Raw genomic sequence first — 121,896 nt, 5'->3', positions numbered from 1 at the left:
AAAACAAAATTTAGTTATTACGAAGTTAGTTCCAGGGGTTGAACTCAGGTCTCCATCTCACCAGCCCTGGTTTTTGTTTTTAGATAAAATCAGTAGGCCTTAATTTTTGTTAAAGGTTTATTTTATTTTTGTGTGTGGTGTTTTCCTGGGGAGCTGCCAACCCTTTTTGAGACAAAATCACATAATATTGAGATGAATTGATTCAGATAGATGGGCTGGTTGGCAAGCCCCAGGGGCTCGTCTTGATTTTGCTTTCCTGGTGCTGGGATTACAAACTCCAGCCAGTTTTTTTGTTTTTGTTTTTGTTTTGCTTTGCTTTTTCGAGACAGGGTTTCTCTGTGGTTTTGGAGCCTGTCCTGGAACTAGCTCTTGTAGATCAGGCTGGTCTCGAACTCACAGAGATCTGCCTGCCTCTTCCTCCCAAGTGCTGGGATTAAAGGCGTGCGCCACCACCGCCCGGCTTTCTGGCCAGTTTTTAATGTGGGTTTTGGAGAGCAGACTGGGATTAAAGGTGTGGGCTACCACCACCTAGCCAGACGCAGTTTGTTTATTTCTTTGTTTTGGGTAGAAGTTTCAAGACCGGGAGAGTTTCTCTGTGTGGCCTTGGCTGTCCTCGAACTTGCTCGGTAGATCAGGCCGGCCTTGACCTCAGAGATCCAGCTGCCTCTGCCTCCCAAGTGCTGAGATTAAAGGCGTGTAGCACCACCAACCGGCAAATCTTCCTATTTTTAAAAATTTATTTATTTTAATATTTATTTATTTATTATGGATACAATATTCTGTCTGCATGTATGTCTGCCGGCCAGAAGAGGACACCAGACCTCATCACAGATGGTTGTGAGCCACCATGTGGTTGCTGGGAATCAAACTCGGGTCCTTTGGAAGAGCAGGCAATGCTCTTAACCACTGAGCCATCTCTCCAGCCCCTAAAAATTTATTTTTAAATAGTTATTTTGTATGAGTGTTTTGCTTGCATGTTAAGACTCTGTACTACATGCATGCCTGGTGCCAGAGGCCAAAAGACAGTTGCCATATGGGTGATGAGAGTTGAACCCAGGTCCTCTTGAAGAGCAGCCAGTGTTCTAACCAGTGAATCACTGTGCCACTCGCGGCCCTAGCCATGAGAATTCTGGGTATTGCAGACATGCACCTGTACACTAGGCTTTTGGGATCGCTTCTTCCATTATTCCAAAGTTTTCATGATTGCCTTTTCCTAGGAGCGACTGGTTTTTTGTAAACAGCGAATGTAAAATTGCATCTTTAGTTAGAATGCCGCAGTTCTTTTGGTGCAACATTCAGTCTCTTTTGTTAATAGGCCTATCAAAGATCAAATCTACAGCATTTTCAGAGGCTACATAATTTGTAGTGTACCGTATATTAAGGCGGAACTGCATTTAAATTGAACATTCTCAGCTCCCAGCCCGCACTTCGCTTAGCACTCACGCGCTCAATAAATGCTTGCGCAAAGTATGAATGAACTAAAGAACCGCCAGAGCCTCTGAGGGGGTCGGCCTGGGAGTTCCAAAGTTCGGGAGGGGACACGAGGGCGGGCAGTGAGCATCACGTGACGGGGCGGAGCAAATCCCATGTGCTTCCCCAGCGCCAGCGCAGCTCCGCCCTCTGCGCCGGTCACGTGGGGCGCCGGCTGCGCCTGCGGAGAAGCGGTGGCCGCCGAGCGGGATCCGTGCGGGGAGCCGGAAATGGTTGTGGACTACGTCTGTGCGGCTGCGTGGGGCTCGGCCGCGCGGACTGAAGGAGACTGAAGGTAAAGCCGCCATGTCCGGGCCCGACCCGGCCCCCCACCCCTCCCCCCGCATCCGCCGCCATCCAGGCCGGGGCCCGCCACCCTGCGCCGCCGCCCCGGCGCCCCGGCCCCGCGCCCGCGCCCAGGCCCTACTCGCCAGGCCGATCCCCGGCCCACGTGTGCCGGGCCGGGCCCGGGTGGGGGTGGGGAGCAGGGCCCGGCCGGCCCGGGCGGGGAGGGCGCTGGGGCGGCGACGCGACAGCCACCTCCGCTGGGCCGGGGCCGCGGCCCGGCGCAGGCTCCGCGGCGCAGACCCGCCGCCCCCTCCCCCCTGCGGGGCCCGGGCGGCCGCCGGGAAGTGACACGTTGTTCTTTGGCACTGGCCGCGTTGCGCAGGGCAGGGAGGCGGCGGCGGGCAGGGAGGAGCCCCCAGCCCCGCCCGGCGGCCGACCCTCGCCTGCCCCGAGCCGGCTCCGCTGCCGTCGCCGCCCGCCCTGCTGGTGCGGCCAGACTCGCGCCCTTCCTGGCTTGTGTTCCCGGGCGGTCTCAGGCCTCCGGCCCCGTGCGAGTGCCCCGCGGCAGGCTCCGAACCCGGTGTCCCCGGGTGGGGGGTGGGGACACCACGGCCGAAGCAGCCGGCTTCATTTGTGATCCGGGAGCCTGGTGCCAGCGAGACCTGGAATTTCCGGTCTGGTTGGTCTTGGGCCCCGTGGAGCCAGGTTGATACCCCTCACCTCCCAACCCCAGGCCTTCGGATGCCCAGAACCTGTAGGCCGCACTGTGGACTTATTCTTAACCGAGGGGGTGAGTGAGGGGGCTGTTTGAGCAGGCAAGGGTGGGGTCGGGCGTGTTGGTGGGGTCCGTAGTCTGGATTATTTCTGTTTCTGCATTCCCTTGGCACCTCCCTTGATCTGTGTTGGTTTTAGCTCTTGAAACAACCTCCCCCCCAGCCCATTTCTCGTAAGATTGGGTCCCTTCCCCATTCCGAGCTCTGCTGTTTCCAACAGGTGCTGGGGGGACCCTGATGTGGCACCAAATGAAATGAACAAAGCTCCTCAGCCCACAGGCCCCCCACCCGCCAGGTCCCCTGGACTCCCACAGGTAATCAAGGCGAAATGAGGACTCTGGTGGGGTGGAGGTCATGCAGTGCTCAGTTTTCCCACCCCCATCTGTGTCAGGGCAAAGTGCAGCTGCCTGCTGCCAAATTGAGATAGGGCCCCTGGCTGTCCCTGGGGCTGTCACAGGGAGGGAACATGTGGACTGCTGAGGCTGTTGCTGCAGGTCTGCTCCCCTTGTTTCAGCAGCTTGGGTTTCGGCCCCACCCAGGCTTCCCCTCTTGCTGAACTCTGGTCTCTCCCCTTCAGCCAGCGTTTCCCCCGGGGCAGACTGCACCGGTGGTGTTTAGCACGCCACAAGCGACACAAATGAACACGCCTTCTCAGCCCCGCCAGGTGAGGGGCTGTGGATAGAGTAGGCCGCTGGGTGGGAACTGGGAGAGTCTGCTGCTGGTTTGGGTCTAGGATGGAAACTATGGAGGTTGTGTGCTTGCCTCCAGTTTCCTGACAGTTGCTCTGTGTTCTTTCGGGCCGTGTTAGTTACTTACGCTGAAGTTTGTAGTCTGTGAGAGTGGTAGGCATTACGGGGTCTTTGCGCCTTTGAGAATTGGGGTCAGTGCTGTGGGCCTTGCTACCAGCTCTATTACACTAGGAGGTTGCCATTACCCTGTTCCTCTTTGCTTTCTCTTTGAACTGTGACGAGATAAACATTCCAGCTGTGCTTTCATTTTTTTCTGTTCTCCAAGTTCTTCCTAAGTGAAAGGATTCTTTTCCTACCTCCTCCACTCCCCCTAAGTCCCCTCAAACCTTGGGGGTAATTGTCGTCTTTCCTGTCCCCATGTGCTCTCAGGGAGGATTCAGGTCTCTGCAGGTAATACCTCTTTTCTAATCCTGAGCCACCTCTTGGTGTCACCCCATCCTCCACCTTAGTCCATAGCTAGACACAGATGGGATATTCAGGGTGGGGCCTTGTTTGCTGTTTAGGTCTTCAGTTCAGATCCTGCATGTTCGAGGTTAACTGTTGGAAGAGCAAGTATCCCAGAACTGGAAGATGGTTGCATGTAGCAGTTAGTCTCTGTACTTGAGGTGGACTAGTGCATGTTGGGGAGTATGTTGCCCTCAAGGGCTGTACTCAGGCATGATGCATCTTGATGTTAGGAAGACTCTGGAGGGATAGTATGTATAGAGGTGACGGAGTGTGCATGGTAGTGAGAGCAGAGGATACAAAGTATTCATCTAAGTTTGGAGGCAAGTGTTAGTACAAGAGGCCACTTAGCCATCAGTTGATCCTGTGGGTTTTGGAAGGATTGATTGGTCTCTGTGCTCTGAAGCCTACAGTGCTCTTTAAGGCTGTATAGACATTGTGGAGTGCTGGTTTTGCTGTTCGCTCCCTCCCTTTCTTGATTCCTACTGCTCTCCTTCTTCCCAATAGCACTTCTACCCTAGCCGGGCCCAGCCCCCGAGCAGTGCAGCCTCCCGAGTACAGAGTGCAGCCCCTGCCCGTCCTGGCCCAGCTACCCATGTCTACCCTGCTGGATCCCAAGTAATGATGATCCCTTCCCAGATCTCCTATTCAGCCTCCCAAGGAGCCTACTATATCCCTGGACAGGTGAGGCTGGGGGCTGGAAGCCAGGCTACCTTGAGCTTAATCCTCCTCCTCTCCTCCCTGGCTTTCTAGATCCATTTCTCTTACAGAGGTGGGATTGCTAGTCATTGCCCAAGCTTGGCTTTCCCTACTTCATAATCTGATGTGGTGTTCATAGCTTTCCTCATCTTCTTTTCCCTCCTTTCTCCCCAACCCCCATCAGGGGCGTTCCACATATGTTGTCCCAACACAGCAGTACCCTGTGCAGCCAGGAGCCCCAGGCTTCTATCCGGGTGCAAGCCCTACCGAGTTTGGGACCTACGGTAAGCAGGGGAAGGAGTCAGTGGTGAGAGCGCGCCCTAGGGCGTTTCTAAGGTGGTCTGCTTTCTAAGACTTTTCCTACGCCTGCTGTTGGTTTTTAAATGATAGAATTGATATATGATAAGGATTAGTGCCTAATAATTTAATTCATTGGTAAGGGAGGCTTTGCTCCTTTGCTAAGAGAGTTGGACTCTTCTCCACTTCTAGAAACACGTGATCAAAGCTAGGTGTGGTGACACACGCCTTTAATCCCAGCCAGCAATCAGAAGGTTGAGGCAGGAGGAGCTCTTCATTTGAAGACAGCCTGGTCTACACAGTGAGTTCCAGGACAGCCAGAGCCACATGTTAATAGCCTGACTTTAAAAAACAAAAAAAACAAACACAGGATGAGGATCTTCAAGATGACTCTGGCTAAAAGATTTGCCCCCAAGCCTGATAGCATTGATCACTGAGTTTGGTCACTGGAACCTGGTGGGTCAGAGAGAACTGACTCCCACAAATTGTCTTCTCCCCTCCCCTCGTAACCCATGGTACTCGGGCATGCATATGCTAAAAACGAATATGACTTCAAAAAGAAAGGGCTGGAGACACAGAACTCAGTGGCTAAGAGTAACTGCTCTTGCAGAGGCCTCAAATTCTATAGCAGCTCCCATTTCAGGCAGCTCACACCGTCTATCACTTCCAAAGCCTGAGGATCCAACATCTCTGGCCACTTTGGGTACCTGCAGATGTATAAATACCCCCACACAGACACATAATTAAAAATAAACTGAAAGAAATACAGGCTCCGACTTGAAAGCCAAGTTAGACTTTTTCTGGTTGGTTTCTTTCATAGTTGGGAGACAATAACATGGGTTTGAGTGATTTTTCATAGTTATCTTTCATATATGTTCAATGAAAGGATTGTTCTGATCTGTATGGCAATGGGTTTTGTTTTTGAGACAGGGTCTTAAATGATGTAGTTATGGCTTTTCTTGGAACTTGCTCTGTAGACCAGGCTAGCCTCAAACTTGCAATGATTCCCCCTGCCTCTGGTTGTTGGAATTACAAGTCTGTGCCACCATGCTAACTTAGATCAGTATCTGAAAATTTTTCCCATTGGGAAGATGTTAAGTATGTGCGTTTAATACATTTATAGTTGTAGATATGTGTATGTATGTGTGATTTTAAGCATAACCACCGTTGGTGCTTTCAGAAGTAGTAAGTGGGAATTGGGATGAGTTACAAGTGTACCCCTCGTTGGAGACAATTGGGTTAGAAAATTTTACTTTTCTTGGGCCCAGTGTTACTTTTTGTTACATTACTTCTTGCAAAGGGCTAAATTAGGAATTGGAGTCAGCTTGAGTGGAATGATTTGGAAACCCTTTTTATTCCCTGCCAAACAGCTGATTGTCTCAAGTTGAGAGTGTCTATGTATGTTGCTGGGGTGGGGTACATAAGAGTGCCTTGTGGGGTAAAACAGGTACCTCGTAGCATAGAGAAGAAGGAGTTCTGTCTACAAGGTGTGTGTGTGTCGCTGTGAGGAATTCTTGTAAATGCAGTTCAAACTGGTTCCCCTGCTTTGACAGACACCTAATTCCCTAGGGAGGCGGGCAGGGAAGGGCAAGGGGCCGGCTGTGTATGATGAGACGTTCTGCAGTGGGAGGTGTTCAAGCAGTATTAGTATATGTTTGGGTCCTGATGCTGTCACAAATCTTTTTTTCTGTCCTCCTTCCCTCAAGCTGGTGCCTATTATCCGGCCCAAGGTGTGCAGCAGTTTCCTGCTAGTGTGGCTCCTGCCCCAGTTCTGATGAACCAGCCGCCCCAGATTGCCCCTAAGAGGGAGCGGAAAACTGTGAGTAGCAGTGAGGGGTTCTGGGACATCTGGGGACGGACTCCTGGGATGGTGTACTCATGAGTGCAGAACTTGATAGACTTTCATCTGAGCTTAAGCAGAGGTCAGGGTCTGTGGAGTACAAAGGTTCCTTGTAAGGTGATTGCAGTGTAGAAGGTGCTCATGGGAGGACTAAGTGAGCAGCAGGGAAATTTCCCAGAGACTTGTACTCTAGTAGGCTCATAAGACCTGTGATTGGTTTGGGGTTGCTGGTGGTTAGCTTTGGAAATGGTTTGTTTTGTGCTCTTCACCCCCTAGTCCTGGAAGCTCTGGAGGCCTACGCCTCTGCTCAGTCCTCAAGCCCTGGGCATGGTGCCCAGAATAGGGTGCCAGGGCTGGGGAAGCCGCTGAGTCACCCTGGCTCCACCCACTGCATCTGGGCCCTACCCCTAGAGATCAGGCCGACCAGCCACAAGTGAGCTAGCTGGATGCTAGATGGGGGTCTTGAGCTCCAGGGTGTGCAGCCATTGACTTAGGGATGCCGGTGGGTAGAGGGGAGGGAGGGAGGGAGGGGCATTGTGATGTACAGGGCTGTTCTGTGAGGTCAAGAGTCTTAGGGGTGGGGACTAGGGCAGCGACTACAAGAGCAGCCGGATGGGTTGACAGTAGAACTCATGGGGTTTCTGGCACCCACCCACCTGCTTCCCAGTAGGGGTGGGAGGTTGGCCCAGAGTCTTAGGAGTGGGACAGGGTGGAGAGGTGGGCTCCTTCTGCTTCCCACTCATCCTGTAGCTTTTTTTCCCCAGATTCGAATTCGAGACCCAAACCAAGGGGGGAAGGATATCACAGAAGAGATCATGTCTGGGGCCCGCACTGCCTCCACGCCTACTCCTCCCCAGGTACTGTCAGCTGTTGGAGTGATAGATAACCTTGGCCTGGACAGCTCTTCTGTCCTGGATTCCCAAGTCACTTGATCTTTTCCTTCACCTAAGGGGTTTATTTCCCTGCTTTCTGGATTTCTACGCAGAGCTAAAGTAGAAATGACTCTAGTAAAGAAGGGTGGGGAACTCCTCAGTGCACACTTTTAACACTTGTGTCCTGCAGACGGGAGGCGGTCTGGAGCCTCAGCCTAATGGGGAGTCGCCTCAGGTTGCTGTCATTATCCGGCCAGGTAAGGAAGGCAGTTGCACGGCTTTTATGGGAGGTGAAGTATGCGTATTAAACTTGAGGGAGGTGGAGTGGTGTGAGCTGAGTACCAGAGAAGGATGACTTAGGTTTCATGTAGTGGGTTTGAAGTTAGACTGTTTTGGAAGAAATGGGAAAACAGCCTTAGTGGGAGAAGACTGGGATGTAGGATGAGAATGTTAAATTGAAGTAACCTTAGCTAAGAGGAAGAAAACAGTGAAGAACTTGCTGTCATGAATTCTTGTTCGTTTTGTGTAGATGACCGGTCACAGGGAGCAGCTATTGGGGGGCGACCAGGACTACCTGGCCCAGAGCACAGCCCTGGCACAGAATCTCAGCCTTCATCACCTTCTCCAACCCCATCACCACCCCCAATTTTGGAGCCGGGGTCTGAGTCTAATCTTGGAGTCCTCTCCATTCCTGGGGACACTATGACAACGGGGATGATACAAATGTCTGTAGAAGAATCGACCCCCATCTCTTGTGAAACTGGGGAGCCATATTGCCTCTCTCCAGAACCCACTCTTGCTGAACCCATACTGGAAGTAGAAGTGACGCTCAGCAAACCCATTCCAGAATCCGAGTTCTCTTCCAGTCCTCTCCCGGTTTCCACGTCCCTGGCACCTCACAGGGCAGAAACTCATGAGCCCAATGGCATGGTCCCATCTGAGGATCTGGAACCAGAGGTGGAGTCAAGCACAGAGCCAGCTTCTCCCCCTCTTTTAGTTTGTGCTTCTGAATCACCTGTGCCCATTGCTCCAACTGCCCAGCCTGAGGAACTGCTCAATGGAGCCCCCTCACCACCACCAGCTGTGGACCTAAGCCCAGTCAGTGAGCCAGAGGAACAGGTCAAGGAGGTTTCATCCATGGCACCAGCCACCACTCTCTCTGCCTCTCCACCTGTGGCTCCTTTGGATACATCTCCTGCTCAGGAGGAAGAAGTAGAGGAAGAAGAGGAGGGCGGGGAAGCTGAGAGTGAGAAGGCAGCCGAGGAACTCCCCCTCGACAGCACTCCTGTCCCAGCCCAGTTGTCTCATAATTTAGAGGTGGCAGCAGCCACCCAAGGTAAGATACAGCTAGATGATTGGTGTTGTCCATTTTGGGGGTGTTCTCTTCGTTGGTCTCCCATTTGGCACCTCTTCTGTTTTGTTTTGAGATGGTATTTATGTAGCTTTTGGCTCTCTGGGAACTTGATACACAGAATAGGCTAACCTCAGACTCGAGTTCTGCCTGCCTCTGCCTCCCAAGTGCTGGAATTAAAAGGCATGTACCACCTTTGTGTGCATAGCCTCCCACAAATGGGCTCCCATTTTTGGACTTGTGATAAACCCCAAGAAGTAAGTTTTGAGACAAGGTCTTATGTAGCCCGGGCTGGCCATGAACTCCTGATACTTATGTCTCTGTCTCCAAGTTCTGAATTACAGAACTGGGCCATGATGCGTGGCTTACAGTTAAGATTCAGAGCCTAAAGTGGGAGTGATAGAGAGGGAATGCTGTGTGTGGCTGGTTTTATTTTTTTGTCTTTTTCCTCCGTGTGTTAGGGATACTATTAACTCATTCACAGCTTGGTCCTTCTCTTTCTCCTCCTTTTCTTTTAGTGGCAGTATCTGTGCCAAAGAGGAGGCGGAAAATTAAAGAGCTAAATAAGAAGGAGGCTGTGGGTGACCTTCTAGATGCCTTCAAGGAGGTAAGGAAACAGGTAGTTGAGGGAAAATGGCACAGTTGGGAGTGGTGACCATGTGACTGAACCTGGGCCTTCTTCTATGATTGAAGGTGGACCCAGCAGTACCAGAGGTAGAGAATCAGCCTCCTACAAGCGTCAACCCAAGCCCAGAGTCTGAGGGCAGCACTGTGCCCCCACAGCCTGAGGAAGCAGATGAAACCTGGGACTCTAAGGAAGACAAAATTCATAATGCTGAGAACATCCAGCCTGGGGAGCAGAAGTATGAGTACAAATCAGGTGTGTTTAAGGAAGAGTTGAGTGGTTGAGAAATGGGTAGCCCTGTAACAGAACATAGCAGTGTGATTGCATCCTGTCGTGCAGATCAGTGGAAGCCTCTGAACCTTGAAGAAAAGAAGCGTTATGACAGGGAATTCCTGCTCGGCTTTCAATTCATCTTTGCCAGTATGCAGAAACCAGAAGGATTGCCCCATATCACTGATGTAGTGCTCGACAAGGTTGGTGTTTTGAGGAATGTTGGTTTGACCTGGGAGTGCCTGAAGCCTCCAAAGAGAAGTTGGTAACCCTAACCCGTTCCTAAGACATACATCTTCTCTGCAGGCCAATAAAACACCACTTCGGCAGCTGGACCCCTCCAGGCTACCTGGCATAAACTGTGGCCCAGATTTCACTCCACCTTTTGCCAACCTTGGCCGACCAACCCTCAATAACCGTGGGCCCCCAAGGGGTGGGCCAGGTGGGGAGCTGCCACGAGGGCCGGTGAGTGGGGCTGGCTGAGGGGCGGATGTGTAACAGGGTGGGATCTTGTGTGCCTCAGCCTGCGAGTCTTGAGGCTATGTGGTAATGGGGTCACATACTATACTTGCTATTCTTTATTTTTCTTTATTTTCATTTGTCCTCATCCCTTGTCTAGCAGGCTGGCTTGGGACCCAGGCGCTCTCAGCAGGGTCCACGAAAGGAAACACGCAAGATCATTTCCTCAGTCATAATGACTGAAGACATAAAACTGAACAAAGCAGAGAAGGCTTGGAAACCCAGTAGCAAACGGACAGCAGCTGATAAGGATCGAGGGGAAGAGGATGCTGATGGAAGCAAAACCCAGGTACTGGCACATCTTGCCTTTGGTCTCCATTCCTGCTTCTCAAGATCTGCTTTCTGAGCCACTTTACTGTGTCCACCATGCTGATTATCAGTGTCTGGACTCAGTTCCTACCATTGCGTCTGTCTAAGCAGCCAGTGTTTACTTTGAGTACTAAACTAGATCCTGTCGTCTTCCCTGACAGGACCTGTTCCGCAGGGTGCGCTCCATCCTGAATAAGCTGACACCCCAGATGTTCCAGCAGCTGATGAAGCAGGTGACACAGCTGGCCATTGACACCGAGGAACGCCTCAAAGGAGTTATTGACCTCATCTTTGAGAAAGCCATTTCAGAGCCCAACTTCTCTGTGGCTTATGCCAATATGTGCCGCTGCCTCATGGCGGTTAGTTTCCGCTATTCAACATTTATTTTATGTCCCTTAGTGTATATAGTTACATGTTTGCTCCAGTGCACGTTTGGCAGTAGGGATAACTTTGTGGAGTCAGTTCTCTTCTAACTTTATGTGGATTTCTGGAAATTAAACTCAGATTGCCAAACTTGCATGGCAGGCTTCTTCACACACTGAGCCATCTTGCTCGTCTAGTTTTTTACATCTTATGTAGTTTCCTACATCTTCCTGGGGATCCTGGAGTCCAGCTTTCCTTGGTTCCCCCTTGTCTGTTATACAGCATCCAAGAAAACTTGAAAGGCGTGTACTGATTTTAGTGTGATACTATCTTTGGCCAACAGCTGAAAGTGCCCACTACAGAAAAGCCAACAGTGACTGTGAATTTTCGAAAACTGTTGTTAAATCGATGCCAGAAGGAATTTGAGAAAGACAAAGATGATGATGAAGTTTTTGAAAAAAAGCAAAAAGAGATGGATGAAGCTGCTACGGTGAGAAAGTGTATTGCCAATTCTACTCTGTGGTCACCACCCTCACCCACCAGTCAGCTTGGCTGTAGAGCTCTGGGGATAGTAGTATTAAGATTCTTGAGGACTCTCTTTGACCTTAGGACATGAGTGTTTAATAATAGCCTGGCTATCTAGATAAAAAGAGAAAAGGGGGTTTTAGCCAAGTAACTGTTTTGTTCTTAGCTTTTTTGTTTGTTTTTGTTGCTAGAGACAGGGTTTCTTTGTGTAACAGCCCTAGCTGTTCTGGAACTAGCTCTTGTAGATCAGGCTGGCCTCAAACTCCCAGAGATCTGCCTGCCTCTATCTTCTGAGTGCTGGAATTAAAGGCATGCTCACTACCACCCGGCCTTAGCTTTATTTTTATATGTATGTTTTGTCAGCATGTATGTATTATGTGTACATTGTACATGTCTGGTGCCAGAAAGGGGCACTGGATTCCTTGGAACTGGAGTATAGATGGTTGTAAGCTACCACATGGGTATTGGGAACTGAATCCAGGTCTTCTGCAAGAATGGCAAGTATTCTTAACCACTGACCCATCTCTACAGCCCCATGGTTATCATTTTGACATAATCTTTGTCCTATGACTGACAGGCAGAAGAACGGGGACGCCTGAAAGAAGAACTAGAAGAAGCCCGGGACATAGCTCGGCGGCGCTCTTTAGGGAATATCAAGTTCATTGGAGAGTTATTCAAGCTGAAGATGTTAACAGAAGCAATAATGCATGATTGTGTGGTCAAACTACTTAAGAACCATGATGAAGAGTCCCTGGAATGCCTCTGTCGCCTCCTCACCACTATTGGCAAAGACCTGGACTTTGCAAAAGCCAAGGTAGAGGTCCTGGGATGTGGGGAATGGGTGAAATATACGGGCCTGCTGACAACATACAAGGCTGAGGGGTCTGGGCTGCTTAGCCAATGCCAGAGGTGAGGTATGAGAGATAATTGACTTGATCCTTTGCTTCCTAGCCTCGAATGGATCAGTATTTCAACCAAATGGAAAAAATCATTAAAGAAAAGAAGACTTCATCTCGTATCCGTTTCATGCTGCAGGATGTACTAGATCTGCGGCAGGTGTGTCTCTTCCCCACTTTATCTGCTGTTTGAGTTCCTGACACTGCCTTGTCTGATCCCTGCCAACCCAAAATAACTGCTGGTTTTGTTTGGTTTTCAAAGAGCAATTGGGTTCCACGCCGAGGGGATCAGGGGCCCAAGACTATTGATCAGATCCACAAGGAAGCTGAGATGGAAGAGCACCGAGAACATATCAAAGTGCAGCAGCTCATGGCCAAGGGCGGCGACAAGCGTCGGGGTGGCCCTCCAGGCCCGCCCATCAGTGAGTTTGAGGCTAGGGCTAAGAGGAGACAGTGAACCTCCTGGAGGGTATGAGGGTAACATGCTTTCCACTGATGACTTCTGTTAGTGCCACGTGTCTGGGCCACTGAGTCCACATGATGGGATTGAGGATCTGAGGAAGAAAGGCTGAGGTGGCACAAGAAGGAAGTTGTTAGGACTTGTTATCCCAACATCCCCCCCTCCTTTTTTCTTTTTTTGTCTCAGGCCGTGGCCTTCCACTTGTGGATGATGGTGGCTGGAATACAGTCCCCATTAGCAAAGGCAGCCGCCCCATTGACACCTCCCGGCTCACCAAGATCACAAAGGTAGGGTTGTATTCTGGAGTGGGTGAGGTGGAGGGTGAGGAGAGAGGAACTGCCATTAGTCCCCCCAGTTAGGGTGCTGACAGCTGAACTTTTCCTCCTAGACTCTAGATTGCTAGAGACAAGTTAGACGAAGTGCGCCAGCTATAGTGTTTGTTCACGTCGGTCCTAGCAAACTGACAGGACACCAGATCAAGCCAAGAACAGGCTTTACACTTTAAATTTATTTATTTATTTATTTTGGTTTTTCGGGACAGGGTTTCTCTGTGGTTTTGGAGCCTCTACTGGAACTAGCTCTGTAGACCAGGCTGGTCTCGAACTCACAGAGATCCGCCTGCCTCTGCCTCCCGAGTGCTGGGATTAAAGGCGTGCGCCACCACCGCCCAGCCAGGCTTTACACTTTTAAGTGACTGAAAAGAAATCAAAGGGTGCTGTTTTCTGATCTATGAATTATGTGGAATTATGTGGAGTTCCGCTGTCTATGAAGAACTACTGGGATAGGACAACAGTTACTCCTTTATGTGTTCTCTTGAGTTGGATCACTTGTTACCTTGTGGCTGTGTGAGGTGGTGTTGGCTAAGGGCTTAAGCTAGGTCAGAAGTCTATAAATCTACTGTCTTTCCTTCTGCAGCCTGGTTCCATTGATTCTAACAACCAACTCTTTGCACCAGGAGGGCGACTGAGTTGGGGCAAGGGCAGCAGTGGGGGCTCAGGAGCCAAGCCCTCAGACACAGGTATGGAAAGCCACTGTAGGAAACTGGGTAATTGCTATTCTCAGCTCCCTTAAGGTATAGTCTTCCCTCCACAGGAAACTCAGAATAAGTAAGTAGGGAATGAATACAGGAGGAATATACATAATGCCAGAGAATGAATTACTTCCTGTCAACTTTGCGACCAAGAGTCCTCAATGATAGAGGGGGTGCATAAAGTAGGAGAGTGAATGAGGCATGGAGCACTCTTGGAACTATAGCTCTGGGAAGGAAGAAGTGGGTTAATGCAGCTTTCTGTCTCTATAGCATCAGAAGCCACTCGTCCAGCTACTAGTACCTTGAATCGCTTTTCTGCTCTTCAACAAGCATTACCTACAGAGAACACAGATAACAGGCGTGTTGTACAGAGGTGAGAATTTTAGGGGGTGGGGTTGTTCTCACAGAATATTGTGATTGGGTTTTGGTTGTCAAAGCATAGAGATTTCTCTTACTTGTATTGCTTAGACATGTCCTTGTTGCCAAGAATACCACCTAGCAGCTGCCCTACAAGTGCTTGAGCAAGTATAGGTGAGAAACAATGTATCTCTTCTTCCAGGAGTAGCTTAAGCCGAGAAAGAGGTGAGAAAGCTGGGGACCGGGGAGACCGACTAGAGCGGAGTGAACGGGGAGGTGACCGTGGGGACCGACCTGATCGTGCCAGAACACCAACCACCAAGCGAAGTTTTAGCAAGGAAGTGGAGGAGCGGAGTAGAGAGCGACCTTCCCAGCCTGAGGGACTGCGCAAGGCAGCTAGCCTCACAGAGGATCGTGGTCGGGATCCTGGTAAGGAAAGGAAGGCTGGCAGAGGAACAGAGGAGAGGCTGATGTGGCTCTAGACTGTTAAGATGAGTAATTGAAAGGTTCTCCTCCCCTTGCCCCCATAGTGAAGCGGGAAGCCAATCTCCCACCAATGAGCCCTCCAAAGGCTGCACTCTCAGAGGATGAGGTGGAGAAGAAATCCAAGGCCATCATTGAGGAATATCTCCATCTCAATGACATGAAGGTTGGCACTGAGAAGGGGAGCTGTGCTGACTGGCATGGTTTGTAAAGGTTGGGCCAGGGAGTGATACTTTTCTCGGTGTGCTCTGCCCTCCACAGGAGGCAGTACAGTGTGTCCAGGAGCTGGCGTCACCCTCCTTGCTCTTCATCTTTGTGCGGCATGGCATTGAGTCCACACTGGAGCGTAGCACCATTGCTCGTGAGCACATGGGGCGGCTGCTGCACCAGCTGCTCTGCTCAGGGCACCTCTCTACTGCCCAGTACTATCAAGGGTAAATGATTTATTTCTGTGGACCTTCCGTTTTCACATATCCACCAATTTCTTTATGGAGTTCATGGAACTTTGCATTGAGTATATAGGCCGACCATTCCAATTAGCTTTGTAAGGGGTGATGGTGGCTTTAGCTTGAGATTGTCATGTCTGGAAAATGTTTCTGGAGGGCCTCCACATTTGATACTTGTCATGCTACATTTCCCTGGAAGGCCCATCTCCCCAAATGCCCTGACTTTTCATTCCCTTTTCAGGCTGTATGAAACACTAGAATTGGCCGAGGACATGGAAATTGATATCCCTCATGTATGGCTTTACCTGGCAGAATTGATAACACCCATTCTCCAGGAAGATGGGGTACCCATGGGAGAGCTCTTCAGGTAAGCCCTCCCTCATTTACAATGGAGTGAGACAACTTGAATGCTGTGTTTGGAGAGGGATGAAGTAATGTCGAGGGCTATGGAGACTATCAGGATTGATTTCTCTTGCAGGGAAATTACGAAGCCTCTGAGGCCCATAGGCAAAGCTACTTCTTTGTTGCTGGAGATCCTGGGTCTCTTATGCAAGAGCATGGTGAGTTTGGCCTTTCAAAGGGGAATGTATTCATGACTTAAGTGGCTTTGGCTGCTTTGGAGTTTCTTGGTCCTTTGACCTTGGGTACTTGAAAAGTTTATTTAAGTGCCAGGCAGTGGTGGCGCATGCCTTTAATCCCAGCAGTCAGGTGGCAGAGGCAGAGGAGGAGTTCAAGGCCAGCCTGGTCTGCAAGAGCTAGTTCCCGGCCAGGCTCTAAAACTTGTCTTGGGGGGGGGGAAAGTTTAAGGTAGTTTCTGTCATTCATGAATTCTGCCTGGGCTGAAGGAAGATTGATAAGGAAAGATCCTAGACCTGTGTGGTTAATTCATTTATTTAGTCATTTGATCACTGTTCTTTTGAACATTCACTAAATACTGAGCTCCCGGGGTTATAACAGTTAAAGAGTATGAACCTGGTAGAAAAAAGCAGGAAATGGCAGTTTCAGCAACTTGAGTGAAATGTGAAATAATAGGAAAAAATGGTGTCTCAGTGCCATGGAGTTACAGGATATTTATTTGGCAGCTGTTACAATAAAAGGCCTTCTTTGAAGAACATGGAAGTTAATGGAAGTAGCTGGGTGGTGGTGGCGCACGCCTTTAATCCCAGCACTCAGGAGGCAGAGGCAGGCAGATCTCTGAGTTCAAGGCCGGCCTGGTCTACAAGAGCTAGTTCCAGGACAGGAACCAAAAGCTATGGAGAAACCCTGTCTCGAAAAACAAAGTTAATGGAAGTGATTAGAATGTAAAAGTCTTGAAAGGCAAGTTGGGGGTGATGCTCATGATGGTAAGAAGTTGGGGTATGGCCGGGCGATGGTAGCGCACACCTTTAATCCCAGCACTTGGGAGGCAGAGGCTGGCGGATCTCTGTGAGTTCGAGACCAGCCTGGTCTACAGAGCTAGTTCCAGGACAGGCTCCAAAGCCACAGAGAAACCCTGTCTCGAAAAACCAAAAAGAGAAGAAGAAGTTGGGGTGTGTAGTTTGAAGAGTTTGAAAGGGACTCAAGGGGACTTTTTGGTAGGTGTGAGGGTGTTATTGCTGCTAAGATTTTCTGAACTCAGGAAACCCTTAGGCACATCTGTTAGTTCCTAGTTCTTTTTTTGGTTGGTTTTTTTATTTTTTTTATTTTAACAGGTGTATCTGTGGCTGTCCTGGTGTGGCACTACCTCCTAACGGTTTTTTGTTTTGTTTTGTTTTGTTTTGTTTTTTTCTTCTTTGAAACCACCATGTGGGTGCTGGGACCCAAACAAGTTCTTAACTGCTAAGCCATCTCTCCAGGTCTAACAAACAATAATAAATACTTTAAAACAAAAAAAAAAAATTAAAAGCTGCTTGGGAATATAGGTGATATATAAGGCATATACCAGGGTAAGACATAGATTTGCTTGTTTACCTTTTGAGATCTAGTGATTTTTATTTAAGATTTATTAATTATATATTCCGTGTTCTGCCTGCATGTATCCCTGCAGGCCAGAAGAGGGCACCAAATCTCATTACAGATGGTTGTGAGCACATGTGGTTGTTGGGACTTGAACTCAGGACCTTTGGAAGAACAGGCAAAGCTCTTAACCACTGAGCCATCTCTCCAGCCCCTAGTGATTTCTTTAAGAGTCCTACTAATGAATTTTTTTTACTAGAGACTTTTTCCCTCTCATGTCACACCACTGTGGTGGTGGGTGAGTTCCTATTGCTTGGGATATGTTTTTGATTTAGACATGGAAGGGTAGTCCCCGTGTGGTACATTTAGATGACTGTTGAGGACTGTTGAGTCCTCAGAGGTAGAAACCACGGGTAGAGGTAGATATTGAGATGCTGAATTGCTCTTTTGTTTTTCAGGGTCCCAAAAAGGTGGGGATGCTGTGGCGAGAGGCTGGTCTGAGCTGGAGGGAATTTCTAGCAGAAGGCCAAGACATTAATTCATTTGTGACTGAACAGGTTTGAGACTAGTTTGTTCTGCATTTGGGGCTAGCTTTTCGCATCTTTTCCTCCTCTTTACTCTGTAATCTTGCTTGACCTTGGTTGTTGGTTATTTGCTTTTAGAAGGTGGAATATACCTTGGGAGAAGAGTCTGAAGCTCCTGGCCAGAGGGCACTTGCCTTTGAGGAGCTGCGTAGGCAGCTGGAGAAGCTGCTGAAGGAGGGCAGCAGTAACCAGCGGGTGTTTGACTGGATAGAGGTATATTTCTCCTGGAAAACGGGAAGTAGAGAGGTAGTTTTTAAGATGGGATGTTTTGGGAGGTGACAGGAGTGGGTACTTGGAGGCATAATTTAGAACTTAGGAGCCTTTGTTTTTTTGCACAGGCCAACCTGAATGAGCAGCAGATAGCATCCAATACATTAGTTCGAGCCCTCATGACGGCTGTCTGTCATTCTGCAATTATCTGTAAGGAGCGACGGAGAGGCAAATAGAGGGAGAGGGGTTTTGATCTTGGCCTTCTGGGGCTAAGCCTGGTGAAGTCTGCAGTATTACATTTATCCTTGTCTTTCCCTGTAGTTGAGACTCCTCTCCGAGTGGATGTCACAGTGTTGAAACTGCGAGCGAGACTGCTGCAGAAATACTTGTGTGATGAGCAGAAGGAGCTACAAGCACTCTACGCCCTCCAGGCCCTTGTAGTGACCTTAGAACAGCCTGCCAGTAAGAGCCAGGCTGCAGGGATGGGTGGGGCAAGGGGACTGCCAGATAGAAGAGGGTGGTCACGGAAGGTACTCAACCTAAGAAAGGTGGGTAAAGAACAAAATGACCCTACCCAATGCATGTTTTCTTGCCTGCAAATTGAATGAGTTAATCTAAGCCTTGAGGTTTGATATCCTGTCTTGACCTACAGGTGACAGCAGCACAGAGGTGATTAACAGTATCTTTCAGACATGGTGTGCCACTGTGTCTGGCACAGATCTGAAATGCTTGGCTTACCTTGCCTTCTTACCGCATAGCCTTTGTGGGTTTCTGTCCTTTTTCCACACTGGAAGACTGAGGTTTATAAATTCAGCACGTGGGTATGTTCAGGTGTTTAGGTAACTCGTGAGGAAATAGAGCATAGTTCTGTGCTGGCCTCGAGTCAGTGTGTTAGAAGATTAGTCTGAGAGGTGATGGGTCGGAATTGTTTGACTGACAGTGAGCAGGCAGGCCCTGAGTTGGAATAAAAGAACTGCTGAAGGAAGAGTAGTTGGGACAGAGGGACTGGAGGCAGGGCAGGTATGTCAGGCCATGGAAGTAGTGGCAGGGGCTTTGCTTTGAGTGAAATAAGGCTTTTTGTAGGATTGTAAACAAAGGATTAGCTGAGCATGATGCCACACCCTGTGGTCCTCACACCAGAGGCCCGCCTTTGCTGATTAGGTCATTTCAGAGAATTCCCACCCTAACACTCTGGCTTTCTGGAGACAAAAAGGTAGGTCTGTGAGTGCAAGACAGTCAGGGCTACAAACAAAACACCAAAACAGCACTTGAAGCATAAGTATCTTTAAAATATCGTCAGTTAGTTGTTTAATTCCACTTTACAGTGGGAGAGGATTAAGGTTTTTTTGTTTAGAAAGGAGCTGCTGAGGATAATGGGATTGCCTCAAGAGGAACAAGAACACTCGGGAAATGAAGACACACAGGGCAGAGCCGTGTGAGCAAAGGAAAAAATTTGGTATAGGGAAGTGTTTGAAAATGATGAATGCTACAGAGTTTGGTAGGAGCCTATCTAAAAATTTGGACTATAGGATAGTGGAAAGATCGCTAGATAGCTTTTGTTGTTGTTTGGTTTTTTGAAACGGTTTCTCTGTAGCTTTGGAGTCTGTCCTGGAACTATTGACCAGGCTGGACTCAAAATCAGAGATCTGCCTGCCTCTGCCTCCAAAGTGCGGGGACTGAAAGGCATGCCCCACCACCACCCAGCGAAAGATAACTTTTATGTTTAAATTAGACAAAGTAGATGAGCAATTGCATAGGTCCTCAGATTGTACACGGGCTGTAGAGCACAAATGTGGAAATGAGTGAAGGGTTAGCTGTGCCACGGCAGGTGGGATGGTCAGAGGAATAAGTGAAGGGTTAGCTGTGCACAGCAGGTGGAATGGTCAGAGGAATAAGTGAAGGGTTAGCTGTGCACAGCAGGTGGGATGGTCAGAGGAATAAGTGAAGGGTTAGCTGTGCACAGCAGGTGGGATGGTCAGAGGAATAAGTGAAGGGTTAGCTGTGCACAGCAGGTGGGATGGTCAGAGGAATAAGTGAAGGGTTAGCTGTGCCACGGCAGGTGGGATGGTCAGAGGAATAAGTGAAGGGTTAGCTGTGCCACGGCAGGTGGGATGGTCAGAGGAATAAGTGAAGGGTTAGCTGTGCCACGGCAGGTGGGATGGTCAGAGGAATAAGTGAAGGGTTAGCTGTGCACAGCAGGTGGGATGGTCAGAGGAATAAGTGAAGGGTTAGCTGTGCCACGGCAGGTGGGATGGTCAGAGGAATAAGTGAAGGGTTAGCTGTGCACAGCAGGTGGAATGGTCAGAGGAATAAGTGAAGGGTTAGCTGTGCACAGCAGGTGGGATGGTCAGAGGAATAAGTGAAGGGTTAGCTGTGCACAGCAGGTGGGATGGTCAGAGGAATAAGTGAAGGGTTAGCTGTGCCACGGCAGGTGGGATGGTCAGAGGAATGGCCTAGCTTCTCATAGCTGGTAAGCCATTACTGATGTCATGGTGCTGGACATGGGGTCCTTGTGCTTTGTTCAGTTGCTGTAGTGTGCACAGTGGCAAGGAAGGTGTTCTTGATGGCCAGAGACGAGGCTCAGGCAGTACCTGTGAACTCTGACAGTGAGCACTCCCTAGAGGCCAGAACAAGGTCATGGGTGTTTGTGAGGGTTGGACGCAGATCTTAAGTCATCTGGACTGGCCTCAGACTAGTGACGTAGTTTAGGCTTGCCTTAGCATTTGAACCTCTCTTGCCTCTGTATCCCAAGTAATGAGCAGTTGTGGACCCCATACCTTACATTTTTCCTTTCTTTTCTCTCCTTGGACTCTACATTTGGTGTTAGCCAAAAAGTGGAGAATTGATTATTCTTTCCCTTTCCTTTTTCTCTCTTGAGATATGGTCTTACTGTAGAATTAGCTGGTTTAGAACAATCTATACTAGCCTAAAACGCAAAAATCTGCTTGCCTCTGCCTCCTGAGTTTTGGGACTAAAGACATGCGCCACCACACCTGGCCTCATTTTTTCCCGTTTTCAGGCAGTTTTGCTAAGCTACTAGAACTGGCCCTGAACTTTTGATCCTTGGATCTTTCTGCCTCAGCCTTTTTTGGGGTTACATGCCTTTGTTGTTTTGTTTTCCCCCACTCCCCTTCCTTTCTCCCCTCTTACATGCCTGTTCCTAAGGATTGCTGCTGGCCAAGTAACTCATTCTTATTCTGGTAGCCTCTTTATGTCATGAAATTAGCATTCTGTCAGGCCTAGTCACTCTGGATACCAGGATGGTAGGTCAGGGCTTAGTTTTACAGTGTCTCTTTGGGAGGGATCTCTGGGTACAGACTAGTCACCTAATTGATGTCTTTGTGGCTTGCAGACCTGCTTCGAATGTTCTTTGATGCTCTGTATGATGAGGACGTGGTGAAGGAAGACGCTTTCTACAGCTGGGAGAGCAGCAAGGATCCTGCTGAGCAGCAGGGCAAGGGTGTGGCCCTTAAGTCTGTCACAGCCTTCTTCAATTGGCTTCGTGAGGCTGAGGAGGAGGAGTCTGATCACAACTGATGGCGGGTGGGGCCGGGGACTTGGAGCCATGGACACGTGGATGGCCCAGCCAGCCAGCCGCCTGGACTGCAGGGGGGCGGCGGCAGCAGTGGCGGCAGTGGCAGTGGGTGCCTGTAGTGCGATGTGTCTGAGCTAATAAAGTGACTGATGAGGCAGGATGGCTTGGGGCTGCCTGGGGCCCCCCTCCAGGATGCTGCCAAGTGTCCCTCTCCTCCCCCCGGGGCACAGAGATATATATAAAGTCTTGAAATTTGGTGTGTCTTTCCAGGGGGGGAGGGGCACTACCGCCTGCCTCTAGGGTCCTTTTTTATTTTCTGAAATCACTCTTGGGACTGCCGTCCTCGCTGCTGGGGGCATATGCCCCAGCCCCTGCACCACCCCTGCTGCTGCCTGGGCAGGGGAAAGGGGGGGCACGGTGCCTGTAATTATTAAACATGAATTCAATTAATTTCACTGCCTCTTTACTGATCTGCCCCCTTGGAGGAGTATGGAAAGATGGACATCGTTCTTTTCAGACTTGGCATTTTATCAGTTTTGGTACCTGTCTCTTTCCCGGTCAATGATTGGGGAGAAGGGGTGGACCCAAGGAATTGGTTTTGTTTTGTTTTTTTTGGGTTGTTCTTTGTTTTGTTTTTTGGTTTTTTGTTTTGTTTTCTTGGGTTTTTTTCTTTTCTTTTTTTCTTTTTTTGAGGATTGGGCTCTTATTGGTTTGACATGGGAGATTAGTGCTATAGAATACTTAGTGCTACCAGGGTGATTCTTGCCCTGGGTTTGAGGCCCTTACATCTATAGAAGCTATAAAGGGGATGTCCTATGTAAAATGACCGCATGGCCTACCGGCTTTTCCTCCTGTGTGACTCCGCAGTAGACTGGAGATGCAGGCTGTTTGAAGACCTAGGCTGCTACTGAGTGGCTGTGACGTATGCTTGCCCCGCCTGCTCTGGGTGGGCACGGCCCCGCGCTTACGTCACCGGCCCTGTTCCCCTCTCCCGGGAGCGGCAGCAGACGCGCTGCTCCCACCCCCTCCCCTTCTCACAGGCTGTCCCCTCCCTGGTGGTGACCGCTGCCCGACCCTCTGCAAGGCGATGGCCCGGGTCCCAAGCGCGGGCTAGCGATCCTGGGTGCTCTGCCATGGGCTATATTGGCTCTCGGCGCCCAGCCGGTCAGGGTAAGAGACGGAGGCCGGAGCATGGACAGGGAGTCGGGCAACACAGCCGCCCGGTGGGGCCGTGGGTGGTAGGGGCCGTGAGGAGGGGGCTGGTATAGGAGAGGGAGGAGCCTGCGCCAGGGAGGCGGTTCGGGCCAGATGAGCGAACCGGGAGGGGGCTAACCGACTCTGGCTTGTTTCTGTGGCCTGCCTTTGGGTTTTTCCGTGCTATATTCACCTTCCGTCTGGATTCCTTCTGCTGAGGGTGGCTGCAGGGGCACAGCCTAGGATTCGCTGGGCAACCTGCGGCCACCACCTTCCTGGCTCCTGGCAGCTAGCCTTTTGTATCTACATACTCCTTTCTGCCTACACCAACCTCTCATCACTTAGGAGTGGCTCTTTGCTGTGAACCTGCCTCTCCCAGCTGGGTGCTGTCATCCTCAGGAGTCAGCCTGCAAATACTGGCCAAGTACCCTTCCACGGAGTTTTTAACCTAACACTTGCTCCTGGCTTAAGAACCAGCTGGTTGATTAAAGGGGACTGAAGCCCCATGTGGAGCACCTGTGAGCAAACTGATAAACCCTCGTGCTCACAGATCATTTTATTCCGATCAACCCTCTCCCCCAAATTACCCTTACTCTGCGGGGAAAGGTCCAGACAGTCGGCCCCTGCTCAGGCCGTGGCTTCCCTGTAGACACGTGGGTGCCCTGCTTCAGCTCTCAGCGTCTGAGGTCTGCCAGCTTACCTTACTTCTATGTCAAGGAATGGTCAGTCACAAAGCATTGGTGTGGTTGATATTTGAGGTGTTTTACAACTAAATTCAGGCTGAGATTTGTACTGCCCTTAATGAATTCTGGGATTTGTAGTCCCAGGATTAACCTCGTGGGTTATGAATTTGAGAAGCAGTAGGGTGCAGTGATTTCCCTGGTCTGCTTGGAGTTCAGAAAGTCATCCCCTTCTGTAGTCAGGAAAGTTTGCCTGACCTCAGGCCTAGCTTTGAGAGCCCTGATTAGGTACCAACGGGGGGTCAGGGATAGCCAGTAACCTGTCTTCTTTCTGGTTGGTAGCATTTCTGGGGACCACTACCCGACTGAAGCTCAGGGACAGAGCCGACTGCTCCAGTTAAAAGGTTAGTTGCTAAGTACATGGCCAGTGGGCACCGTGTAAGCTAAGGATGAGATGCAGCTCCACAAGCCCCAGAGAACTTGGCTAGGCCGCTGGCACTCCCACTTCCTTAAAGCTATGAGACAGGCAGGAGTGTTCTCCTTATGTGACTAGGCACAAGTTCCAAGTGGGGAGGGGACTGGCTCAGCATCCGGAGCCAAAACAAGAATAGAACTGGGAGCTGAGCCTGAAGCAGTTCGGGCTTTGGGTTCTCTGCATCAACACAGCCAGCATGCCTATGATTTCTGTGCTGGGCAAAATGTTTTTGTGGCAGCGTGAAGGGCCTGGAGGAAGATGGACTTGTCAGACAAGTCGCAGAGGTGAGACCAGAGGCCATGGATGGATGCGATCTGGGAGGTGATGGGAAGCTGAGGAGGAAGGCACACCAGATTCTATACCGAGAGGAAAATCACTGTGGTGTAGAGATTGGGAACCAGGATGAAGTAGGAAGATTCAGGCTGGGGCTTTTAGGAAATGGCTTACAAGGGTGAAAACTTAAAAAAACAAACAAACAAAAAACCGACAGGTTTGTTGGGAAAGAATAGTGATAGAGCAGTTGAGGTTGGTGAGAGGAAAGAACCAAGGGAGTCGGAGGGGAGAAGGAAAGAGAGATGGGCAGTGTTGGTGGGAGAATTTCATGTACTTTCCAAAGGCTGAGAGATGCGGAAGATTCAGAATTTAACCACGTTTGGGCTTCACCTTACGTTTTGATGGCAAAATATTTGTAGAGGAAGGCGTTCATTGGATTGCCACAAAAGGGCCCCAAATCAGAGCTGTGGGGGGGACATGGTGGCCTCAGATTGTCTGGGAGAGGGGGAGGGTGGTAAAAATGACATGGCAACATGATGAAAATGGGAATCTTGGTAGAAGTGGGGAATCCAGATGGACACCTTTTCCTCCGACTCCTCAGTGGCTTCGGACCCTGCCTGGGCTGTGGAGTGGATCGAACTCCCTCGAGGTCTTTCTCTGTCTTCCTTGGGATCTGCTCGGACTCTCCGAGGCTGGAGCCGGTCCCCTCGTCCTTCTTCCGTAGACAGCCAGGACTTGCCAGAGGTGCTGGGCCTTTTCTGTGCTTGTATGTGTGTGTGTGTGCCGGGGGCGGGGTTCACATTTAGGGTTCCTGTGACCCCTCCCCGTTCCTGCCTCACCATCCTGCTTGGACTCTTTTTCCTGCAAGCGGAGGCGCTATCCGGCAGGCCGCCCCCGCGCCGGTCTGCTCTGCTCGGCTTGGTTCCAGCGGGCTGGCTTGCTAGCGCCTTCGGTGCTGACGTCAGCGCATCCCAGGCCGTATCCCGGGAGACCCTGTTGCATGGTGATGGGTTGCCACGGAGATATACACCTTTTCTCTGGGCCAGGGCCGCAGCTGCGCGGAGCGTCGCCCTGCATGGATGGCAGCGGCTGGGGGAAGCGAGGGAAGGGAGGGAGAGCGAGCCAGGAAACACCCGGCAGGTTCTCCTTCCCACAGGCCTGGCCAGAGGCTATCGGCGCCAATCTGGAGGCCCTGTCAGCCAGGTATTGAAGGAGAGGGTCGGACTGATGGGCCTGAGGCCTCTTGTGCCAGGTGGAACCAACCATGATGGAGAAGAATTAGGTAATGCTGGGAAGGGGGTGTGTGCATAAATTATTTTCAGCAAAGAAAAACATTTGCTGGGGCTTGTCGAGGAGTATTAAATCAGGTACAGGATGGAGTTAGGATCCCGGATGGATTAAACTCTGACGCTGCCATCTCCTGCTCCCTTGGGAGCACCACAAAGGCAGTATGGAATCGAGCAGCGGGCATCTGGGGCTGGGGGTGTCAAAGAAAAAAAAGTAAGTCTATTATGAAGTGACACTTGTGGCCTTAAATGATAGGGCGCGTTTTGCGTGGCAAGGATGGCCCTCTTGGCCTAAAAAGCTAGTTCCTGTCCCGGGAGACAGGCAGGCTGCTTGTTGACAGGGAAGGCAGGGGAGCCGGATAGTATTGGTCAGAAATGAGTGATGGATTCCCTATGGAGTCCTTAAGTGCCTGAGTAACAGAGAGAGAGTCTGGAAAAGACAATATTATTTCTTTAAAAAAAATCTTTAAAAATTTTAAAATATCTTTATGTGTATGCGTCTGCTTATGGATGTGTCCTGGAGCCTAGAGGTGTTGGATCTCCTGGAGCTGGATTAGCAGGTGGTTGTGAGCTGCCTGGTGTAGGAGTTGGGAACCACACCTGGGTCCTCTGTAAGAGCAGCAAATGCTCTTAACCACGGAGTCGTTTCTCCATCTCTCTAAAGAGGTTCCCCCCCCCAAAACACACACAACCAAAAATCAATTTTTAAGATTAAATTTTACTTAGCATACAAACTATTGGCTTTGATTATGGCATGTTCATGCAGCACATGCATCACTATACAGAATCTGAAGTGACATTTTGATTCACTGTATTCTTGGGAAACTGCATTTATACCTTGTCTGTTCATTCAGCCCATACATTTACTTATTCCCAGGTACGTTTAAACACTGAGATGATGCAGTGACCATAACAGACTGAATTCCTCAAAGGCCAACAAAGAAAATCCTATTTACACCTGGCAAGCTGGCTCTGTGAATGGTACATTGATAGAAAACAATGATTAATTGGAGACCACAGTTAGAGGGCAGACCACCATTTAAGTAACTACAAAGGCTTCTCTGAAGGGTAATGTTCCAGTCAACACTGGAAAGTTGAGAAAAACCAGCTATGGGAACAAAAGAGATTTTATACGCAGACTTCTGGGCTGAAGTAGTGTGGAAGGTTAGGGACCCCTGCTAACCTGGGGAAGGTCACTGAGGGGTTAAGAGAAGTGTTGGTAGGAACAGAAAAGACAGAAATGGGGTTGGGGAATGATTCGAGGTATAATCCATAAGGATTCGTTGTTGTTGGCAGTGATAACTTTGTTTTGAGATAGGGTCTTACGTAACTCAGGCTAACCTCAACTTGCTAGGTAGCCAAGGTAACCTTCTGATCCTTCCTCCTGCCTTCATCTCCCAGCACCTGGAAGCGTTATATACCAGATATCAGAGGCTAGCGATCAGACACCATGCTTCCTGATTGGGAGGCAAGCCCCATACCAACTGGGTTCCATCCTGGCCCCTCACTAGGTTTTTTTTTTTTTTTTTTTGATTTTTTATTTATTATGTATACAACAGTCTGCCTCCCTGTATGCCAGAAGAGGGCGCCAGATCTCATTACAGATGGTTTTGAGCCACCATGTGGTTGCTGGGAATTGAACTCAGGACCTCAGGAAGAAAAGTCAATGCTCTTAACAGCTGAGCCATCTCTCCAGCCCCCCCTCACTAGGTTTTAAGAGCAGATGCGTGCAGGCAAAGTTTAGGGGACAATGGATGGTAATCCTGAAATAGGGATCCCAGGGAGATGGAGAATGTGGGGGAAGTTGGAAAGCCAAGCCTCATGTGAGGAAGAGAATGCTTGTTTTGGAGTTGGTTATGCCGAATGTTTGGTTCTGGTAGGCCACCTAGAAAGAGCTGGGATGTAGATCTAACAGAGAGAGGAGCAGGAAGAACCTTAAGAATGTCTTTGCCTTAGCTGTCCCCCTTCCTTCCTTTCCTGTCTTTTTTTTTTCTAGACAGGGTTTCTCTGGGTACCCCTGACTGTCCTGGAACTCACTCTGTAGACCAGCCTGGCCTCGAGCTCAGAGATCCCCCTGCCTCTGCCTCCTGAGTGCTTGGATTAAATGCGTGCGCCAGCAGTCTTCAGAGGCTCTACTCATGGTTCTTCAGCTGTCTTCTTCCCTTCTGGGACCTGGGAAAGTGGAGGCTCGGCTGTAGTTCTCTTCCTTTGGCTTTGAGTTTCCACTGCTCCCTAGGAGGACAGTTGGCGGACTCCGGCTTCTTAGCCTTTTCTGCATGCCACTAGCCACTAGGCTGGGTGTGCAATCCTGCATTCTTCCAGCTCCCAGCTCCTGCTGATATATAGGCAGGAGCATGTTGGAAAGAAGGTTATGTCTGTCAGAGGGGCACTGACCTTCTGATGGTGTTACTCAAGGTGAATGTTGGAGACACAGTCGCGATGCTGCCCAAGTCCCGGAGAGCCCTAACCATCCAGGAGATAGCTGCGCTGGCCAGATCGTCCCTGCATGGTATGCACCCCACGTCTGTTCATCCGCCCACTTTGTCCTTCCTTGTTTCTTTTCCTCATGTCTTGTGGAACTGATTCCTATGTGACTATTTCCTGAGGGCATTTTGGGGGGATTTCTTTTTGCAGATCAATCCTAGCCCAGCTGGGCAGTGATGGCACACACCTTTAATCCCAGCACTCGCAGAGGCAGGCAGATCTGAGTTTGAGGCCAGCCTGGCTTACAGAGCAAGTTCCAGAACAGCTAGGGCTACACAAAGAAACCTTGTCTCAAAGAACCAAAGAGAGAGAGAGACAGAGATTCTTTGGTGTTGGAGAGATGGCTCAATGGTTAAGAGCACTGACTGTTCTTGCAGAGGACTTGGGTTCAGTTCCCAGCTCCCACATGGCAGCTCTGTAACTCCAGGATCCACCACCTGCACACAGATATTCATGTAGGCAAAACACCAGTACACATAAAATAAAAATAATTTTAAAACATCAATCCTAGCCCTTCTTCCTACCCAAAGGCCATGGAAAGACATTCTAAGCCTCCTCACCTACTTCCCTGCAAGCTATTCCCTAGTCTTAACCCAACTTCTCTTTTTCCACCTCCAGGTATTTCCCAGGTGGTGAAGGACCACGTGACCAAGCCCACAGCCATGGCCCAGGGCCGCGTGGCTCACCTCATCGAATGGAAGGGCTGGAGCAAGCCCAGTGACTCACCTGCAGCTCTGGAATCAGCCTTTTCCTCCTATTCAGACCTCAGCGAGGGTGAACAAGAGGCTCGCTTTGCAGCAGGTGGGTAGCAGAAAGGGAACTAGTCCTGCAGATTTGCCTTAGGGGCTGCTGCCTCCGTCACTGGAGCTGGCACAGGGGCTGGAATCACATGCCTCCCTCTGCCCAGAGACCTCAGGGACATCTTCTGTCTGCAAAGCAAGCCCCAGTCTTAGCTCGGCTCCCATGCCAGTGAATGCTGTCTCTCTGGTAGGAGTGGCCGAGCAGTTTGCTATTGCAGAAGCTAAGCTCCGAGCATGGTCTTCTGTGGATGGCGATGACTCCACTGATGACTCCTATGACGAGGACTTCACTGGGGGAACTGACTCAGGTGAGGAACATTCTGTGTGCTGTGCTGCCACGGGGGTGGGCTCATTTGGGAGGTGTGGGGATGCACTCTGAGCCTCCTAGGGCACCGCAAGCCTTCCAGATAGGAAACAGACTACCTAGGTTGACCTTGAAACCCCAAGGACAAAGATCACTGGCGGCCAGTGGGAAACTAGCAGTTGGAAACGGCTCTTTTCTATGGGTGCTGAACCAGCTTTCTTCTCTCCCTGTGTGTAGTGGGTCTTACAGTTCTCAGATTAAAGAAACAAGCCCAGAGAACCTAGGACCTCTTTCCTCCCCCCTAGTACAGCCATGCTTCCAGAAGGATCTGTGGTATCCTTGCCTTTACCTCTTTGAGGGTGGCTTTGGTTGGATGTGGCAGGACGGATGAATACAGTACCCACACCTCCCAGGGCAGTGATCCCAAGCAAACAGGAAGGCATGCTGGGTCTGGAGTCCGCAGGATTCTGGCTTCAGCTCAGCATCTTTGTATTACAGCGTGTGGGTCTTGCTTTGGGCCAGTGCTTGCAACCCTGGGGGCTGTGCAGCTGTGCTCAGCTCTGCTTTCATCTTCCATCCCCTGGATTCTGTGGCTAGCTTTCCCTGCAGCTTCTGCTGTCTGGCTTCACAGGACCCCTGCCCCCAACCCCCAACCCTTTGCCTTTGAAGATCACCTATTGGTTCCTCCTCCTCCAGCTAATTAACAAGGTTTTCAAGGCCAAACCTTCATTTAAAGCAGGCAAGAAGCTGTGCTGTGGTCCAGAGGGGACTCATTTGAATGCTTAAGGCCAAGGTGGAACCCCCAACCACAAGTATTTTCTGATTCCTTTTTTTTTTTTTGTCTGTTTTTGAATCTTGTTTTCTGGGAAAATTTTTGAGAAAGGGCCTCGCTATAGCTCAGGCTACTTAGTATGTAGCCCAGGCTAACCTTGAAAATGTGTGTGGAATCTTTGAGCAGATTTTTTGTTTTCAAGACAGGGTTTCTCTGTAGCTTTGGGGCCTGTCCTGGCTGGTCTCGAACTCACAGAGATCCGCCCGCCTCTGTGCTGGGATTAAAGGCGTGCGCCACCACTGCCTGGCTTGTGCAGAGTTTTTCTGGTGGACAAAATCCCATGCTTGGGATGCCCTATGTGAGCAGAGCACAGGTCAAGTGTTCTTCACTGTTTGAGTAATGAGCACCCGGTGTGATCATACAGTGGGCCTGCATCTAGTGCTCGCCTCTGTGCAAACTCTTGCCTTAGGACTATAAAGTAAATATTATTAGAATTTCTAATCTACCATGAAAGGAACTAAGGCATCAAAAATGAAGACCTTGTTCAGGTTATGCAGCTCCTACTGACGCCTCTGTTGACCCCTTGCCCCCACAGTTACGATAAGGGTGAAAGGGGCTGGGAAGTCTGTGGTGGTCATGTGGCTTCCATATTGACCATCTGAAATAAGGTCAGCAAAGCTGTCTCTTTTTTCTTCCCTTCACAGACATTGCTGGGTCTCTGGGGCCCCACCTCCAAGACCTCTTCACAGGTCGTCGGTTCTCCCGGCCCGTGCGCCAGGGCTCTGTGGAGCCTGAGAGCGACTGTTCCCAGACCGTGTCCCCAGATACCCTGTGCTCTAGTCTGTGCAGCCTGGAGGATGGCTTGCTGGGCTCCCCAGCCAGGATGACCTCTCAAATGTTGGGTGAAGAGCTGCTCCTTGCCAGACTGCCCCCCAGCCGGGAAAGTGCCTTCCGCAGCCTGGGCCCTTTGGAGGCCCAGGACTCACTTTACAGTTCACCGCTCACGGAATCCTGCCTTTCCCCTACCGACGAGGAGGAGCCTGATTCGTGCAAGGACTGCCAGCTGCTCTGCCCGCTGCCTGGCGGCAGCTGGGAAAGGCAGCAGCAAGTCTCTGATGTGGCCTCTTCTGGGGTCGTATCCTTAGATGAGGATGAGGTGGAGCCCGAGGACCAGTGATCCAGACATGCCCGGTGGTGGCATGTTTTCCCTGGCTGCTGCCCGGGGCAGAGCCTCTGCGGCCAAAGTGTGGGCTCTGGAGCTCCGAGGGCTTCTGGGAGCGCTCACTTCTCCATTGTGTGTTTTGCATGAAAGTGTTTGGAGAGGAGGCAGAGGCCAGGCTAGGGGCGCATGTACTGCTTCCACTCTTGGGGGTTTGCCGGGGCTTGCCCGGGACCCCTGGGGCATGGCTACAGCTGTGGCAGACAGTGACGTTCATGTTTCTTGAATCCAAAATGCCACATTTCCTCCTGGGATGTGAACCTGCGCTGGGAGGGTGGGAATGGAGGAAGCCTGGCCATCTCCTCCACCCTTCCTCGTGCCCCTTCTCCTCCGCTTCTCTCTTCACCCAAGTCCACGTGCAGTGCTTGACTGAACCCTGTGGGGCTGGCTCGTGGCCTCCTGGAGTCTACGGATTGAGCCGTCCCCTAAGGGTCCCCTTACCCACCTGGGCCCCGCTGTGCTTCACCTTGCCATTGTCTCTAAACCTTTTTTTTCTTAAAGACAGGGGGTTTCTGGTCTGTTCTTTGAGCCGATCTTCTCTGGGAGGCACTGGAATGATGAAAGGGTGTGTCCTCCCCCTCTCCTCGGCCCCTCCCTCCCCTCAGCCCTGGCCGTCTCCCAGCATGGCAAGGTCCTGTGGGCACAGAGTTCTCAGTAGGGTGGAACTGGACAAAGGAATGGGTCTAGCTGTTAGAGCTGGGAGTGCCACAAGGGGGCCACCTGGGTAGCCAGGAGATCTGTGCCAATGAATGGACAGTCATGAGGGAGTGGCTATCCTTGGGAAAGAGGGCAGTGGTTTTTCTTGGCTGAATGGAAGGTTGTAGCCACAGGGTTAGGGGCCTGATCCAGGCAGGGTGTTGCAGGTGAGGCAGCAGGGGGCCGCTGGCAGATCCTATATTGCTGGGACGCTGGGGTTGATAGGTGGCTGTGGACTGAAGTCTCAGGCTTGGGCAGGTAAGAGGATCCAAGAGGAAAACATGAGCCAACAGCACAAGTGTTCTACACATGAGTGGCTAATTAGGTGTTTACTTTATTCTATTTATTGTTTTATTAAATTAATATAAAAATCTTTGTAAATTTCTATATACATCTTGTCATTGGAGGTTCCAGTATAAACCCATTTTAGTTCTGCCCCTTTCTCAAAGAGTGGGCAAGGGCCACAGGACCCCACCTCATCCTGCCAGGGCATAGCTGATCCTCTAGCAGGTAGGTGTTGAGTTACATTCCAGGTAGGCCCGCCAGGAGATGGAGGAGCTGGCAGCCCACAGCTAGAGTGGACTTGGGTTCCAGCTTCTGGTTGCTGCTGCTTGCAGAAGGAATATAGGCCATCCAAGTGAGGGGTCACTGGCACTTGTCATCACTGTCAGAAGGGCTGCCCTCTCGTGGGAGGCCATGGCGGGATAGCGGTCCCCAGAGCGCATGCACTTCGGTGGTCTCTGTGTCGCTGCTGCTGGTGGCACTGTCCCGGAAACTGGCAAGGGGTGGCCTGACTTTTACACCCTGTGCTGTGACAGAGCCCTCAATAGCCTTCCGGAGCTGGAAAGGTAAGAGTCAGGTGTCTGTTCCCTGCTGAGACCCCTCCCCAGGACTTCCCGGGGGGGGGGCAGACATTTAGAAGTGGAAGTAGCTTTGGTCCTTTCACCTCACCTCCTTTAGGGTCACAATTCCAATGAGTCTGCCGATGCTGGTGACGTAAGCGTGGTCCACGCCCAGCAGTGAGAAGATGGTATGGGTCTGCGGAGCAGGGGGAGGGGACATTGTACTTGATATCCAAAGGGGCAGCTCAGAAACACAGTCAGAGGGAATCAGGGCAAAATGAGGGGGGTGTGGAACAGAAGGGGTGCAGTAGTGGGAGGCACTGCCGGAGGGAAATGCCATGGGAATGTTCCAAGCCGTGAGATGTGGCCACCTTCATATTATCAGCAGTTCCCATTTGCTGTCTCGAAAACAGCTCTCAGCATTTCCTGGAATTTGCTATCTGCTGTTCTGGGTGTACTTGGGAGCCTCTTGGTGTAACAGGTGAATCAAGACGGGCAGCACTAACAGCTCCCGGAACACCCAATGTCTCACATCTTAAATACTGTCTCATATAAAATGATGGGAAGGGGCTTACGGAAATTTCCCAATTTCCCCCACCTGGGGCATGACCCTATTTATAAAGAAGCAAGGGTCTCAGTGTTTGGTTCTGAGATCAAAGCCAGAGTATCATCCATGCTGGGTAAATTGTCTACCCGCTGAGCTGTAGCTCCAGTAGAATTCGGATGTTTCTTTTTGAAGGTCTCACTGCTTAGCCCAGGCTAGCCTTGAACTCATAGTACTGCTCCTGCCTCAGCCTCCTAAGTATTAGGTTTAGGTGTATATTAGTATTAGGTGTGTGCCATCATAGTGTTAGATATTCAGTTTTCTGGTGGTGCACGCCTTTAATCCCAGTACTCAGGAGGCAGAGGCAGGTAGCTCTCTGAGTTCAAGGCCAGCCTGGTCTATAGAGCCAGTTTCAGGAACCATGGCTGCATAGAGAAATGCTGTCTCGAAAAACAAACAAAAAAGAGAGACCCCATTTTTTGAAGTCATGTTTCTTCAATGGTCATGTAGTTAGCAATCTTGTTATATAACTTGAACCCTATATGCTACAGATGAGCCTTAATTTCCCTGTCTTCCCCAGGGGAAACATCTTTACCATAAGGTATGGTCAAATAATCCATCTCACCTTCTCCCGAGGAGCCCATTAAACAGTTCCCGGGACGTTCTTTTCCTGCTTGTTCCCAACCACAGCGACCTAGCAGGCAATGTGCTTTTATGGGCCTGCGAACAACCTGTGCCTAGCGATTGCCAAGCTTACCGCTCTACTTCTGGGACATCTGTGCCATTCTCCCTAGTTCTGCTCCAGATCCGCACCGTCACCAGGGCTGAGACAACAGCAGAATGAGTTTTCCTACTTCCTGCCTCCCCGCTCCAGCTGGACTCTGACATTCTATGGCTTTCTAAAACTTTGAGCGGCACCTGGTACTCCCTAGAATGGCCCATGAGATCCCTTCTTAAGTCAGCCCAGACTGGCCTGCCAGCTTACCATCCTGCTATGCCTAGCTTCCAGGCTTTACTTTTCACTTTTCATTCATTCATTCATGTCTTTCAAGACAGTTTGTAACAGCTCTGGCTGTCCTGGAACTTGTTCTGTAGACCAGGATGGCCTTGAACTCACAGAGATCTGCCTGCCCCTGCCTCCTGAGTGCTGGAAGTCAAGGCATGTACCACCACTGCCCTGTCAACTTTTCTTTTCTGAAGTAAGGTAAACTTGCTGTGTAGTTCACAGAAGACTCTGATCGTCTGCTCCTCCACCTCCTCAGTGCCATTACAGGCAGATGCCACCACACTCAGCTTATGCCACCCCTACTCTATAGATAAGGAAACAGAAAGGCTAAGCAACTTGCTCAACTTCTGCAGCTGAACTTAAGACGCATCAGGGAGGGAGGATTTGGGTTGCCAGTCTTGCCATCACCTTGGCACTCTGGCCTCATCGCTACCCGCTGTAGCTAGCTGCCACTGCGAGCTTCCTCAATAGTCTCATGGGTTCACGTCCTCTCAGAGTATCCCTCCTCAATTTAAGTGGGTTACTGCTTACTGCTTTGTTAATAAGTAGATTCTCATTTAGAATCTAATCTCTAGAATTCTAATCTTTTATGTTATTCCAGTTCTTTGTACTTTTGTTAGTGGTTCCTCGGCGGCTTCTTCCCTTCCTGTGATAGCTGAAGTTTGTAACAAACACCTACTTTGTTCTTTTTCATTTTAATTCAATTGGACACCATGGAGCCCATTGGAGGGCCCAAATTTCTTGGGCCTGGGAACAGTGAACTACACTGACAGGGAAAAGGATAACATGGCCTTCTGAAAGAATTCTGAGAGCAGGGCCGGAACTGGGCCCTGGCTTCCTTTCCCCGTTTTAGACTGGTTAAGACAGGCTCTCGGGCCGGATTATCTCTGGGTCCAGGCCCAACTTTGTTACTTCCTTGATGTGTCCATTTGGGCAATTTCGACGTCTATAAAAACTGGAATGTCATAATACCTATCGGCTAGTATGGTTGCGAGAACTATAAATTAGATGGGTGAAGCTTGGCGTGGTGCCTGGCACACAGCAAGCACTCAAGCATGCCAGTGTTCTTATCACCACCATTATGTATGACAGAAAATCAAGGGGATCACAGCTGGGTATGATGGTGTGTGCCTGAAATCTCCAGGGAGACCAAGGCAGGCAGACTGTCGTGAGTTCGAGGCCTACTTGGGTTATATGAGATCCTGTGTCAAGAAAGGAAAAAGATGGCTGACGACTGGGAAACTGTGGCGATCTTGGGAAGAAAGGCTGTGAAGTACAGCTTGGACTGTCTTCTGGCCTAGCTCCTTTTCCTCTGTGAAAGCTCTGCAGTTCCTCGAAGCTCCTTTATTTTTGCTCTTTTGTCTCCTAGCCTACCCGTCAGGGCCTCAGCTATGTACTATGCTGACGTTTTAGCAACAGTTACAGCTGAAGCCTTGAGACCACTGACCCACCCCTGTCACTTTTGTCCCTTGCTCCAGTGTGTACACCGCCTACCTCTATCGCTCTGTACTTCTTCCTCTTCCTGCTGCCCCCTCTGCTGAGCTGTCTTTCTGAGGCTCTTCTACCAGTTTTTCTTTGACCTGCTTGAAGTTGGCTCTCTGGGGTCTGACATTCCACGCCCCCTACTGGTGTCTCTCATCTTTGTTTATCTCTTCTCCGCAGTCACCTCACCCTTCTTCACTGTTTCTTAGCCTGTTTATTAGATTTTCTTATCTGGCCTGTTTCTCACTCCCCCCGCCCCCCTTTTTTTTCCAGCGTGGGTGTGTATCAGCCTTGTTGGACTCTGGCAGCCTCCTGCCTAGCTCTGACCCTGGTTTGGCCTTCTGGCTTCCACCCAGTTCAAGCTGTGTCTTTGTAGTTGCTTTGGTCCAGAGTTCCCAGGGGTAAGACTGAGCGGAGGAGAAACGATGCCTGGCTCCACCAAGGAGTAAGGCCCGGACAAGGCTGAGGAGTCCTGGCTCCCAGGCTCCCATGGCCTAGAGCAGTATGTTCTAAAAACGGCATCAAATATACTGTCTCTCATGCCTTCCTCGGACACCATCACCTGGGTCTGAGTCCAGACCCACCCTGTCCTACCTTGTGCAAAGAAGTCCGCTCCACTAGCTGGAAGGGCGCAGGATCAATTTTGCAGTCGCTGAAGTTGACAGGCTCATCTAGTTGCTGTTCTTCCCACTCTAAGATCTGACAGCGAGAGACCGATGATCAGGGAGAGGGAGCTCCTCTCAGCTCTCTGAAGGCTGGTTTGCCCCCTTTCCCCCCTGTGATTGACAACACACCCAGGAAGAAGCGGTCTAGAGTCTATAGCGGCATCTCACCTCCTGAGGACTCATCTCGCCTTCCAGGTCGGAGTCACTCTAGGAGAAGGGAGGGAGGGAAGTGGATGTACTCCTGGCTCTGAGAGGTTTGTCCCACCTAGACCCCAGCCCTCCGGGCCAGCTGCTCCTGAGCTGCGGGAAGAGGGGCACACGTACCGCCAGGGAGATTCGGACCCGCTTCGGCTTGCGTTTTTCACAGGATTCCGACTTTTCCAACTTTGTCAGAGCCAAAGCAGAAAGGAGTTGAGGTTATGGGGAGAGGGGTGTGAAGGGCGGGGTGGAACCAAGGAGAAGGGGCAGGGGCAGACAGGAGGGCAGGAGGCAGGCAGAGAGGAGAGTCAGGAAGGGAGTGGGGCAGACAGGAGGTGAGCGTCTGGCCTACTCACTTCTGAAGAGGCCTCCTGAGGTGGACTGCCACAGAAGAGGCTTCTGAGGGCAATGCCTGCTGACTCCGTGTTGCCTGTGTTCCAAACCCGAGATGGGGGGCAAGTTGGATAGGGGTAAGGTAAGGTGCAGAAGGCAAGGGGAGAGAGGCTTTTCCAGCTCCGCCTTGTACGCCTTTTTGCCTCATTCATCTGTGGTGGCTCAGGCTTCGTCCGAGGTGGGGTAGAAAAGGCTCACCTGTGGTACCTTCCTGGAGGCTTGTGGTATGGCTAGACCCTCTCTTTAGGGCAGGTTTCAGGGGCTTGTGAGTCTGCCCGTGGGATCCTGAGAAGGCTGTGCCCTCTGTGTTCACCTGCATGGACAGGGAGGGGCTGGGAGGCTGTGGTTCAGAACCTTCAAGATGACACTTCCGAAGGATGTGTGGTCACGGAGCACTTTTTTCCTTACCTGGAAGCGGATGGACGTCTCAGAACTAGGGGGGCTCTCCTGATCTGATGGTGGAGACATCTGGGCTTGCCTTAGCTTTTGCATGTGCTGCCGCCGGCGTGCTGAGCTCAGCTGGGCCCCCAGTAATGCTACTACCTGTGAGCGTTCGATAGAGCCCAGCAGGATCATAGACTCTGGACAGAACAAGGGAAGAGGCTCAGGCGCGGGTTCTTCCCACACCTAAGCTGGGGCCCTAAAGGAAAACCCTGCTTGCCAAGTGTTGACCTATATAGAATACGGACACTGGTCCTGGGCTCCCTAGCCCTTTCAGCACTGAGCCCCCAGGAGATGCTCATAACACCTGGGACCCCTCTGGGCCTCACCAGGGGACTCTACTAGAGCCAACATGCGGCCCTTGGTCCTGTGCAGTGCCAGCCGCAGGTCCCGGAAGGTGCAGTTGAGGGCTACATGGGGTACATCCCGTACCATGATGTCTTCTACCCGCACCCGGTATTGCCTGGGGATAGAGTCGGGCATTCAGTGTATGCTCTGTATGAAATGCTGGCCCAGAATACCACTATCCCAGGGTCATGGGGAAGGCTGGAGAGCCACAGGGGGCAGTTAGTGTTCTCTACACTCTTTTTGGGTCAGTAGAGGACAGCTATAGATCCCCCAGGGTGAGGGCATCTCTGACGCAGAGCAAAATAGCTAGGATCTCAGCGTTACTAGTTTGGGACCTTGCTGCAGGTGGGGTTGAAGGGTCCTGCGAGGCCTACCCCTCACTCCCACCCTCTTTGCACTGGGCCCTTCATACTGGTGGCGGCCCCAGCCCAGCTCAGGCAGGTAGGGCAGCTTCTTGATGCGGATGATGCTGTCATAGAGGGAGGGCTGCAGGCTCTGGGCAACAGCATTAGCCAAGATGACGGCGATCATGACAGGCAGAATGTGGGCGATCTGGCCCGTGAGCTCGAAGACAATCACAGCCGTGGACACTGTGTGTGTCACTGCTCCTGCAAGTGCAGCTGCCCCTAGGAAGAGCCATGCTCAGTCTCCTCAGGGTGTTCAGTCCCCAGGAGACTTTCCCTTCCCAGGGGTGAGAATCGCTTAGAGTCCCTCAGAGTCCCATACAGAGCTTCGGCCTATGGCCCTGCCAGCAGGGGGCACCAGAGCCCCAGAGTCTGGCTGGGCCAGGAGTCTCCCAATGCAGATGCAGTCTTGGGGTACTGCTGGGGCTGCAGCATGTGCAGTCCCCTGGCTCTGATCCCTAACACCACATAGCAAACAGAACTGGGTGCTCACCAACCACGGCATAGCCTCCAGGTACAATCCGGTAGGTACTGCTATCCGTGTGAATCCCATCTGGGAACCAGGCGGCCATGCTTTCACCCACCAGCCGCCCAAATGCTGCTCCTTCAGGGAGGGTTTTAGGAAGAGAAAGAGGTAGTGGGGGAACACTAGGAAGAGAGAGGGTCAGAAGGTGGGGGAGGGGCCGGCGGGTCATTTAGTACATGGGGCAGTCCCATGGGAGTCGGGGTCTGGGCTAGAGTTGGGCCAAAACCCACTCCCGGGCAAAGGAGGGCTCTACAGGGGACAGCCAGAGGTATGAAGGGCGTAGGCTGGAAGCAGGCAGCTGCAGACTCACCAATGACAAAGACAGGCATGAAGGCCCCACAGGGCACTGGGATGGTGGTGGCCAGGGCAGACATCCAGAACTGTAGGCAGGAGGGGTTCAAAACAGACCTCAGGGAAGCCCACCCTGCCCATCTAGCAGGTGCAGCCTTCTCAGCAGAATCCCCAGAGATGAAGGGGAAAGAAAGGACACCAGAACCAGAAGGCTGGGGTTCACATCCTCTCACCCAACCAACTGCTTTGGCAGTTACTTCTCTGGGTTTTGAGTCACCATCTTTAAGACAGGGATAAGGGTACCTTTCTCACAATATTCCGACTCCATGGTAAGTGCGTGGGAGAGCCCCTCCTCTGGTGGCCTGGGTCAACACTGGTGGTATATAGCCATGGAAGGGGTCTCACCTTCATGAGAATGAAGATGACCAGAGTGAGGAAAACATTGGCACGTGGTGGGCTCCAGGCCTGTGAAGTGCTGGGTAGTTCTAGATCCTCTACCAGGCCCTGGCGGACCCATGTCCGGTTGTCAAATAGAGTGACGAGGGTCTCTTTCTGTGAGAGCTAGAGTGAACAGAACACTTTAGGATGGGGCACAGGATCTCAGGGAAGAGGCCCGTAGGAGTCCTGGGAACAAGGGGTCCCAGTCATGCTAGGGCTGTGGACTTTGGAAAGGAGTGCATCTGGGTATGGGCATGGGGGTCACATTTCTGCTAGGGGCTACCTGTCCAGCCATGAACTGTCCAAAGCCAGGGGGGAAGGTCAGAGTGGAGATGAGCAGAGTCACCAGAGCCGGGAAGAGCAGCCGTCTACAGACAGAGGTTTGACAGCATCAGACAAAAGTCACACACCTCCCATGGACAGATCACAGGCCAGGTGCCCTTACATACCTCAGGCCTAAGATCAGAGCAGGGCTTGTATATCAAGCCACAGCGCCTGAGAGTAAGTCCTTTTATTGTGTTTTATGCTGCAGCTTCAAGGGCGACGGTAGATTAGTATTGTTCTAGGAGCCGGGAGTAGAAGGGGCAGGCAGCAACAGCAAACGCATCTCTAGTCCTTTCTAGGACAAGTCTGAGCTGTGACTGCCTCGAGTCTCAAAAGACCCAGCTAAAGGACAAGAGACTTGAAGGCCTAACCAAGCCTCGTCCACTATCTGCCCTCAATGGTGACCTAAGTGAGGGTGAGGCAGGCGTGGCGCACACACCTGGGTGGCAGAGGAGGTGACTCTGAGTTCAAGGCCAGGGAAGGCTTGTGGGAGAGGTTCTGTAGACGACGACAGCACAAGCCCTTCCCATTCTCAGTTCTCAGGCTCATAACGAAAAAAGGGTTCTGAGACAAAAAATGTCCAGCCACACTGGTCATGGGGTCATGAGGTACAAACACTGCTATCTGGACCAGGCCTGAAAACCTAAGAAAACCTTGGTCTTTTATCCCAAGTGCTCCTGCCACTGACAAAGGTTCAAAAGTAGCAGATCCCAGGGGGTTTCCGCGTGATACACGTCACAGCATCAGCATGAAAACACCAGCTGACTTCCCGCCCTAGAGTCACACTGTAGCCGTGGCTGGCTTAGACCGTGCTACCTTCCTACCTTGGTCTCTGGAGCACTGGAATTACAGGTGTGTGGCGCTGACCTGGCTGAAAGCCTGATTTTGACAGGGCCTCTACTTCAGACCCTCAGTACCCCCCTCTCTCCCCGTGTAGCCCTTCCAGAACAGCCTGGAAAAGAGTCTATGGCTGACATACTTCCTCATGAGGAAGCGGTTGATGGTTTTTTGCTTCCGCATCACCTGGACAATCTTCCGGTTCAGGTAGACAAAGAGGGCTCCCCCGAAGCCACTAGCAATACTGGAGAAGAGAGAAGGACCAGGGTGGAGGGGAGGCCTTCTTATGGAGACCTTCTGTCCCACACCCTCCTGGAAGTTTCTTACCCGATGACAGCAAAGGCCGGGAGCTCCTGGAGGTCAAAGGGGAAGTCGAGTCGGAACCGAGTTTTGAAGAGAGCAGTGATGGTTTCTGAAAGGAAGAAGTAGAGGGGTGGCAGGTAAATTTGTGTCCCACTTGACTTGCCTCAGATGCCCTCACCGCCACCAACATCCCCACCTTCATCACGGTTCCAGACTGCCAAGACCCGAAAGATGAAGGCACTAAAGGTGGCCGCGAAGAAGCCCCGCCAGTAGTTCCTAACAGCGAAGAAGGTGGAGGTGACCTCAATGCTGAATAGGACCCCTGCAAGGGGGCAGAGGACATCGCCCTTGAGGCCAGAGTCTGGTCGGTGGACTTACTCCCAGGAGAAGAGGGGTCGAGGGGGGAGAGGACAAAGGGTAGGGCTAGACTCAGATTGGAGCCGTGCCTACCTCCGATAGGGGCTGCAAAGCAGCAGCCCACTCCTACTGCGCACGCGGCAGCCAGCATCTCTGTGTTCCGGGACTCATTCTGGCAAGGGTGGGGACGCAGCGTCAGTTTGGGCTCAGCAGCCCCATTCCCACCCCGTTCCCCAGATCTTAGGGTTCTCCTCTTACCTCATAGATACCCCCAAAGAGGGAGAGGAACTTGCTGAGCAGGGCAGCACACATGCTGGCAATGTGCACAAAGGGTCCCTGGAGGTAGGGGTTGGTGGTGAGTAGGGGTGGGGCCTTCTGGACCTCGGCCTGGCCTTTTTGTCGGATGGGAGGGGCGCCTTCATTCCCCAACCTGCAATTACCTCTTTGCCAAGGGGCATCCCACTGCCCAGGGCACAGGTGAGCCCAATGACCTTAGCTACAAAGGTCTTGAGGGTGAGGTATTCCTTTAGCACCACTCCCCGAAGGATGGTTTTCATCTCAGGGATGCCAGACCCTGCAGAGGCATAGATCCACAGATCCACAGAAGTTGTCTGAGAGACCCCATTCAGGAAGCTTGAGCTCCACCCCCGCCCCCCTGAGCCCCTCCTATCCTACCGACAGCCTGCGGGGCCAGGATCTGGGTGAATCCAGCAGAGAAAGTGATGAGGACAACAGGGTAGGTAACCCAAGCCAGGTACTGGAGTAAGATGTTGGTGTTTAAGCCCCGGGACATCCACTGCTGAGCTGTGGGCACAGGACATGCTTGCTGGCCTTCCAGTGCACATATCCACACCTTGCCTGCCACTGAGACACACTGATAGGACAAGTACACAGAGCTGGGGCCCAGAGGGATGGGAAGGCCCTAGAAGGCATTTGCTGGGACAAAGCCCATCATAGATAAGACAGTTGGAGGGCAGGCCAGAAGGTGTGGCCTCTGCAAGTGGCAGTAACTATGCCCGGAGATGGGCAGTCAGCCTGGCCAGAGAAAGTGGCCAGGAGCCAAGTTACTTAAACAACTGTGGCATGGAGGAAACAGGGTGGCCCTTCCCAGCCTTTGCCCTCACCCTGTAGACAGACAGCGATGGCATAGTCCATGGCCCAACTGACCAATGCCATGAGGAGCCCCAACAGGACCAGGAAGATCCAGTCTTCACCAACCCGGGACACTAGGAACTTGTGGCAGCGTACAGAACAAACTGGAAGCAGGGGAAGGAAGAGTCACAGAGAAGCTGGTACCAAAGTGCTCCTAATCCTGTCTCCCCATCCCCCATAGGCAGCTCTAATGGTCTCTGCCTCCCCCAACACAGAACAGCCAGGTCCCTGCCCCGATCCAGATCTCACTGCGGCATCTGGCACACCGGCTCTGTCCATATTCCAGAAGCTCTGGGGGAGTCCGGGCAGAAGGGGACCCTTTCCAGGGCTCAGGCCCTCCCAGACGAATCCGAGCAGCTTCCTCTTTGGCAAAGGCCCCAAGTTCCTGAGTGTATCGGCCATACATCTGGAGCAATGGACAAAATGTGGCATTACCATGTGTGGCTGTGGTGGGGAATCCAGGGAGGGTTTTTGGGTTTTGAACTCCCCTTTGCTTAGCTCCCACACTGTGTACCCCATCTTGAAGCCAGTTTTGACTCAGGCTCAGAGTGTGGGAACAATGCATACTGTAGACTGCGGGGGCTGTCCCGGCCAGAGTGATGGGGACAGACAAGGTACAGGGACACAACTCTGGGGGTGGCAGAATAATCAGTCCTCTTCTAGCGAGCCAAGGGTGAGGGCACTGGGGAGGAGAGGGAAGGGTCCAGAGGAAGGCGCGGTCTGAAAGTGGGAGGCGGGAAGGTCAGAGAATAAGGGGTGGTCAAGGGCGCAGGAGCAACTGTAAGAGTTGGTGGAGCTGAGTGCAGCTGAGCTGGGCCTAGGAGGTCCCAGCCCCAATCCTTATCACATTCCTGCTGGGCCTTTGGCCTGTGACCAACTCAGCAGCACCCTTCCCACCCACCCTAATCCCCTTGTCCTCATTCTCCACTCCCGAACCCCCACGATCCCGTCAGCCTGCTGAAAGTGGAAAGCCTCTTTGGGTGGGTAGGGCAGTGCTGGGTGGTTTCAGTCCTGCACCGGAGCTGCACTTGGGGCCAGTGACAGGTCCGGAGGACGGCGGAGCCTGGAGATGGCAAAGCTGTGCCTGTGGACACCAGGCTGATGGGAAGGGGGAGAGTTATGGCTGGACCTGCCAAGCCGGGAGTGTGTTGGGGGGTGGGGAGGAGTAGATTCTGGCTGCCACCCGCGGAGCTTCAGGACACAAAGGGCTCCTGTTGGGGTTGGGGTTTGTGTGTGTGTGTGTGTGGAGGGGGAGGATAGACAGAGAGGGTGAGACATAGTGGAAAGGGAGAGGCAGAGGGGAGAGGAACCACATAGGAAAGAGGGAGAAAGTGTGGAGAGCAGGGAGGAGGAAGACTGGAGTCTAGAAACAGCAGGTGGGAGGAGGTGAGGGCAAGACAAAAGGGTAGGAGGGGAAGTGGGAGAGGCCAGAGCAGGGAGAGCTTGACCCTGAGAACTCCTTTCTCAGACACAGGGAGCTGGAGTGGTGGCTGGTGCAAAAGAGATACCATTTCAGAGGTTAGGTGCCCGGCTTCCATGGCCAAGTGCCCCTCTCCTTGACCTGTGGATGGCAAGGATAAGAGCCATCGAAAACAAAAGGGCTTGCCTCCACTAGTGTCACCTAGGCATAGTGACACCTCTCCCAGTTAGCCAGTTTCCTACAGTCTGGTAATTGGCCACCTCCCTGACTCAGTTACAGTCTAGGCTCTCTCAAGGAGGTTCCTCCCTGCCACCCTTCTGGGCAAATTCCAGCCTAAGCTGATAAAAAGGAGCCATAGGGCCAGCTTCTTTCTGTAGGGCTTGGGCCCCCCACCCTAGTGACACGAGGCTGAATGGCTTCTCAATAGTGGTGGCCATGAGTCATCTCCAAGCTTGGGACCCCTGTTTCTTAAGAGTTCAAGGGACACTTCATGGGCGTGGATGTTGGTGGTGGGGTACCTGCCTAGATCTAGTCTGAACAAAGGTTCCATTCCTGCTTCCAGTCCCCAGGGTGACAAGTCACCTAAGCCACCTTTCCCAAAAGTTCGACTGAAGGGTTCTCGTCAATGCTGGACTTTGAGTTGTTAAAGGCAAGGGGACAGGTTTGGATTTGCTCACCTCCCTACAGTCTTCACGCCCAGCTTAGTGCCATGCCATAGTAGGAGCACTGGGAGGGTGGTCAATGTGGACAGGCATGTGGAGAAAGTTCGGAGGTACGGATGGTACCCAGAAAGGGGGCTGACGTGCTGTAACTTGGGCTCCAGTGGTTAAGTGGAAAAAACAAAAGCGTGTAAGGGAGTAAGGGGAAGGGCACCTGGGCCAAGCACCTGGTGTCATTGTCCTCTGCAGGCCACCAGCCTCAGCCAGAAACAAGCAAGCGGCTTTCCAACACACCCCGAGCGTGAACCTACAGCCTGTCGGATCCCGAACCTCAGTTTCCACAGCCGAGGAAGGCTGAGGCCGGGCTAGGGTAGGCCGCCTGTCCTCATACTTCCTAGGGCAACCTGCAGCCGTGGTGCCATAGCGCACCCCTTAGGTTTCACTTACCAGGGTCTGCTCATACTGCAGCGCCCGAGGCTCCATCCCTTCCCCCGTCGCCGCCGCCGCTCCCGCCGCGGCCCCCGAGGCCGCCATCTCGGCGCACTGTCCTCCTGCCTCGCTTGGCTTCTCGGGCTCTGGCCTTGACTCAGCTCCCGGCCCGCTGAGCCCGCACCCGTCCCGTCCCCTCAGCCCCGGCGGCCGAGTGCAGAGTGCGACGGGTCCCCGGGCGCGCGCCGCAGGCTCAGCCTCCCGCTAGCGTCTCCTCCTAGGCGGGCGGGCCGAGGGCGGTGCCCTGCTTGCTGCTCCTCCCTGGCCCATCTGCAAGGGGCGTCCGGGTTGGGCTGGGGTCTGCATCGGAGCCGCCTCCTGGTCTCCGGAGAAGCGGCAGGGGGCGCTTGCAACGCGATCTCGCGCCCCCCCTCCGTCGGTAGGCCGGGGGTTGACCCGGTCCCGAGAGGGTGCGGGGCCGTAGGGGGCGGGTCCGCTGGCACGTGGAGGGGACGGGCTCTCCGGCGGCTGCGGCGCTGTGTGGGAGGGGCTGGGGATGTAGTGATTCTCGGGCTGGGGCAGGGGGGCTGCAGAAAAGGATAATTCGAGCTCTCCGGGCCAGACCCGACTGGGGCTGCTTCGTGCTTGCAGGCGACTCAGACGGATCTGGGAGGATCCCCGAGAGCCTGCTCCCTTATCGCCCCCCTTTCTCCTTTCTCCTTCTTTCTCTCTGGTTCCCCCGGGAAGGTGCACCTGGAACTGCTAGGCCTGGAGAGAGGGGCGGAGGTGGAGGTGGGAGGGGACGGGAAGGGGTGAGGCCCGAGGGAAGGGAGCTATTGGCGCGGGGGAGGCCGTGCCTGGGAGGCGGGTGTGGGGGAGCAGAGGTCGCTCCTCCCAGGCATCGCTTAAAGGGGGAACTTGAGTAGCTGCGGACGCCTCGAGGAAGCGGCTTACTGGGGCTCCGCGTTGTCTTTGAGGGTTCTTGGAGGGATAAGAACAGTGTGGCGTGGGCACAAAGAGGATGGGCAGTGTTAGGTTGGTGCCACTGGAGAGGACCGTGCCCAGAAGTCTGTGTAGAAAGAGCAGTACCAGGATGAAGACTCATTCAGGAAACAAAGAGGTGCTCCAGGAGAGGGTACGATGCCCACGACGGGGACCGCAATGCAAGGAGGTAGCACCTAGAAAGAGGGCACCGAGAGCTGTCGCCGCCTCCCAGTGAAAGCCCAGTGCCGGGTGAAGGCGCGCTAGATCAGTGTCCAGAAGAGGGTAGTATAGTGGGGTGACAGGCAGTACCAAGTTCAATTGGCAGCGTCCTAGGGGATCAGAGTGTGAGGTTAGTGCCAAGCAGGGCCAACGGAAGACGCGAGTGCTGAGAAGGTGAATCCCCAGGGGAGGGCACAATGCGGGCTTTCCTTTCCCTGAGAGTGACATCATGGCAAATTCCCAAACCGGACAGACCCGACTCGGGTGACGTCTAGCTGGTCCGAGCCAGCTCGGACCAGCGTGGGGGACTTTGGTGGCAGTCCGAGGGGCTGGGTACTACGTCCCGCTGGGCGGGCGCTCTGCGGGCGGGGCTCTGCTCCACCCGCCTGCTGCACGGACTGTGCCCTCGGCCGGCTCGCGGATCGCAGGGCAGGGCTCGGCCAGGGCTGGGCCAAGGATCAAGGTTCCTGGCTGGGTTAGGCCCCCAGGCTTTGCAAGCTTCGGGATCCGGGATCTAAAGAGGGCGCCGTAGAGCCGGTCGCGGCGCGGTACCCGCCGGGGGTGGAACCTAGTTTGTCCCCGCCTTGGGCGGAGTCACCGGGCTTTGAGACTCGCCCATCAGACCAGAGCAGCTCCGAGGTGGCCTTTCCCGGCGGAAGTTCAGGAGCCCCGAGGGGGAGGCAGCGGAAGTGGCCGCGGTCCTGCAGCCTGTGCGCATGCGCCCCTTGCCCGGCTGCCGCTTTTGGGGCGGTACTCTGCCCTGTCTTCTTTTCTCCGCGTGAGGGGGTCCGCGAATTCCCAGTCGTGGCCGCGCGCTCCGCACCTCTGCAGCTCTCGTGCCCCTTACGATGGCGGGCATCCTGTTCGAGGATATTTTTGATGTGAAAGACATTGACCCAGAAGGCAAGAAGTTTGACCGAGGTAAGGTGTGTAGCGGAGGTCTGTGGGAAGAGGCCAACATGCCCACCCAAGTGGTCCGCCCCACTCTCGGTACCTCCTTCAGGAAACAGTTGTTTGTTTGTTTTCATAATGAGGAACTTGAGACAGCTTTTCCTATTGTATTTGCGGTGTCTGGAGCCTGGGTGGCCCTTAGCTTTGGTGCTGGTAAACCCTTGGGCACCTCTCTAATCCCTGTTCAGCGTTGTGCTGTACCGTGCGCCTCTCTCGCACACTTCACTTTATGCTAGTAAGAGGTGGATGGGGCCTTACCTGTTTTGTTACTTAAGGCCATGCAGCGAGTTACCTGCCTGCCCTCCTAATCTATAGTTTTATATTGCTTCAAGAATTGTCAGCTCTTGGCCAAGTCCTCTTTGAATTTCATTCAGCTGTCTGCTTGGAATATTTATTTTCCTAGTGATCTGGAAGTTGTTTCTTCTCCTCTCACTTTGCCAGGAGACAAGTTTTTGTTTTTCGTGACACAGTCTCTCTGTGTAGGACATACTGGAGCTTGCTTTGTTGACCAGGCTGGCCCTGAACTCACAGAGATCCGCCTGCCTCTGCCTCCTAAGTGCTGGGATTAAAGGCGTGCACCACCACGCCCGGCATCATCATCATCATCATCATTACTTTATTATTTATTTTAATTATTTTATTTATAATTTTATTTTTTTTAAAGACAGGAGTCAGTTCTCAATACATTCTGCCGATTCCCTCAGCAGAGTGCCTGTCAGGAAGAAGGAATCTCTGTATAAGTGACTATCTTGTTCAGAGTTAAGTTTAGTCTGAATCATCCAGGCAGGCTTAGAGCCTAGAGACTGGTTGCTGCTAGAGAAATCTTGCTTCTTTCTTGGGATCCTGTCAGCTGCTGAGCTTTTGGCTTTCTTCCTTCTCGTGAATCTGATTCGGATTGCACTTGTGCTTCTGGGATGAAGAGCAAGGCTCGTGGGTGTGGGCCTGTTGGGTGGTTTATTCTCTTGCATTCGACCCGCAAGCCAGTGTCTGTAATCATGTCTGTCCCTCTTCCCCAGTGTCTCGGCTGCACTGTGAGAGTGAGTCTTTCAAGATGGACCTCATCTTAGATGTAAACATTCAGATTTACCCCGTGGACTTGGGTAAGTATCAGACACGGGCACCTGTAAGAGCTTTGCAGTCTTTGGGTTCTGCATCGTCGCTCTGATAGTGATGCTCTTTTCAGGTGACAAGTTCCGGTTGGTCATAGCTAGTACTTTGTATGAAGATGGTACTTTGGATGATGGCGAGTACAACCCCACGGATGACAGGCCTTCCAGGTGAGGGAAGTAAAGGAGGGACTCATTAGATAAGTACTATATTATGTATATTATAAAGAACTTTGTTTAATTCTAGGAAAAGACATTGTTGCACTTAGAATTCAGACAACCAGAACTGGGTGTGGTAGTTTGGGCCTGTAGTTCCGGGGCTCGGGGAGATGAGGCAGGAGAATCAGGAGTTCAAGAGTGTCTTTGGCAGCTGGGCGGTGATGGCGTACACCTTTAATCCCAGCACTCGGGAGGCAGAGGCAGGCGGATCTTTGTGAGTTCGAGGCCAGCCTGGTCTACAAGAGCTAGTTCCAGAGAAACCTTGTCTTGAACCCCCCCCCCCCCAAAAAAAAGAAGAATATCTTTGGCTTCACACCAAGTCTGAGGCTAACCTGGGCTCCCAGAGACCATGTCTCTAAAAAATATGAAAAAAGTTGAAACAACCAGCTTGATTACTTACTGAGAGCAGTGTGTGTAAGCTGGGAGCTGCAGCTGTTTATTTGAGATGGGGTCTCACTCTGTAGTCCTGGTTGGCCTACACTACGTAGACCAAGGTGGCCTCGAACTCACAGATGCTGTCTACCTCCTTTGCCTTCTGTGTTGGAATTAAAGGTGTGTGCTACCCTGCAGGTGTAGGTTTTTGTTTTTTTGTTTTGTTTTTTGAGACGGGTTTTGGAGCCTGTCTGGAACTAGCTCTTGTAGACCAGGCTGGCCTTGAACTCATAGAGATCTGCCTGCTGGGATTAAAGGTATGTAGGACTTCAGGTATAGCTTTTTTAAAGCCAAGAAAATAATTACATAGTATCCTAGATTTTGGGAGGGAGCTTAGTGTGATAGACTGCTGTAGTTGGCCTGGTGATGCACACACTTAATCCAGGAGGGAAAGGCAGGAGTAGCTCTGTGAGTTTGAGGCCAGCCTGGTCTACAGAGTCATTTAGGACAGCAATGGCTATAGACTGAATTTTCATTTCTCAGCTCCACTGCGTTCAGCCTTTCTTTCCTCATCGATAAAATACAGACGGTCCTGTCTCACTCACTGAACTGATGTGAGAGCCAAATACGGTTGTGCTTCTATGGCATTTCTTGATATCAGTTTCCATTTTAATTATTTTTATCTTTTTAGTTTTTTTGAGACAGGGTTTCTCTGTGTAGCCCTGACTGTCCTGGAACTCGCGCTGTAGACCAGGCTGGCCTCGAATTCAAGAGCTCCCCACCTGCCTCTGCCTCCTGAGTGCTCAGATTAAAGGCCTGTGCCACCACTGCCTGGCTCAGTTTCTGTTTTTTAAGGTCTCTCACGCTACTGATTGCTACGAAGAATAACTTGGCCTCTTGTTTGTAGGGCTGACCAGTTTGAGTATGTAATGTATGGGAAAGTGTACAGGATTGAGGGGGACGAGACCTCAACCGAAGCAGCGACACGTCTGTAAGTAACCTTGTCTGGAAAAGTCCTTCCCCATCCCTGTTCTGAAACTGCCATGTTTCTACATCCGCACTGGGCCCATGTTTTTCTAGTTGGGAATGATTTCCATACTGAATGTTGGTTACTTAACCACCGTTATCAAGATTTCAGGGCCCTGTAGTCCACAGGAGAGTTTGGCGGTCTTGGTTTGTGAGGGACAACAGAGGACATCTTCCTAGCTTTTCATGACTGACTGGGCCTTTGTGGTTTTATTTTTGCTTGTGTATGTGTTGCTACTCTGTAACTCAACCCTTGGTTCTTGGTTTCCCTGCCTATTTTTTTTTTCCTTTTCTTTAAAAGTCTGCTAAAACAATACGGTTGTCAGAAACTTGAAGCAGGGAGGTAATGTGAAAAAGAACCAGAGTTGCCCAGGAGAACCTTTTAGTACAGAGTTTGACTGACTGGTGTGGTGGCACCGTTTGATCCCAGCACACGGGAGGAAGAGGCAGGTGGATTTGCGAGATCAAGGTTAGACTGGTCTACAGACCAGAACAGCCAGGGCTACATAAGTGAGACCCTGTTTTGAGAAAACAAAAACAAACAAAAGAGTGTGAGTAGTCTAGCTTTTTTTTTCTTTGTTTATTCTACTCTTTAAGATCTTTTACAGTGTTTTCTTCTTTTGTTTAGCATAGTTCCCCTTGTTGATCAAAAACTCTCCCTCAATTTTTTTAATTTTTATTTATTTGTTTGTTTGTTTGTTTTGAGGCAGGTTCTCTCTATGTAGCCTGGGTTGTCCTGGAACTCAATATGTAGACCCGGACTGGTGTTGAATTCAGGGGACCTACTTGACTGTCTCCTGCTGCTGGGATTAAAGATATGTGCCACCCACCCGATTCCTTAGCATTTTCAAAAGAAGTATGTGTTTATTTGTGTGTGCACGTGTGCACATCTGTATGTGTACCATGTGCAGGCATGAGACCACCAAGATCAGAAGGGGACCTTTGGCACCTTGGGAATGGTGTTAGAGGTGGTTGTAAGATGCCCCGTGGGTGCTGGGGGAGTGAATCCAGGTCTTCTGCGTTCTTCCAGAACAGTAAGTGATTTTAAAGGCTGAGCCATCTCTCCAGTCCCTGCCTCCACAGTCCAGTAGCTGTATGGCACTGCAGTGAGTGGTGACACCTTCATTTGTGTGAATGACTACTCCCGTTCTGGGCACAGCAGTGTTTAGTCCACTGGGGTGAACAGCACACAGCACTGCTTTGTGTCTGCATTCAGTCTGTCCTACCCTGTGGTTCCTAATGACGAGTACTAGGGGAAGGAGAGTGCCTTAAAACAGACGGAGGGAGAGCTGCTGACAGCCGGTCCGGAGCGCAGACTCAGGGTCAAGGCCTTCTGTTTCAGCTCTGCGTATGTGTCCTATGGGGGCCTGCTCATGAGACTTCAGGGTGATGCCAACAACCTACATGGATTTGAGGTGGATTCCAGAGTGTATCTGCTGATGAAGAAGCTGGCGTTCTGAACCTCGTGGGAAACCAGCCTTGCTGCTTCGTCACTCAAGCTGTGGATGTTGTTCAACCCTGAGTAGAAGCTGGCCTCAACTCTGAGTAGAAGCTGGCCGTGTTCGCCTTCTAAAAGGACTGGGCTCTGTCCGCTGTGGGTGCGTCTTCAGTCTGCCTGGATCCGGTGGAAAACTCACTTGTCTGTGAAAGGCCAAGGGGGAGAGCTTAGCTTGAATCTCAAGTTGTGTCCGTGTGTTTGTTTTTTTTTTTTTATTAAAGTTTACTTTTTCAGACTCTTTTCTGAATTGGGGGTGGGGTCATCCAGGGTTTTGCTTTTGCCATGTACCCCAGACTGGGCTTGAACTTGATCCTCCTGCCACTGCCTTCTGAGTTCCTTAGATTTTACCAAACCTGGTTTATGCAATGCTGGGTCTCAAATCCATAGCCCTTCTGTGTGCTACAAAGGAATCTAAATGACTCTCTCTCTTTCTACCATCTGGGGACTGAATTGAGGTTTTGAGTTTTTTTTGTTTTTTCTAACCCCCAGTTGTCTCTTGATGTCCTGGGTTTGTCACAGGAGCTGGTTACCCTGCTGGGATGCCTGGGGTGTTTCCTTCCCCATCTTTTTCTTTAGTCTTTACAAGAGGTGTTAGAAACAGTGTTTAGAGAAATGGGTTGAAAATGAGTGGCCTCAGCAGGGAAGAGCAAAGAAGTTTGGTTTTTTCTTTTTTTTAAACTTTCCACAGTAGGGTGTGTGTGATAGATACATTGGGGGTTGGGATGAACTCTAATAGAATCTTTTAATCATCCCATGGACTCAGGCTTTTGAGGTGTTGGATTAGATTACAGTGGGAGGCCCTCATCAGAAATAGTGGTAGAATGTCAAAGCAGGCTGTCCCAGCAAGGAAAAGGGAGACTTAAGTAGAAATGTGTTTTGCTTAGAAGCTTTTAAAAAGATGTTTCAAACATTTGTTTTACTTGTATGTGTGTGAGGGAGAAGATAGCCTTGATGCGTCCCTTTTTCCAGACATTGCGCTCATGGACAGACTTGATGGCCACCTTCAGCTGCTCAGCCATCTTGCCAGCATCTCTTAGTTGTGTGTGTGTTAGGGAAGAAGTGATGGGCTCAGCTGCACAGAATGATTTGGTTTAGACGCTGCTTTGGTTCTGATGGTCCAAGGCTTACTAGGCAAGTGTCACATCGCTGAGCTGGATCTTCAGGCAGGGGTAAAACAATTTTTTAAAGGTGGAACCTGAAGTCCCAGCTGATCTGAGACCTTGGACTTGTGACTCTCCTGTCTCAACCCCGCAGTGCGTGCAAGCGCTTACAGGCATGCACCGACACACCTTCTTTCAGGGCTCGTCTTAAGACGGCAGATTTCAGATTGGTTTACATTGTAGAAACCAGTTCCAGATGCCTGGAACGTCAGCTCTGTTGGTTCAACATTCTCACTTGTCCTCTGACCGCTGAGAACCCTCAGTTTTGGTCTCTGGTGTATCTTGTTCTGGGTGCTGGCTCTTCTGTGTTTTATTGTGTTGAGAATTGAACCCAGGTCTTTGTGCTGGCAAGAGCCCTATCACTGAGCTATGTCCCTGCCGTGAAAATTAATTTTTTTTTTTTTTTATTTTCAAGACAGGGTTTCTCTGTAGTTTTTGGTGCCTGTCCTGGAACTAGCTCTTGTAGACCAGGCTGGCCTCGAACTCACAAAGATCCTCCTGCCTCTGCCTCCCGAGTGCTGGGATTAAAGGCGTGCGCCACCACCACCCGCCTGAAAATTAATTTTTGAGACAGTCTTTTGTAGTCTGTGTTGTACTCAGAGTCCTTAAACTCCTGGTCCTCCTGTATTGAGTTTACAGACGTGTACCATCACATCCATGTCTTTTTGTCTTTTAACTCTGATTATTTGTGTGTGGTGTATATGTGCAATGTGGACATCAGCATGTGATGGCATGTATGAGGAAGACAACTGTGGGAGTTGGTGTTTTTGTTTTCCATGGCTTCCAGGCATCAGACTCATGTCAGGCTTGCATGTTAAGCCCTTTCACCTATTGAGCCATCTCACCCACCCTAAATTTAGTTATTTATTTTGTTTTTTTTGAGACAGGGTTTCTCTGTAGCTTTGGAGTCTGCCCTCCTAAATTTATTTATTTATTTATTTTTGGTTTTTCGAGACAGGGTTTCTCTGTGGTTTTGGAGCCTGTCCTGGAACTAGCTCTGTAGACCAGGCTGGTCTCGAACTCACAGAGATCCGCCTGCCTCTGCCTCCCGAGTGCTGGGATTAAAGGCGTGCGCCACCATCGCCCGGCCTAAATTTATTTTTAAGTGTTAAGTTTAACCTCCTTTAGTGTTACAACAAATTACAAATTATACTTACCCTAGAATTTGTTGGTAAACTACTCTTGCCTAGAAACTGACACTCTGAGATTTTGATAACATTCTTTAGCTTTGTGCATTTGTTGACTTCTGCCCCAGGTTCTGCCCACAGGGACACCTGGAGATGACTGAATTTTCATCCCCACCACAAGCTCTGGTCTTCCCAGAGCTTTTTAAGAATGTATTTACAGTTAGGTGGTGGTGGCACCCGCCTTTAATCCCAGCACTCTAGAGGCAGAGGCAGATGGATCTCTGAATTTGAGGCCAGCCTGGTCTACAAAGTGAGTTCCAGGATAGCCAGAGCTACACAATGAAATCCTGTTTTGAAAAAAACAAACCACAAGAGCGGACAACATCTCTATTACATAGACTGACTGGAGGGCATCAGACGCCACCATACTGGGTAGGGCTGCGACTCAGGCTGGGTATCCTTTCTCTGCCTGAAGGCTGTGTGACCATCGGGAAGCCCTTCTGGTCTTGGTGTCTTCATGTGTAGAACAGATGGCTAATGTCTACCATACAGAGTTGTTGGGGGGAGATTCTGGGGCACCTATTGCCTCTGTGAAGAACACTGTTCTCTTGCTTTTGCTGTGGCAGTGTTTGGAATTCTGAGATCCTGGCTTCTCTGCCTTCATGGCAGCCTCCTCCTGTACTCTGGGACAGGAGTGAGGAAGACGCCTCCCTCCCACCAGCCTTCTCACAGGCTCTGGGGTAGCAGGTAAACCCCGGCAATACAGTTTTGTTTTTGTGTAACGTAAACTTCTAGCACCAACAAAGCACTTAACTTGCAAAACCCCCAGAAGTTTGCCTTCATTTTGGGGGTTCCCAGTGGAGTTCAAGGTGGTCACACAAGGCTGCTTTTTAGATGCATTTGTGGGAAGTAGAAAGCCTTAGCTGCTCTGCTTATCCTGCTGTGTGAGCTAGGGAGCCTTGCTCTTGCCACTTCCTGCACTTCCGCCTGACCTCCACAGGAGGGAAGCAGGAGCCCAGGCCTGGCTAAGCTCCTGCTGAGCTGCTGCTGCACTTAGCTGTTTGCTCAGCTGCCACGTCCAGGTCTAGTCTTTACTGAACCATTTGCACAGCCTTACCTGGGGAATGGGGTTCCCCAGGCTTCCTGTTAGCTTTCCTGGGAGGCAGGGTCCAGGAGATCTGTTGCCCCGGAGAAGAATATTGCTCCCTTGATTTTTAGTTGGCTCTTGGATGCTCTCATTTATTCTCCTACAGGCTCAGTTTTGTCTCTAAATAGGGGTGTCTGTCTAAGAGGTAACTTGTTATTCCTTTATCAAGAGGACCAGTCTCACTGAGACAGAGAACTGAATGAGCGCATGGGGTGGGAGTAAAGGAAATGACCTTTTTGTTTTCTGATACAATGTTAATATCTACCTCTAAGGCTTGGCCTGTCTGGGCCTTTGTAGAAAACACATAGAAAGAATTAGTGATTTTCAAATTTATACAGAAAATAGACCAAAGATAATTAGCTGCTCTGAATATTGTTGATAGGTTAAAAAAATAGTTCCTGAAATTTTATGATCGCCTGTCCCGGGAAGCCCTTTCCCAGGGCTTTGGGTTTCAGGGAAAGCAGGACGTCCAGTGCAGCTGCAGCTGCCTCTCCTGGGGAAGGCTTGTGTCTGAGAGACACTGCAGATACTGGCTGCGCCTGTGCCCCTTACGCTTCCTGAGGCAAATTCTGGGAGTGGGGGGACGCTGCAACTAGACGCGGGCTGGCAGAGGTAGGCACAGTGGTGGAGGGATCAGGAAGCAGGGGGTGGAACTGGGGTGGAGACCTATGGGTGGGCAAGGTGGGTGAAGGAGAGAAGAGTGTGTGTCCGTCAGGAGCATGGGTAGGAGAAGGGGGATATCCACTTTGGAGGTTGGGTGGCAGGGAGCCTTTGTTCAAAGCTCCTGGCAGAACTGAGGTGTCCAGGGTCTGAAGTGAGGCTGCGCCAAAGAGCCCATGAGTTCCATTCCCAGGTTCGTGTGTCTTGTTCAGGTATCCAGGGATTTGGTCTGGGAACCAGGAGGTTTGATTCAGCTGACCAGGGATAACCTTGGTCGCAAGTCCTTGAACCCTGTTCAGAAGCCCAGGGCCAGGAGTTCCGGTGACAACACTGAAGTTCGACTCTAGCCATCCAGAAGTCCTGTTTGGGAGCTTGTGTAGTGTGAGGAGTTGGGAGGTCCTGCTCGGGACAGCCGTGTTGGGCAGGGCCCGCCTGACGCAGAGGGTGGGACCTTCTACAAGCAGCAGGAAGCGCACCTTTCCTCTCAGCAGTTGGTGCAAGCTCGCGAAGATGGCCTTGGGATCCTTGTGAGCTGTGGTCCTGCCCTGTGGGGGAAGCTGAGGGCAGAGGATGGGCCTGAGGCCAGAGAGCAGGCCCATGTACCAGGCCTCTCTTGACTAAGGAGGAAAAGGTCATTGCCAGCAGCCAGGTGTTATGTTTGGGAGGCAGCACTCCTTATAGGCCAGCCTTTTTACACTTAAGGTACCCAGAATTCCTTGTCTCCCCCAAGTCTTTAGAGGGACTAGTAACGGTGGTTTTTAGAGGTCTCTTGCCCACGGACTTACCTGGGTCCCTAGGAGGCCCTGCAGGGCCCCCAAGAGGAGGCGAACCTGCCTGGAAAGCTGTCCCAGGAGGGAGGAGAGGCAGGAGGGTTCCAGCTGTCCTCGCGCTGCCATCACCCCCTCCAGGAGAAGGGTAGCTGCTCCTAGAATGTCCTGAGCCTTGGTCTGTGCCTGGGAAACAGGAGAAGTGGTCTGTTTCAGAAACGTGCTAATAATGGGTGGGGAGCCCATGGAGTAGCCAGCGGGATGAATCATAGGAGCTGGGAATTGGACAGGATGAGGGTCCCACCCATCACAGGAATTCCTTCGCAGTCTCCTAACAACTGGCCATTGGCCTCTGCTTCAGTAACTCCGGTATCCATCAACCTAGCCCAGTCTTGTGTGGACTTCTGGTCAGAAAGCCACCCTACCTGCGTGCAGCTTTTAGCTCTAGGCTGCAGTGCTGCAAGTCTGTTCTTTCTGCTACAGAATTGCTGTGCCATTTCTAAGCTAAACGTAGCAACAGGACTGTCCCAGTAACCACGAAGAGGACGGGAAGGGACTTAACAAATGGCAGAGCTGGGTCTGATGCCACATGCCTGTAATCCTAGCACTTAAGGGGTGCTGACACAGGAGGCTTCCAAGTTCAGGGCCAGCCTGGAATACATAGTGAGACCCTGTCACGAACACAGAGCTGGAGCTGGGGTCTGTAGTGCCATCATCCTTCTCCAGACCAGGAAGCACATTCTTCGGAGTATAGGCATGTGCCACCTGGCTTGATTTTGCTTTTTTTTTTTCTTGAGACAAAGCCTCACTGTATAGCCTAAGCTATCCTGCCGCTCATCCTTCTACCCCACCTTCCGAGCTGCTGGGATTTCTAGTTTGTATCGCCATGCCCAGCAAAGGGTTTGAATCTTGATTTTGCCTATATTTTAGTGATACTTTCTTCTTTCTGTCACCTGTGGACAGTAGCTCAGACTTCCTTCATGCCAACTAAGAAGATTGTGGCACCATCGAAATGGCTCAGAGAGTAAAGATGCTTGTGGCCAAGGTTGATGACCTGACTTCAGTCTCTGGGACTTACACGGTAGAAGGAGAGAATCAGTCTTGCAGATTGTCCTCTGACCCCCATATGTACACCATGGCATGACCCCACCATATTTATAAATAAATGGGTTTAAAAAAATTAGATCGAAAGCCTGTTGGTGGTGGGGCCTTTAATCCCAGCACTTGGGAGGTGGAGGCAGGCTGATCTCTGTGAGTTCAAGGCCAGCCTGGTCTACAAGAGTTAGTTCCAGGATGGGCTCCAAAGCTACAGAGAAATTTTGTCTCAAAAGCAAAACAAAACAACAAAAAGATTGAAGCCGGACACTAGTGGTACATGTCTTTAATCCCAGCACTTGGGAGGCAGAGATAGGCAGATCTCTGTGAGTTAGAGGCTAGCCTGGTCTACAGAGCGAGTTCCAGGACAGGCTCCAAAGCTACAGAAAAACCCTGTCTTGAAAAACGAAATGATCATCATATTGAACAACAATAAGAATAGGTCAAAGGTTAGAGAAGATCTGTTTGTCACTGTTTCCTGAGTGCTGAGATTAAAGGCATGAGCCACCAGCCAAGCCTCTTTGATATATTGGTCAGAAATTTGTCCTCATTTCCTCAAGATCTCGTCACTGGTGACTGTAAATTGGGTTAAGGTGCCCAAGTTGAAGGTGAGACTTTTCGGGAACTCAAGAATTTTAGGAGGCTAGAGAGAGAGGGATCAGTAGTTCAGAGCACTTGCTGCTTCCAGATGACCCAGGTTCAATTCCTAGCATGCAGGCAAAACACCTATATAGATTAAAAACAAAAACTACTGTGGGGAATAGTAGGGATCTGATGAGATTTCTCTCCCATCCCCCCCCTTTTGTCTTTTTTTTTGAGATGGGAGCCTCAGTCTGTAGCCCAGGCTGGCCTGGACTCATAGTACCTCCGAGGCTGGCCTTAGGCTGAGGGAAGCGGTCAAGGATGCTCTTACCGTCTGGGCTTTCCATTCTCCCAGGCTGAAGTCCACAGCAGGCAGCAGGACAGGTGTAGACAGAGGGTTGATGTCAGGGCACTGACTCTGTGAAGAAAGATGGGTAGGGAGGAAAGAAGCTGAAACAGAGAGCAGGATGGTGGCCCGTGACGGAGGTGCTCTCCCTTGGTACCGTTCCCATCTTAGAGCCTTTAAGGGATCAGGACATTGTGGCCTTGCCAAAGACAGTACTGGAGTGAGAGGATGTGAAAGAGTGAGTACCTTATCAGGTAGGTGGAGAGGAGGCCTAGTGCTTGGGATGCTCACCAGTCGGCTGTGAAGGAGATGGGAGTCACGAAGCAGTTTATTTAGGAGTCGGGGGTCACAGGCAGGAGGAGCTGGGCTGGACAGAGTTATTCTTGCAGTAAGGAGAAGCATGGCCACCAGGAGCAAATCTTAGACAAGGAGAAGTGAAGTTGAAGGGTCCGTAAAGAGACAATCACTCTTAGGTGGTGACTCAGGGATTCCTATTTGAAACCTAGGGGTCTGCTGTCCAGACAAAACCCTTTTCTCAGGAGCCTGGGCTTTCCGGCCCTCTGCTTCTGTAGCATCATCCCCACCTCTTACCGCACCAAGCCATTCTTGAACTTGTTCCTAGCTCCCCGAGTGTTTTCTTACCAGTCAGCTCCATTCTGGCTAGGGCGTCTGGCAGGTGTGGCTCCCTGGATGGGGCCTCTCCCCTGACTCTTTCCTGGGGCCATGGAGGCGGCTTGAGCTCTTATACGTTTGTGCAGAGTGGTGTGGGGCACAGGTGGGCCAAGGAAGCTATCCTGAAAATGACAGAGAGAGTGAATCTACCAAGTTTCAAAAGACTGCTTGGCATGGGGAAACACATGCTTGGAGCTTCTGGCTGGCCAGGACCAAAGTTGTTAGCGCTCCATCTGCTCCCATGTTTTCTTGTGACTGAAGCATATAGTATCTCCTCTTTGTGAGGGCTCTTTGGTGACTCGGATATGGTTTTACTTCCCTGTCTGCCAATTGTTGCCCTGCTGAGTGCAGCAAGACATGACATACACACACATATCTTTTTTGTTTGTTTGTTGTTTGTTCTGTTTGAGACAGGGTTTCTCTGTAGTTTTGGAGAGTCTGTCCTGGAACTCACAGAGATCCGCCTGTCTCTGCTTCCCGAGTGCTGGTATTAAAGGCATGTGCCACCACCTCCTGGCTACACACATATCTCAGTTGGGCTCAAATTCTGTGCAACACTGGTTGTTAGTGGGTGAGAATGTGGGATGGGAATAAAGAACGGAAGTGTTGTGTAAATCTGGGGAAGAGTAAAAAAATGGGTTATCAGCTAAAAAGAGGAAGTGGCAGCTGAGTACATGTGTTGAAGGACAGCCATAGTGTTGGAAGTGGGGCTGAGGCAGGGGAGTGGATAACATATAACGGACCACCAGAAGCAGGAATTAAGAAGAGACACTAGTTTCTCCTTCTTTCTCTGGTCACCCCACAAATAAAACCTGGGATTCTTGTTTGGACTTCCAAGTTCTGAAATGCCCGGCTATTCAAATCAAAGGGCTAACAGTACTAGAACTTCCTGAGGCAAGTGACCCAGGATGAGACACGGAGAGCAAAATGCCACCTACCCCGCATGGCTTATCTCACCTTAGACACTTGCCAATGCATCCATCTCAGCTGCACCTGCCTCCCCGCCCCCTCCAGGTCCCTTCCAGTCCCTTCCTAGGACCCCCCACTATTCACAAGTTGAGCAAAGAGGCCTGCACCTGATTCAATATTGGGATCTCCTGTAGGTCTGTCAACACATGCAAGCCCTCCTCCCATTACCCTCTTCTTGTGCCTTGGCTCACCTGACCCAGCTTTCCCAGTCTCAGGATTCAGAACCTTAAGCTATCTTGAATGACCATATGAGAATGGGGATTAGGATTATGTCCCTTAGTGCCGAGTTCTCTAGCCCGACACACACTTCCTTTCTTATTTTCTCATGGACCCGAGGCAGCCAGGACTATTCTGAATTCGACCAAGTCTGTGAATAGTCCCTCATAAACCAGTACCCAACCCCCTTTCCCTGCTCTGTCCTGCTCCTCCCATTCTGGGAAGGCTCCACTCTTCTTGACAAAGGTCAGTGCCTGTAGGTTCCAGTTTGCCTGCCCCTCCCCCAGCTAAGAGCCCAGTTCTTTTTTGTTCTTCATACCATTCCCTCACTTAACCCCAAACTGTGCTTGTCACTCACCGGGTGGAGAAGGGCTCCAGGACCAAGGTGCACAGCAGGCAGCACTCTGGGGAGCAGGTAGGTAGGAAGACACTCGCTGGGGCACAGCCCCTCCTCTGCAGTAGGGTCACAAGCCTGCCCAGGCCACTTCCACCCAATCAGAAAGCTGTGAGCCACCAAACCCTGGTGAAGGCCCCCGGAAATGACGAGTTCTTTTCCTACCTACTGGACCTGGAGCCCCTGCCTGAACCATGGTCCATGAATTGAGCCCAGCTCCTCCACCCACACACACTCCAGTGAGGATTTACATAGGGGGAGCTGTCTCATGTCCTAGGGAACCTGGGACCTTGGGATCTGGATGAGGGAGAGAGGAGAGGGTTTAGTCCAGGAGCAATCTGTCAGAATACATCTGTCCATGGGAAAGAGAGGTCTTGTTTTAGATTGATGGAGTCTCAGTTCCTAGCTCTCCAAATTTCTTTTCCCTGAATGCTATACCTGCTCCCGAAATCCAACAGCACCTTAGCTTTCTTGGTATTTCTCAACTGGCAATTTATGTGTTGCCTGTGTTAGAGAATGATCATGTTATAGGAAAGAGGCTATGGGCAGTTTGAAGGAGCTGGGCAGGGAAAGGGTACGTGTTTGTTAAGACTGGGCCCAAAGCACACCTTTAATCCCAGTATTTGGGAGGCAGAGGCAGGTGGATCTCTGAGTTTGAGGTTAACCTGTTTTACCTAGTGAGTTCCAAGCCAGCCATGGCTACATACTGAGAATCTGTCTAAAAAAGAAAGAAAAACAGACAGATTGACTGGACTCAGGTGCCTTTCTTTCTACTGGGGGAACAGGAACCTGGCTATCTAAACACAGTGCTGTGTACAGGCCTGCCCTTGATTGCCCAATGGCCCTCTTCCATTCCTACCATTATACATGTGACAAGAGAAATAACCAGCCCCATCTGTCCCTGTCTTGGGGAAGACAGTTGCTGAGCCTCCCCCACAATAACTCTCTGCTGGCTCCTCTCTTTCTTCCTTTGGCCCTGGCCCTAGCTCCCGTGCTTTCTCCTCAGTCCCTGTCTCCCCACAGTCCCTGTCCTCAGGGGTCTCCTGGCCTGACCTTACGCTCTCTCCCTTGTTCTTCCTCGGCCTTTCTCCCGTGCCTTCGCTGAGGATGGGCTGTCCACTCAGGAGTATGGCCCAGATCCCGGAATTCTCTAGTTCAATAAGAAGAGATGCCTCCTAAGATTAGGAAGCCCGGTGCTGGGAATAGTGGGAAGAATGGGGGTGGAGGAGATGGGGAGGCAGGACTAGAGAAGCCGGACAAAGGAGGTTGGGGGATGAACTGGAGAGGGAGAGGGTGGTCCCTTGGATAAAGAGAAAGGGTGAGAAAGCCAGGTGATGGTTAGATGGACTTGTGAACAGGTTATAAGGCGGAGGTTATTACTCCGCTGGGTGTAGGGAGGACTTTTTGATTCTTACTTGGTCCCTGTCCCTGGGAACTCCAGAAAGACCCTAGAAGAGAACTAGGAATATAGCCAGAGCGAAGAAAGGAGAAGGGTGCCGTGGGTCTTAGACAGGGGAAGATCATTGTCCTTTTCCAAGACAAGTCCTCATCCTCCAGCGGCCCATCCTGCCCGTGACTGGCACAGGCCGGAGGCCCAGCGTCTGCCCTTTCACTCGCCCGAGGCTCCGGTCTTGGGATGGACATCATCTCCTGGTCCGGCCACAGGGGTGGCCGCAAGGAGTGTGTGTGGGGGTGTCGAAGCTCGCCTCTCCTCCCCCTCTTTGCGCCCCCTGGTTCCTCCCTTCCCCCTGCCCACTCCGCTCCCCCCTCCTCCAGTCCCTCCCTCCTCCCCTGCCGGGTCCCAGCCTGTCCCCCTCCCCCACTCGCGAGCCGGCCGCTGCTGCTGGGCCGGACCCCCCGGGCTCAGCCGGGCTCCTTGCGGAGCCGCCGCCGCGCCCCGTTTGCTTAGGAGGAGGCCCCGGGCCGGGACTCCTGGCGCGGGCATAAAACGGGCCGGAGTCGGCGCCTAGGGCACTAGAGCGGCGTACGGCCCGGGTCAGCGCCCAGCCGCCCGCGCTCTCCCGCCCCGCCCGACTGGGAGCGGACTCCGCGACTGCGAGACGAGCCCCTCGCCACTGCCCCCCTCCTGGCCCCGGCCCCCTCCCGCTGGCCCGCCTCTGGTCCTGCCCTACTCCCTCTCCTGCTCCCTCCTCCCGCCCGCCTCCCCAGCTGTCCGCTCCGCGTCATGCCGAGCCTCCCGGCCCCGCCGGCCCCGCGGCTGCTCCTCGGGCTGCTGCTCCTCGGCTCGCGGCCGGCCGGTGGCACTGGCCTGGAGCCCCCTGCGCTGCCCATCCGTTCCGAGAAGGAGCCGCTGCCTGTTCGGGGAGCGGCAGGTAGGTGGGCGCCAGGGGGAGGCGCGGGCGGGGAGTCTGGCTCGGGGCAAGTCTGCACCCACCGGGAGAGGGCCCCGGGCGCAGGTGGCTTGGCGTAGCGGGAGGGCGGGAGGGGTAAGCAGAGGCGGCAGGGCGCACGGTGCCAAGAGACCCAGGGCCTGGCGGGCAGAACCCGGAGCAGGCATTACGGCACGAGCAACCGGACAGCGGCCGCCAGCCAAGCCCGTCCCCACAGGCTGCTCCTTCGGCGGGAAGGTCTATGCCTTGGACGAGACGTGGCACCCGGACCTGGGGGAGCCTTTTGGGGTGATGCGCTGCGTACTGTGCGCCTGTGAAGCGGTGAGTGGATACCGCAGCTGCCCGTCCTACCCTAGAGGGTAGCGGAACGCTGGCGTCCTAAGCCGTAGAGATGCTCAGGGGAAGGCTGGTCCTCAAATCCGGGGAAACCCTTTCAAGTCTGCGGTGTTGACAGTTATTGATCGCTCACTATGTGACTGGCTTTTAGCCAACTTCCCCCCTCCCATTACAACTTGCTAGATAAATGCCATTATTAGCCTTACTTTGCAGACAGAGACGTCAAGGCTCAGAGCAGTTAAGAAACTTGTCCAGGGCCATGTAACTTGTAAATAGCAGAGTTGACTGATTCCAGCAGAGGATGTTATCCTGGCGTCTGATGGTTGCACGTTACACTCACTTAATTTCCCTGTGTTCTCTGCCATCAGCCTCAGTGGGCTCGCCGTGGGAGGGGCCCTGGCAGGGTCAGCTGCAAGAACATCAAACCCCAGTGCCCCACCCTGGCCTGCAGGCAGCCGCGCCAGCTGCCAGGACACTGCTGCCAGACCTGCCCGCAGGGTGAGGCCCGCTGTGCCCCGTGTTAGGGAGGGTGGAGGGCTCAACATTAGGTTCTGTAGGGCTTGAGTCGCTGAAGAGGACTGGTCCTCCTGGTACCCTGGTGAAGCGAGTGGTCTTACTCCTTACTCCCGGCACAGAGAGCAGCACTCTAGATCGCCAGCCAGCTGGCCTAGTCTTCGAGTATCCAAGGGACCCAGAGCACCGCAGTTACAGCGATCGAGGGGAACCCGGTGCTGGAGAGCGGACACGTGCTGATGGCCACACGGGTAGGTTGGGGTGGAGGTGGACCTGACGAAGTCTGGGGCCAGCGGCAGGGTTTGACAGTACTCAGGCCATATTCTCTTCTTCTCACAGACTTTGTGGCGCTGCTGACAGGACCGAGGTCGCAGGCGGTAGCTCGCGCTCGGGTCTCTCTGCAGCGCTCAAGTCTTCGCTTCTCTATCTCCTACCAGCGGTGAGACCAGGGAAAGAGCAGCGGCTTGGAGCGGTTAATGGGGGCAGGAAAGGAAACCTGTAGGTTCGGGATCCAGTCTCACTGGACCTTTCTTCACAGGCTGGACCGCCCCAGCAGGGTTCGGTTCACAGATCCCACAGGCAACATCCTTTTTGAACACCCTGCTGCCCCGACCCAGGATGGCCTGGTGAGATGATGCCATTTATGAGTGCTTATCCAAAATGGGCACTTGCCGAGAGCATGCTTTGCATTGCCTCCTTTGGTTCTCACAACAGCCCAGTGGGAGGAAGGCCCTGACATTATGATGCCCATTTTACAGAGGAGGGAACTGAGGCTCAGAATAGCAGAATGTGGTTTGTTCAAGGTCATTTGGCTAGAAAGTGGTAAGCCAGGACTTAAACTCAAAGATCCTGGGTCCTTCTTAGGAGGGTCTGGGGTCTCCCTTCCATAATCCTCCCTCATCAGGAATGGGTCTCCTAGCTGCCTTGTCCTGTAGAGTGACTCTAGACTTTCTTGTCTCTTTGCTCTAGGTTTGTGGGGTGTGGCGGGCAGTGCCTCGACTATCTCTGAGGCTCCTGAGGGCAGAACAGCTGCATGTAGCTCTTGTGACAGCCACTCATCCTTCAGGAGAAGTCTGGGGGCCTCTCATTTGGCAAGGGGCTCTGGCTGCAGGTAGGGAGAATGGGCAGATCTCAGATATAAAGGGCTATGCCTTCTCTACCAGGGCAGGTGGGCTCAAGAGAGGATTTTCTGATGGCTGTTCTGATCCTCCATTCCTCAGAGACCTTCAGTGCCATCCTGATGCTGGAAGACCCACAACCTCGGGGTGTGGGGGGCATAGCCCTGCTCACTCTCAGTGACACGGAAGACTCCTTACATTTTTTGCTGCTCTTCCGGGGTCTGCTAGGACCCAGGGATGGAGGTAAGCAGTGGAGAAGATGTGCATGAAAGTATAGGGAGGGTGTTCGTCTCTCAGAAATGCTCACGTGTGCAGCCCTGGCAGGACCAGCTCAGGTTCCCCTGAAGCTTCAGATTCTCCACCAGGGACAGCCACTCCGAGAGCTCCAGGCCAACACCTCAGCACAGGTAAGGGAAGGCCTGACTCTTGCTGCTGCTTGCCCTGGCCTCTGGCTGGCTGTTGTCCACCACGTTCCGTTCTGTTCTCAGGAGCCAGGTTTTGCTGAGGTGCTGCCCAGCCTTACAGAGCAAGAGATGGACTGGCTAGTGCGGGGGGAGTTGCAGATGGTCCTAGAGAGGGCAGGTGGGCCAGAGCTACGCATCAGTGGATACATTACTACCAGGCGGAGCTGCGATGGTGAGGCGGGGTGGGGCTTGGCATTGTGGGCACACACAACTCAGAGGCACAAACTCGTGCTAAAGGAGAGGCCAAAGTAGATGTGGGGGAGAGTTCCTGGGGGCTCTGGGCGTGGACGAGTTTGCTGCCACCTGTCTTGCCCCCTGCAGTCCTTCAAAGCGTCCTTTGTGGGGCTGACGCCCTGGTCCCAGTCCAGACGGGTGCTGCTGGCTCAGCCAGCTTCATTCTGCTAGGAAATGGCTCCCTGATCTATCAGGTAAGAGTCAGAAGCTGTAGGAGGTAGGGAGGGCAGCGGGGCAGAGCTTTGACCAGCAGTGGGAAAGGCCCTAGGTCTTGGCTGGCAATCCATTTGCCTTCCCCCAACCCTGCCCACCAGGTGCAAGTGGTAGGTACAGGTAGCGAGGTGGTGGCCATGACACTCGAGACCAAGCCTCAGCAGAAGAACCAGCGCACTGTCCTGTGCCACATGGCTGGACTCCAGCTGGGAGGACACATGGTGAGGGCCCCAGGCAGAGTTGTGCCAGGGCTGCCAATACATGGGCTGCGGGAAGCCAGGTTGGTTGAATAGGGGTGTGCAGTGTTGTTCATGCACTCATGGGCTCTCTCAATGGGTCCTTATTCATTTGACACATTCTAGCAAAGCTTAGGCTGGGACCCTGCCCGCATCCTCAGCAAGCTCACAGTTAACTGGAAGACACCAGGCAGGGAGACAGTGCCATAGTTGGGGTGCTACTCTGGAGTCTTTTGTGTCGGGCGTTGCACTGGTTGCTTTGTTTATGTAGTTTTTGACCCACAGTACCCTTCCATAGATGAGGAAGTAAGGACTAAATGCTAAGTAGCTCTTCAAGGGTTGTTGTGTGCCTAGGAAGTGGCAGAGGAGGGCCTTGAAACTTGACCTGCGAGGTTCTTGTCCGGCATTGTTGGCATGAGGAAGGATATATGCGTGCCGTGGAGGCACAAAACACAGAAAGGCCTTGGAATCTGAAAGCTGAGAGGGCTCATCCTTCTTTGACCCCTAGGCTGTGGGTATCTGCTCTGACCTGGGTGCCCGAGGGGCTCACATGCTGCTCCAGAATGAGCTGTTCCTGAATATTGGCACCAAGGACTTCCCAGATGGAGAGCTTCGGGGGCATGTGACGGCCCTGCCCTACAGCGGGCACAGTGCCCACTATGACAGTGAGTGTTTCTGGGTCCACCTGCCCTTCCGTATCCTCTGACCTGTCACCAAGCATCTGAGGGATAGTGCCAGGGAGCCAGAGCCTCATGAGGCCTCCTCTGCCTGCTGCCACTGGCCAACCCTCCCTGTGGTCATCGTACACGGAATCTAAGACTTGCTGTGGTTTATGGACAGTGCCTTCCAGGCCCCAGGGTCTGTGATGGGGTATGCTGAGTGAGAGCTCGCTCTCCTCACCTGTCATCTCTCATCTGTTTGGATTCAGGATTGCCTGTGCCTCTGGCAGGGGCCCTGGTGTCACCCCCGGTGCGAAGTCAGGCAGCAGGGCATGCCTGGCTCTCCCTGGATACGCATTGCCATTTACACTATGAAGTGCTACTAGCTGGGCTTGGTGGCTCAGAGCAAGGCACTGTCAGTGCCCACCTCCTCGGGCCTCCTGGTGTGCCAGGGCCCCAGCGGCTACTGAAGGGATTCTATGGCTCAGAGGTAAGGACATAGAGAGAGGGAGAAGCTTGGATATTTTCTGCTCTTTAGCTTGAAGGGCTGCTTGGGCTTATGGTTGAGGTGGAGAGGGCAGGCGGCCTGGTATAGAGTGGGCAGGCGGCCTGGTATAGAGTGGGCATGGTCTGAGGTGTCAGCTGGGCTGAGGTAGAAATGGGACTCAGTCTTTGTTATGTATACATCTTCTTCTCTGTGTCCTCTGTCCCAAATGGTCCCTAGGATAGAGGTCCTGAGTCTCTAAAGGAGTAGGTGGGATGGACCACGCCCCTGAAGTGGTGTGGGCTGCTGTAGACTTGGAGTCAGAGAGACCTGGCCTCCATCTTAGAGACCTTAATCCTTGCCTCTGTTTCTCCACCTGCAAACTGGGGACAGTAGGCTTTGTCAAATGCCTTGTGGGGTTGGAGAGGTGGCTCAGTGGGGTGGCTGCTCTTCCAGAGGACCCAGTTTCAGTTCCCAGCACCCACAAGGTAGCTCACAACCATCTGTCACTTGGGCTGTAGGGAATCCAACGCCCTCTTCTGGCCTCTGTGGGCACCAGGCCCAAAACCACATAGGCGTGAAATGAAATGATAGAAACCCCTCAAATGCTTTGTTCCTGCTCCTCACTTGGTCTGTCTGCAGGCTCAGGGTGTGGTCAAAGACCTGGAGCCCGTGTTGCTGCGGCACCTGACGCAGGGCACTGCCTCCCTGTTGATCACCACCAAGAATAGCCCCAGAGGGGAACTACGTGGGCAGGTATGTGGGGATGGTGCAGTTGCTTTTGCTCTCTGACCCCTAAGGTGGTAGCATTAGATTCTTGCTAACGAGAAGCACGGAGCCACACAGGTGCCTAAGGAGGTTGTCAGCCCACCACCCTGGCTTCGCAGCTGGGATGCGTACTGAAGTGAATGGTCTCTGCCTGGGCATGCCTGTCCACCACCAGCAGCGATGGTTACAGATGTGTGTGTGTGTGGGGAGCCCAACCTCAGGGTCCCTCTCTCTTCGCAGGTGCACATCGCCAGCCAGTGTGAGGTGGCAGGTCTGCGCCTGGCCTCAGAAGGAGCGCGGTTACCAGTGGCTCCAAATGGAGAGGCACCTGCCTTGCCTGTGTTGCCTGCTGGACCTGGGCCTGAAGCCTCAGTACCAGCCAAACACGGGAGGCCCCGAGACCCTAACACATGCTTCTTCGAGGGGCAGCAGCGTCCCCACGGGGCTCGCTGGTCACCCAACTACGACCCACTCTGTTCACTCTGCACCTGCCAGGTAGGATGTCTGGGTAGGGCACAGATGGCCACAGGATCTGGGGCACCGGGGCCCAGCGCATCTTCAAAGCCTTGGTCCCTCTCCACAGAGACGGACAGTGATCTGCGATCCTGTAGTGTGCCCACCACTAAGCTGCCCCCGCCCGGTGCAGGCACTGGACCAGTGCTGTCCCGTGTGTCCAGGTGAATGTCCTGAAGGGGAGGAAAGGTAGTAGAGAATCGTCCATGGGAGAGGAGTGTTTTCAAGGGATACTCTGCCTCACCCTTTCTTTGTCTCCACAGAGAAGCAACGCAGCAGAGATTTTCCTGGGCTACCAAACTTGGAGCCAGGAGAGGGTGAGCTGGGTCCAGGGCTGAGAAGATCCAAAGAAGCCCTTGGGTTAGGGCAAGGGGGCAACGGAGTGTATGTGTCTGGAGGAAGCTGAGGCCGCAGGTTCTAAGCACACCTGGCCGTCGACAGTAGTATTCACTGGCTCTTGCCTAGGCTGGTGTGGGGCTGGCCTGAGGCTTGGTTGTGGGCCCAGTTGACAAGGTCAGTACTAATGGCAGCTGGGTACTCTTCCCCACCAGGCTGCTATTTTGATGGTGACCGGAGCTGGAGGGCAGCGGGTACCCGGTGGCACCCCGTTGTGCCCCCCTTTGGCTTAATTAAGTGTGCTGTTTGCACCTGCAAGGTATGGATACATAGTCTTCTCTGGTAGCCCAGCTGGGTCTGCAGATACAGGGAGGGGGTGCCTAGAGAGTAAAGCCCATCTTTGATGGGCGGGGGGACTCAGGATGTATTTTGATGAATGGTCCCTTGGATTTTTTTTCCTGGTTTTTCAAGACAGGGTTTCTCTGTGTAACATCTCTAGCTGTCCTGGAGCTAGCTCTTGTAGACCAGGCTGGCCTTGAACTCACAGAGATCCGTTTGCCTCTGCCTCCTGAGTGCTGGGATTAAAGGCGTGCGCCACCACTGTCTGGCTTCCCTTGGGTTTTGAGAGCAGATGTCCTGTAGGAGAGGGTAAAAACTGACAGGTACACGTTTTGACTGTGCCAGCTGGCGGGTTTCAGGTGCCCCTTAGTGCTTCCTGAATTTCCCCAAGCTCGCCTTTCCTCTCCTGCAGACAAATATGGCACATTACTATCTCATGAGATACAGTGAGGATTTGAATTCAGGTATATAAGGCAGGCTCAGGCTTTCAAGTAAAAGGCTGCACATACATTTCACTTGAGGTGGGGAAAGGAGAGAGAAGGGTTATGACTCTCTCTTCCTGACACGCTTTCTCAATGGATGCCTACAGGGGGCCACTGGAGAAGTGCACTGTGAGAAGGTGCAGTGCCCTCGCTTGGCCTGTGCTCAGCCAGTCCGTGCCAACCCCACTGACTGCTGCAAACAGTGTCCAGGTGAGAGGCTTGGGCACTGAGGCCTCATCTGACCTGTGTTTGGGGGTGTGAGATGGGGACAGGAGAGGAGCTTCTCATTTACTGAGCCCTGCTTATGCCTACCCTGGAGCTAAAAACAGTGGAGAGGATGTGCATGCATATAGAGTGAGGTGATGGGGCTCCGGTTCTATTGCCTTAGCCATCCATCTACCTACCCATTCATCCAGCCAGCCAGCCACCACCTATCTGTCTACCCATCCGTCAGCCCATCCATTCACCCACCCATCCATCCATCCATCCATCCATCCATCCATCCATCCATCCATCCAAATTTATCACCTAACAAGTACCAGAAACTATTAGTTGATAGGGATTCAAAGAGAAGTTAAAGTTAGTTGACCCTTCTGGACCGACTTTGTCTTTTCTTTCCCAGCAGTAGGGTCAGGGTCCCAGGCCAAGGTGGGAGACCCCATGCAGGCTGATGGGCCTCGGGGGTGTCGCTTTGCTGGACAGTGGTTCCCAGAGAATCAGAGCTGGCACCCATCAGTACCCCCCTTTGGGGAGATGAGCTGTATTACCTGCAGATGTGGGGTAAGTGGGGGACTTGCAGGAGGTGGGCGGTGTATACTTGGCCTGGAGCAGGGAAACCTTCTCAGGGAGATTCCTGGAGCTGGCTTTTCGGGAAGAGGCTGAAGACTCTATTGTCCTGTGGGGAACCTCAGTATCTCTCCATCCTGCACCAGGCAGGGGTACCCCATTGTGAGCGGGACGATTGTTCCTTGCCACTGTCCTGCGGCTCAGGGAAGGAGAGTCGATGCTGTTCCCACTGCACAGCCCAAAGGAGTAAGTGAAGGAAGCTGGGCAGCTGCTGTGGGCTGGGCCTATGATACCCGGGAGGGAAGGGTGCCCCCGCGGAGAGGGGAACTGCCCAGCCCACCCCTCCAGGCTTGCCACTTATTGCCATTTTCTTACAAGTGAGATTTCTGAAGGTCAGGGCAATTGAGCACTATACACCGCTCAGGCAGGCGATGTGTGCTGCCGCGCTCAGACAATTTGGGCTTCTCTGGGACTGGAGCAGAAATGTTCTCACGGGTCCCCCATGCCTTCCTCCAGACCACCCTGCTCTTCCTCTCCTTCAATATTCACTCCCTTCTGTTTTCAGCAGCCTCTGAGACTAGAACCCTTCCAGAGCTGGACAAAGAAGCTGAAAGCTCCTAGGGAGTGTGTCCAGAAGGCCACATGACCAAGAGGATGGGCCCAAGCTGGGAGAAGGAGCGGTGCTGAGGACCTTGACTCTCCTGTGGGAAGCCCAGTGCCTTTAACGCCTCTGTTCTGCTTCTTCTCCTCCCCTACTACCTCTGGGAACTGCAACTCTACAAGGGGAAAGACGGCTGGGTCAGACCAAGGCCATATCCACGCTAGCTCCTGCCCCATTACTCTTTTGGCCTCTGCCCCAGAAGCCTAACTCTTTTCGTCTGTACATAATGCCACTGGCTTATTGGGATTTTTTAATTTATCCTCACTCAGCGCCAAGGGTTCCCTCACACCATTCCTGCTGCCCCTGAGCTGAGCAGAGTCATTATTAGAGATTTTTGTATTTATTAAAATGTTTTTTCAGTCTTTGGGTTTGAGGTAGGCTCTTTGTGGCCAGGGCCCTAAGTGGGCCCCAGTGGAAAAAGACCTGAAAGTAGGAGGTAAGAGGGGATCCCCGGGGCCCAGACTCTTTCTGACCCTGGGAGCTGGAAGGGGCTTAGGGAGCAAGGATGGCATGTCTAGGTTCCAGAAAGAGGGTTGGGGCTGCCATCGAAGGGTTGCAGTACCAAGACCCAGGGGATCTCAAGTCGAGTTCCTCGTAGCTGGCATTTTTGCTGATGGCATGTCTGAAGCTGCTCTGGAAAGAAGCAAAAGAGCCATCCAGCCTCTGTGCTTTGTCTAAAGCGAGGTACACATTCTCCTTCCTGAAAACAGTTGCTGCTGACCAGTTCAAGGACAAGCCCAGATCAGAGTGGACTGAGATCAGCCCCGATCTAGCTAAAACCAAGCTCATCTCAAGATAAAGTGCTGTGTTGGCGGAACAACTTGAGGCCCCGTCCTTCCCTTCCCTTTTCCCATGTTCTGTCATCTGGGCCACCAGGAACAGGATACTCCATCAGGCCCCTAGAGAAACAAGGGTAAGATGCTAGGGATCAGACACATGTGTGTATAAACAATGCAGGGTCAACCTGGCAGGGTACGGGGAGGGAGAAGTCACAGCTGCTACTGTTAGGCCTGCCGAAAGTGCAGCTAACAGTCACAGTCTTAGTCCTCCAAAGCAACAAGTTCTAATCTTGCAGCTGTTTCCCTGAGGTAATTCTCTTCAATGTACCCTGCTTCCTTTGTGTAAGCCAGGCATCTCCCTCAGAGGAGGCAAACTTAGCACATCCACTGTCCAGCCTGGTGCCTGCCAAGTATTTGTTAGAAAAGGCGCTCTAGTTGCAGTGGGCTTTCTGGAGCTTGGCTGGAATGAGGCAGGAAAGATGCAAGAGAAGGGTAGGCTTCTGTTGCATTGGGCAGGATGTCTGTGGAGGGGCTAGGTTGAGGATGATGGGGTGGCTGGCCTGGGCCAGATCCTTGCTGTTGCGGTAGGAGGATCATGAGGGCTAGACAGAGATGAGACGGCGGAAGGATGCGCCACAAGGTGTGGCATGATGAGAGATACGGCTGTGCCCACCATGCTGTCCTTACCAGTGAGGGAGCTGGGAGTTAGGTGAGGATGACCCGCAGGGCAGCTTGGTGGCCGCAGGAGGCAGGGTCCACGCTACCATCTTTAGTTTTAGAGACCCAGAGGGATTCAGAACAGGCCCCAGGATGCCAGCTGAGCAAATGTGTGAACAGAATGGATGCAGGCAGGGCTGTTCTCTCTATACAGAAGCCTCTAGAATAACATTCCCATCCTAGACTGCATTTCAGCCAAAGCCGGGCAGTTCTAGGTTCTTTCCTAAGCCCTCGGGAAGTGGGATAGGAACCTAAGAAGCTCAGCCCTGTGTGTGGGTCTCTTCAAAGTCTTGGCATCCAGAGACCTCAAGAGGGCACTCCATGGACTCCCTTGTAAGCAGCGTGATGTCAGGGTCCTTTCTTTTTCTAAGGAAACCAAGCTAAAAGCAACAACAACAAAACAACCAAAAAATAAAACAAAGCAAAAGAAAAAAACCCTCACAAAACCCAAAAGAACAAGAAGCATAAAACAACAGAAACCAAGGGGATGTGATTTTCTTGGGCCGTGTTCATTATCTCTAAACACTCACTACTACAACATGTGGCCTCGAAGCGCGGGGCCAGGCCGACCTGAGACACTCTTGGTGTACACAGGCTGCTAGGACAGATGAAGTGGCTTTGAACTACTCGTGTGTGTTCTACTTTGCCATGTTCCATTTGAACTACTAATGACATTCTTTATGTAGTTTTTATATGCAGAATCCAGATTTTGGCATATCAGGCCACAAACATCCACCAATTCTGGGAGTTCGTTATGGTGGGGCTGTGGCCAAGTCACTAGAGCAATGTCCGCGAGTCATTTATGGCAGTGACTTAAGGAGGGTCATTTTCAAACCCATTAGCAATGGGTGTCTGAAAGTCAACATGGGAGGGCTTATAGGGGTCCAGAGTCCCCTGGAATGGGGAGTCCAGGTCCACTTCTCTACTTTGAAGACAGATACGCAGCCACCAGCAAAGTCTGCACTCCAAAGATAGGTTGGTTTGTTTTCAACATGTTTCAGAATAACTGTTCAATGGTGTCTTGCTCCTTAGTCTTTCATAAAAACAATGGGAAAAGTAGAAAAGAGTGAAGGCAAGCCAGTCATGGGGTACAGGTCTGTAATCCCAGCACCGGGGGTTGAGGCAGGAGGATGAGGCACTTGAGGCTGTTCTTGGGTACGTAGAGGGTTCAGGGCAGTCTGGGCTAATGTTGACTTTGTCTGAGTAAAGAAGAACAGTAAGAACACAGAAGCGCCGCTCGTGACACAAGAACAGAGACAGGAAGGGGAAGTCTCATCGTCACTGAGCGGATGTGCTTCTCTGGTGTCTGAAGACACACCTTCAGCCCTATGGCTTTTAGGCCACCAGTAACCATGTGTGCAGGGCCGCACGTGGAATACACAGACCGTGGGCTGCTGGCCACAGTGTCACAGGTGGCGAAAGGGGAGGGTCGATTGGGAACTACGGCATGACCAAAGTGCTCTGTATTGAGTCCCCCACCAAGTGTTTGCCTCTGATGCTTTCATGCACAAAGCAGGCACCAGGGCTGTTTTCACTCCTCATAAGAATAACTCACCGTGTATGCTTCCTTATCTCCATGAACACGAAGGTGGTTCTCCCAGGCCAAAGCTCATCCATTGCCCTCTGGATGTGCTGGCTCCTAGGATTTTCCCCAACGTAAGTGACTTCACTGTACAATTTGTAGAAACTTCATTTACACTCTCCCACCTGAAAAAAAATCGTTGTGAGCTGGGCAGTGGTGGCACATGCCTTTAATCCCAGCACTCAGGAGGCAGAGGCAGACAGATTTCTGAGTTTGAGAATAGCTTGGTCTATAGAGTGAGTTCCAGGACAGCCAAGGCTACACAGAGAAACCCTGTCTCGAAAAACAAAACAAAAATTGTTGTGGATAATTATAATAATGTAGCAATTATAAAATATATAAAATAATTATAAACACAAATATGTAAGGGAGAAAAATTCACCTATTACTCCAAACCACAATAACAGCTACTCAGAAAAGAAAAAAAAAGCCGTGGGTTTGGGGGCTAACGAGATGGCTCAGCAGGTAAAGGCACTTGCTATGCAAGCCTGACTTCTGTCCCCAGGACCCACACAGTGGAAGAGAAGTCACTCCATAAAGTTGTCCTCTGGCTTCTCATGGCACACGTATGCTCCCCGACACACACATATGCACGCGCGCGCACACACACACACACACTCAAGTGCATGCCTGTAGCATACTACTACTGAAGTTTAAACTTTTACAAAATCAGTGCTTAGTTAAAGCGTTTAGTTGTCCGACCTCACTCCTCTCAGTCCTTGTCCTTCTTAGGCCTCACTTGTGAGGCGGCTGTCAATTGCATTTTGAGAAATGGGACCATTTACCTTGTAATACCTGGTGAGTGAGGCACAGAACCCAAAAGCTGGAAAAAAAGCACTCAGCAGTTGGCTTTCAGGTTTGCACCTTGTAGTAAACTGACTGGAGTCCACCAGTGGAGGTTCAGCCCTTCAGCTGACTGAGCAGAGACTGAGCAGAGATGGTTGAAGGAACCGTGGGCCTCTGTTCTTCGAGGGGAGAGGCTGGAGCAGGCTGCTGTGGGACACCCAGTTTCTTCTGGTCTACTCGCCTTGGCCAACCAGGCTCATATGCACTCACTGTGAGACCCTGGGGTTTCTCTTCCTGCTTTGAAGGCCCCATGCCTTGTGGAGGTCCCCGCTTTGCTCAGCGGCAGAGACTCCAGCACTCACGTGTGCAGAGGAATAAGCAGAACACACATGAAGGCAGCAGGTGCCAAGCAAGGGGAACTGTCTGATGATCCTGGCGTGGCGCCCTCAAGGTGGGGGAAGAAGGGCTCCTGTGTGGGGACTGGGAAGAAGCCCTGCCAAGTACATGCTCTCCCTGCCCAACAGCTGGTAGGCCTCAGGATTCTAGCATGGCCGAGGGAAAACACACGAATCTGGAGCAGGTGGCTGTGGCTGTGGTTTTCCACACACGCGGCAAGAACACTCTGGAAATGGCATTTGCAGCTGGCTGCTGCTGCTGGTGCCGACCTCCAAACATAGGAAGTTCCAACCCTGAAAGAAGGGAAGGGAATCCAGGGCACTCTGTCCTATGTGAACATAGGAAGTCAGGAACTTACCCTTTAAAATTCAAACCTCCCGTCAGGCATGGCGGCACACATCTTTAATCCAGCACCCTGTAGGCAGAGGAGAACCTTTGTGAGTTCAAGGCCAGCTTGGTCTACCTAGCAAGTTATATAGTGAGGCCCTGTCTCACAAAAACAAACAAAGAAGTTTTCTTTTGTGTTTTCTACCTTCTACTCTGGCTGTAAAAGAGACATTATACTCCTTATACTGAAGGGGGAGTTGGGCCAGGGGCCAGGAGGCCGCAGAGAAAGGAGGTCGGGAAGAAGAGCTGAAAGGATTTACCATATCTCAAGTTATCATTTATCACTTCTAAAGACCTAGGAATTAACACACAAAATGTGCAAACTGATACTCCGGTCACGGTTTCTTCCCACTGCTCTAAGCCCGCTCTGGGGAGACACAGTAGTTGAGGTCAGAGCAGAGGACACTATTTACCTGAGAATGGGAAGGTGCAAGTCCAGGCTGTTTGCATTATGATGCTTCACAGACTTGATTGTGTGTCTGGAAGGCTGTTGATTCGGAAGGCCTGGGATTCTGCACTGCAGACAAGCTCCTAGGATTTGGGATCTGCTTACCATGAGCAGCAGAGATGCAGACAGACCTGGCTTTACACTGTCAGCAAGAGCTGCCACACCACCAGGTTCTCATGGAGCCCCCCACAACTCATATGAGTCTATTTATCTATTTATTTTAAAATACCAGAAACCAAACCAAAGCCAGACCAAATTAAACAACCAATCAATCAACCAAACAAACAAACAAAAAAACAAAAAAGAGGAGAGAGATTCTTGTCACAGAAGCTGCAGTGTTGAGACACAGTTAACACTTTAGTCCGCTCGTCTTCGCTTGCACGTGTTCATTGCCATGAGCCATTGGTGTGGCTCAGGCCTCTGGTTTCCGCTACATCACTGATGATGGGCTCTTTCTGGGGGTCCTCTTGGATATCCTGTTGTTGTCCCGCTGTTTTGGGTTTGTAGATTTGTGTCCTTCACATGCTACAACTGTCCGTAGATTCGGTGGATGTTGGATGGGCCACCCCACAACCCTGGGTCTGGGCCTGGGTGGTAGCTAGCTTGGTCGGCTGGCCAACTTTCCCTCATTGTCACCACCTAGATGAGCTCTCCAGCACTGCCTCGACTTGCTCATCCAATTCAGCTTATAGCAAGGAACGGGGCCAGTGCTTTCGCTCTCGGAACCTCAGATTGGGGACCCCTCACTCATATCCCCAGGGCCAGCTCTACTGTTTTGCCCAGGCAAGGTGCAGGGGGACCTCTCTCCAGATTGCTGTAGGGGGAATGCGGGGGGGGGGGGGGGGGGGAGGCGGGGTCAACTCTGCTTTCACAAGCTCAGGGCTGGTGCACCTGCGACTCCAGCAACAGGGTCAGCTCAGGCCTATGTTAGCACAGGGGTCATTGGAACCATGCTGTTCTGAGCTGGCCTTTACTGGCCCTGGGTTGACCTGCCCAGCCCCTGGCTGGATACTGCAGTAGACGCGCTGGCCCTGCCCCTCAGGGAAGAGCTCACCCTAACACACAGGAAAGATGACCCTACCCCTCACCATAGGTGTGCACCTCACCTGAGAAGCACACTAGAGCTGCAGTCGGGAGGCAGGTGAGCTGACCCCCCAGGACATGAGAGCAGGAGAGCTGAACCCCACCCCTGCCATGTGATGGCATGGGTGAGAGAAAGATGTCTTCCCTCCCTCACCCATCACCACCTGCGGCAGGTGAGAGGGCTGGCCCTGGGGTCACGGAGTGGGAGAGCTAGCCCTGACCCTCCCCAGCTGCAGGGCATGAGACAGCAGCCTCTGTTTCCCATCTGGGTAGCACATGGGTGATACCATGTCCAGCCCTTATATAGAACTTATAACTTAGTGAGAGACGATGGCCAATAAATATGTTAGCTTTCCATTTTTATTTTTTCAATCTTTAATGTTTTGCTTTTTTTTTTTTGAGACAGGGTTTCTCTGTGTATCATTGACTGTCCTGGACCTCGCTCTGTAGACCTCAAACTCATAGAGGTCCACCTGCCTCTGCCTCCTGAGTGCTGGGATTAAAGGTGTGCACCACCACTGTCCAGCAGTTCCATTTTTATAACAAAATAGCTGAGATAATTGATTTAAAACAACGATCTGTTTATTTTGGCTATGGTTTCAGCCCATGATCACTTGGTCTTGTTGCCTTGTGCCTCATGATGGCAGTGCCTCATAGTGGTAGTGTATGGGAGAGGAGGCTGGCTCACTTGGAGCAGCCAGAAAGCAAAGACAGGGACACACAGAGGGTGGGGTCCCAATATCTCCTATAAGGGCACAACCCTGATGACTTCTTCCTAGGTTCTGCCTCCGAAAGGCTTCAGTAACTTCCAATAGTGGCTTTAAAATATAAGGGAGGCATTTCTGACTTGAACTATAGCAATGACTATCATAAAATGTGGTCAGTGAAGTGCGCTAATAATACAGCAGGCCACGTAGAGAGAACACGGCGCTGTTGGAAGGGAGGATAGATGGGGAGCCGGCAGCTGCAGCGGCAGGGTGGACTGCTGGGCGTGCCAGGAAAAAGGAGAGCCTGGCCAAGTGTGGCGGAACGTGCTTTAATTCCAGCAGCCAGGAAGCTGAGGCAGGAGGATGACGAATTCAAAGCCAGAGAGCATGGTGGTCAGTGCCTTTAATTTCAGTACTACGGAGGCAGAGTCAGAGGCAGGTGGGCACTTGTGAACTTGAGACCAGCCTGGTCTACATAGCAAGTTCCAGGCCAGCCAAGGGTACGTAGTGAGACTCTGCCTCAAAACAACCCTCCCCCACCCCCAAAAAAATTCCAGAAAGAAAGGAAAATCTCCCATGAGATCTCTATGATGAAAAGATTTTATATATAATACAAGCACACACTAGAGGCTAAAATGTCACAGGAAGCCTGAAGAGGATGAAGGGGTCTCCAGGCTGGCAGACAATGCAGGGGTCTCCAGCCCGGCAGACAAGGCAGGCTGCCGTTTGACGTTTTCGGTGAGTGCTACAGATACCGGAGGACCTGGAAAATGAGCCACGAGGTCACCATGGAAGAAAATGAAGAAAGGAATGATGGGGCAGAAGGCACCTGGTCAATGCATCCTGAAAGGACACACCCCAGATGTTGAAGGACAAAAGATGTCTTATTTCTTCCCCGGGGTCTGTAGTAGCTGGAATAGTTTGCCTTCCCAGGGAAGTGGGGAGCCTACCTGAGTGAGGCCCGATATCCCCCCCTTTCTGGTCACCCCCCTTCCCCTTGGAGGTTCCCGGAAATCTCAATGAGATTTACTTTAAGAACCACCCCTCCTCTCTTTGGCGAAAACATAACTGCACCTGCTGGCTGGTTCCTGGAATTTGTTAGTCACTTTTCCTTCTGAACCTGGAAGATGGGAGCTTCAAAACTGCTGCGGACAGACGGGTTGTGGTCTTAGGCCGCTCACTTACAGTAGAATCTGCTAGTCGACTCCGGCCAGCCTGCGTGCCGGTTTGAAGGGGAGCGGGGAGCATGGCAAAAGGGCAGTGAGGTAGGGAATGGGGACCTCGCCACCAGGCTTCTAGGCAGGGCCGTCCCCAAGGATAGACTATTTACCTTCCACAGTTCCGAGGGAGGAATGCGTGTCCCGCACATCTGTGCACTCGCCTGGCTTAGCGGGCACTCTGCCATCTAGACATCTGATTCACATCAACTGTGTTTTTCGTGAGTTTTTGACTTTTTTTTTTTAAAGAAAGAGGCTGACATCATTGCAAAGGAGCCTTTTTTTTTTTTTAAATAAAAAGGATCCAACCAAGGTGCTGCCTGAAGTAAGGAGCTTCAGAAGTTGCAGCTTGATTGCCCTCACCTGCGGGGGTGGGGGGTGGGGGTGGGGGAGGGGGAGGGGGATGGAGGGTGGGGAGAGGGGTGGGTGGGGAAGCAATAGGATACTCTATCTGGGCACACATTTGATGATCCATCATTAGAAAAGAGATTCTGAAATGCCGGGTTGCATAGGATGAAGAAAAATGGAAGTTAGTTATTTAATAAAATTAAGACTGTGATACAGAGTGATTTAATCTTCATTGGCCTTTAATTTTCGTCCTAACAATCTCTTTCTCTCTGAATATTAATGTACTATAGTTTACTTCAAAACTTTCGGTGGCATTTTTGGTGAGCCGTGTTTCCATTTTGTTCTGTAGACAGACAGGGTCTTGTACACAGTCAGCCTGGTCTCAGCTCTGTGATCCTCCTGCATCAGTCTCCTGAGTGTTGGGGTTACAGAGGTGTGCCACCACTCCTGACTGACAGACCATGTTTCTTAATTAAAGTAGAAAATTTGATTAGAAATTCAAATAAACAGTAAACCTGAGCCAAACCAAAAAAGTTCTTTGGGGGCTGGAGAGATGGCTCAGTGGTTAAGAAGACTGACTGTTCTTCTACAGGTTGTGAGTTCAATTCCCAGCAACCACATGGTGGGTCACAACCATCTATAATGAGATCTGGCACCCTCTTCTTGTATGTCAGCATACATGGAGGCAGAATGTAGCATATACAATAAATAAATATTTAAAAAAATTCTTTGTTGAGAATATAAGGTCTGCATTAGGGTTCACTAAAGGAACAGAATTGATGGGCTGAATCTATGCGGATTAAACCACACCCAGGAGCCAGGTACCATCTTTGTGAGAGAGACTTGCTCTTGGCGGACAGGAAATGAGTGACTTCAGCTAGTCTAACAGGGAACAGAGTTTGGACACCCAGAGAGGCTCACTGAGGACAGTGAAGAGCCTTCAGGGAACAGCGAGCACCCAAGGTTCTGGGAGGTGGCTGAGGTCAGAGGGAGTGTGATATTCCACGGCTGGGCGGTAGGAGAAGCCGAGGTCAGATTATAGCCGCTGGAAGCCGCACGTTCTCCTCCTCTATAGCTGTGGTTACCTTCATGGTTTACAAACACATGCATTAGCTTTGGTTGCCGAGGGAACTTGGCTGCAAGTTGACCGATGTTTTGTGAGAAGGGAGGCGTTTGGGGGTGGAGGAGCTCCTTAAAGACAAGACCATTCTACTTCGCTAGCAATTTGTTTCTAGAATTTGTACATCTTCTCATTTAATCACTTGTGAAAATGCCCCAGACATAAGCAAATCTTGAACTGGTAGCAGTTCTCTCTCTCTCTGGACAGTGTTTCTCTGGGCAGCCTTGACTGTCCTGAAACTTACTCTGTAGACCAGGCTGGCCATGAACTTATGGAGATCTGCCTGCCTCTGCCTCCTAAGAGCTGGGATTAAAGACGTGCAGCAGTTTAAGTGGGTGCTTGTTGGGTAGCTAGACTTGAACGATCTTCCTGCTTCTGCCTCCCAAATGCTGAAGATTATGGACATGAGCCACCATATCTGGCTTCATTACCTTTTTAAAGGTCCAATAATATCCTATTATATGTACATCCCTATTTTATTTAAGGGCTTTTCCTCTTGATGGATATTTGGTGGGTTTTTAAAAATTTGGCTCTTAAATGTAAAATCACTATAAACATTGATATCCAAGTATGTTTGAGTTTTCTGCTTTCAATTCTTCGGATATACTTCTGCAAGATAATTGCAGGATAATAGACCACTCCATGCCGAGCATTGAAATTGACAATCAGCTTGATTGTTAAAACACATCTTTTGTATTGTATTTCTTTTTGAAAAAAAGATTTATTTTATTATTTAATTTTAATTGTTGTTGTTGTATATGTGTGGGCCGGAGTGTATGTGCTATATGAGTGCAGTGCTCAGGGAGGCCAGAAGAGGGAGCCAGAGCCCCTGGATATGGAGTTTCAGATGGCTGTGAGCCACCTGATGTGGACACCGGGAACCAAATCTGGGACCTCTGAAAGAGCAGCAGGTACTTTTAACCACGGAGCCATCTCTCCAGCAACTTATTAGTATATTTCTTAGATTTTATTCTTTATAGTCCCTTCCCTCTTTATTTCATGCCATTTGTATTTTTGAGAGCCTGGATGGACTCTGGATATGATCTACAGTCTAAATTTTTGTTGCCAACTCATACTGTCATTTAATATATTTTTCCAACTTCCATATTTTCTGCTGAAAGTTAAATAAAGGCTGTTGTGTAGATTCTGGTTCAGGTTTCTTTGGTTGTTTTATTTTTAACAAATGTGCTAATTTTTATTAATTTATTTTTTATTTTATGTGCACTGATATTTTGCCTTCATGCCTGTCTGTGTAAGTGTGTCAGGACCCCTGGAACAGGAGCTACAGACAGTTGTGAGATGCCATGTGGGTGTTGGGAATTGAACCTGGGTTCTCTGGATGAATAGCCAGTGCTCTTATCCACTGAACCATCTCTCCAGCCCAGTGATTCAAGTTTTTTGAAAGGAATGTCTCATGGAGTGATCTGCCTTTCCCATCGGGTCATATTGGGAGGCACTAAATAGATTTTTTTTTTTGAGACAGGGTTTCAATGTGTAATAGCCCTTGCTGTCCTGGAACCAGGCATGCCTTGATCTACCTGCCCCTACCTCCTAAGCGTTGGGATTCAAGGCATGCACCCCACGCCTGGCTCACTAAGTACACTTCTAAACACAGACACAAACCTTGAGAAAGAGCACAGGCGTGTGGAGGATAAAGTGTCTTTGTTCCCCCGACATCATTTGTTTTGTCTTTTCGCGGTTTCTCGGTGTAGCCCTGTCTGTACTGGAAGTCACTCTGTAGACAATGCTGGCCTCAGACTCAGAGATCTGTCCGTCTGGGATTAAAGGCGCATGCCATCACCGACTGGCATGCTTTCTTAACTTTGTCCATCACATCTTGTGTGGGTCCTATCATCTGTCCACCGCATCTTGGGTGGGTCCTATCATCTGTCCACCTCATCTTGGGTGGGTCCTATCATCTGTCCACTGCATCTTGTACAGGTTCTATCATCTGTCCACTGCATCTTGGGCGGGTCCTATCATCTGTCCACCTCATCTTGGGTGGGTCCTATCATCTGTCCATTGCATTTTGGGTGGGTCCTATCATCTGTCCACTGCATCTTGGGCGGGTCCTATCATCTGTCCACTGCATCTTGGGCGGGTCCTATCATCTGTCCACTGCATCTTGTGCGGGTCCTATCATCTGTCCACTGCATCTTGGGCGGGTTCTATCATCTGTTCACTGCATCTTGGGCGGGTTCTATCATCTGTCCACTGCATCTTGTGCGGGTCCTATCATCTGTCCACTGCATCTTGTGCGGGTCCTATCATCTGTCCACTGCATCTTGGGCGGGTTCTATCATCTGTCCACTGCATCTTGTGCGGGTCCTATCATCTGTCCACTGCATCTTGGGCGGGTTCTATCATCTGTCCACTGCATCTTGGGCGGGTCCTATCATCTGTCCACTGCATCTTGGGCCGGTCCTATGATCTGTCCACTGCATCTTGTGCGGGTTCTATCATCTGTCCACTGCATCTTGGGTGGGTCCTATCATCTGTCCACCGCATCTTGGGCGGGTCCTATCATCTGTCCACTGCATCTTGGGCGGGTCCTATGATCTGTCCACTGCATCTTGTGCGGGTTCTATCATCTGTCCACTGCATCTTGGGTGGGTCCTATCATCTGTCCACTGCATCTTGGGCGGGTCCTATCATCTGTCCGTCGCATCTTGGGCGGGCCCTCTCATTTCCACTCTACAGAAGATCGCAGGGCAGGTGTGCAAATGCAGTTTTGGTAAGTGGCCAACTGAGGCAGCTCTGACCCAGCCACAGATTCCAGACGTCATTTCAGTCTGTCCGAGGGCCCACAGAGTCAATGCCCAGGATCCACACTGCCCTGAGGAAGGATCCACAGGAATTTGGTTCATGGCATTTACTTCATCACAGGTCTGAGAGATTCTGCGCTGTACAGAGAGTGGACAATACAGCGTTTTCATCTGTGGGTCACAATCCCAGTAAGGGTTGCATAACTGAATGCAGGTTTAAAGACATTTGATGGCAGTCAAAAGTTCCGGACTGAGACCCACCTGCCTCTGCCTTCCAAGTGCTGGCTAATTAAGAGAAACAAAGATTTTTAATATTTTGCTACTGTCATTCTTTATAAGGTAACAAATTAGTTTATCTTTGGATTGTATGGTATTAGAATGTTTGATTTTTGTGAATTGTTGTGTGAGATGATGATTTGAGTCTCATAAAAGAATCATTAAATGAGTTTGACTTCAGATTAGAATAGAATTTCTAACAATTTCTAAAAATGGCCCTACACATACTTCTGCTATTTTTATTCCTTATTAATGTGAAGTGGTGTTTTTAGCCCTGATGATCACAAAATCAAAATGATCATCTATTTTGGAAAACAGTGAAGAGTTCCTTCGTTCTGCCTATTTGTTTGACTGCTGGTTATTTTTAGAATATTTTACAACTACTCTTTGGCAATTCTCTCTCTATATATATAATATATGTGTGTGTGTGTGTATGTGTGTGTGTGTATATAATGGTTCTAGATCATATCCACCACAAATTCTCCCTGCCTTTCTCCATGGACACCCCTCTTCAATACTTCCCCTTTCCTTTTTTGGAGGGATTTCAGATAGAGTTTCTCTGTATAGCCCCGGTTGTCACAGAATTCACTTTTGACCAGGCTGGCCTTGAACTCAGAGGACTGCCTGCCTATGCCTCCTGAGTGCTAGCATTAAAGGCGTATGCCACCACTACCTGGGCTCATCTTCTTAATAACTCACGGAGTCCAGTTAGTATTGCCTGCATGTGCACGGGCATGGAACTATCCTCAGAACATGGGCAACGCACCGGTGGCCACACACTCTCTCCTAGCAACCATCAATTTCCGGGAGCTCCTCGGATAGGAATGGAGCCTTGTGGGCCCCTCTCCCATCCATGCTAGAATAGGTGTGATGCAGGTAACATCGCTTCCATGAGTTCATGAATACAATGGCCATGTCATGACCTGAAGACAGCGCTTCTTGCTATCCTCTAGATTTTACATTCTTTCTGCCTCCTCTTCCTCCCTGTGCTCTGAACCTTAGAGGGGGAGTTGACAGTGATGTCCTATTTAGAGCAGAATACTCAGCAGTCTCTGCACTTGGAGCAGTCATGAATCTCTTCATTGACTGTTTCAACTCTGTCCAAGGTTGAGCGTAGCATTATTAAATCTGTTGATATGAACATAGATATCTAGAAGGCAGTTTGAAAACATGTCCCTTTAGCAAAACAATAACAGTAGATTCTTCCCTGTGTAGCCATGGGATTTCGACCATGCTCACATTATTGGGCATGAATTTCCTCCCGTGTAGCAGACCTCAAGTCAGATCATGCCAGTACGCGCAAGTATGCACAACTTGCCCGGAGAGCAATCTTGTAGGACAGAGAGTCTGCCTGTGGGGCAACTCCCCCAACCACCTGCGTAGCACCTTCCAGCACCGTGAAAGTAGCCAGGATGGAAGGCTTCTGTGACAGTTCTGGCTTGGTTGCCGCACGTTCTGCAACCAAAGTGCATTGTGTCTTTAGCAATAGGGTTTTACCATGTAGTTATAGTGGACAACCAAGAGAAACAGCAGTACAATGTGTTCTTTGGGGGGAAGTTGGGGTCTTTTTGACCAGTTTTCATTTAATAACCTGTGTCTTCTATGAGGAACAGGGTCCCCTTGTTGGACTAGAAGTCCAAACATCAGGGAGGAGTTGCTCCAGACACCACTCACATAACCACAAATTGATGCAAAAGCAAGAGGATTTTTATTCTGTCATGACAGGGTCCTTCAGGTTCGGGATATGAAGGACCTCGATAGCTGTTACAGTCCATCTTTTAAAGCAAAAAGCCACAGACACAAGGGGGGTGACCTGTAGGTTGTTTTCCAACTTATTGGACTGGCTTATTCAAAGGGTTACTAGTAGTGATTGGTCTATTCCATAGCAGGAGAATAGCTGCGTGATAAGGGAAACATCTGTAGGGGCGACTGTTCCTTTTGTGAACTGCTGACATTCTAAGTTTGGCACATGTGCCAACTACAGGTATCCTGTTCTCCTCAGCAAACGGGATGTTCTCATGAGAGCAGGCTAGCTGCAGGTCCTGAGGGGGTCCTGAGGGTCTCAAGCAAACAGGATCTTCTCACGGGAGCAGGCTAGCTGCAGGTCCTGAGGGGGGGGGTCCAGAGGGTCTTTCACCCTGATGCGGAGCACCTTGTTTGTTTGTTTAAAGACAGGGTCTCACTATCTAGCGCTGGCTGACCTGGAACTCATTATGTAGACCAGGTTGACCTCAAACTCACAGAGATCCACCTTCCTCTGCCTCCCAAGTGCTGGGATTAAAGGTGTGCGCCACCACTCTCGGCCAGACTCCTTTTTAAAAAATTGAACTTTTAATTAGATTGCAAAGCAGTGAGCTTCCTCAAGGCTTCTCCAGACACCCTTGGTTTTGGTTACTCTTTCTCATTCCGGTCCCAAACCTTCCACTCCAGTGTCCCACACCTCCATTTTTATGTCACGTGCGTTCCACTTTCCCTCCTTCCTTCAGACCCCTTTCTGCCTTCCTCACGCGCCCTTCCTAGCTTCCTGACTGCAGCCAACACTCCAAATTAAACACACAAACCTAAACATTTGAAGCTAGGCTCCACGTACGAGAGAGGACGTGGAATGTTTGTCTTGCTGGGCCGAGATGACCTCAGTAAGCAGAGCTTTTCCAGCTCTAATTCATAAATTTTACTTTCTTTACGCTTAAAGAAAATCCCACTGAGCATATGTACCACCCTCTCACTCTCTAGCCGAGTCTGCTTCCTAGCTGTGGACACTGACACCCAATGTCTCTGGAGGAGGCTATGGAGACCCTTGGGTAAATGCCGAACAGTGCTATAGTGGGCTTATATGGAGGTTCTATCTTTAGCTTGGTAAGGAAGCGCCACACAGATAGCCATAGTGGCTGCATTATGGGTATCTTCCACCAGCAATGCCCGTCTTTTTCCACATCCTTGCCAGTGTTTGTTGTTGTTCTGTTTTTTGTTGATTGCCATTTGACTGAGTGGGCTGAGCTAGCACAGGCAAGCCTTTCTCCCGCACTCTGTTCATAACGCGAGCACGGGGCCTCTCACCAAGGAGATGCTCCGTGAGAGTGAGATGGCACAGGGTCTTCTCAGTCCTCTGAGGCAAAACATTTTTAAAAAAATTTATTTTATGTTCATTGGTGTTTTGCCTGCATGTCTGTCTGTGTGAGGGTGCCAGGTCCCCTGGAACTGGAGTTACAGACAGGTGAGCTGCCATGTGGGTGCTGGGAATTGAACTCGGATTCTGTTCAGTCAGCGTTCTTAACTGCAGAGCCATCTCTCCAGCCCTGAGGCAAAACTTTTTTTTTTTTTTTCGAGACAGGGTTTCTTTGTGTAGCTCTGTAGACCAGACTGGCCTCAAACTCACAGAGATCCACCTGCCTCTGCCTCCTGAGTGCTGGGATGAAAGGCGTGTGCCATCACTGCTTGGTAGAGGTAAAGCATTTTATACAATTATTGAGATGTCTATTAAGATCCAGAGGAGTTGGGCAGTGGCACTTACCTTTAGTTCCAGCACTTGTGAGGCAGAGGCAGTCAGATCTGTAAATTCAAAGCCAGGCTTATCTACAAATCAAGTTCCAAGACAAAGAAACCCTGTTTCAAACAAACAAACAAACAAACGACCCCAAAACAAAACAAAAATCCAAAACAAAAAAATCTAGGGAAGCAATGTATTTAGAGTAATATGTTCCTTCACATCCTGATGATAAGGAACAATTTTCTTTCTCTTTTCCTACTTTAAACAACAAACAGCCAGCGAGCCCAAATCAGTGAAAGCACAAAGGATGAAAAATACCTCCATATGTCAGTACAAAGAAATGAAGCGCTCGAGCCAGTCCCGGTAAATTTCCCAAGGCATCGGGAATTCAATGATATGGATGGCATTCTTCTCTCCTAATTATTGAGGCTATATTATTACTCAGCAACATATTCACCATCATCCCCCCAGCTTCAAACTCCCTAAACAGCGCACCCCCAGTTACTTACAAAAAAAAAACTGGACTTTGTAGGTTAGGTATATCTTTATTTTCCTATTACTACTAAAGATTTAACTCTGCTCTTTAATTTCTTCCTGGAGACTTTTGATTAAACTCTGTAAGAAGCATAACACCCAAGGCAAAGTGAGTTATTAGCTTATTAAATAATGCTTGCTCCTAAAATGTAGCTCATAGAATTAATCCCTTACTTTCTTATCAATTACTTATCCTTCCTTCTCATCACCTACTGGAGTTACATATCAGCGAGGTAAATAGTATTATAGAAACTTATGCATGTCAGAATTTTCTGCAGCAATCTTATTTAGAAGAAATTATAAGCTTTGTAATGACGGCAAGGACACTTCTTAAGCAACTTACTGGTAAAGAGCCTAAAGAAATCATGGTGCATTTAATAAAATGCAGGTCGATCATTTGTTCCACACTGATAATAACTGACATATAGCATTAGCATGTCACATGGGAGCTATAGAGAATCATTATCCAAAAGATCCCTTCTGAGACTTTTTTGGACATACATCATAGGCATTAACTAAAATTACATCTAAAAATCCTATAGAGATCGCTTTTAATGCTTTTACAGATGGCTCCTCAAAAGGACAAGGAGTTTATGTTTTATACACAAATTCCACTTACTCCACAGAGAGAGAGAGAGGAAAGAGGAGAGAGAGAGAGAGAGAGAGAGAGAGAGAGAGAGAGAGAGAGAGAGAGAGAGAGAGATCAACAGTCCAGATTCATGGCAATCAGTATGGATGTTTCTTAGCATTGAATATTTTAATTGACTCTGCATATTGCGTTCAAACTGTTTCTCTTTAAGAAATCACAAGACTTAAAACCCAAACCCACAATTATTTCTCTCCCTCCAGACGTCTTAAAGACAATAGCAACATTTTTTCATAACTTATATCTGTGCTCACTCTGACTTTTCAGGTCGGTTAACATCTGCTAATGCTCAAACCGATGCGCTGGTCTCCTCCTCGCTCCAATACACCCTCACCCGACTGCTCAAAAAAATCTCACAAACTTCTCCGTTAAAATGCAAGATCCTACAGGTACAGATTCTCTTCCCTTCATGAGCATCTGAGCCTACCCCTCTCCTTCTTCTTTCACCCCACTGCCCTCTGCTGGCAGAATAAATCCTCCGGGGTTAAAAGCTAATGCTACTTGGCAGCTATTACTCATATCTCAGAATCTGGACATTTAAAATATTCATGTAATGGCCGATACCTTTTCTGATGTGATTGTTACAGCTGCTCACAGAGCTGGAATACCTAGGATACTATTTATCATGTATTGTACCCCTTCTCCTTTCTAGGACTTTCATTACAACTAAAAACTAACAATGGTCATGCTAATATTAGCAAATGCTTTAAGGAATTTTGCAATTGGTGGAATATTAACCACGTTACTGGAATCCTGTACAACCCACAGGGTCAAGCTATTGTGGAATGACATCATCAAATACTTAAATGGCAATTTTTAAAAGTAAAAGTGGGTATATACACCTACCTAGATCCCCTACAGAGCATGCTATTTTTAGCCACGCTTACCTTAAATTTTTTCACTTCAAAGAATAATGCTTCTGCTGCCTAAAGCATTTTACCCTAAAGGAGACAGAGCCTAAAGTAAATGTAAGATGGAAAGATCTAGAGACTAATCAACAGAAAGGACCAGATGTTCCTCTAACATCACAGCGAGGCTATGCTTGTGTCTTTCCAGGAAATGAAATCCCAGATGGCTCCCACTCTGATGCATCCAACCAGGGCAGCCTCCCAGAGACCACCAGACAAATGGAGCATATGAAGATAGACAACAAACCCATCAAGGGGAGACAACAAGACTTCAACTCATCAAGCTGAGATATTGAGGGGACAACAAAGATACAATACTATGGACTCCAAAAATGCTGCTATGTCTTCTGAGCGTATTACTGTTAATTCTCAGCTTGTCAACTCAGATTCCTTTTTGTCAGGAGGGATAAAAGTCACGCCTGTAACAGGAGACAGGATGATGCTCTTTTGTCAAGCTAAGGATTGTTTTCATCCTAGTCCCAGAAGCGATGACCAGAATACAGAAATGGCCTGTGGGATCAGTAAAACTGCTACTATTACAGCAAAAATAGTAGCAGAAGTTAATCAAGAAAAGGGTGAATTGAGAACTGATTTTGTTTTGTTTCTTTGTGTAGCCTTGGTTGTCCTACAACTCATGCTATAGGCTACGCTGGCCTTGAACTCACAGAAATCCATTTGCCTCTGCTTCCTGAGTGCTGGGATTAAAGGCATGCGCCACCACTACCCAGAGAGAACCACAGTTTTAAAAATTAGAGCTACTATAGATTATTCTTTGCTCAAGCATAATTGTGGTTGTCAACAATTTCCTGGCATATATTTCTATAAAACTGTCCACATTCAAATTGATGATCTGCATAAAGAGATTAAGTCTCTCAAGTGATATTTGAATGATAATCATGGTTAAGATGGCCTCCCTCTTTCCCGAGTCCTCTTCTAGCTATTCTCACAATTCCATCAGGCTTGCCTAACCATTCATTCTTGACCTCTATTACAGCCACAAGCTTCTCTTTAAAAAACATAAGAAGGGGGTATGTTTGCGCTCACAGATAAGCACTAGGGGAACTTGGAGTGTTGAGTACACAGGGTTGTTCCTTCAAGGGAAGACATGCAAGACTTGTTTTCCACCCAGAAGGCTGGGAGCAGATGTGTTTACTAGCCTGGTGACCTTTGCACTATGTGGCTAGGGACCTTTCCAGCACCAGATCCTCCCCCCCAGACCTTTATCATAAATTTGCTTTCCCAGTCAACCTGTAGATTTTCTCCTTATGGACTTTACGAAGAGTTTTGATGTGGTCACGTCTGACCTGTACTTGGTTTACTCTGCTCCTCAAGGAGCTTTAGGTATGCTTTGTTGTGCACCGTGGGGCTGAGTCAGCTGTCACCAGAGTAATTTCCATCAAATTGTGCTGTTGTTAAACATGCCTAAAACAAACCACTTGGGGTCAGACTCCTGAAGTTTGAACCAACACTGGTTACCGAGGCAGGCCAAGCTGAACTGCATTCTTTCCTTCCGTGGCTTGTCTCTTTGTAGTCTGTTAAGGTGGCAGAGACCCCAGCAAGATCCCCTGGAGGTGTGTGGACTCTCTAACAGGCACTGGGAGCTGAACAACTCAGGTCCTCTGGAAAAACAGCAAGCACTCAAATGTTGCTCCATGTCTATCTATCTGTCTGCTGTCTGTCTGTCTGTCTGTCTGTCTGTCTGTCTATCTATCTATGGCAGAGTCTTACCATATCACCCTAGCCAACCAGGAATTCACTATGTAGACCAGCAACTCAAAGAGATCTGCCTGCCTTTGCCTCTCTAGTACTGAAATTAAAGGCTGGCACCACACTTGACATATTTTTTAAGATTTAATTGTCTTTTGATTACGTATATACTGTGTATTAGTATATAGAGAAGCACATGAGCGCTGGTGCTGAGGAGCCCAGAGGAGCTGGATCCTCTGGAGCTGGAGTTGTTAGAGGTTGCATGCCAGCTGAGCTGGGTGCTGAGAATTCACCTTGGGTTCTCTGCCAAAGCAGTAAGCGCTCTTAACTGCTGCTCCACCTCCAAGCCTCAAAGGAGTTTTAGTTTGCGTTGACCTGGGGCCTAATGAAGCTGACGACTTTAACAATGCTATTATCCATTTGTAACGTTTCTTTTGGGAGCTCCGCTTAGTTCCTGTGAAGTTTGAATGGAAATGGCCCCCATAGGTTCATAGGGAGTGGCATATTAGGAGATTGCTGGAGTAGGTGGGGCCTTGTTGGAGGAAGTGTGTCACTTGGGGTGGGCTTTGAAGTTTCAGATGCTCAAGCCAGACCCAGTGATTCAAGTGCCTCACTGACTCTTCCTACTGCCTATCATCCAGATACAGAACTCTCAGCTACTTCTCTAGCGCCACGATTGCCTGTGTGCCCCCATGCTTCCTACCATGATGACAATGGACTAAACCTCTGAACTATAAGCCAGCCCCGATTATTAAATATTTTCCTCATAAGAGTTGCTGTGGTCACGATGCCTCTTCACAGCAATAGAAACTCTAACTAAGGCATTTCCATCTCATTTTTGATTTTTTTCAATGTGTGGTTTTGTTGTTTTGATTTCCGTTCCTGGTGTTTAATGGAGGCAGGTAGGAGCAGGTTTATGAGTAGGTAACTCAGGCTTGGGTGACAACTTTGCAGGAGCTCCTCCTCTGGATGTGAGGAGCTAAGGTGAAGGGCCCGGAATGAGTGTCTGGGATATGGGGCCTTGAGGTGCAGAGGCGGGGACTTGGGGGTAGGAGAAGAGCAGCAGGCTGGAGGAGCCTCAGGGTCTCAAACCAGGAGTCCTAGAAATCTGGCATTCTGGGAGCAGCTTCAGTAGACATCTGACTGTCCAGCCCACACGGAACAGTTTTCATAGACCAGCTTAAGTTTCCCTGTAGGTGACAGGCCCGCAGTGCCTACTCCAAGGCAGCCATCGGACCTCATTGACTCTCAGCCTACCCCGCTACTCCGACTTCACCTTCTCCAGGTTGGCCCAGGCTGCCCCAGCTCTTCGGCCGGTGGATGCACCAGGAGTCCACGCTCAGGCTAACAGCGCACAAAGGACTTAGTGGTGGCGCCACCTTCAGCTACCAGCCTGGCCACAGGACCTGCAGAGCGGGACCCGGGATGCCAGGACATTGGCGCTGTTGAGGAACACCGAGTTGAAGAGGAGAAGGTGAAGTACATCTGTCAGCCCTGTGAAGGTGGGAGGAGCTGCTTAGGTGTGGGCGCATGTGGAGCACCAAGTGGTGCAGGTCCTGTGAGCTGCGTGGGCACAGCAAGGTAGGGATGGCGACAGGACTCCAGTGGAAGAATTAGTGGTCTTCTTTTAATTTTCTTTCTTTTTTTTAGATTTGTTTATTCATTATGTATACAACATTCTGCCTCCGTGTATGCCCGCACGCCAGAGGAGGGTGCCAGATCTCATTACAGATGATTATGAGCCACCACATGGTTGCTGGGAATTGAACTCAAGACCCCTGGAAGAGCAGCCAGTGCTCTTAACCACTGAGCCATCTCTCCAGCCCCTCTTTTAATTTTTTATGCTTACTTTAGTCAAGGTTCTCTAGAGGAGAACTTATAGAATGTATGTATGTATGTATATATACACATCACACCCCTACAAACCCCCACACACATATGAATGAGATTTATTAGAGTGGCCCACAGGCTATGGTCCTGCTGGTCCAACAATGACCATTTACTAACAGGAAGTCCAAGAACCCTGTAGCTGTTTAGCCTGTGACGCTGGATATCTCAGTTGGTCTTCAGGAGACACTGGAATCCTGAAGAAGTAGGCTCCAATGCCAGTGAAGGAATGGGCTTGCCAGCGAGAGTAAGGCAAGCAGGAAAAGAGCAAAAGCTCCCTGCTTCCATGCTCTTTAGATAGGCTGCCACTGAAAGGTGTGGCCCAGATTAAGGGTGGACCTTCCCACCTCAAAAGATCTGGACTAAAAGTGGGTCTTCCTACTGCACATGATTTAATTAAGAAAAAAATCCCTCACCAGTGTTCCCAGCATTTTGGGTTTTAGTTAATTCCAGAACTAGTCAAGTTGACAACCAAGAATAGCCATTACAAGTATTTATTCCATGGGTGTGGGGCCTGCATGCCACGATAAGTGTGTGGGGGACAGAGGACAACCTAGGGGGTGTTCTCAGCTCCCACCATGCAGGTTTAGAGGTCTGGACTCTGGTGGTCAGTTGTAAGCAAGTGTCTTTACCTGCCAAGCCACCTTGACAACCCAAGACCTAACCATTTTCTCAGTTTCACTGGTATCTATTGCAATTCCTTTTCAACTCTAATTTTAATAATGTGGGTCTTCTTTCTTCCTTGTTAAGTATGGCTCAGGGTTTGTTGAGCTTTATCTTTTCACACCAAATCTTTGTTTCTCTATTATTTTTGAGTTTCTTTTCTTTTTTAAAACAATCTTATTTCACATACCAATCCACGTTTCCTCTCCCTCCTGTCCTCCTGCTCCCCCTACCTTTTTCCCATTTTTTTTTTTAAATTTTGGTCTTGATCTTTTTTTTTTTTTAATTTTTTTTCTTTCTTTTTCTTTCCTCTGCATAACAGACTGTAGCGGCGTAAACGAATGCAGACAGTTTGTAAAAATATATATAGTTTTAATGTAGAAATAGACTTACAGAACCACCGTTCCCGCGGAGACCAGGAAAGTAGAAGCGACAGCTCGGAGCAGCTCGCCAAATTTATAGGCAGACATTAGCCCGAGGCGAACACGCCCCCTAAGGGGCGGGACTTATCCCTACAACAGACCTAACTGTTCTGGAACTAGATTTGTAGATCAGCGTGCCCTCAAACTCACAGAGATCTAACTGCTCTACACTGGCTAATCCCTAACCCTTTGGTCTTTCTTTTCTCTTTATTTTATTTTATTTATTTATTTTTTTGGTTTTTTGAGACAGGGTTTCTCTGTAGCTTTGAAGCCTGTCCTGGAACTAGCTCTTGTAGACCAGGCTGGCCTCGAACTCACAGAGATTCGCCTGCCTCTGCCTCCTGAGTGCTGGGATTAAAGGCGTGCGCCACCACAGCCTGGCCTCTCTTGATTTTAATACTTTTTTCCCCCCATCTTCTGATTTGGTCCCTTACTCCCAAGGCTCCGAGGGGTATCATTACATTATTTATTTGAAATCTCTGAATTTTTGTTTGTTTTTGGTTTTGTTGAGACAGGGTCCCACTATGTAGACCCGGCTGACCTGAAACTTGTTATATAGACCAGACTGTTCTCATGAAGACTGCCTACCTCTGTTTCCTGAGTGCTTGGCTTAAAGACATGAGCCACCATGGTTGGCTTGAAATATTTCTGGTTTATAAAAAAGTGTTTACTCTATTTTAAATTCTGAGCATGCGTGTGGGTCTTTGAGCCTGTGTGCCAATGCTCAAGGGGGCCAGCGGGAACTGGAGTTAGAAGCTGTGGACTGCCTAGGCAGCTGTGAGCGCTGGTCACTGAACTTAGGTTCTCTGGAACAGCAGCAAGTGCTCTTAACCACTGAGCTCATCTCTCCAGCCAAGATTCTCTCTGGTTTCTAAATGGAGGGAGTGAGAGCTGTGAACTTACCTCTTCCTACAGCTTTTGCTGTACCCTAGAAGGTTTATTTTCTTATGTTTAAGCTTTGACTTATGTGGTCAGAGAACAAACACTTCAGGCACTTAGTAAAGCCAGTTCTGGACTGAAAAAACCTCTAAACAGGCGAAGAATGCTTAAAAATGTGCTTAGATGCTAAAGAAGGAAAAGAAAATGGGATTGATACAGAAAAATAAGTAGTTTAAAAATAATAAAAGCCGGGCGGTGGTGGCGCACGCCTTTAATCCCAGCACTCGGGAGGCAGAGGCAGGCGGATCTCTGGGAGTTAGAGGCCAGCCTGGTCTACAAGAACTAGTTCCGGGACAGGCACCAAAAGCTACAGAGAAACCCTGTCTTGAAAAACAAAACAAAACAAAAATAATAAAGGCTTTAAAGAAAGATTAAAGTAATATAAAAAAATAAGCCACACAAAGATGGAAAATACACAAGGGGTCTGGATCCTGTATGTTGCTTTGTTGACTTTGAATTTCTTAAATGCTAATGAACAAAATGGAAGCTGCTGAGACATACTGGACCGTAGAAAAACAACAGAACTAAACCATCCTATATATTTTAAGGATGTCTTAACTTTAGAATGGAAGTCAGGAAATGTGTTGTATTGGGGGGAGAGTTTATGCTTTTGTTTCCACAGGAAACAAAAAACTATGGATTCTTTCCAAATTAATGAAGATTAGATTTGACCAGGGAAACCGCCTGAAAATCTTGGCTACATATGTGAAGGAAGAACCCAAGGAAAACTACAATATAAGTGATGTATATGCTGATCCCTTTATGTAAGACGGATGCTCTGAGACTGGATGAGACATGATAAATCTTGTTGGCTATAGAGTCCTCATGACTTATTATTACACGCCATCCTTTCATACGGCATGGATAGAGGTTTGGTTACACAGTCCAAACATACTTATAAAGTTGACAGATGCCTTTTACCTGCTCAAACATAGAACAAAAAAAAATCATCTTTAGCTGACTTGTGCACACCACACATTTCATACTTGTATTAATGTCAATATGTATATTACCTTCAAAAGTTTGTATATTTTCAGAAGAAAAGGATCAGACACCAATGAAGACAAGTAGCCCAGGTGATCCAGCCTCTCAGAATGCCTCTGTTGCAGTTTCCTCAAAATTCTGTGTCTAGAACAACTTCAAAGCTGCTAGTTGAGATGGTTCTAGTCCAGCTAGTCCCAAGACGTGACCATTATCCAAATTTTCTCAGGGTCCCCTAAAGATGCTGTCACCACCAGACAACAGGAAGCAGTTTAGAGAACATGATACCCACAGTCACAAAAGGTGAGGTGGGTGGTTTTATGTTCTTTGATGGGTTATGGATGTTTGTCATTGTTTAGAGGGACTAGTTGCAAGTTGTTATTGGTCATGGTCAGGGAGGAAACTAAACAAAGGAGGTTAGATGCAGTTTTTTTTTTAACTCTTTGGGGTCTACCACCCAGGTTTCAAATAAATACATGGAGACTTTTTTTTTTTAATTTATAAATGCCTAGCCTTAGCTTGGCTTGTTTCTAGTTAGCTTTTCTAATTTAAATTATAGTGTTTCTCTTTAACTATGTTGTTACCTTTCTTTATTCTATATATCTTTCTTTCCTTCTCATTCTGTGGTTGGCTGTGTGGCCATGGGACTGACTCCTGGTATCCTCTTTTTCTTCTCTTTTTTTCACTTCTTCTTCCTCTATTGAGCCAAGATTACTCCTTCTATTTATTCTCTCTGCCTGGAAGCCCTGTTTATATCTCTCCCCTGTCTAGTTATTGGTTCAGCTCTTTATCAGATCAATCAGATCTTTTAGGCAAAGTAACACAAATTTACTGAGATAAATAAATGCAACTTGAAAGAATGCAACACACTTTTGCATCATTAAACAAATGTTCCACAGCATAAATGAATGTAACACATCTTAAACTAATATTCCACAACAGTTAGATTCAGGCATCTTGTTCTTTAAGAGAAAAAAGGGGGGATATAGGATAAAAGGGTAGATTGTTGAATCCACTCTTAAACTAAAAAGGTAATTATTAGTCTTAAATATTTTACATTGGCATGGACTTTTTTTATATAGTATGAATTTAAGGTTATTTTTATTCTATGTGTAAGTTTCAACTCTTGTTTAATGTATTATGCCTATGCAGCTCATTTAACAATGTTCTATAAATTTCTTTTTCTTAAAGAGTTATTTGTTTATTATGTATACAGCATTCTGTCTGAATGTATGCCTGCAGGGCAGAAGAGGGCACCAGATCTCATTAAAGATAGCTGTGAGCCATTATGTGGCTGCTGGGAATTGAACTCAGGACCTCTGGAAGAACAACCAGTGCTCTTAACTTCTGAGCCATCTCTCAGAGGTGACCTTCTTAACCCCTCTACACTAGTTAAAATTTGAAGTCGGTTTTGTCAGCTGTTAGAACCGAGACACCTCTTGTTACCAGGTCCACTCCCTTTTCTTCCATCCTTCCACCCTGAGGTGTGTCTGTCTTTTGTGGTAAGGTGTGTTTCTTGGAGGCAACAAAGAGATGGTTCTTGCATTTTGAGCCTGTATCTTTTCATTGGGAAATTGAGGCCATTAGTATTTATTCATAATTATTTCTGTCTGTACTGACTCCTGTCATTTTGCTGGTTGTTGGAGGCCATGGGAGTTGCCACCTGCTGTATACTTCCATGGTCTCCAACAGTAGATATTTCAGTATTTGGATTTTTCCCATTTTCTCTTTTACTTAACTATTATTCTCACATGGTTTATTTTTTCCTGTGGCCTTGTGGGTGTTTTCCCTTCAGTCCAGTAGATTTTTTTAAAAGCATTTTTCTGTAGAGCTGGCTTGGTGGTCATAGATTTCTCTAGCTTATTTTTTTTTAAAGAATAATGCTATTTTCACTTGCATTTTTCATAATAAAGTTTAAAATAAATTTAAAACATAATCATAAATAAAATACATCTTAAAAATATTTGTTTTATTTATATGGATGGGTGCTCTTTGCCTTTGTATATTGTGTGCACCATTTGTATGCCTGGTGCCCTTGGAGGCCAAGGAGGGAGTCAAATTCTTTGGAATCAGAGATGTCCAGCTCCTACTGAGCATCACGAAGCCATCCTCTGGTCTCTGCATGCACTTTTAGCTTAATTTCTATTGCGGACAACTTTTATTTTTTCTTATACCATGACAGAGAGTTTTGCTGGGTATAGTGCTCTAGGTTGGCAGTTGTTACTTTTCAGAACTTAAAATGTGCCATTGCAAACCCTTCTGGTCTCAAAAGTTTTGATTAGACAATCTGCTACAATACTGACCCATGTATCTTTATATGTGATGTTGTGTCTGCTACAATTTTGACGGGTGTATCTTTATATGTGACATTGTGTCCTCTCTTTCTCTTCTTTCCTTTCAGTGTGCAGATGCTGGAACGTGACCTCAGGCAGGCTTGGCAGGAAGTGCCGTTACCTGCTGAGCCACCTCACTGGCTCCTCTCTTGCTGCTTTCATTATGCTTCCTTTGCCCTGTCTGTGTAGTGTTTTAACTATGATGAAGGAGTGTCTTAGTTATTGCTATGATGAAGCACCATGGCCAGAGCAACTTGGGGACAGTTGGGCAGTGATTCCACATGCCTTCAATTCTAGCACTCAGGACGTAGTCAGGACAGGGCAGGGACCTGGAGGCAGGAGCTGATGCGGAAGCCACGGAGGAGTGCTACTTACTGGCTTGCTCCTCATGGCTTGCTCAGCCTGCTTTCTTATAGAACCAGGACCTCCAGCCCAGAGATGGCACCACCCACAATGGTCTGAGCTCTTCCCCGTCAATCATTAATTAGGAAAGTACCCCATAGGCTTGCCTAGAATCTGATTTCATGCTGAAATTTCCTTCCTTCCTTCCCCCCCCCCCCCCCCCCCCCGCGACAGGGTCTCACTATGTAGCTCTGCATTTTCTTAATGGAGGTTTCCTTCTTTCAGATGACTAGCTTGTGTCAAGCTGGCACAAAGTTATCCAGCACAAGGAGGTTCTCTTCTCGTCTGTCTGTTTGGTCCTAAATGCCTCTGGCATCTTGACTGTCATCTCCTCTCCTAACTCTGGGAAACGGTCTGTCGTGATTGTTTTTAGATTTTTTAATACCTTTATAACAAGATTCTTCTTCTATGCCTATAGCTTGCAGATGGTCTTTTCAGAATGTTGCTGTTCCCACTGGTACCCTGCTAATATTCCATCTCTGTCCTTGCTTGACTGTTCCTTTACCTTGTCTCCAAGCTCAGATGTTCTCTCCTCTCCTGGATCCTTCTGCTGCGGGACTTGCCACAGAGTGTTTGTTTAATTTACTTATGTTTTCATTCCCAGTATTCTTTCAGATGCCTTTTTCATTATTTTTTTACCTCTTTGTTAGATTCCTAGTTCATGTCTTACAGCACCCTCCTTGTTCTGTGCAGCCGTCTGTGTTCCCATTTGTTGCAGGGACCTTCCTGCACCAGGAAGGGTGGAGAGAGACGTCACCCCTCGAGGCCAGGTCCAGTTTGTATTCTCTTTCTGCGCTCTGAAACCACAAAGTGGGGTGAGCAAGCAAGCAAGCAAGATTTCGCAGGGGCCCACGTGTTAGTCATTAGGCTATTAAGGGCAGCAGCCCATTGTTTCGGTTATTCCTCCAGGTCACTCTGTCCTACGTAACAAATGAAGTCATCCTTGGCAAACAGGCAGTGCAGGCAGTGCTTTAGATAAACCACTAAACAAATCAATATCTAATAATCGGCCTTTTCTACCTTATTCTATTTTATTTCCTCCTCCTCCTCACCTTCATAATGCCTTACAAATTTATTTTGAAGAAATACTCCAGGCGTCTGATCTGTGCTATACGTACTCCAGTGGCTTCTGCTTGTGCCGCTGGCCTTAATCCACTTAAATAACTTTGGCAGTTTTCTCATATTTCTAACTGACTAGCATAAGAATAGCATTTCTCTTATGTATATATCTCCCCTTTCAGCGATAACCAAGACTAAATCCCTAGGATTTTGGAAGATCATTGTTGTCAATGAATCCGTTTCATTCTGACGTGTGACTGCTTTCCCGAACAATAGCTCAGTCTTTCTTGTTCTGAATAGAGATCTGGCTATGTTGAACTGGCTGGGTTCCTATTGTAGTGGCATCAGCAGCCATGGGCGCTGTCAGGGCCGTTCAGAGCAGGACTACTGAAAGTATGGGAGGTTTTTAAAAAAATATTATTTCTTGACTCTAAGGGACATAAATATGGCTGGATCTTGATTCCTGGGAGTACTTCTAAATTGGAAGCCAAGAATACCAGTCCACAACTGGCTCCTGGGGAGCAGGTGTAGGTACCCTGGTGCAGATGAAGTGTGTACCATTAGGAGTTACTGTTCTTTTAACAGTAACTCTCCTTCCTTCCTTCCTTCCTTCCTCCCTCCCTCCGTCCCTCCCTCCCTCCTTCCCTCCCTCCTTCCCTCCGTCCCTCCTTCCCTCCTCCCCTCCCTTCCCCCCCTCTCTCCAGTAACTGTTCTTACTCTGGTATAACCCTTTTAATTTTTTACACACTGGACTTTTCCTATGACCTGATCAGGTGGCCTAGTTAAACATCTCCCTTTCTGTTGGTGGGGCTTTGGTTAGTGGTTCCCACTCCAGTCTAAGTAACCTGGCCTTGTAAGCTTACCTAGCAGTTCTGACCTAGGTCAGAGAGCTTCATACTGCCATTTATTGACGCTGGCATTGTGAGACATGGCTGTCTCTGATGAAGGGCTTTTTACGGTCAGTTTCCATATTAGTTCTTCCTGGTTCCCCTTATCTTAGGGTTACCCTTGTTGTAATGAAATGCCATGACCAAAAGAATGTGGGAAGGAAAGGGTTTATTTGGCTTACACTTCCACATTGTAGTCATAGAAGGAAGTCAGGACAGGAACTCAAGCAGGGCAGGGACCTGGAGGCAGGAGCTGGTGCAGAGGTCATGGAGGGGTGCTGCTTACTGGCTTGCCCAGCCTCTTTCCTCCCCCCCTCCTTCCCTCCCTCCCTCCCTCCCTCCCTCCCTCCCTCCCTCTCTTCCTCCCTCCCTCCATCCCTTCTTTCCTAGTTTTTTTTTGTTTTTGAGACAGGGCTTTTCTGTGTAGCTTTGGTTGTCCTGGAACCCACTCTGTAGATCCATCTGCCTCTGCCTCCTGAGTGCTGAGATTAAAGGGTGTGCCACCATCATCCAGCTCAGCCTGCTTTCTTATAAAACTCAGGACCACCAGCCCCAAAACGGCCCCACCCACAACAGGCTAGGTTCTCCCTGGTCAATCACTAATTAAGAATATATCTTACAGGCTTGCCTACAGCCTGATCTTATGAGGGCATTTCTTAACTGAGGTTCCCTCCCCTCAGATGACTTTAGCTTGTGTTAAGTGGACATTATAAAACACCCCTCAAAGGCCCATATGGCCTATATGTCCTTCCGTGGGAGCCCCCCTGCTGATCTCCTTTTGAGGCAAAGTTCATGCATGACCAGTATTTAAGACAAGATTAATAGGTGTCCCCCCCCCAAGTGCATAATCATCCTTCTGTCTTCTGGCCACTCGTCCACGGGCTGTCACTGGCTGGGGCCATCTCTGAAACATATCACAGTCTGCTTTTCTGATATGAGCAGCTCCCTCACAGCTGATGGTCTGAGGGATGATCCACGGCTGACCCATTTCTCAGGAGAAGTGCCACCTAAATGAAAAAAGGCGGTGACCCTCTGGGAACAGCTGGTTATACTGATGGGTGGCCAGGAATTAGAGCTGCCCTTGAACAAGATTGTTCTCCAGACTAATTTAAGTGACAGGGTTAGAGAGGCTGAATGGGGATTGCATAGATACAGACATGTCCTCGGGATCAGGAAGAACATCAGGAAGCCAAGCAGGAGCTGGGCTGTGTCTCCACTCCAAGCTAGTTTTGAGCTGGTCAATTCTAGAGGCGGCTCTGGGTCAGCTCTCACAGTTCAGTCCTGGCTTGGGTCTACATCTCCCTCGGTGTGGGTGTGACTGCAACTTCCAGGTCTGAGGGGTGGACAGTTTTTGTGAGGTGTTAGCTAAATCTTCCAGGAGCCCCTAGAGGTGGGTGTGTCTACATTTTCAGAGGTCCTTTGAGTCCTTTGGGAGCATTGGAGGTGGGTGACCAAACGTGACCTCAAAAGGAGAGTGACCACATTTACAGCATGGGCAATGTACCCTACACAGTACATGTGGTAGGATTGGTAGGATTTCTGGCCAAGGGAGGTCTGTTTCTTGGCAATGTTTGGCCAGTGCCACTTTAAAAGTCCTAGCCATTCTCCGAACTTGATGTGAAGGTTGAAGGTAGAACCATGTGCACAGTTTCAAGTCAGTTCTCTGTGCAAGTAGGAGCTTCAGCCTAGTCTGAGAAACTGCACGTCATATCCAGGAAGTACAGGAGCCCTTGGTTGGGTTGAATACCAGTAAAGTCCGCTTCTAGATGTTTAAATGGTAGGCCCCTGTTTTTGTGCCAGCGTAGGGCATTGCGTTCCTGCTTGAGATTGGTCCAAGCACCCTGCAGACAGGCCTTGCTAGCTTGTTGGGTCACTGTTGGCAACTTCGGGATCACCAAATATCTTTGCAACAAATCTTGTAGAGCACCTCCCCCACCACCACCGAGGTGCGTAGCTTCTACTGCGTCTCAGGAATCATAATTTCCCTATAGTCGTCAGTCTTCCTGATTTTTAGTAGCCCCTTCATCGGTTATTAAAACATACTTCCTGGGGGTGATGGGAGGGAACTGCTGGGCTCTGTCTTCACCAAGAGCAGCCTGTTTTGTTGCCTGGTCTGCCAGCTGGTTTCCCCATCTCAGGCATCCTTGACATTTTGTGAGAGCCTGGCAGTGCCTCAGTGCCACAGCGGGAGCGAGCCCAGACAGCTTCTAGGAGCCGGAGGAGTTGGTCTCTGTTTTTAACTGTTGTACTCCTGTGGTAAGTGAGTCCCTTTCTCCATGTATTTTACTTTGAGTCTCTAGATGTAAGGGGTTATGACTTCAGCTCCCCTTGGACAAGGTTCCATGCTTGAATTAGGGAGCGGCTCATCCAATATGTCAAGCTGTGAGAAGAAAAAATATCTCTTTAATGATTTCTCTGCAGTCATGGAGGGCATCTCGTTCCTCCTCAAGCAATTATCAAGCAGATAACATAGCTGTCATCTTTTTGGATGAGGCCTGGCATTTCCTTAAGTGGGCACATTGCAACAGACTTGTCCCTGAAACGCGGCCATCCAGAGTCAGGCAGAGCTGTTTAGCTGGCGGAGGTTGGTGAGCATTGCATCAGGCAGATGTCTTTGGAGGGATGGGGGCAGGGCGGTCCTGCCTGGTGCTGCAGTGGAGCCAGTGGGAGGCAGCATCACTGGCAAATATCAACCTCAGGGGATACTAATGAGGCTGTTTTTCGTGTCTTCAGACTTAATAGTTTTTTCAGAACTGTGCGGGTCTCACATTGGGTCAGTGCAGACCCCATTACGAGAAGAGTTCTCCAACCAAGAGCTGGGAGAGCTTATACGTGCCCAGCCCTTTTGTGGTGCACAGATGGAGAAGACCAGCTCTGCCCTCAAGCAGGTGCCTACCTGGCTGGCCATCTTGCAGCAACTTAAGAGGTCTTACCTTAGGACCACAGGTGTATCACCTTGCTCGGTCACCTCCTATTACAGAAGGTGAGTGTCGACTCAGGTGAAAAGACCGCCCTGGAACCGCAGGTTGGTGCCCAGTCAGATCCCGAAGCCACAGAGACATGGGGCCATTACAAGCATTCATATACACATTTACTATCCATGCAGAGTTTATAAGTTCCCATATTATATTTCTGGTCTGCCTATTTTTCCGGGTACCAATGCCAACCAGTGCCTTGATATCCCTTTGGAGAATGTGCCACTTTGCTGTCCCACTAAAGCTTTGGAGTCAATCTCCTGCAGGGTGATAAAGACCACACCAATATCTGCAGCTTCTCTTCCTGGGGGACCTTACCTGGCCCGGATATCCAGCCTAGTTTCATTTACTTCCACTCAGAGACTCTGGTCCTGGGTCCCACAGTGCCCCTGGCCACTGGAAGAGGACCTGGGAATCCCATTGGGGCATATGCTTCCCCGTTCCAGAGGTCTTCAGTGGGCAGTGTGGACCAACTGGGGTCTTAGTGAAGGAGATCGACCTGGAACCCCCAGAAACGTCGGGGGACTCTTTCTGGGGTAAACACTGACACCAGAAGATGGAGGAGAGGAGACAGGACAGAAGCTAGGCAGCTCCTGAAAGGCTTCCATGGCAGGTCCAGTTTGTATTTTATGCTGTAAAACCACAGGTGGGGTGGGCGAGCAAGTAAGACTTTACGGAAGCCTTCATGCTAGTCTGCAGGTTGCCAGGGGCAACAGCCCGTTGTTGCAGCTCCTTCCCCAGGTCATTGTGCTCCAGTCTACAGGTGAGGTCATGCTTGGCAAACAGGCAGCAGACGCTGTGCCTTAAGTGAATCATTGCACAAGTCAGTATCTAAGAACTGCTCCTTTCTACCTTGTTCTGCTTTACGTTTGGGAGTTGATTTTTTTTCTTTCATTTCTTTGAACACACTTTTCAGTGTTTTGAGTTCCATGTCTGGCATTTTGTCTAATTTATTCCCACTGGATGACATTACTGTAGGGTTAGTAATTTTTGGAGGAGTGATGTTGCCTTGATTTTTTTTTTTTTTTTTGCTTCTGTGTTATCTTGTTACTTGGGCTTTTTTTTTTTTTTTTTTTTTTTTTTGAGACAGGGTTTCTCTGTGGCTTTGGAGCCTGTCCTGGAACTAGCTCTGTAGACCAGGCTGGTCTCGAACTCACAGAGATCCGCCTGCCTCTGCCTCCCGAGTGCGCCACCATCGCCCGGCACTTGGGTTTTTTTTAATTTTAAAAATCGCAGATGATATGATAGTGTACATAAGCGACCCCCAAAACTCCACCAAAGAACTTTTACAGCTGATAAACAGCTTTAGTAATGTGGCAGGATACAAGATCAACTCCAAAAAATCAGTCGCCCTCTTATACACAAAGGATATGGAAGCAGAGAGGGAAATCAGAGAAGCTTCTCCATTCACGATAGCCACAAACAGCATAAAATATCTTGGGGTAAATCTAACCAAGGAAGTGAAAGATCTATTTGACAAGAACTTTAAGGCATTGAAGAAAGAAATTGAAGAGGATACCAAAAATTGGATGGACATCCCTTGCTCTTGGATTGGGAGGATCAACATAGTAAAAATGGCAATTCTACCAAAGGCAATTTATAGATTCAATGCAATCCCCATCAATCTACTGGGAGCTCACCAAGGCCAGCTGGACTGTTACCAAAAAAGCATGGGATAAAACTGGACTCTCGGAACATGGCGAACAATGAGGGTTGATGAGACGCCAAGGACAATGGCACGCGGTTTTGATCCTACGCAATGTGCTGGCTTGGTGGGAGCCTAGCCAGTCTGGATGTTCACCTTCCTAGATATGGATGGAGGGGGGAGGACCTAGGACTTACCACAGGGCAGGGAACCCTGACTGCTCTTTGGACTGGAGAGGGAGGGGGAGAGGAGTGGGGGGAAGGGGAGAGGGGTGGGAGGAGGGGGAGAAGAGTGGGAGGAGGGGGAGAAGAGTGGGAGGAGGGGGAGGGAAATGGGAGGCTGGGAGGAGGTGGAAATTTGTTTTTATTCTTTTCTTTATTCTCCTTTTATCAATAAAAAAAATTAAAAAAATCACTATTAACTTATTCTAGGTATGCAGGTGTTTTGTCTGCATGCCTGTCTTTGCACATGTGTGCCTGATGCCTGAGGAGGCTAGAAGAAGGCATCAGATTTCCTGGAGCTGGAGTTACAGATGTTTGCGGCTCCCATGTGTATGCTGGGAATGGAACTCAGGTCCTCTGGAGGAGCATCCAGTGCATTTAACCACTGAGGCATCTCTCCAGCCTTGGAAGCTTGTTACTTTAGCAGCTATATTCCTTCAGCCAACTATTTGTAGTGCTGGGCCTTTAATAGAGCAGAATGTGTAATTCAGAAAATAATTCCCCAGTCCGAGAGCTCAAGGAGTCTGGTGTGGACTTTGTATTATTCTCAGGATAGAATAGTAAGTGCAAGAATAGCCGCAGCTGTTGGGTATTCCCAGTATACAAATATGTACTGGCCAACCAACCACCTGGGCTCAGTGTCAGTAACCAAGGATGCATGGGGTGTGCGCAGATTGTAGTTGCTAAGACCAGGGGTCAGGGAAGCAGGTTGCATGAGGATAGGGATAGACACAGACTGACTTTTTGTTGTGGTGGTGACAACAGAGTCTTACTGTGTAGTCCTGGCTGAACTGGAGCTCACTGTGCAGACCAGGCTGGCCTTGAACTCACAGAGACCCATCTTATTATACCTCTGGAATGCTGTGGTTAAAGGCAGCTGTCACTACTCCCAGCTTAGACTGGCTTTGAAAAGAGCAAAACAAACCAGTTGGGTAAAGTTCCTGGGAGGGAGAAGTTGGGAGGCTGTCAGCATTCACAGATTTTAGAGAGTGTTGAAGCTATGGAAGGTTATAACTAAGAGGTAAAAAGAGAAGGAGATAAGGTTGAGAGAAAGAAGGAGAGATGCAAGGACAAGAGGGGGTGTCCACACCTGGAAGGTGGTGTAAGCCTTCCTCCCAGCACCCAGGAGACAGAGGCTGGTGGATCGCTGGGTTTGAGGACAGCTCCAGCTTGGTCTACATACTGAGTTCCAGGACAGCCAAGGCTACAGAGAAACCCTATCTCGGAATTCTTCCAAACCCCACCCCCCACTTCCAGAAAAAAAAAAAGAAAAAGAAGAGAAAAAAAAGGAAAGTCCATGAGATGCTGGTGAAAGGCTGAGTAAAGAATGCCATGCTTAAACTGAGTGGAGAAGCAAACACATTGATCCGGGACCCTCACTGAGCAACACAAAGACAAAATCATAACCATCATGAGAATCATGGGCCAGAATGGTCCTTAAACCACAGAAGGCAAGAAACAGAATGCTTATGGAGTGAATTGTGGATACTGCACTGAGCTGAGAGGTGGCATGCTCAGATTCCCTGGGGTTCCAGGGGGCTCCCCAAGGTGCTGCATGTGTGGTGGGGATGAGTGAGAGCCTTTGTTCTTCAAAGTCTCAGGTTCTTGGGGTTCTGGCCTGTCAGGGAGTAGAGGTGGCAGGTCCTTTCCTGGTAGTTCCTTTGGAACCCTGCACCCTACGGTGGCCATTCCTTGGGCTGCAGATCAGGGCGGCCCTCTCCTGCAGTTTCTGCTGCTCCCTCCTGGGTAGTGTTAGTATCAACCATTAAGCTGAGATTTATGTATTTTGTTGGTTTTTTTTTAGACAGGATCTAACTGTGTAGCCTCAGCTATCCTGGAAGTCACTATGTAGACCAGGCTGACCTTAAACTCGGGAATTCACCTGTCTCTGCCTTCCAAGTTCTAGGATTAAGGGTAAGTGCCATCACGCCTGGCTAAGATTTAATTCTTTATGTGACAATAGACATCTTGTTAATATACAAATTTGGCTTTATCTATAATAAAATATAAAAATTTATGTATAGCAAAAAACTGTTTTAAAACAAATGTCTTTATGATTTATTAGCAGGAAATGTTGGATTTGCACAGCATCGTATATACACCTGTATCGGGTAGTTTTGTGGGTCAACTTGACACAAGCTGGAGTCATCAGAGCAAGGAACCTCAGTTGAGGAAATGCCTCTGTGAGATCCAGCTGTAAGGCATTTTCTCATTTGGTGATCAATGGGGTCAGTCCTTAGAGGGTGGTGCCATCCCTGGGCTGGTGGCCATGGGTTCTATAAGATTGGCTGAGCAACTCATGGGAAGCCAGACAGTAAGCAGTTCCCTCTGTGGCCTCTTCATCAGCTCCTGCCTCCAGGATCTGCCCCTATTGGAGTTTCTGTCCTGGCTTCTTTACGTGATAAACAGCAACGCTGGAGTGTAAGCCCAATAAACCCTCTCCTCCCCAACTTGCTTTTTGTTCATGGTGTTTCATCACAGCGGTAGACACCGTGACGAAGACAACACCTGTACTCACAGGGTTGTGCAAAGATTTCTTTGGCAGAAAGTACCACTGTCCAAGAGCAGCTCAAGTCTGGCATCTACAGAACACTCCCATATTAGAACCAACTCCCTGGAGCCCTTTCACCCAGAGGTTTTTCTTTACTCTTTATTTTATGTGTTTGAGTGTTTGACTCCATGAACATATGTGCATCATGCATGTGCTTGATAACCCACGGGCTCCAGAAGAGGACAGCAGACTCCCCAGAACTGGAATTAGACCCTCGAGAGCTGCCGTGTGGGTGCCGAGAACTGAACCGGGGCCCTGGCAAGAGCAGCAGATGCTCTTGACTGCCTGACTCTCTCCAGCTCCTCGCCCCACATCTCAAACAGTTCCCCTGGGGATTCTGATGCGGCGGTGAAAATGGCAGGGGCAGGGGTGCAGGCAGGAGAGGTGACTGGCTCTCGGAGCAGTGTTCTCCCCTGAGCAGCTCTCCAGGGACAGAGGAAGTGACCTTGGTGAGCCATAGTTGCAGCCTGGTTTGGTGGTTCCTGCCAGGAGAATTGCTAAGGGCTTGAGGGCAGCCTGGACTATATAGTTAGTTCAAGGCTAGAACAGACTACATTTCGAGATTCTCTTTAAAAACAAAAGCTGGGAGCATGGTCATGACCTCGATCTGTTGCCTGTGCTCCAAGAATCTACACGAAGACTCCTGGCCTGGTGGGGTTTGGCTAATGTTCCTCATTTGTCCCTTTAGTGTGCCTGATTATTGCCTACGACTTCATTCATGTAAGGCAAACACCCTACCAAGTGAGCAACATTCTTAGCCTGAAATCACCTAAATTCCTTTAAAAAATCATTTGTGTGTGCATGCATGTGTGTGTGTGTGTGTGTGTGTGTGTGTGTGTGTAGTATAAGGAGTATGAGTGCATGAATGTAGAGACCAGAAGAGGGTGTCAGATTCATGGAGCTGGAATTAAGGCATTTGTGAGCCATCCAACATAGGTACTGGGATCTGAACTTGGGTCCTCATGGTTGAGCAATGCTGAGAATAGTGGAGCTCAGTTCATGAAGTAGAACGTGTCTGGAACACTAATTGTCAGCAGTGTGGGCGGTGACCCAGAGGGCATTCCAGACGTTCTAAGAAACCAGAGTGCCTCTTGCCCTAAGCTTTTATTAGGAATTACAGCGTGCGAAGATACTACTATACAATCATTAAACTGGGCTTACGGGTAATAGAAGGTTCTAATTAATGTATCACCGGGGAGAACAAAGACGAGGAAGTATGGGTAGGAAAATATATGGGAACATAACACGCCTTTACATCTGATAAACAGCACCCTCGGCTTCTGTGCTGGAGAACTTACTGTACAGGCTGTTTCCTTCTGTCCTGTGTGCCAAGGGTCAGGCTGTTCTCAGATGCAGACCGCTTTTCTCAAACAAGGCTGTTGGCAACATCTCCTGCTCCCTGTTTCTCATCAAGGTTAACGTGACTGATTTAACGCAATATCGAAAGACATTAAAATGGTGTTTCAGATGCTGTGATCTTTGCAAGTCTTGGGCTTGTTAACCTAGCTAACCTAGAGACGCCTTTAACAGCTAAATTTCGCCGAGAATCTTTGGTCCAATATGGATTTATGCTTGTCAAGCTTCAGTAGAGTTATTTGAAATTCTTGTACAAAAGAAGTTGCTCCCCCCTCCTGGTACAAAGCCACGGCTGCAGCGACTGCTCCTAGCAACAGTGGTAGCTGAAACTGCAGTTGCAACAACTGACTGCCATTTAGACTTTGGTGAGTCTCGCTGTTTCACACATAGAGGCTATAATTGGATTTTCTCGCCAGGGCCATGTAAGATAGACTGGGCCCTGGGCAGTACTGGTCTTTTAAGAATCATGGATGTGGTGTCTTTTCCCTAAGGAGTACAGTTAATACATTGTTGCAAATAATGGTCAAGACCATAAAGCAATAGAAACATTCAGACTCATGATACATGCTGGTACTTGAACTTGCTTATTTGGAGTTGTGTTGAAATGGGCAGTATTTTGAGTTGCATTCCAGTGATAATTTCCTTTCTACACCATTGTAGGCCCACCCCCAACTTGCAGAGATAGTACTGCCAAGGCCCAAGAGCTAGCATTAGAGCCTGGGAGGGTGATAACCCATCAATAGCCCGCTTCATCGTGTTACTGGAACAAATCACCATGTGACCAGAGGGATTAAATTGTGTTTTATTGAAACCCCATCCCAACACCCCATTTTATTCATCCACCAATTTTCTGTGTGGTCCCTAATATACCAACTCTCTTTTGGTTTTTAAAGACAGGGTTTCTCTGTGTAACAGCCCCGACAGCTTTATAGACCAGAATGGCCTCGAATTCACAGAGAGCTTCCTGCCTCTGCCTCCTGAGTGCTGGGATTAAAGACATGTGCCACCACTGCCTGGTCTGTGTTTTGGACTTTCTTGTCAGACTTTCTTTGGACCATCAGCTCCCAAATAATGACCCAGAGACTTATTATGAAAGCTTGGCCTTGACTTGTTCCCAACTAGCTCTTATAACTTAAATTAACCTGTTTCTATTAATCCGTGTTCTGCCCTGTGGTTCTTTACTTTTCCTCCCTTCTGTACATATGACTTCCTCCGTGTCTCACTGTGTGCCTAGATCCTAACCCTGAGTTCCCCTCTCTCCTCGGAAGTCCTGCCTCTTCTCTCCCCACCTCCCCCCCAGCTACTGGCCATTCAACTCTTTACTAAACCAATCAGAATAAAACAGCAACACATTTTCACACAGTGTGATCAAATATCCAGCAACAATGGAGACCACCACAAACAAAAGGTTTTGTAGAGGGGATGGGGTCCGGCTCAACTCTCTTAACTCTTGTTCATTGCCAGGTGTCTTTTTCACCCAACTCCAGGCCAGGGCGCAGACCTGAGCTGAAGGCATGCATGGCCTACGCTTTACTGCACCAGAGCTGACATTTTTTCTTTTCCTGGAATCAAAACATGGTTCTTCTCATGAATAGGAGAGGCAAAGTCAGTGAGAGCTGTAAGAGCAGCAAATAATTCCGTTTGATGCTCGGAGGAATTAGTTTGATGTTGTTAATGTCTGCCTTGGGACCAGTAAGCCGCTTTACGTAGGGGGACCATCAGTAAAAAGTTTGAGGGCATCAAGCAGAGGGTAAGATGACACAGTGGTAGGAAGAGCAAAAGAGGTGCATTATGGGACCTGTAGAACCTTATCAATGGGGTAATGTTGTACAATTTGCCCTGAAGGGGGGGGGGGCTTATGTTTGCTATTGGAGGCCAAAAGTATATAAAGAAGTAACGTGGGTGGCTTCAAAAGGACAATAAAACTTGGCGTCCTCCTAATTACTGAGCCGATTACTCATGGGCTAACTGACCTTTGGAGCTGAGACGGTAAATGCATCCGTTCTGTGTTTGCCAAGGACGGGAATAAGTTGAGCTAGGGTGACTGTGGGAAGAAAAGCTATATCCAAAACAAAGGAAGATGAAGGCAGAGCACAGTCAACTTCCATGATTGGGATGTTGCTGCTTTGATCAGATTTGAGGCTTCGTGGGCCTCCTTTTGGGAGCTCAGAGAGGAAGATCAGCATCACCTTTGTCACCTTCGAGGATGCTGTGGATATGCGGAACAACGGTCTAATCCAATTAACATTGCCTAATAGTTTTTGAAAGTCATTAAGTGTCTGAAGGGAGTGTTTCTGTAATTGTTCCTTTTGGGAATGGGTAGTACGAGAATCAACAATAAAGTCTAAACACCAAGAGGATTGAGATTGTCGAAAAAATTTTTTTTGCAAGTTTTTAAGACAACTAAGTCAAGGACACCAATAGCAGATTTAAACCTTTTTTTTAAAGTAGCGATTTTGCCTTGTAGGTGAAAAGTATGTCGTCTGTATTATGAATAACATAAGACTGGATAATTTTGCTGGTGAACACACCAGCAACAAACTGCTGCCACATGGGACTGGCCGCGACACCTTGCAGGAGGGAGGAAATCCCAGTGGTAAAGCTGGGTAGGTTCCTTACAGTGAAGGATGGAGACAAAAAAACAAACTTTGGTTTATCCTGCTAGGTTTAAGGAATAGCAAAAGCAAAAAACAAAACAAACCAAACTAGACAATCTTTAAACCTCTGGCAATAAGAGTGTGATCTGTAGGAACGGCAGTGAGTGAGGCAAAGGCCCCATGGAGGCCTCACTTTATTCCCGTCTAGTAAGCTTGCAGCAGGTGCCATCTCCCTGGTTTCGCATGGTGTGGTGAGCACAGGCGCGTTGTAAGGACTACTGGAGGACACTGTGCTCAGCTTCCGGTTGAGTTCCTAGCAACCTGACTTGTTCTAGTTTTCACCATGTGCTCTGAGCCACTGCGCCAATCTCTTTAGTTTCCAGAAATCACCTAAAAACCTTTAAAAAAAATTAGTTACCTGTTTTTTGTTTTAAGACGGTGTCTCACTATTGCTGTCTTTGATCTGTAGACCAGGCTGGCCGTGAGCTCACAGAGATCTGTCTGCCTCTGCTTTCTGAGTGCCAGGAGTACAGGTGTGCCCTGCCCACGCCTGGCCACCTAAAATCTGAATGTTCAGAAGTTAACAGCTGCTAAAGTCTTGGTGTAACTTTCTAGATTTTCCGTGACTGAGGTTGCCATTTCTTCTCTTTCTTCTCCTCTTCCTCCTCCTCCTTCTTGTCAGAAATAATGCATCATTCTCAGTAAGCTTATCCTTAAAGGAAAACAAACTTGGAGGGTTGAAGGGATTCCCTGGACATTAGAGACCTTGGGCTTCTGAGGCTGAGCGGGAATTGGGGCCACGGTGTGTTGTCACTACCCTGAACAGGACCGAGGCAGAGGTTTCCTGGGGATTGCCCATAATGCTTTCAAGTCCCATGTACTTCTGGCCTAGGACTCTGTCAAAGTCCATGTGGTTCCCAGGATGTTAGTTATAGAACCTCTGACCCCACACAACAGATACACTCAGACCGGCCGGGGCATATTCCTCTGCCTGCTCGGGGCTGCCTGGGAACGTCCTACTGTGGTCCCAGCTGTAGTCAGAGGTGTCCTTGTATCTATCTAGCCATGGACTGGAAGGAAGCTCTCATTTCCCCGGGGTTATATTAGCTTGCCAAAAAATAAATCTGGCACACACCACCCCCCGCAGGGTCTCTGTTATAGCTCTGAAGGGAAAGGTATCCTGGCATTCAGGAGGCAAGGAATCCCACAAAGTCACACTGTACAACAAACTTCACACAAGATTTATTGGGAAAAACACAAGACGGTGGCTGCCTCTGCTTGGGCAAGAAGCAGCAGAGAACTGAGCAGGAGGCAGGCTTTATATAGGACTTCTTGGGGGTGGTCAGAGCTTTCCAGGGTGGCCTGGGATTGGTGGGATTCTGTGGCCTGATGTTGAGGTAAATTCAGGGATTGGTGGGATTCTGTGGCTGATCTTGGACTTTTATTCTGTAGGGTGGAACTTGGCTGCTTGTTGCTGAAGCGGATAGGGGCAGGGCTCATTCACTCCACAAGACTAAGTCCTGCTGTCAGAGCAATCTTGGGGTGGTGCCTGGCCACTCACACCTTGAGGGTCACTATGCATCCCTTGTGTGTATGTGTGTGTACACATGTGTGTACACATGTGTGTGTGCAAGTGCGTGTGCTTATGTGTGTATACACATGTGTGCAGGTGCAAGGGCTTGGGTGTGTGTACACGTGTGTGCAAGTGCGTGTGCTTATGTGTGTATACACGTGTGTGCGGGTGCAAGGGCGTGTGTGTGCACACACCTATGTGCAGGTGCTCATGTGTGTGCAGTTTGTATGTGGTGACCAGAGGTTGGTATTGGCTTCCTCTGTTGCTTATTTTGAGACAGGATCTCTCTTACTGAACCTAGGTATTTTGGTTTGTTTTATGTCAACTTGAGAGTCATTGAGAAAATGCCTCCGTAAGTTCCGACTGTAGGCAAGCCTATAGAGTATTTTCTTAATTAGCGACTGATGGGGGAGAGTCTGGCCCATTGTGAGTGGTGTTATTCCTGGGCAGGTGGTCCGGGTTCTATGAGAAAGCAGGATGAACAAGCCATGTGAAGAAAGCCCATAGGCAGCACCCCTCCATGTCTGCCATATTGGCTCCTTCCTCTGGGTTCCTGCCTTGCTTGAGTTCCTGTCCTGACTTCCTTCAACGATGAACAGTGATGTGGAAGCGTCAGCCAGCAGACCCTGCAGTACTAACCCTGACTCAGACCCTGGGGCTGTCCATTTCAGCTGGACTGGCTTGCCAGGAAACTCTGGGGAGCCTCCTGTCCCGGCCCCACAGTGCTAGTTACGGGCGTGTGTCACTAGACCCCAGCTCTCTCATGGATGCTAGGGGTCTCAACTCTGGTCTCATGCTTGCCAAGTGAGCAGTTTGCCAATGGGACCATCTCTGTGCCCCTTTTCTTTTCTTTTTACTGGCCATGACACTTCTAAAGGTCTTTATGTTTATGGTGAAGAGACCCAAGTGGAATTAAGAGGTGAAGAGGGGGGCTGAGCTGTACCAGGTAAAGACAGCTGGCCTGAAGATGCGTGAGCTCGAACTGATGAAGTTGAGTTTCCAGCACTTTTTTTTTGTTGTTATTGTTGTTTTGCTTTTGTTTTGCTTTAGTGCGGTCTGACTAATACCACTTTTTTTTTAAAAAAAGATTTATTTATTATGTATACAACATTCCTTCCATGTATGTTTGTATGCCAGAAGAGGGCACCAGATCTCATTACAAACGGTTGTGAGCCACCATGTGGTTGCTGGGAATTGAACTCAGGACCTCTGGAAGAGCAGTCAGTGATCTTAATCTCTGAGCCATCTCTCCAGCCCCTAATACCACTTCTTTTGGTTCATTTGCTCTAGTTCCCTTCTCCGAACTTGAGTACAGCCATGTGGGCTCCAATAATTAGAGATTATCTGATTTGAACTCAAATTCCCATGAAGCGGCCAGTGGACACCGTCTTATCCCACTCTTGTTCAAGAATGGAGAGAGCGCACAGCGAAGTGTACAAGTCAGAGGCACTTTATTATCAATTCAGAATTAACAACCCTCAAGGGGACAGAGCTACTTAAACCCGATTGCTACATCAGACTAAACAGGGTTGAGTGCTCATAGCTGGAGGATAGCCAAGACCTGCTGAGCTGTAGCAACACAACTCTCTCTCGGGAAGCCTTACAGCTCAAGAGCTCCCAAAGGACTCTGAGGTACCAACCAAGAGCAATCCTGCCCGCAGCAAGTCCACAAGTTACCCACGGGGGCGACAGGAGCAGGGGGCTAGAAGAGGAGGCGGGAAAGAATTCCCTTCCGCAGGTCAGCTGAGTGAGGAGTCTTGGAGGCAGAGGCAGGAATGAGCTCCCCAGCCTGAAGCTACTGGCAAAGTCTTGGAGACTGGCTTGAGGGAGCTTCCTGCCTGGGAAGAAGCCTCGGAAGAGTCTGTCCCCAGTGAGTCACTGCTGAGTGAGTCAGCATGGAGCTGGATTCTGACGTCTTCAAGGCTTCTTTGCTGAAGAGAACAGGAGCATGTCAAACCAGGCTCCTGTACCCCGAGATTTGCTCTTCCCTCATAGCAGCTCGGTCTCCGCAGTCCTAGGTGTCGGCGTGTCAGCTGAGCTCTGATTGGCTCATTGTGGGTATGCAGATGAGGTGGAGAAATTGGACCAATCAGAGAAGAGCTATCAACCGTTGTCTGGGAAAGAACCCTGAACCTACCAAAAGCCGCTATAAGTTCACATAGGTTCACCAGTCTCTGCAGAGGTAGGGAAACTTGTAGGAATGCCTTTGGTCTGGCTTTATCATGTGGTCTATTGGGCTTTATCCTACCACAGAGACACATGCTCAACCATGTTCATTGCTGATCTATTCATAATAGCCAGAAATGGGAAATAACCTAGATGTTCCTCAACAAAAAAATGGATGAAGAAAATGTGGTACATTTACACAATGTAGTATTAGTTAGCTGTACCCCCCCAAAAAAGTCATTAGGAATTCATAGGCAAATGGATGGAACTTGAAAGAAAATCACACAGTGTGAGGTAACCCAGATGGATAAAGACAAAAGTGGTATGTACTCATTTATTTATGGATATTAGCTATTAAGTCAATGATAACCAAGCTACAATTCACAGAATCACAGAGGGTAGATACAGAGTAAGGGACCAGAGGGTACAGACAGATCTCCTTAGGGAACGGAAATAGGAAAGTAGATATGGATGAATGGGGACGAGGGGCTGGAGGGGGAAGATCAAGTGGGGGAGGGAGGGGAGAAAGAAACGAGGGTGAGAATACAGGGAGAAACAACTGAAATCAAGAGCCATTTGAGGGTAGTATGGAAACCAAATAGCGTAGAAGCTTCCTGAAATATATACATGTATGAAGGTGATCTAAATGAAATCGCCAAATAATGGGCAAGACAGAGTCCCAGGTGGGCATCTTATCACCAAATGAAGCTTCCAGAACCAGGATTGGGTTACATCTAACTGAGTTGTTGGCCAAAGGGGTCCCATGGGAATTACCAAACAACTCAGCCTGTTGCCAAGACTATAGGCTGCTCTCCATAAGCTGATAGTATGGGTCATTGCTGAAGACAATGCCTTCGCAGCTCACTGAACACGGAGAAGTTGGGCTGGTGCTACCACAGAGCCTTCAGCCCTATGTTCCGGTGTCTTTGGTACAGGAAGGCACTCTGAGGATTCTTGCTGCTGCTGTCCTAGGAATCAAGGGCTCACTTTTCTGAGGGGGCAGTGGAAGTGGAGGTACCGCTAAAACCCCGGGACCTCTTGTTGTGCGGCCCCAACTCCTGTCTCCTGTGGAGGGACTTTCTTTTCTGGATTTTCCTCACCACTCTTCACACTAGTAGGCATCTGTCTGATTTGTGCAGTCTTCATGACGTTGAGTGACATGTGAGGACAGGTGGGGGAGGGAGAAACATTCCCGGCTGGGGGAATTAGGGCAGGAAGTGGTACCTGAATTCAATGTTGGGTGATCTCTAAGCTTTAGACACTGAAAGTGGAGGCCTCGGCAGCCTGAGGAGGACCTGAACATCAAACATACTTACACCAGAACAACCAAGGGACCAAGAAGTTCAGGGTTTAGAGAAAACTGCCTGCGTAGGTCGCATCCTCACACATGGACCAGCAGGTCACTTCCTGGGCTGGTGGTCTTTAGAGTCTGATGATTTCGAATGGCTCTCGTAGAATGTTCTAACACCCCTGACGTCTGGGTTGGAGAGTGTTACTAACACAGTGCTAGAGATTGAACCAGAGCTGGGTCTGTGGAGTTCCTGGACTCTAGGAGGCATTTTCCTGAAACTTTCTCTGTCCTTGCAGCAGACGCCGGGTCAGCATCAGGATCCAGGTGGGACCTGGGCCTTGCTACTCTGTTGTGCTGTTCTCTGCCTTCTGTTTGAGGGTTAGGGTGAGCTCATATCTCTGGTTTAGTCTGTACTTCCAGGAAGGCAGCTAGTGGGTAGATTGCTCCCACTGGTGAGCGTAGTTCTCTTGTGGAATTACATGAGTTGGGGTTACCCCAGGTTCCAGGCTCTGGGATATAAATGGTCTACTGGAAACACTTAGACTTGACTATACGTCCATGTGTCGGCTCTCACCCACTGGTGCTGCAACCAGACACACTCACCTGCAGCATCTGAGAGCAGTTGGAGAGGCAGCATCTACGAGCTCTCCACCCGGACAGTAGCACAGGCATCAGCCTGGCCCACTGCAGTAGTCACACTGAGTGGCAGGCAGTCCTTTGGAGGGGGCCCACTGTGTCTTCCAAGCCTTCTTAGCACCGGCTCTGCAATGCCCAGGGACCTCCACTACAAATGCCCTTTCTTACCTGAACAAGTAGGCGAGCCCAAGGGACACTGTTGTTCCTCCTGTTCATGGGTTTCTTGGCCAGTCCTTCCTGTTGATGGCATTTGGAAGCTGGGACCTGGTCCACAGGGTGAGAGATCCCATTCTAAGGACCCCTGGCTATCGCCGGAGTGCCAGAGTGCCGGAGGGGTTGTGCCCAGTTGAACAACAATTTCCAGTGACAGACACCCCTTTAATCCCAAAACCTGGGAGGCAGAGGCAGGCAGATCTCTGTGAGTTCGAGGTTAGTCTGGTCTAGAGTGAGTTCCAGGCCAACCAGGGCTGTTAAACAGAGAAACTCTGTCTTGAAAAAAACAAAAGAACGAAAGAAAGAAAACAAGTGATCGTTCACACACACACACACACACACACACACACACACACACACACACACACGTGTGCATTTGTTTGCCTACTTTGATCAAGACTCACATTTGTGATCTTTATCAAGAGAGCCTCGGAAAGAGTCACCGTGAGTCAGTACCCGTTGCTGTGCGGTGTATGGTCAGCATCAGGAGCCGGCATTAAAGGCATGGTATTAAGAGACTGCAGAGACCAGATGATCTACGTTGTTTTAGTATGAACATCCTCAGAAGAGCCAGATCATTGTGAAAAATATCAGCCTTGTAATCTGAGGCTCATGAAGTCAGCCAGGAATGGCCGGCTGGTCACAAAGAGCATGAAGAGATGGGTTCTGGGCTGCTCTGAGAGATCGTATCTGTGTGCTGTGGAGAGTCTTCATGTGCGCTGACCCGCCCGACGATAAACAACTGTGTGAGCATTTCAGTCAGTTCAGTGTGGGTCAGTGGGATTTCGCAACGTGTTTTAAAGTCAAAGCACTTTTGTTGACAAGGGCTCTTCAAAATGTTATTTGCCCAGGGCTTACACATCCCAGGGGAATTGTTTTCTTGGGTAGGGCAACATTTTATCCTGGTCTTAAGAAAATGGTCACTGGCCTCCCTTTGAGTCGCGGCTCGGCATCCTGTGTTCCTTGGCTGACAAGTCCCATATGGCAGGTGGACATGGGATAGATGAAGGATGTTGAATGGCTAGAAGGTCTGGACCAGTGGAGGAAAGGCTACAGGCTGAGAGAAAGAGGGCGCTGGCGAGGAAGGACATGCTGGTTGTCTGAGCTGTGAGACAGGGTGTGTCTTGGGGCTCCTCTGCTACCTCGCCCTTGCCCCTTAAGTTGGTCACTGCATCTAGTTGATTCTGCCTTGTATGAAGCTTACATTAGGGAGCTACACATACCTGCTCACACACATAATGAGTTCATAAAAGGATAGGGAGTATGGAATTGGCTCAAATGATTGGAAACTCCAAAGCCTTACTATCAACCCTCTGTATACAAGCTGGGGCCCCTGGAGAACTGGAATGTCATTCAGTCCAAGTCCAAAGGCCCGAGAAGCAGGAACACTAGCGTCTAAGGCAAGACTTGCCCTAGTTCAAGAAGGGAGAGTTTGGCTTCCTTTTGCCTTTTGTTTTATTAGGGATTGGACCATACCTGTCCACACTGTGACTGTGGGTCTTCTCTTCTCAGTTACTGACTCAAGTGCTGGTCTCTTCTGGAAGCATACATGGCAGCTCATGGTCTCTAACTCTGTTCCCTCTTCTGGCACTGGAGGTGGTATACAGAGATACAAATAAAACATCCATACATGTAAAATAAATTAACATAAAAAGATAGAAGGCAACCAACATCTCAAAATGGAGTGACAGACAGTTGTTAGCCACTATGTGGGTGCTGGGAACCAAAACTGGGTATTCTGGAAAAGCAGCCAGTGCAGGTGCTGGAGAGATGGCTCAGTGGTTAGGAGCACTTGTTGCTCCTGCAGAGGACTGGGGTTCAAGTGCTAGAACTCATGTGGTAGCTCACAACCATCCAGTTCCACAGGAACTGATACCCTCTTCTGATCTCTTCAGGCAGTAGGCACATCTATGCGTGCAAGTGATGTGGAATACCCCTTTGTATCCTGTGAATATGTTATATTACCGTTGGTTAATAAAGAAGCTGTCTTGGCCTACGCCAGGGCACAATATAGCTAGGCAGGAAATCCAAGCAGAGAGATAGGGAGAAAGAAGGCAGAGTCATGAAGATGCCAGCAGTCACTGGGGAAGCAAGATGTGAGGTAACAAGCATAGAGCCTTGTGATAAAATATAGAAAAATAGGAATGGGCTCATTTGAGTTGTAAGAGCTAGTAAGAAATAAGCCTGAGCTAACAGGTCAAATAGTTTGTAATTAATGTAAGTCTCTGAGTGGTTATTAAGAAACTGGCAGGCAGGAGAGAAACCTCCAGTTACAGGCAAGCAAAACATACACATAAAAATAAAAGAATAATAAAAAAGAGTAGCCAGTACTCTTAGCTTCTGAATCATCTTCCAGCCCTATTTATGGGTTTTGTTGTTGTTGTTGTTGTTGTATATTAGGGACAAGTCTTGGCTGACTGAGTCCTCTCTATGGAAACAAGTCTGGCTTCGACTCACAGAAATCTACCTGCCCCTGCTTCCTGAGTGCTGGGATTAAGGACAAACGCCACCATGTTTGGACTCTGTGAATTTTTAGTCTTTACATTTTGAAAGTATTGGACATTGAACCCATGACCCAGTACATATCTCCAGTGTGTGTGTGTGTGTGTGTGTGTGTGTGTGTGTGTGAGAGAGAGAGAGAGAGAGAGAGAGAGAGAGAGAGAGAGAGAGAGAGAGATGTGATGTGTATGTGATGTGTGTGCCATGGCACACACGCACAGGTCAGAGGACAACTTTGTGGAGTTTTTTCCTTCCTTCTTTATGAAAGGTGGGTCAGGCTTGTGTGGCAAGTGACATGACCTTTGAATCGCCGATTCTTTCATTTTTCCCCTTCTTCCCTTCTGCTCTACCCCTCCCTCCTTTCCTCCCTTCCTCATTGCCTCTTCTCTCCCTTCTCCTTTTTTGTCCTCCCTCATTCCTATTCCTCCTCTCTTATCTCCTCTTCCTCCTTTTCTTCTTTTGAGGTGGTCTCAGGACTGCCTCAGACTGTTTATGTGGCCGAGACTGAGCCTTCCTGCTCCCGCCATCCCGGATTACAGGTGCCTACCACGATATCCAGCACCAGATGAAGTTCTAATTTTTGAAAATAAAATAAAGGGGTCAGGAAGGAGTGGGGATGAATGTCTGTGCTAAATCTACCAGCACCTACTACTAGAGAGGTCTCCTTAACCTGCGAGCCTGAACCAGGGCTGCTGTTAAAACACTCCCACAATTCACGCTGACAGTGGGGTGCACGACAGCCAGCTGCTGCACCCCACTTGGGTTCTGTCTCAAGTCAGGGCTTACTCTCCTCACAGACTAGACTGTACTTGATTTTATTAACCTTTTTCTTTTTTCCCTTCCTTCCTTCCTTTTCTTTTTGAGGCAGGATCTCACTATGTAGCCCTAGCTTGCTGGACCTTGCCATGTAGATCAGGCTAGCCTTGATCTCACAGAGATTCAGCAGCTTCTTCCTCCTGAGTGCTGGGATTAGAAGTGTGTACCATCATAACTGGTCTGATTTTATTAATTTAATGAGACTTAAATTGAAAGTAGAGATTCAATTTAAGAGAATGTAGAGACAGGAGGAGCAAGAGTTGGTTTTGCCCTGCTAAATGCCAGTTCGGAAGCGGTGTTTGGCAGGACCCTGCACCGGTTCCAGCCTGCCCTTGCTCAGTGGGCACCAGCATTCCCGAGACAGCGAGGCGGGTGAGAGCTCAGGGACAGTAGGGAGTTTGCGTTCACCCGTGCATTCTGCAGCCTTGAGCCGCAGCTGGGAATTTCCGGTTTATACGGCATAAGAGGCAGACCATCTTCAGTGTTCTTTCTGGGGCATAAACTACAGCTGGTGATGAAACTCGCTCACTAAATCATATCGGACCACACAAATGGCTGCCTGGTTTATCCTGTTAGAACTAAGCCAAAGGGATGGACTTTCCTCTTAGGTATTAGAGACATTGCATATCAGAGGGGGAGTTGGCAGGGCCACCCCAAAAAGTACAGGGATTGGCATCTACTGTCTGTTACTTTGTGATAACATGAAAAGAATCATTTCAAGCAAGTGGAGTTCTTTTCAATGAACTTTGCTCAAAGAATAGTTTCTAAGGCTCTATTCAAGAGAACTGTCCTTGGTGGCTCCGCAGGGCGTGAGGACAGTGGTGACTTGACTAAGAGCCTCTGGTGACAAGCACAGAGAGCTCTTCCTGCGTGCTTGCAGTGCGTTCGTCTCGCTTCCTGGAACACATTCCTCATTCCCTTCACATCAGCCGCACAGCGCTGCTGACACCGTCCAGGGACAGCGCCTTTCGTCGTCCACAGCCTTTCTGTTTTGCAAACATACCACTTGCATTCCCAACCCCAGAGCCTTTGCACCCCTGCTCTGGCTACCTGGAGTGCTCTTTCCCCGCGCTGCCTGTTCCTTCAAACTGCCGTCACTGTCGAGACCTTGGACCGGGAGACCCTGAGGAGTCTACCTGCTGAGAAGCAGGCTGCACACCGGTTTATTGCTTGCTTGTTGCAGTGAAGGGGAACACAGCCTGGGGCACTGTGGGGCTTTTAGGAAGGGAGTGTCAGGAAGGGCTGAGCAGGTTTGTTTTTGTCTGGATCCATCACAACCACTGAGTGGCCTTGTCTGAGGTTGATGTCCTGTGAAA

At 49.8% G+C, this 121,896-nt stretch overlaps 6 protein-coding genes and 1 non-coding gene across 39 annotated transcripts; 5 read left to right on the top strand and 2 right to left on the bottom strand.

Moving 5' to 3' along the window:
- Nucleotides 1-1,615: 1,615 nt before the first annotated feature.
- On the top strand, nt 1,616-21,780 carry Eif4g1 (eukaryotic translation initiation factor 4 gamma 1). 21 transcript variants are annotated; one of them, XM_075968351.1, is made up of 34 exons: nt 1,616-1,765; nt 2,492-2,548; nt 2,752-2,845; nt 3,109-3,195; nt 3,650-3,670; nt 4,232-4,408; nt 4,608-4,707; nt 6,427-6,539; nt 7,325-7,417; nt 7,623-7,689; nt 7,962-8,768; nt 9,302-9,390; nt 9,477-9,663; nt 9,748-9,881; nt 9,985-10,143; nt 10,301-10,486; nt 10,668-10,865; nt 11,213-11,359; nt 11,972-12,208; nt 12,346-12,450; nt 12,553-12,712; nt 12,937-13,037; nt 13,666-13,768; nt 14,051-14,153; nt 14,340-14,566; nt 14,668-14,786; nt 14,882-15,054; nt 15,308-15,433; nt 15,545-15,626; nt 17,460-17,558; nt 17,664-17,798; nt 17,924-18,005; nt 18,117-18,257; nt 21,148-21,780. In XM_075968351.1, the coding sequence occupies exons 3-34, from the start codon at nt 2,786-2,788 to the stop codon at nt 21,330-21,332; spliced, it is 4,803 nt and encodes a 1,600-aa protein (XP_075824466.1). In that variant the 5' UTR covers nt 1,616-1,765; nt 2,492-2,548; nt 2,752-2,785; the 3' UTR covers nt 21,333-21,780. The 21 variants fall into 21 exon arrangements, with proteins under 21 accessions (XP_075824466.1, XP_075824409.1, XP_075824440.1 ...); XM_075968294.1 differs by having other exon boundaries at nt 14,644-14,786; XM_075968325.1 differs by having other exon boundaries at nt 10,298-10,486.
- LOC142842845 (small nucleolar RNA SNORD66) lies at nt 12,778-12,852 on the top strand. Its single transcript, XR_012909502.1, has one exon. It is a non-coding gene; the product is annotated as a small nucleolar RNA SNORD66 (small nucleolar RNA).
- A 530-nt stretch (nt 21,781-22,310) lies between the features above and the next one.
- Nucleotides 22,311-31,317, top strand: Fam131a (family with sequence similarity 131 member A). Of its 5 annotated transcripts, none has more exons than XM_075968231.1 (7): nt 22,311-22,500; nt 23,547-23,608; nt 24,554-24,696; nt 27,654-27,747; nt 28,341-28,523; nt 28,714-28,830; nt 30,303-31,317. In XM_075968231.1, exons 4-7 carry the CDS (start codon nt 27,678-27,680, stop codon nt 30,773-30,775), a joined length of 843 nt encoding a protein of 280 aa, XP_075824346.1. In that variant the 5' UTR covers nt 22,311-22,500; nt 23,547-23,608; nt 24,554-24,696; nt 27,654-27,677; the 3' UTR covers nt 30,776-31,317. The 5 variants fall into 5 exon arrangements, with proteins under 5 accessions (XP_075824346.1, XP_075824356.1, XP_075824376.1 ...); XM_075968241.1 differs by having other exon boundaries at nt 24,554-26,749; nt 26,949-27,747; XM_075968221.1 differs by lacking the exons at nt 22,311-22,500; nt 23,547-23,608 and adding an exon at nt 23,806-23,963.
- A 502-nt stretch (nt 31,318-31,819) lies between these two features.
- On the bottom strand, nt 31,820-44,822 carry Clcn2 (chloride voltage-gated channel 2). Its single transcript, XM_075968210.1, has 24 exons — nt 44,591-44,822; nt 42,314-42,470; nt 42,037-42,168; nt 41,588-41,716; nt 41,353-41,486; nt 41,171-41,248; nt 41,006-41,084; nt 40,752-40,877; nt 40,580-40,664; nt 40,395-40,496; nt 39,375-39,459; nt 39,059-39,214; nt 38,673-38,742; nt 38,330-38,440; nt 37,845-38,058; nt 37,414-37,547; nt 37,052-37,224; nt 36,842-36,956; nt 36,607-36,680; nt 36,377-36,436; nt 36,221-36,259; nt 35,982-36,086; nt 32,465-32,551; nt 31,820-32,353 (listed from the first exon to the last, which is right to left on the bottom strand). Exons 1-24 carry the CDS (start codon nt 44,675-44,677, stop codon nt 32,159-32,161), a joined length of 2,727 nt encoding a protein of 908 aa, XP_075824325.1. The 5' UTR covers nt 44,678-44,822; the 3' UTR covers nt 31,820-32,158.
- Nucleotides 44,823-45,491: 669 nt separating this feature from the next.
- On the top strand, nt 45,492-51,182 carry Polr2h (RNA polymerase II, I and III subunit H). The gene is made up of 5 exons (XM_075968197.1): nt 45,492-46,696; nt 47,743-47,826; nt 47,910-48,003; nt 49,331-49,414; nt 50,792-51,182. The coding sequence occupies exons 1-5, from the start codon at nt 46,624-46,626 to the stop codon at nt 50,907-50,909; spliced, it is 453 nt and encodes a 150-aa protein (XP_075824312.1). The 5' UTR covers nt 45,492-46,623; the 3' UTR covers nt 50,910-51,182.
- Nucleotides 51,183-54,699: 3,517 nt separating this feature from the next.
- Thpo (thrombopoietin) lies at nt 54,700-61,333 on the bottom strand. 2 transcript variants are annotated; one of them, XM_075968183.1, is made up of 7 exons: nt 60,248-61,333; nt 60,047-60,092; nt 58,474-58,625; nt 58,123-58,250; nt 57,817-57,903; nt 55,827-55,994; nt 54,700-55,598 (listed from the first exon to the last, which is right to left on the bottom strand). In XM_075968183.1, exons 3-7 carry the CDS (start codon nt 58,484-58,486, stop codon nt 54,930-54,932), a joined length of 1,065 nt encoding a protein of 354 aa, XP_075824298.1. In that variant the 5' UTR covers nt 58,487-58,625; nt 60,047-60,092; nt 60,248-61,333; the 3' UTR covers nt 54,700-54,929. The 2 variants fall into 2 exon arrangements, with proteins under 2 accessions (XP_075824298.1, XP_075824288.1); XM_075968173.1 differs by having other exon boundaries at nt 60,047-61,333.
- A 580-nt stretch (nt 61,334-61,913) lies between these two features.
- Chrd (chordin) lies at nt 61,914-70,937 on the top strand. Of its 8 annotated transcripts, none has more exons than XM_075968112.1 (23): nt 61,914-62,415; nt 62,651-62,754; nt 63,138-63,267; nt 63,405-63,533; nt 63,622-63,721; nt 63,821-63,908; nt 64,252-64,393; nt 64,503-64,643; nt 64,716-64,807; nt 64,889-65,036; nt 65,186-65,292; nt 65,413-65,532; nt 66,056-66,212; nt 66,476-66,696; nt 67,333-67,446; nt 67,699-67,953; nt 68,042-68,135; nt 68,235-68,288; nt 68,523-68,626; nt 69,236-69,338; nt 69,751-69,908; nt 70,061-70,160; nt 70,483-70,937. In XM_075968112.1, exons 1-23 carry the CDS (start codon nt 62,268-62,270, stop codon nt 70,533-70,535), a joined length of 2,862 nt encoding a protein of 953 aa, XP_075824227.1. In that variant the 5' UTR covers nt 61,914-62,267; the 3' UTR covers nt 70,536-70,937. The 8 variants fall into 8 exon arrangements, with proteins under 8 accessions (XP_075824227.1, XP_075824214.1, XP_075824246.1 ...); XM_075968099.1 differs by having other exon boundaries at nt 70,480-70,937; XM_075968131.1 differs by having other exon boundaries at nt 61,915-62,415; nt 64,725-64,807; nt 70,480-70,937.
- Nucleotides 70,938-121,896: the final 50,959 nt, after the last annotated feature.

This window comes from Microtus pennsylvanicus, chromosome 1 (genome assembly GCF_037038515.1).
Source record: "Microtus pennsylvanicus isolate mMicPen1 chromosome 1, mMicPen1.hap1, whole genome shotgun sequence".
In the NCBI taxonomy this organism is placed as follows: domain Eukaryota; kingdom Metazoa; phylum Chordata; class Mammalia; order Rodentia; family Cricetidae; genus Microtus; species Microtus pennsylvanicus.
This window is presented reverse-complemented; position numbering and strand designations above follow the sequence as displayed.

Excerpts from the sequence above, each read along its gene's own strand:
- Eif4g1 (XM_075968275.1), top strand. The coding sequence starts at position 2,786 with ATGAACAAAGCTCCTCAGCCCACAGGCCCCCCACCCGCCAGGTCCCCT. Across the intron at positions 10,144-10,297 it reads GGGAGCTGCCACGAGGGCCG|CAGGCTGGCTTGGGACCCAG; the intron begins GTGAGTGGGGCT and ends TCCCTTGTCTAG. Across the intron at positions 13,038-13,665 it reads GGCTCACCAAGATCACAAAG|CCTGGTTCCATTGATTCTAA; the intron begins GTAGGGTTGTAT and ends TTCCTTCTGCAG.
- Fam131a (XM_075968221.1), top strand. The coding sequence starts at position 23,876 with ATGCCTATGATTTCTGTGCTGGGCAAAATGTTTTTGTGGCAGCGTGAA. Across the intron at positions 23,964-24,553 it reads TTGTCAGACAAGTCGCAGAG|TGGCTTCGGACCCTGCCTGG; the intron begins GTGAGACCAGAG and ends CCGACTCCTCAG. Across the intron at positions 24,697-27,653 it reads ACAGCCAGGACTTGCCAGAG|GTGAATGTTGGAGACACAGT; the intron begins GTGCTGGGCCTT and ends GTGTTACTCAAG.
- Clcn2 (XM_075968210.1), bottom strand. The coding sequence starts at position 44,677 with ATGGCGGCCTCGGGGGCCGCGGCGGGAGCGGCGGCGGCGACGGGGGAA. Across the intron at positions 42,169-42,313 it reads CCGGTGTGCCAGATGCCGCA|TTTGTTCTGTACGCTGCCAC; the intron begins GTGAGATCTGGA and ends CCCTGCTTCCAG. Across the intron at positions 38,743-39,058 it reads TCATCTTCATTCTCATGAAG|TTCTGGATGTCTGCCCTGGC; the intron begins GTGAGACCCCTT and ends TCCTGCCTACAG.
- Polr2h (XM_075968197.1), top strand. The coding sequence starts at position 46,624 with ATGGCGGGCATCCTGTTCGAGGATATTTTTGATGTGAAAGACATTGAC. Across the intron at positions 48,004-49,330 it reads ACGGATGACAGGCCTTCCAG|GGCTGACCAGTTTGAGTATG; the intron begins GTGAGGGAAGTA and ends TCTTGTTTGTAG. Across the intron at positions 49,415-50,791 it reads ACCGAAGCAGCGACACGTCT|CTCTGCGTATGTGTCCTATG; the intron begins GTAAGTAACCTT and ends CTTCTGTTTCAG.
- Thpo (XM_075968173.1), bottom strand. Across the intron at positions 55,995-57,816 it reads GAGAATGGAAAGCCCAGACG|GCACAGACCAAGGCTCAGGA; the intron begins GTAAGAGCATCC and ends CCTGTTTCCCAG. Across the intron at positions 55,599-55,826 it reads AGGGCCTCCTAGGGACCCAG|CTTCCCCCACAGGGCAGGAC; the intron begins GTAAGTCCGTGG and ends CTCTGCCCTCAG.
- Chrd (XM_075968157.1), top strand. The coding sequence starts at position 62,268 with ATGCCGAGCCTCCCGGCCCCGCCGGCCCCGCGGCTGCTCCTCGGGCTG. Across the intron at positions 64,808-64,888 it reads AGGCCAACACCTCAGCACAG|GAGCCAGGTTTTGCTGAGGT; the intron begins GTAAGGGAAGGC and ends TTCTGTTCTCAG. Across the intron at positions 69,909-70,060 it reads GTATTACCTGCAGATGTGGG|GCAGGGGTACCCCATTGTGA; the intron begins GTAAGTGGGGGA and ends ATCCTGCACCAG.